At 40.6% G+C, this 141,509-nt stretch overlaps 8 protein-coding genes across 12 annotated transcripts; 5 read left to right on the top strand and 3 right to left on the bottom strand.

The window, feature by feature from the left end:
* Nucleotides 1–29,600: 29,600 nt before the first annotated feature.
* On the top strand, nt 29,601–34,915 carry dnd1 (DND microRNA-mediated repression inhibitor 1). The gene is made up of 5 exons (XM_026357891.1): nt 29,601–29,678; nt 31,519–31,624; nt 32,861–33,186; nt 33,453–33,585; nt 34,126–34,915. Exons 1-5 carry the CDS (start codon nt 29,649–29,651, stop codon nt 34,692–34,694), a joined length of 1,164 nt encoding a protein of 387 aa, XP_026213676.1. The 5' UTR covers nt 29,601–29,648; the 3' UTR covers nt 34,695–34,915.
* Nucleotides 34,916–35,846: 931 nt separating this feature from the next.
* Nucleotides 35,847–42,746, bottom strand: hars (histidyl-tRNA synthetase). 2 transcript variants are annotated; one of them, XM_026357887.1, is made up of 14 exons: nt 42,573–42,686; nt 40,454–40,860; nt 40,253–40,342; nt 39,715–39,834; nt 39,514–39,609; nt 39,256–39,381; nt 39,047–39,154; nt 38,861–38,959; nt 38,631–38,724; nt 37,387–37,514; nt 37,003–37,275; nt 36,807–36,923; nt 36,573–36,719; nt 35,847–36,468 (listed from the first exon to the last, which is right to left on the bottom strand). In XM_026357887.1, exons 2-14 carry the CDS (start codon nt 40,556–40,558, stop codon nt 36,406–36,408), a joined length of 1,566 nt encoding a protein of 521 aa, XP_026213672.1. In that variant the 5' UTR covers nt 40,559–40,860; nt 42,573–42,686; the 3' UTR covers nt 35,847–36,405. The 2 variants fall into 2 exon arrangements, with proteins under 2 accessions (XP_026213672.1, XP_026213675.1); XM_026357890.1 differs by lacking the exon at nt 40,454–40,860 and having other exon boundaries at nt 42,573–42,746.
* A 430-nt stretch (nt 42,747–43,176) lies between these two features.
* Nucleotides 43,177–50,291, top strand: mlsl (malate synthase-like). The gene is made up of 15 exons (XM_026357679.1): nt 43,177–43,224; nt 44,001–44,129; nt 44,225–44,443; nt 44,640–44,730; nt 44,837–44,913; nt 45,596–45,706; nt 46,204–46,263; nt 46,460–46,616; nt 46,786–46,984; nt 47,528–47,606; nt 47,682–47,774; nt 47,957–48,029; nt 48,156–48,223; nt 48,577–48,701; nt 49,156–50,291. Exons 1-15 carry the CDS (start codon nt 43,219–43,221, stop codon nt 49,325–49,327), a joined length of 1,659 nt encoding a protein of 552 aa, XP_026213464.1. The 5' UTR covers nt 43,177–43,218; the 3' UTR covers nt 49,328–50,291.
* Nucleotides 50,040–61,194, bottom strand: LOC113160430 (N-alpha-acetyltransferase 15, NatA auxiliary subunit-like). The gene is made up of 20 exons (XM_026357678.1): nt 60,970–61,194; nt 59,717–59,801; nt 58,020–58,124; nt 57,654–57,811; nt 57,335–57,469; nt 56,853–57,006; nt 56,646–56,765; nt 55,826–55,921; nt 54,282–54,388; nt 54,127–54,199; nt 53,807–53,976; nt 53,504–53,656; nt 52,811–52,939; nt 52,433–52,646; nt 51,976–52,169; nt 51,749–51,857; nt 51,540–51,638; nt 51,160–51,303; nt 50,872–50,969; nt 50,040–50,738 (listed from the first exon to the last, which is right to left on the bottom strand). The coding sequence occupies exons 1-20, from the start codon at nt 61,021–61,023 to the stop codon at nt 50,529–50,531; spliced, it is 2,607 nt and encodes an 868-aa protein (XP_026213463.1). The 5' UTR covers nt 61,024–61,194; the 3' UTR covers nt 50,040–50,528.
* Nucleotides 61,195–61,935: 741 nt separating this feature from the next.
* ndufc1 (NADH:ubiquinone oxidoreductase subunit C1) lies at nt 61,936–63,502 on the top strand. Of its 2 annotated transcripts, none has more exons than XM_026357194.1 (4): nt 61,936–62,067; nt 62,645–62,748; nt 63,137–63,208; nt 63,384–63,502. In XM_026357194.1, exons 1-3 carry the CDS (start codon nt 62,022–62,024, stop codon nt 63,194–63,196), a joined length of 210 nt encoding a protein of 69 aa, XP_026212979.1. In that variant the 5' UTR covers nt 61,936–62,021; the 3' UTR covers nt 63,197–63,208; nt 63,384–63,502. The 2 variants fall into 2 exon arrangements, with proteins under 2 accessions (XP_026212979.1, XP_026212980.1); XM_026357195.1 differs by having other exon boundaries at nt 63,137–63,212.
* A 1,670-nt stretch (nt 63,503–65,172) lies between these two features.
* Nucleotides 65,173–78,615, top strand: si:ch211-235e9.8 (uncharacterized protein LOC100002196 homolog). Of its 2 annotated transcripts, XM_026357379.2 has the most exons (8): nt 65,173–65,353; nt 67,513–67,613; nt 67,748–67,853; nt 68,983–69,000; nt 72,494–72,772; nt 74,607–76,111; nt 76,750–76,796; nt 76,986–78,615. In XM_026357379.2, exons 1-7 carry the CDS (start codon nt 65,278–65,280, stop codon nt 76,783–76,785), a joined length of 2,121 nt encoding a protein of 706 aa, XP_026213164.1. In that variant the 5' UTR covers nt 65,173–65,277; the 3' UTR covers nt 76,786–76,796; nt 76,986–78,615. The 2 variants fall into 2 exon arrangements, with proteins under 2 accessions (XP_026213164.1, XP_026213165.1); XM_026357380.2 differs by lacking the exon at nt 76,750–76,796.
* A 921-nt stretch (nt 78,616–79,536) lies between these two features.
* On the top strand, nt 79,537–87,377 carry elf2a (E74-like factor 2a (ets domain transcription factor)). Of its 2 annotated transcripts, none has more exons than XM_026357646.1 (9): nt 79,537–79,825; nt 81,447–81,530; nt 82,794–83,094; nt 84,149–84,256; nt 84,430–84,543; nt 85,078–85,161; nt 85,259–85,451; nt 85,561–85,812; nt 86,147–87,377. In XM_026357646.1, the coding sequence occupies exons 2-9, from the start codon at nt 81,456–81,458 to the stop codon at nt 86,715–86,717; spliced, it is 1,698 nt and encodes a 565-aa protein (XP_026213431.1). In that variant the 5' UTR covers nt 79,537–79,825; nt 81,447–81,455; the 3' UTR covers nt 86,718–87,377. The 2 variants fall into 2 exon arrangements, with proteins under 2 accessions (XP_026213431.1, XP_026213432.1); XM_026357647.1 differs by having other exon boundaries at nt 79,537–79,723; nt 86,147–86,717.
* A 555-nt stretch (nt 87,378–87,932) lies between these two features.
* On the bottom strand, nt 87,933–104,461 carry nocta (nocturnin a). Its single transcript, XM_026358344.1, has 4 exons — nt 104,394–104,461; nt 97,166–97,434; nt 89,599–89,886; nt 87,933–89,205 (listed from the first exon to the last, which is right to left on the bottom strand). Exons 1-4 carry the CDS (start codon nt 104,459–104,461, stop codon nt 88,343–88,345), a joined length of 1,488 nt encoding a protein of 495 aa, XP_026214129.1. The 3' UTR covers nt 87,933–88,342.
* Between the last annotated feature and the right edge of the window lie 37,048 nt (nt 104,462–141,509).

Below are 141,509 nucleotides of genomic sequence, written 5' to 3'. Positions count from 1 at the left end.
CTCAGACACCGTAAACAAAATCAGTACTCAAGTAAAAGTGCAAGTGCACGCCTAAAATACTACTTCACCACAAGCAGAAGTACTACCTAAGTACTACCTACTAAGTAAAAAAAGTACAAGTACTCCACTAAAGAAAAAAAATATGTATATAAATAGTATTGAATATGATGCTGCAGAGAAAAGAAATGTAAAAACAGAGTCTGGAGTACTTTGATAAACTTGACAAACAAAAATTATGGCAAAGAGAAGTGCTAAAGAAAATTAGCACAACATTCTGTGTTACAATAGAGAACTGCTATGGAAGAAAAACAGCAGCTCGTGAAGGTGAAGCACATTTTAACCGCTTTATGTGCTGATGTGTGATTAATCCACAATATAGCTGATTATATTTTTATATGTCAGCAAAAAGTAGCAAAAGCTGCAGAACTAAAGGTAGCAGAATGAAATTAGGTGTTTAATTCAGTTTTTGTTCACTCAACTTTTATTCAACCAACTTTATTTCCAGATGCAACTGCAAACTGCAGACGAGCTGCAGTAAAAATAGAATATAAAGTGGATATCCCCCGCTCCGAAGTGACCAAAGAAAAAAAAGTTACCTTCTTGTGTTGTAATCATCACTGATGAATACTGTCTGTTACATAATCATTTCCTATATATACTGAGCTAGTACTTAATAACAGTATACATTTATTCATGTGCCTTATTAAACAGGTATGCCTTTACTTTAAAATGCACAAGAAATTAATATTAACTATCTGATGGTTTTTTAGGAAATTGCAAGAAACATTTCCAGGAACATGAGCTGGAAAATACAGGACTGGTGAAATAAAGCCATATAGTTGTTTTTGCCAAAGTCTTGTTCTACAAACTACTGGAAAATTAACGTCATTGAACATTGTTGTTTTTCTCCCTTTGTACTACAAATATAAAATCTGTTCATTTATCCTTGGCATCTTTTCTGATACAGCTCTGTTGCTCAGACAGCTCCCTTTTAATGAGTCTAGATTCAACTTCATATGGGATCAGCTCTCTTCTTCTAATAACCCTGTTCTAAATGTACTGTGTTGGCCATTTAGTTTAATATATTTAACAAATGCTTTCACCCATTTTGTCAGTGAGACTTATTATAAATGCCCACAGGAATATAATAGAAAAATCCACTGAATACACATACAGTAATATAAGGGGCATCATAGTGATTATAATAGCCTCAAGTGACAAGAATGCAGTGGAAACTATAAAAGGAAATTTGGGAGGATTATGCAATATTAGACTAATGGGCTACTTTCCCACATGTAGCCTTCAGAGTCATTTTGTCTCCATAAAGCAGTAGATTACGAAGTGGGGTCATTTTCAGGCCTGCAGGGTTTCAACCTGTTAAACCACTGTAGCGTCACTTTCATTTGCACAGAAGACCACAACAAAATTATAAGAGAATGACACCCTCACTGCCTGCAGTAGGAAAATGTTTCTACATGAGTCAGTGTAAAACAGTTGATGTCTGTCTTTTGTTCCTCAATTTTCAAAAGTCTAGGCTACAGAATTATATAGAAAACCCAACAGCCCCACTTGAGCGAGCACTAGGAGACAGTGGAGGAGATAAACTTCAGCAGAACCAGGCTCAGGGTGGGCGGCCATCTGCCTTAACTGGTTGGGCTGAGTGGAAAAAGGAGAGAGAAAAGAACAGCAGGCAACAAAAAACAACAACAACAAGAAGCAAAAACATTGAGCAGGTCAGTAGGGCCAGTAACTGCGCTCTAGAAATATACATCTCCAAGGCCAAAGATACCTGTAGAGGAGTACAAAGAGAGACATTACAAAGTTAATGACATGCAATGGTAGCATTTGAATGGATAAACTAGAGGATAGGAGAGGAGAGGAGAGAAGCGGAGCTCAGTGTATCAGTAGAGGTCCCCCAGCAGACTATTCCGAAGCAGCATAACTAAGAGATGGTTCAGAGTCACCTGATCCATCTCTAACTATAAGTTTTAGTTTTAAGTCTAGTCTTAAATGTAGAGACGGTGTCTGTCTCCCGAACCTGAAATGGGTGCTGGTTCCACAGGAGAGGGGCTTGTTAGCTAAAGGCTCTGCCTCCTATTCTACATTTGGAAACTCTAGGAACCACAAGTAAACCTGCAGCCTGAGAACGTAGAGTTCTGCTTGGAAAATATAGAACTATGAGGTTTTTAAGATAAGATGGAGCTCGATTATAAATTTTTTTAAAGAGATCTGAAGTGTTGCTCACTCTGAATTTTACAGGGAGCCAATGGACAGAAGCTAATGTAGGAGAAATATGATCTCTCTTGCTAATTCCAGTCAGAACTCTGGCTGCAGCATTTTGGATTAACTGGAGGCTTTTTAATGAGTTATTGGGACAATCCTATTAATAATGAATTACAATAGTCCAGTCTGGAAGTAACAAATGCATGGACCATCATGGATGGTTTTTCAGCATCACTTTGGGAAAGGATGCTCCTAATTTTACCAATATTCCTCAGGTGGAATAAGGTTCTAGAGATTTCTTTTATGTGTAATGTAAATGATATCCTGGTCAAAGATAACTCCAAGATTCCTCACAGTATTACGTAAGGCCAATGTGATGCATAGAATATAATAAGACATCATGTGTCTTAGGTTTTTAGGACCAAACAAAATAACCTCTGTCTTGTCTTGCCCGAAAGGGGGCCATGTATAAAAAAAATAATCCAAAGCATAGAACCCTGTGGAACACTTTGGCTTACTTTTGTGTGCATGGAAGACTCATCATTAACATATACAAACTGAAATTTATCTGATAGATACGATTTAAACCAGCCTAGTGCTGTTCCTTTAACCCCAATGACATGTTTCACTCTGTATAATAAAATGTTGGGATCTATAGTGTTGAATAGATATGTAGCACTAAGATCTAACAAAACAACTATAGAGAGAAGTCTATGACAAGATCATTAGTGACCCCTACCAGTGCCATTTCTGTACTATGATGTACTCTAAATCCTTACTGGAAATATCTTTATACATTTTTCCAGTCAGGATTTATACATAAATAATTGTATGTGACCATACAAACTACTTTTTCAAGGATTTTAGAGATAAAGGGCAGATTGGATATTGGTCTATAATAGGCTAAAACCCCTTTTTGAGTAGATGTTTGACTACAGAAACCTTAAAATCCTGTGATACATAGCCAGTTAGTAAAGGTAGATTGATCTGATCTAATATGGACGCGCTGATCAAAGGAAAAAACGAACAAAATAGGTTTGATATTAATGGTATGTTTGTGCATGATGTAAACCTATACAGCTGCAGTTATGGATGATGTTCTTAGCCTAGCCTGGCATAAATAATTGAAATGGGTCAACAATTAACCAGGACTGTCCACATTAAACTTGTCGGAGCTTTCTTAAAACAAAAGTTTTGTTTACATTCAATGTAATACACAAAAATACAGTGTGTGTACCCTTGAGTTCCAGCAAACTTTATAAGTGTGTGTCCTTTGTCACAAACGAAAAGTTTATTTTTGAGTTGTTTTACATTCAGCATTCTTTAAATTCATATACTGGCTTGAATTCCCATGGTGCATTTGTGTAATGTTAGAAAATATGTTCTCTTGTACTATCTTTGCAATACAAACAGTATCCTAGTGAAGTACTTCAAATAAAATATATTAAAACTATAAATTAAATTCATTTATATATGAACATACTGTGGAATGAACATTACTCTAATCAACCAATTTGCTTTAACCTGTGAAATACTTCACAGAAATATCATGATTTCTAACAGAAACAGTTTATTTTGGAGTAACAGCATTTCAGTCACCTGGGTGTATGTGTAAAGTTCTTTTTGAGTGAGAGCAAATTTTGACTTTAGTTATAACAGCATGTGATTTTGGTTCTGTGCTTATTGCTCTCCAGTGGTTTCAGTGCTGGCGGTGTGGATGATGTGTGTGTTTAGTACAGAACAGGTTTGAAGTGGAGAGCTGTGGCTGTGCTGCTGCTCATCCACGGTGCTGTAGTGTGGTCCGTTAGGTGCGCTGCTGGACTGGATGATTGTATAAATGCAGGAGAGGAGCTGGAGGAGACACTTTTATGGCTGGTGAACCATAAATCGCAGTAACACAGAGACACACTGCAAGCACACACACACACACACACACACACACACACACACACACGTACAGCATTCACACAGATATACATGCACATGGTCTGACATCATGTGTGCTTAAATTTCATCACATGCAACCCCTTTAATTGGTGATGAAAGCAGTCGAGTTGGCACACGTAATTTTTATGGGTGATCATCTACAAAATGCTAATGCCTGAGTGCCACAAATTAGTCTCACTGACAACATGAGAAACAGGATAATACAATTAGAAATGGTTTTGTTTTACACAGAATGCGCACACACACATACACATGCGTACTCTCTCACACACAGAAGTGTTACAACCTTGTCCCATCAACAAATTACATGCCTCTCTGTTCACCCCCAGAGGTCATTCAACCTCATGGCCTGTTGGGCAACAAGCTGTTCTGCTAATCAGTGGAAAGCCTCCTCTCTCCCGGGAGAGACATATGGTGAACAGCACTGTGACATCACAACAAATAACAACCACTGTGACATCACAACAGAGGCTTTGCGGCAGCATCATAAATTTGTAACTTTGTGACCACATCTGCCTCTAGTATTTAGACCTCTACACATTTTGCACACTTGGATGTCTAGCTTTATTTTTTTTATTATTTGCAAAACCTGATTCTCATATTTAAAAAAGTACTCACATCCCTTTCTGTCAGGCATATCCTGTTTTCTTAAATGTTCACTGTGACTGGAGGGTAACCTGTAATACATTAAATTGAATGGCTAGTGGCATTGCTCTGAATTTGTGATCTGCCACTGCAGCCTAGACATAAGTATCTCAACCTGCGCTATATTGCTATAAAATTACGCACAGATAGACACACAGTTATTTTCTGATTATGAGGCATACTGGGCTACTATGACATTCTCTAAAATTCACTGTGTCACTATGTTCTTTGCATTTATGGTTTTACAGTAAATGTCTCAGTATCTGTTGAACATTTGTGAAATGTATGGACATACACTCACAGCTAGAATGGAGTTTGCATGTTCTCCTGTAGTTTCCTGGTATCTGTGTCTGCATGTCTCTATGTGTCAGCCCTGTGATAGACTGACCAGGGTGTAACCTGCCACTTGCCCAATGACAGCTCGAACTGGCTGCAGCACTCCTATGACCCTTAGCACAATCAGTGCTTTACATGATGAACACATAAACATACAGTATGTATTTAAGTCTAAAGAGTCAAGTTCATCTGGGACCAAGTGAAAAACTTTACAAAGTTTACAGTGTGGTAGGAACAGGGGGTAGGTTAGGAGCAGAAAATCTTCTGCTGTTTATTTTTTTCCTTCAGCTCTCTGGTAAATATTTCTAGCCTAACACCTTTTTGCCACATTATGACCATATAAAAGTATTTTTTCTATTTAATACCAAATCAATCCATATTTCCTAATGATTCATTAAAGCGATAATTTAAACAGATACATTTTCTTTAAATAAGGGAAACACACTGAAAAAATGTGAAAATGTCCTTAGTTTGCACAGTGAGCTGTTGTGTTTGCATTGCTTAGCAGTAAAAATGTGTACCCTAAAACACTGCAAACTTGTCTTCTCTCTGAATCCCGTCAACCTAATCAGTGTAAATATTCCTAGGTTGCCTTGTTTAGCATACTTTCTAAAACAACCTCGGCATGTACGGTGCTCGGTTAATATTCTCAGAGTAACAAAGCAACCACACAAAGGATGAAATCATCTGCAATCATTGTAATGCAATTATCGTAATGGATTTGTCCATATTTATAAATGCTGATGATGTTTGCTATCCTCAACAAATATTATATTTAGTTGCCTAGCAAGGCCAGTGAGCAAAAACGATTTCAGAGGCTACATTTAACATGTTCCAGTTCAGTTCCTTCAATAAACCTGCTGCACATGGTGATTTATCAGTCAGTGAAAAGCTCTTTAAAACTCTGGCTCTTACAATAGAGCACCAAATTGATGTTTGATAAGTTGAACACTCCTAAAGAGCAGTGGATGGAGTATAGAGACATCAGGTGTGTCTGCAGTTTGGTCTTTAGGCATGATTTGTATGATTTTTATTCCAAAGGCTTTCCAAAAGTATTTAATAGCTGTAGAGACTGTTTAGCACTTACATTGGTTAGTAACTGGGAGCTCCACACTGGTTCATCAAAGTGCTCTGTGTTACCAGTTGAACCAGTTTGTAAGTTACTGTTGCTAATTGCAGGGCTGACAGTCTGATCTCCCATTCCTCCTGCCCACATCTCGAGGTGACAATGAAGCCCAAGTTGCTCCTGGCAACTCAGGCCTGTTCCTTGAATGTTTAAACACGCAAAAAGCAAGGGTAAAGACGATGGTGTCAGAATCTAGGGATATACAGTACGGGTCTCAACAAGGAAGAAGTGGAACCCAAAATAGGTAGTTCTGCTGGCTGAGGCAGCACTCAGATTCGGGGACACTGTAGGGCAGGAGTAACATGGACAGGGTGAGTTTGATCTGAGCACATCAAAGCTTACATGAAACAAAGCAGGAAGCTGGTTGTAGAGGAGATTCAAAGGCAGACACAGCAGGTTCAGTGGATGAGATAGGGTAAGTGTAGATAAGAAGAAGCAAAGGTGAAGAGAAGTGTGGTACATGGAGCCAGGTACAATTAAATTTTCAGAGTTTTTATTGTTCAGAGCAGCCTATGATGTGTTTGGCACATTCTCTCAAGGTGTAAAAGCCTGTCTCAAGTACACATGTGGACATAATCTAGTGCTTCAGCTGCCACTGAGAGTAAGCACTTGAAAAATACAAAAAAAATAGAATGTGGATGAACAAGCAACTTTGAACGGGCATGTTGCAGGGCAGCAAAAGGCTCAGTGAGACTTGTAAATGAGTTATGGAAACAGCTTATAGTTCTTCAGGATATATCTAGCACCCATCTAACACCTGGGGCCAGATGGATAAGAACTGAGTGTAGGTTTTCAACTAACACTGTTGTACAAAGACAGAAATAGGCTAAAGCTACACACACACCTGGTTGTGTTTCTCAGTCTCAGTCATTGTGGAGCTGGACACACAACTCAGTCCTCATTTTGACTCCTACAATACACAAAATGACGTAGAAACACCCTTAAACCTGCATTTGCATATCAATAGTTGTACCTGTTCCAACACTCATTAGGCTTGTCAGCATGAAGAACAGCAAAAATTAGGTTTTCCTGATACTGTGGCATTCAACAGGTAGTTACTCAACACTTATGGCAAGCTGTGACCATGCACAGTGCTCATCCTACTAATTTATCGCATGTACCTGTAAAGTATCATCACTGTAATATTTCAATTCAATTCAATTCATTTCAATTTTATTTGTATAGCATCAAATCACAACAGAAGTAATCTCAAGTCACTTTACAGTGTAAGGTTTAAGACCTTATAGAGTATAATTATACAAAAAAATGATATAGAAAACCCAACAATCCCATTTGAGCAAGCTTTAGGCAAAGGGGTGGCTATGGCTCAATAGGTAGAGCAGTTGAATGTTTGGCACACTTGTCACTTGCCAAAGTGTCCTTGGGCAAGATACTGAACCCCAAATTCCCCAATGCTTGGTGAGTCAGGTCAGCTGCATAGCAGCTCTGCCATCGGTGTGTGAGTGTGTGTGTGTGCTTGTGTGTGCGAATGGGTGAATGAGAGGCAGTGTAAAGTGCTTTGAGCACCAGCTAGGTAGAAAAGCACTATATAAGTGCAGACCATTTAACAGTGGAGAGGAAAATCTCCCTTTAGAGAAAGAAACCTCCACCAGAACCAGGCCCGTGGTGGGCGGTCATCTGCCTTGACAGGTCGGGGTCGTGCATTTGGCATTAATGTCTAAAAGATCATAGATTGAATTGTGATGGTCATGTTGAAACAGATTTTACCAAGTAGACTACTTCACAGATTATCTGTGTGAATCCCTGGATATCTGTTGGAGAGAAGCCTAACGGAGAAAATGGGACATCAGCTAAACTGTGAGGTTTAGGGGAGAGGGGCATTCATATGTGACCTCACTATGGAAGTTCAGTAAGGTTTAAACAAGTGGCTTTATATGAAAAAATAAAACAAGTTAGGGCAGATACATAGCAATAGAAGAACTAGCAGCGACAAAGACCAACTGTTGCATCGCCTCACATTGGCCTCTTCTGAGCCAAAAATAGTACAACTGTAGGAAACCTAAGGCTATATTCTCTCACAGGTAATAATCAAAGTAACCAATCTTAACCCTAAGGTTTCAATTGAATTTAATTTCAATTCAATTGTGTTTATGTAGTACCAAATCACAACAAAAGCATCTCAAGGCACTTTAGCACTGCAGTAAGGTCAGACCTAAAAGAAATGGATGTTCTCGGACCAACAATATATATTAAGTGAATATAAGCATTTAAACCATCAGAGCCCCAACAGATAAAAACCAAGCATGCGTTCGTCACCAGACCACAAATAAGGCATTGTCCATGTTTATTCTATATCTATGAGGAATTCCTCATCAATGTCAACCAGAAGTAGTAAATAGTAGTTTGGGAAATTTGTGTGGGACATGAAAAATACTGAGATGAAGTTGAAATGTAGATGTCATGAAGGCATGATTGAAGGAGACGGGACACGGGACCGTTTTTTTCTGAAAGAAGTGGAAACACACTGAGGGGGTTCATGTTTTTCTCCAGTGACATCTGTTAGTTTTATTGTCCTGGAAAAAAACTGTAGGTAAATATCTGTCTGGTTTATAACAGAAATGCCTGTGGCAACAACGACAAACAAGTACAGACAAATGAGTAACACCTGAGGGTCTTTCTCCTTTGTTTACTAAGTGTGCAGGGGGCGGGTCTCGTTTTCACCTGTGTCACTATCACTATAGGTAGAACCAAAAAACAAGGACAATGGTTGAGGTGTGACACTATTAAGAACCTCAAAGAGGCGTCCACAGTGTTTCTTTAACATGACTTTATTACAATATGCCCATTAGCATAGATAAGCTAACTTACCTAATGACTGTACTGTGTGTATAAAGTTCATCATATGGTTCACCAGACAGAAAATTAGATAGCTCATAGTGTCTCTGTAGTGTTTTACTGATGAGGTGAAGTCGAGTGCTTACTTACTACGACACATTTGGCAATTAGCAGAAATCTCCTGGCACCGAGTAAAGTGACATTTTGTAGTTTGATACATGGAGTTGCATCTTGCTCTCTTTATACTTAACAGACCTTATAATGTCTCTAGTTGTGACATGTTATTAAAACACACAGAACAGGTGATCTGGTTATCTGGTTACCAGTTTACCAAAACAAAATGCTGCACACCATATAGTGTGATATAAAAGATCTGTAATTTTACTCTTGCAAGATAAATAAAGATTCTTCAGACAGTTACTTTTAACTGCTGGACTTTTATTCACCAGATGTAATACAAGTGAAATTTGCCAAGACACACATTCATGTGATTCTAATCAGATTCACATGATAGTCACATAGGATGGTTTTCAGTCCACAGACTGCCTTGTCAAGTTTATTTGTGACATTTCATGATGTGCTTCAGACCATCAGTTGTCTTGTGTAGTGGAAGGGTGGGTACAGAGTCAACAGCCCTGCTATGGATTTTGTTAAGATGGTTTGGGGTGACTTGGATAAGAGAGTAAAGAAAAATCAACCATCAAGTATTCAACACCTGGAAACTCCCTCAGGATTTCATCACAGCAAAAAGGAATCAAACACACAAATCATATTCAGAGTAGATTAACACTTATATATTTACTACATAATTCCATGTTCTTTCATAGTTTGGATGTCTTCCGTATTCATTTGCAGTGTTGAAAATAATAAAAAAATAAGGAAAGACCTCTAAAGGAAAAGATGTGTCCAAACTTTGACATGTATCACAAACCTGACATGTGAAGTGAATAAAGGGAAAGATAGAGTAGTCACACTTTGTATTGCACTTTTTCTTATTCGTGAGTTTGAATGCTCCAAACCACCAAGACCACATACTTCTGAGGAGTGATTTGTAGGACCTATTATCCAGATCACAGTTGAAAGCCTTAGGAGAGCAGGAAATATTCAGCTAACAGCATGTTCTCTGAATGCATTAATTACAATAATTGACTTGCTCTTGACTCACAGTGTAAGACAGATTCAGATCGTTGTGAATAAATACTTTGAACATTCCTGCAGTTCAGTTACCTCAGGTCAGTTACTGCAGAGCGTTTTGGCTTGAAGCAGGCTGTATCTCAAAATTGCTCAGTGGGTAGACAAGTCCTAATTGTACCTGTGTGAAGTGTACACAGCTTGACGCATTGTTGCTTAGCTGTTGGAGCAGCTGTTTGCAGCTTTGTTTTCGTCTTTATTCTTTCTCTGAATCATTCGCACTGTTTGAATTTTCATTTGTCGTGTTCTTTTCCTTCTTTCACATATTACACTTTTCTGCTTGCAGGGGATTGGTGACTGTAGATATTGTCACAACAGTAATAGCAATAGGATACAGCTGGCTAGCTCTATTTCTTTCTCTTTCCTCTTGGCATGACATTTGTATAGCAGAGTGTAGGTGGTAACCCTGTACACAGTCATACACTGCAGTCCAAAGAAAGCATGTGCTAAAAGTGGCTTAACACTGCATAGAGCCACATTACTGCGTTAGAAGAACTGTCAGTTGGTTTGGTGAAATTAGTGACCTTTCACATTACACCGTTGTGACGTACGGTTAAAGATATGAAAATATTTTATAACAGGCTAACAGTCTTAGATTTGATATCTCACACTTGAATTGGTGTTGGCGGACTACAGTTAGACCTGACCTGTACTTACTAAGCATCTCAAAGTAGGAAACTACAAGCATTCAATAAAAGTAGGTCATCAATATATCCTAACTTATGTTTTATATGTTTTTGGGGGAATACAGTAGAACTATTATACACATTTTATAACTTTAAAAGACTTTTTGGCAAATAAACCCAATTTATGCAAATAGTCAATATTTACATTTGTATAGTTGGACTGTAAATACACACTCTTCTTTGCATGCCACAGTGAACTGCATGCTGGATATCCTGACTGATGGAGATGCATTCTTGTCAGTGCTCGAAGTTGATGAAAACTTGCAAGCTTCTGCTTGAAATTTGCATCACTGACAAAACTTTTGCCCACGACGTCACTGTGATTTGTGCTTGAACTGTGGCATCAGTGTCGCAAACCAGTGATGTCATATGCTTTTCTAGGGAATGTTGTATTCCTCATTGAGGAAGACAAGGAGGCTTCAAGAAGTCCTCTTAACTTCCAGTATGACTCTGTGTATCTGGTCCTGGAGCTGTTTGACTGTGGACTAGGCTATTGTGCCCAACAACATCAAATAAACCTTAGTTAGAAAGATAAAAATCAATGTATCATGTATTAGAATTGTTTTATTGCAGTGTGATTGACAGCAGCAGAGTTGATTCGATGTGTATACACTAGTGATGTAATGACATTTGCAGAAGATTTGCAAGTTGTGAACCCGCGGCAAAAAAAAAGCATCGGTGGAAATGGGCTGTGAGACACTTTAGTAAATACAGGCTCTGGTCTGGAAATGGACTTGGCCTTGGTAGACCTAACCCACACAGTTCTCTCAGTCCTCTAGATTTTCGCATCTTGGAAAAGTGTGTTTCACAGTGAAACTGAGTGGCTTTATCAATGGTGGCTTCAGCATGCTGTCTGCATCCCATCACTGCTGTGCAGGTGAAAACAGGAGAAATAATCAGAGGAGTGAGGGGAGACGATGCAGATCCACGCAGGCGTGAAATAACCCGATATTGTTACCAAATCTCACAAACAATTTCACATGGAATTTCTCCCACTCAACCTCTTCCTATCTCTCATACCTACAGCTCTCATTTCCTCTCATATCCTTTGTCTCTACCCATCCATTTCTTGTCCCTCTCCTCACCTCACCTCGTCCCTCTCCCCCTTCCCCTCCTCTAAATGTCTCTCTCTCCTTCTCCTCTCCAGGCTTCCCTCCGCCTCCTCCCGTCACCCTCTCGTTACCATTTTATAGGCTTGTTAGTTCCACTTCAAATGCCAAATGACAAACAATCTAAACCCAGTGAGCCGCTACCTTGCTGCCCTCATAGAGCTGCAGAGTCTAAACAAACAGGATATGAGCTGAAACACTCACACAGCCCGCCCCCACCCGCCCACCATATAGGATTTAGACACTTAGACACACACAAGCTGTGTAACGACAAATACAGAGTCACTTTTTACCTTTGATTTGAGAGTGTGAAGAGGTGGAGAGTGGGGTTACACCAGCTACTGTTGCCGCACTATTTCTACCTTTCATCTTTGCATTTTATTAAATTCTTACATCTAATACTTCTAGAAATTCTTCTAGCAATATACTGATTATGATTTGAGAATACGAAACAAGCAACTAACATTCAGAGATCTTCCTGTTAAATACAGTGCCATACGTTTATGTTTGTAGCTGTACAGCTGCAGAACAATGACCAAAACATTAGTTGGCCAGTGGCTCCAACAGTGAAACTACAATATTTAGATATTAGTTATTAATTAGACCGGTTACTGTCCAAGCAGCTATTCCTGCTATTAAAACCGTCCTGATGGTCAGAATGTGCTTGAAGTCTTCATAATGTTTAAAATACAAAACAGTCGCAGTGTCACTTAATTACACAGTAAAGTTTCTCTATGACATGGCCGTGATATTGTTAAAGAAGCTGGACGTGTAGTAATATCAGGGCTGGATTCAGGAAATAACACAATTCTCTTTAATTTTTTTCACTGAGAGATAATTAAATTTACTGCATCATAACTTAGTACACATAACACTGTTGGAGAAATGTATTGTTTATTTACTGCTGTTTATTGCTTCTATTAGGCTGTAGTTCCACCGAATGTGCTGGTGATACAGACGTATATGTTCAATGTTTCATTGATTTATTGTTTTTTGATGGTTGCAGACTTAAAAATGTGGAGAAACAAAATTAAAAAAACACAGGCACACATGTGAATCATCAAATTGTGACAACTTAGCTTGAATAAAGAACTCTCCTCACATCTGCTCCAACTGTGTTTTGCTGTTGGCTCTAGGCCGTGCTGAGTGACTGTTCCATGCTACTATCAGAGGTATCACCACCCGTGTGTGAGTGTAAGTTAGGAGCGTGTGTTTGTTTTTGTGGAGGAGGAGGCGGGGTGACGGGTGAGCAAACATGTCCTTTTGAGTCAGTGGCTGCAGAGCTAATATTGACCAGCACGCTCGGCGACATGCAGCAGGTCAAATTAAGCACAGTAGCGACAGTCGCAGGGCACAAAGAGCCAATGACACGCCTTATCACCTGGATGAATTAGCCTCTGTCTGTCACACTCATCAGAGACGAGCTTCACATACTGTATACATGCTGCAGCTGCACCGGATGTGTGTTTTCAATTTCCTTTTTCAATGTTAATTCAGTTCTTCCTCCACCTTATGAACGGATAAGACCTGTAAAAAAACATGTTAACATTAAACTGTATGTACTCCCTCAGTATCATCACTTTGATCATTCAAGTTGTTTAGTGCAGTTCATTTCAGTTTTATATTTGTTAGTAAATGCATCACTGTTCATGCCATTGAGTGCAAAGGCCTATTTAAAGTGCAGCAGTGTATAAGGTGACAGTAATCGCATTATGATCATCCTCACAGTTTGTGCTCTATTAATAAGCTTTAAATAAGAAACTGCGTATCCTGGCTGATCTAACTCTCTCTGACCAACTGCAATGCTAACTAGTCAATGGTAAAGCATCACTATATGACTGAACCCACAAGGCCGAGTCATGCACCGGTGAGTGTACCACCAAAATGATTTGTAATGCCTAAAATTATTATTCATCTGAAATCGCAGTGCAGCCACAGGTACAAACGTATTAAATATGAGCAGGAAGCTGGTGAAAGAAAGAGGAGGTTGAAAACAGAAGTGAAGATAAAGGTGCAGCTTTTCTTTAAACATCTCTAATTATCAGTCTGTAAGTGGGAATGAAGCTGACTGACAGGAAAAGCGTTCTCTGATGTTTGTTTTGTTATTTTGCATTAAATAAGAAACTGAAGCTGCTCGAGTGCTTTGCACATCTCTGTGGGACAAGTCATCCTGCACGTCCTGTATAAAGTGAGTGACAGTAGTCAGTAACACGACCCGGTGGGAAAAATGCTGGCCATCGACTGACAGGTGTCAGAACACACAGGGCATCACAGCTTTGCTGTGTGTGTGGCAGAGCAGCCTCAGACTGGTCAGAGTGTCCACGCTGTCCACTTTGGCTGGACTGGGTATAACTCGAGTGCAGATTTTGGGTCTGGTGTTGCAGCTGCAGGTTTACTTCTTTACTCTTTGGGGGAGGGGTTCATTGTTCTTATCAGGAGTCCTGTCCTGGTTTTGTGGCTCTGGCTTCCCTAAATTCGCTAAAGTAAGTTTTCCTGTGTAAAATTACTGAAACAAATGTTTGAAATGTGATTTACACTGAGGAAACTTGAAATGAAACCACAGAACACAACCATGGACCAGTATCAAACCAGTATGTATTTAGAAACAAAGGGAAATATACCACTATTCAAACATAACTTTGTGTCCAGGTTCCAAACGATGGAACCGTGATATTCTCACTCTCCAACATAATTAGTACACAACACTATAACACAGTAAAAGTTGGGGAAAGCTGCATATTTTGCAAATTTTACATAACACATAGTTGATGTGACAACTGTGTGTGTCACATGATGCCTATTTTGATCCAACCACGATGGACCGATCATGTTAGAGTTAAAAACTATTGTTCTACATTTTTTTAAATTCATTCCCCAGGTGAATGAAACAGGCATTAATTGAACTGCTGCTCAAAAATCAAGATGCGGACCACACTGGATGTAGAGAAACTTCCCCTGGTATAAACATTAAGTAGCTGAAGTCATGATGTCACGTCCCACCCGGCCTCCGCTCCACTAGCTTCTACAACTCTTTACTCTCTGTCAGTATTTTGCACATCGGAATGGGACAGTATGAACCATTCTGCAAGTCCTGCTTATAAACAGTCAACAACCTGGATGAGGTTTAAAGTGAGAGACTGCACTGGTTCCACCACCACATTTAAAACCACCAGCTGATGGTAATGTTGTGGCTGATTGGTGGTTGTCTAGGGTCTACAGGTCAAGCATGTACTTGATGTAGAGATTACCCAGACGAACGGGTCAGCCCAGTACAGAGGGCTTTCAAAAGTAGACCTGTGCAGGTACTCGTGTCATTGTTTTGTCCATATTTATAAAAAAAAATCACCAGCTATCTCTTCTAAAGTATTTTTATTTTTTTGTTATGTCCTCTGTCGAGTCGTGCTGTTTAACCTGGATCTAGTGCTTATTACAGGTGTTCATCAAGTGTGTTGATCAAACCTTTGCCCACAGCTGGATATGTGAAGTGAGCCATGTAACACAGGCTGCTTTCAGACAGCTCTGTTGTGGTTGCTCAGTTATTAGTGTAGTTACTAATGCCAGTGGTATTTCAAATGAGGAGACAGACATTTCTATCCAGTAAAGAAGACAGGATAATTGCATTTGAAAGCCATTTGAAACAGTCTGTGATGACTTTTGTTGTCTCACAACAACTGAAACAAACTGAACAAGAGTGGAACACATTCTTTATTCCAGCTGGTTCAGGAACAGCCCTCCTGTCTGCAGAGTTCTCCATAATCACCATGTGCTTTAAACACATAAAACAGAAGGCATTCCAATGAAATCCTGCTTTTCACTGATCTAATTAGGAACCCTCCAGTTGGTTTCAGTAAAAGGTTAATTGGCTTGTGTTTTCTCTGTAATGTAATTAGTTAAATCTTTTAAAATACAATTAAGCTCCAGCAGCAGTTGTAGGGGTGTGCACGCTAACGCAACCTGAGTGTTCCTAGATTCTCCTTTATTGTTGGTGTCAGGAGGAAGTGGCCAGTACATAAATCAAACTCCTTTTTCTTTTTCTTCACTTCCACCTCAGCTTATCAGTCAATGTAGAGAATGGAGGACAGTATTTAGTACTTGTGAGTGTAACCTTGAGGTCAGGTGTCTCTTCCTTGTGTCTGTGTGCTAGAGTGACATTTCAAAATAACCACGTGTGTTCTCATGGTGTTCCTTTGGATTCCTGCTGTTCTTATATTTTCTCCTTTGACTTCATAGATCTTTCTGCCTTTGTTTAGCCAGTAGCTCCACTTCTTCATTTGTCTCTGTGCGGAGACGCATCTTTCTGAAACGACTCTGTTCAATTAGCAATGATAATAAGCTCAATAAATCCACTCGGAGGACTTGTTGTGTGTGTACTCAGCCTGCAGCGTAGTGTACGGTTTGATTTTTTTTATGCTGTTAGCACCGTCCCAGCGAAATCCATAAGACTACAGGAAAAATACCTCAGGAAGCTGTTTTCAGGTGATCTAAGGGAAACCTGTTAATTTAATGTTAAACTTCACTTTCTGAGTTAATTGAATTTCAAAAGATCAGTCGAACAAACTTAGGATATTAAGTTCAATTAATTGTTCAATCACATTTGTTTTCCTTATTTTCCCCAAATGACTGCATCGTCACTATTCAATGATTATCATATACACAGTTCCAAATGGCTGTAACTTCTTTGTACTTTATTCACACCAAAATACATGAAGTCGTTGTTTGACATCTCTTACACTGAGCAAACACCACATTTATCTATAATATACAACTTATTACTTCCTAAAAGCAGGGATTTGATGTTTTTTCAACTGTGCCCTACTTCTATGAGCCCCCTCCAGCCCACTCGTTCTATAAAAATTTATAGACGCATCCCTGTTAGTCAGGCCCACTCCCAAATGATTAAACCAATCAAATTCCTCTCCAATTTCTACCCTGCTTGCATATTTTGAAGCACGTCACAATAAGCTGACGATGCCTTTTCGCTGCCTTCTGCCTTTTGGTAAACTCAGTAAAACCCATTTAAACACCCGTCATTTCTCACTGAATTCCAGTTTTTACTCATTTTTAAAGGGAAGATATAATTACAAGATATAGAATGGGGGCGGAAAGCATGCAGGGCTGGGCCTCCCAACATCAAGGTCCCTTCATTACCAAGCAGCTGTTGAACTGCAGTCAGATGATTCAAGTTGATTTCAAAGTCTTTAAAGAGTTGTCGCAGCCGGGCTCTGGCTTGTGTGTATCGGAGGGGAATGAGGATTGAAAAGTGATGGAGAGTGACAGCCGACAGATTGCAGGCGCTCGCAGCTCACCCTCAGGTGAGACTGGAGAAGACAGATCACCCCCGCTGATGTTTAGGCGAGGGAGGCGGAGAGCACAGCTGTGTGTGTGAGGAGGGGGGAGGGAGGGGGTGCAGCGAGAGAGAGAGAGTACGAGAGAATGAGCGTACAGTACAAGCATGTACACACACACACACACACACACACACACCCATCTTAAGTGCATACTGGGAGATTGTGTGTGTTTCTGACAGTTTTGGCCTGTGTGTGTGTTTGCACAAGGGTGTGTGTGTCAGACAAGACCCTGCGGCTCAGGATCTGCTGTCGCTAAGCAGCTGACACTTCTTAGCGACAGACTGACAGATTTTCACAAACTAATTTGACTGTGAGGAAGACGACACGAGACGCTCATGAAACTTTTTCACATCCTGCCAGTGGAAAATACACTGCAGCGCTCATGATGATGATAGTGATGATGATGACGAGCCAACCCCGAAAAAATTGACACACACACACACAGAAAGCGCCACAGTGTAGGAGCAGTGGAGAGCTGCTGGATAGAACTCCAGACTGAGAGAGGAGGTACCAGGTTAATAGCGAGTTAGATCACCTGTATACATGTCAGCTGTGAAAAAAACTACAGTATGATCAGCGCTGCCCATCACAGTTTAGAACACATTCTAAAACTCATATTGTTGCAGGTCTAAAATCGAAGTCTTTTGCAGACCTGAATGGACACACTGAGTGCTGCAACGTTCCAATTTTGCAAACCAGTCTCCACCTGCAATGCTCGGGACTGCACCTGAAATGTTATCTCTAAATCAAATCTGTTCCTGTAAGCAAATAAAAAAGCTGCCCTGTTTCCTAGTGTACCCTGCCCACACATCCCTTCGCTGTCAGTCAGCTGCATTCTTAATTATACAATGGAACATGATACAACTAAACTGGAAAACGGGGCTTATTTTCCATTCTGTTTTCATTCTGAGCTTCTTTTCATCTGCTACCCGCACACATTTTGTCAATGTTTACCCACGACCATGATTTAATATGAGTAATGTTTTTTCGCCCATTAGCATTTATTACCCACGAGGACCTGACACAGTGCAGGAATCTGCAACGTGAGATGTTCAGAACATTCTTGATCAGCTGTGATGTACGAACAGATAAGATGTTTAATTGTTGTATAGTAACTGTTGGGTTTTATCATTAATTCAGAAACTACAGTATGTGTTTATCAAAAAGGAATTCCAAGGAGCTTGTTTTTCTTGTGTCAGCTTGCTGCTTGTCAGCTCCTTGTAGTCTGATTGCTATTTACATAGAGGTGTTAATGAGCTCAGCTAATTGCACAGCCTTGAAATCAGCCGGTCACTTAAGAGTTAGTCATGTTGGCCAATCAGAACATGCATATATGTACACTATTGTTGTTATAGCAGTATGATAACATAATAGAAGTTGTCTAAATTGGCATATTGATACATCAATACATCCCTAAGTGTTGCACACTTTGCTGCGTTGTAAATTTAATTTGAAAGCATAAGGTTGTAGATTTTCCCCACCAGTCTACACTAATTAGCTCATAATGACAAAGTGAAAATATGTTTTCAGATTTTCTTTACAATTTTTATTTAATAAAATCAAAAACTGAAATGGCGACGCAAATTAAGAGACAACTGTCCAATAAATCCCCAATATGTCTGAGATGTGGTTCTGAAGCAGCTGCTTCCTTCCTGTCTGTCCTGCATCTTACAAGTCAGTCAGAATGTAAGCATATTGATATATTTATATGTTACTAACAATAATATGATCCATCATTGAAATACGGTACTTCCCTTCTATCCCTTCAAATTCAGGTTCAAATACATCCTGTAGCATCAACATCCCTTTCCAGACATCAGAGAGAGTTTATAGTGCGCACGTGGTGTTGTTGATGTTGATTTATCTGTTCTGTCACTCAGGAGCTCACAGTGTTGTTTTTTTTGTTTTCTCAGTTATTGTTCATTCAATTCAGTTTGATTTATATAGCACCAAACTACAGCAAAAATCATCTCAAGGCACTTTAAGCTAAGATTAAAGCCATATGGAATTATCTACTATAGACCCTACAACATGACACAGAAGAAGAAAAGCAACAGGTATCCAGTCAGTGTAAAATGCCATAAATTAGAAACATATTATTATTAACAGTACAATTTTAATGGATGGCTTCTTCTGCCATGTTGCTAACGAGCCATGGTATGTGTTTGTGTGTGATACCAGCAGGTATCTACCGTAGCTGTGTAGATAGTTTTGTTTTTATTTGTCCAGGTTGAGATACATGCGTCTCTGTGATTCCTGTCTCCTGGAGGTAAATGGAATTCTATTTGTGCTGCTCAAAGCTTTGACAAATGACGTTTATAGAGATATTTCTTCTCAGAAAACAATGTTCCTGTTACTCTGGATAATCCACAGGACGCACTGTGAGCAGTGTTCATAGGCACTATTTCTTTGGTACAAATTATTTTAGTGAAAAATGATGGGGCACAGTTTCCAGAAAGAGAAAGTGCTGCAGAAAATGTTTGAGTGTTGTACAGTGTACAGCAGTGAGCGCTTCAGAATGATCTGCATTTCTCCATAAATCTGTCCTGAAACTAGATAAAGGGAAAACTATTTAACAAAACCATTGCACTTTTAATAAATAATTAATATTTTAATTATTTAATTTAATAATTCTCTTTTTTATTTGTGTAGGGTAAAAGTATGAGCCTATGGCTCCAGTCTTACTGGATTTTAGCCCATACCTTAGTACAGAACAGTTTCAACTCTGAGATGCTGATTGGCCTCCTTGCAATTGCTGTCAGCTACAGGTCCTCCCACAGCATTTCTATAGGAGGAAGGTCAGGATTAGGACCATTATTTGGCGTAACAACTTGTGTGTTTATGTTCATTATCTTGCTGCATGATTTATGATGATGATATTTGGTTTCTGGATTAGTATGTTTTTGTTGTTTGTGGTGAGTAAACTAGAGCTGGTATCGAAGATGTAATGCCCTCTGTACACGGAGTGGGTGGTCAACATCTACACACACACAGAGTCACAGGTTAGATATTGTTTTTGCAAGCTGGGTTAACTAATGTTTATTGAGAACCTGTTGCTGAAGACAGAGACAAGGCTGAGGTAAGTATAGTGGATGCCTGTGTTGCTGAGGCAGGTCAATTGGCAGTACCAGAAGTAGGTATGTATTCAGGGTGATAAGTGAGCAGGAGGACAAGGCACTTAAACAAAAAATAATATTAACAATAAAACACTACACGTTTCACAGAAAGTCCTTAACTAAAGGAACAAAAGGCAAGTTGAGAAAATTCTCCAGAAAGATCCAAAGGAGGAGGTGACAGGTCTGATGTCAGCACAGACAGGTCAGGATCCAGAGAGACAGGTGGTCAGGAGGGCAGATGTCCTCAAGGACAGGCCAAGCCGGAACAGCCTGAGAGATCCCGAGACAGCCTGGGACAGCCCATGTCTCTGAATTGATCCCTCAACAGGTGGTATCACTTACCTGATGAGTGGCAGTGAAAGAAAGGCAGGAAGCGAAAAAGATGCTAGGCAGGAAATATCAAAATAAAAGCAGATGTAAAAGCAAAAATAAACACATCAAAACAGGTCTCAGGACTGACAGTGACAGGGTTCTAGTAGTTTCGAACTACTGTGTGTGAACTTGGAATTGGATTTGGATTGGAAACCTTTAGATTTGCAGACACGTCTTTCTGATAAATAAAAGTGATTTGACTTTCTTACTGTTATTTTTCTGCCACCTTGTGTTTTGCTGTGTAGAGATTAATTATCATGTCAGAGTCAGTGCTAACCTCTGCCATCTTCTCCACTCATCCACTGGCCCGTGCAACCTCCACTACTTACCTGTGCTGCTTTCCTTGCTTGAATCTGGTATCTGTGACACACAAACACAACTCATTTCCAGTTACTCACCTCTTGTCATGTCAGGGGGTTTTACTGTTGCTTACTCTACCTCTCTGTCTGTGTCTCCAGGATCCTACACTTGTCAGGAATGTCTTCCATCTCCAGCCAACCCCCTCAGCACATCCACCAACGTTCATTACATACTACAACACTAACAGTACTGTGACAAACACTACTCTAACTTACAGTTTAAATACATTGAAACTTTTACACACGTCCTCCACATACTTTACATACATTTGGATAAAGATTGGACCATATTCCACAATAATAAATTGAACACATTTTAAAGTGGGTTGGCTTTATCTAGTTTTAGGACCTGTGTGAAAATGTGATATTTATGAAGAAAGAGAAAAACTGTAAAAGGTTCACAAACTTTTAAGTGCCACTGTAGATTTCATTACTTTCTGCAGCACAAAACATATTTTATTAAATCCTGATCTAATGAAGTGGAGGCAGAAATCTCAAAACCTTGGTAAATAAAACCAGAACTACCTGCACCTTGCCTTTGAAAGGTCTGTAGCTAGATGTGTGAATGAAATAAAACCAGCTAAAAAGCTTGCATGCTCAAAAAAACAGGTTCAGAAAAAAACATGTCACTTTAACACCAAGTTATAATGAAGCAGCTGCCACAGTTGGACTCATTTGTAGCACTTTGCAAAGCAGCTATAAGTTTCAGCCTTCCCTGCTTTGTGAGGCACCTGGGCCAGTAAAAAAAGAGTGTAATGAAAAGACCAGACACACATTCACTGGAACATCCATACAAGCATGCTACATCCACTCATCAACTAGCCAACACTCGCCCTCCTCTTGTGGGAAATTACAAGGCTGATACACAATGGCCTCTTGTGTTTGTCTCTGTGTATGTGAGCTCGCACATAGCAATAAAAAAAACATGTTCGTGTGAACCTGTGGCAGAGTAACTTAGCAACAACCTGAAAAGAGCAGGAATTAAATGGCGCACACACAGAGCCACGTAAATCCAACCTCTGCATTAACTCTGTAGGGACCCGTGGATGGTCAATAAAAATGCCCTGAGACCTTGATGCAGATCTGATTGTCCTGAAAGCAGCCTGGGCTGCTTATCTACTGCATGAAGATAGGCTACAGTAATTCACTTAGGTCCCAGATACTTCAGATAAACTCCTCTGCTGGGAACACAACAACAACAAGACAGACATGGCAAGAGGAGACACCACGTTCCCAACTCAATAGCCAGCCCGCACACAAACCTCTCCTTCTTCCTGCCTCCGTCCCTTCTTCTTCTTGTCTTATCTTTCCATCAGAGTTCCCCCTGTTGCCTTTCTATAATGCTACTCCCAGTCTCATGGATGAACTCCCTCAGTCTTCTCTTGCCTCCTTCTTATCCCTCCCTCTTCCTCCTTATCTCATCTGCAACTTTCCATCTCTTACTCTCACACTCTCTCGTTTTTTTGGCACAATGAGCCAAGCAGACCACATCCTGCAGTGAAGGCATTATCTAAAAAAAAAAATCCATAAAAGTCATCAGTGTTTTTGTTGTTTTTCATTTCTGAACCTGCTGCTTCAGCGAGCCATACACCCCCCCAGCCCCACCCCCCACCTTCCACCTCCTGATGCAGACTCACAGAGAGAGAGAGTGGGGCAGTTGATCAGTAAACCTTCAGAGCGGTGCCAGTGCTACATCCTCTCTCTCTCTCTCTCTCTCTCTCTTTCTCTCTCTCTCTCTCTCTCTGTCTCTCTCTCACACACACACACACACACTGACGGCTGTTGGCAGTCAGCTCTTGCATCTAAGTACAGTCAGCGGCTCAGGTCTCTTGCAGCTAAATTTTCATTCTGTCCTTCCAAAAAAAGAAAAAAGGAAAAAGAGAAACAGCTCACACTTCACTCAGCACTACTTCTGAAAGAAGTATTCAACCTTTATTTAAATACCAATGTAAACATGAAATCAAATATTAGAAAACATTTGGTGAAAAACACATATATATGTTTTATTTCTTGACTAAAGACTCCCACTTTGCTTTATTCTAATTAGTCCTCAGGAGTGTGTGACCCTTTTTATGCCAAATTCACAAATTAGCAGAGCTCTTGTGAACTGTAAACAACCGAAAAAGTTCAAACTTTGACTGAAAAGTGTTCATGTAGAGCCATAAAACACCAACTGGAGTTTGTGTGTTGCACGCAACATACCTTGGGTATAGAGGGCGGAAGACATCACAACATCAGAGATAGCTTCTGTTCCACCAGTTCATCTAACTCGTTAACTTTTCCATTATTTCATCACCTAATTTACACTTGAGCCTCGATTTACTAAAGATTTCCATGTAATAACCATCCATGCAAACTTGATAGCACCCACAAAAAATTGCTCTTCTACTAAGGGTGTGCAATGAACACAGTGTGGATCTGAAACCTTTGTCTTCATAAATATTCAAACACTCACAGACAAAACACCCAACTTTCAGGACTGGGCACGCTATGTAGTACTTGGGATGTTTAGAGCTATTGTACATCCATCCATTGTCTTAAGCACTTGTCCACTTTAGGGTTGTGGGAGTGCTGGAGTCTGTCCCAGCAGTCATTGAGAGAGATGCAGGGTAGACTCTGGACAGGTCACCAGTCCATCGCAGGGTTTTGTTGCCTGACTTTTTTGTCTTGCTCTGTGTGCTGCACTCTAGTGATAATAATAAGAACAACTAATAATAAGAACAACTTCAACCTATGCTTCCTCATTCTCACCTTAGCATTAACTCAATCCTAAACTCATGCCTACCTTCCCCAGCTCTAAATCCAACTCCTAACTAACTCCTGAACTAAACCCTTCAAGAACTGAGGAGTGTGCAAAATGTTTTCCACCTGGTTCTTACAAGGATGGCAAAACAAGAACACACACATACACAGACTGTCAAGCACAGACGGTTGTTACTGAATAAAACATTTGAGACGTGAGTAAACTGACTTTTTTACCAGCTGAAGCTGGGCTGCGGGAACGGTACGAGCCTTGATGTGCAGATGTGGTGGGGAGTTGAATAAACAGCGGGAGACCGCTGCCTGCCTCACTGCACATGGTCACTGCAAGACAGCAGTCGTCTGGACAGACATCACAGATATCTGATATAGCATGAACACAAGGAGAACAGTGCTTTACCAGTATATACATACAGCACATGTTAGATTAAATTGGAATTAGTTTTCCATGTTAAAAACAAATGAGAGTTTCTGCTATTTCACTTTTCACTCTTATATCCATTTACTTTTTCCAACAGCACTTTGAAAGTTTAACAGCTGTGATCAATAAAGACTCAATATTCCAGTTGTTTGTGTGTTAACAATCCAGTATTATAATATGATGCCAGCATTAAATGTTTTATTAATCTATTTAAAGAGCTAGTCCTGCTGATTGGTCAGTGGAGCCTAACTCAACCATCATCACACCTGTTTCAGGGATTCTGTCTGCTCTCATGACTGTCATGGCTGCCTGGGCAGATTTTATTCGTGGTTTATTATTTTGATGGTGTGTTGATGTGTCTGTTCCATGTTCTGATCCTGGAGGACCAGAGACCAGAGTTGTACACGAAGAGAGTAACTTTTTCTCATGACTTGTGAGATGTGATATTTTCCTGTCTGGTCTCTTGGTGGGACTGATGTCTCACTGTTACTATGAATAAATACTGATGGAGATGTCTGTTTATAATCGCTTGTTGTCATAGTAACATGATGGTGCAGTGCCAAGGTGTCAGCTTTAGTGCAAAGCAGTAGTTCACTTTGATACCAGGGGGTTTTGATGTCAGGAGTTCTGTTTTACATTTACCGGGGGCTAAAGGTGATGAAGAGTTAGCGTTTGTGCCATTCATAAACCAGATCATTTAAAAACAGATCAAGACACAACGACCAGCTGGCAGTCGTGACTCATGTGTGTTTAGTGTAGTTTAGCAAACACACTGGAGCAGGGCAGTCAATAGCTTTCTGTCTGTAGCAAGAAAAGAGAAGCACAAATGTCCACTTGGATTCAAGGATGGATGGATTAGAGTTTACTAGATAAAGGTCACTGTGACTCATCAATGTTCTGTCTAAAAATGCCTGGAAGGACTTTGATTACACCTAATGTCCACTTGGACTCTTGCAGCAACTTATTAGAATATGCAGCATGTTCTCATTTCACACAATCATATGATGATGCTTCCTACTTGATGTCTCATAGCGATGCTAAAGGCACGGTGTCACTATCGGACAGACGCATCAAGTCTGTCTCCAGCACTAATAAAAGATCAGTTACAGGGTGGAAACATCACAGTTTGAGACAACTGGGTTCAGGTACTTCCTAGAACTTATTATCTTATTACAATACGCAATGTCTGGCTAAGAGGAAGCATTAGTGTCAATATGCAACACCAACAGACCTGACCAAAATTCAGTATGTGACGGCCTTGGGTTGAGAATGGGCTGGAAAATGGTTCTGGACAGACCCGATGAACGCTTACAACTACAGTGTAGTAACTCTAGTTTCACTACTGACCATGAGGGGTTTCCTGGAGTGTCTTTTGTTTTTAACCAGGTGTATTTTAAACTGCAGTCACTGGACAATGGTAGTCTCCTTTTAACTGGGAAATGTCTTAAACCAATGAGTTACTTTAAAGGAGGTGAATACGTAGGCAATCCCTTATTATCTAGCTTATAGTTTTAATTTATTATTATAACTTAGTGGATAGTAGCAGTTTGTGTCAAAAAGACAATGTTCTTAAAACATAAAAGGTGAAGAAAGAGGTTCAACATTTTTATAGGCTATAGTGTCCAGCAGAAACATGGGATCTAGTTAGAGCTGTTTTTAGTGAATGATTCACTTTAGCACATTTTCAACACTAAATGTTGAATGACAGTTCTTTTGGGTTTTTTCTCAGTTCCAGCTGTTATCAGGTAAGCATGAATGCGAGGACAGAGACGGCCTGAATAACTAAAACAAATAGCTCAGCTGAAAATCAAACTCTGTGCTATGGCTGGATTTTCTTTTCCTATAAGCGACTGTGTAATGCAGCATTTCGCTTTCTGAAAATATAATGTTTGTGCTGCTGACAAAGCAACAGTCTTCCGCCCGCGCCAGACACCTGGACTTTATCCTGCAAAAAGGCAGCACACAACACACTCACAGACACACACACACACACACACACACACACACATACACACACACAGAGACAACTCCTCTTTGTGGTTAAAACACAAGTGCTCAACCTTCAGCCCTACGCTGCATAAGTGTCTGTTTCTGAATGACATCAGGTGAATCAGACACCTACAGTACATCTGTATATAAATAAGACATGATGACCAAAATAATCAGACAAATTATAAATAAAATTATTAAATTGCAGTTTCTATTTCATATCCAACATTTATTTCTATTCCATACGAACATTTTCCCCAGTGACCAGGGCAGAGCCAATCGTGTGCTGGATTTCGAACGAGCAAACAGCCAATCACGTCCAACACCCAGTGATCCAGAGCAGCATACACAAAACTGTTGATTCCTGCTGGGGACTTTGGTCATTCAAGCAGTAAAGTAAAAATATCAAATTGAAATGATAATGATTTTTAAAAAAGCAGCAGAAGAAAGACAAAATGATGATGTAGTGATTAAATACACATTATTGTGCCATCGTTTTCTAGGCTCCCACTGCTGCCCCCTGGAAGCGTCCTTGTGACCACTGAATGCTGGAATATTTTGACAAAGTAGCCTTAATGATCTTACAATCATCGTGCGCAGTGAACTCGGTCGATTCAACACTCAACACAGTGTGACATTTTCCCAGACAAACAAAAGCAAAAGTGAACAAAACTGTCTGAGTGACACTACGTGGACCAGAACACATAGACAGACCAAGAGAGTTTGGCCCCAGACTGCAGGAGCTATAACACAACTAGATCAGTGTCCTGGACTCTTGTTTTCAATTTCAATTCGATCTCTAGGATCTGGCTGTTGGTTCAGGTTTTAATTCTAAATGTTACTGCACTTTGTTATAAAGGAATTATGAGTAAACTTAATTAACCAAAATCAAGGCTGGTTAGAAGAGCAGTCCTAAGGACTGTAAAGATCTGACCTGATAAAATAGAAAGTCAAGTATTCTATCTGAATTGACAGAGCTCATTCAAAGTGTTTACTTTGCAGCATCTTGACATAGATACTTTGCTTTTTCACTGTATCATCTGTAAAAACTCTAATTGTATCAGAAAAGGTGTACAGTGTATGTAATTGTTCAAATGTATTCTAACCGTGCGAGTGTAAACGTTTTGTGCTGTGCTGTACCTGACAGGTGGATGTCCTTACGTGAATATCATCCTTAGGTTCCACATGTGTTCATTAGCTAGGCTCTCTGTTCCCAGCAGAAGCAGAAGTGCTTGATCAAAACACCAGCGTGGTTCATATCAGTGGAGCGTGAATTAAAGTAATGAGCACATTTAGCCAAGATAAGAGATGTAAGCTGTATGTACACGGTTTTAATGCAAAATGAAATGACCATGATGGGCCCTAACCCTAACCCTGACCATGCTGGGCAGGTGCACTGCAGCTTGCTGGGTAGATGATGTAGATAGAACCAGTTGGTACCAAGAGGTCAGGTTGAGTTTGGATAGGGCTCTGATAGGGCTTAGTCATGTAGGTCCAAAGCCTAGCCTGAACGTTTCACTTGTAACAACATGAATCCAGGCTTCTTGTTATTACTTTTAAAATGACGAGGTGAAATACGTTAGGCCACCACACTCTCAGGCTCAGGTCTAATGTGATCGCACAGTCTGCCTGCACAAACTGAGCTGGTTCACCTCGATGCTGTGGCTGATCTGTGTGTGTAGCACTGAGGGAATGCACCAGTCATGACTGCTAATATGTATATGTGTGTATTTCTTGTCCTACTGATTGATGTTTTCAGATTTCAGAGTTTGAACTCAGCGATATGTGTAAACATGTTTAAAATGCAGTTCCAACACTATGGTTGGTGATTTTATAAAATATGACATATGACTACAAGGATTGTCTCTCAGTGGTTCTTCATCACAGGGAAAACTGAATGATCGAACAGTGACACCTAGTGGAACTGTGCACACATTACATGTTAGGGCCACAGGAAATGAAGCGTCTGCAGCAAACATTCAAATTCCGATTTATTATTATTATTTTATTTATTTTATTTTTTTTTAAATATGTATAGCACATTGTTTGTAACTGTGCCTGAAAGGTGCAGTATGAATAAAGTTTGTGGAATCTTTTATTTTACCACTTAATTATTTTAATGTGATTTATAATGTTACAGTGGTGGTAGGTGCAATAGGTACAAAATATGACACTTTGGTTAACACAAACGTTCACAGGAAAAACTATATAATATAATATATATGTAAATAATTTACATTAGATACATTACAGAAATTACAGCACACCGAACACTAATGCATATTCTAGGTGAATCATACAGTGAAAATAATCTTATTAGTTTTGAAGAGGGGTCTTTGTAAATTCACAGCCTTCCATGTAATTATGAACTGAAGTCGGTAAAAAGTTTTGTTCTTGGTTGTTTCTGCACAGCCTTTCATTTTTCAGATGAAGCCTTCTCCACTCATGCTGGGATCCATGGAGCTGTCATATACCAGTGTTTAAAACAGTTACTGAACAAAGGCCACACCATTACCTGAGTGTTGGCAGTTGGGACAGGCTGATCTATCTGTGCTGGATAAACTCCCTTCAACAAGGTTATGATGGGCAACTTTTCTTGTTTCCATCATACAAACACACTACTAGCAGCTGTGGCTCCTCTATGTTTAATAGACATGTTCAATAAAGACATAAAAGATTGTCAGTTTGTTTTTTATCAATTCAATTCTATTGAATTCAATGTATTTATCTAGCTCCAACAACAGACAACAGATTACAACAGAAGACATCTCAAGGCACCTTACAGTGTTTAAGGTTTAAGACCTTACAGAATATGACTGTATACAGAATTATATAGAAAACCCAACAATCCCACTTAAGCTCTTTAGAGGAAGAAACGTCCAGCAGAACCAGGCTCAGGGTGGGCGGCCATCTGCCTCGACCGGTTGGGGTGAGTGAAAGAGGAGGATTTCTTACAAACATAACTACAGTGATCATAAATAACACTTTTACCTTTCTCTTTGATGTATTATTGGTATTTTAACTGCTCCACTGTAAGTTAACGTTGTGTGCTCATTAAGTCCGCACTTAAACACCGACTCCTTGACTCGGGGCTCGGCACACGTCAGAGGTCAAATTAAGGTCAAGGCACAGCCAGGTGACTCACCTCCACCTCCACGCGGTGACGTATCCAGGTGCTGCAGGGCGACGTCACAGTGCGCGCGGGCGTGAGTCCAGCGGGAGAGATGGAGGTGATGGAGCGCGTGCAGAGCCAGGTAACATGATTCATGTGGTCTCGTGCGGTTCGCTTGTTAATTGGCCTGTTTACAAACAAACGAGTTCAACTCGAAGGCGCGAGACCGCTCAGCTTCAGCTCTGACAGTTTGTGGCGCTTCCCTCGCGCGCACAGGTTGGCCACATAGTATCTTCACGTGTGAAAACAAAGTGGCGTCTGTCGCTGTTCTGTCGTCTACTTTGCGTCTCTGTCGCTGTTCTGTCCTCTACTTTGCGTCTCTGTCGCTGTTCTGTCCTCTACTCTGCGTCTCTGTCGCTGTTCTGTCCTCTACTTTGCGTCTCTGTCGCTGTTCTGTCCTCTACTCTGCGTCTCTGTCGCTGTTCTGTCGTCTACTTTGCGTCTCTGTCGCTGTTCTGTCCTCTACTCTGCGTCTCTGTCGCTGTTCTGTCCTCTACTTTGCGTCTCTGTCGCTGTTCTGTCGTCTACTCTGCGTCTCTGTCGCTGTTCTGTCCTCTACTCTGCGTCTCTGTCGCTGTTCTGTCCTCTACTCTGCGTCTCTGTCGCTGTTCTGTCCTCTACTCTGCGTCTCTGTCGCTGTTCTGTCCTCTACTCTGCGTCTCTGTCGCTGTTCTGTCCTCTACTCTGCGTCTCTGTCGCTGTTCTGTCCTCTGTCGCTGTTCTGTCCTCTACTCTGCGTCTCTGTCGCTGTTCTGTCGTCTACTCTGCGTCTCTGTCGCTGTTCTGTCGTCTACTCTGCGTCTCTGTCGCTGTTGTTTGTCTCCACAGCCTCAGCTGCTGCTCGTTAGACTGTAACTAGTTGGTTAGAGGAGTTTCTAACATGGCGCAGTGCAACATTAAGGACTGTTCTCCCCCCAACTGAGGAGCTAACAGTGAGTTCTCTGGAGGTTATCCTCAAACATGGTGGCTGGCTACTGGACTTGTTTTTAACTTACTTAAGACGTTTCACCTTCCATGCAGGAGACTGACTAGGAAAGATTATATAATAGACAGTAATCTGTCACTCAGGCTGGGCCTCAGGTGGAACAACAGGTGAGCATCTACTGCTAACTACTGGTCACTCCACAACTCATGAACTCTTCTGGATGGAAGGTGAAAGGTCGTCGAGAACTCAAAGCAAGTCCAGCTGCCAGTGAACAGCATGACCTTGATGAATGAGAAGCTTCACACACATCTGAAAGTAATAAAATATATATATATATATATACAACACATCCTATCAACAATCCTGATAAGCCACCAAGTTGTTTTGCCATATTTAGGAGAAGATTCCACACAAATGTGGTGGCTGCAGCTGTAGGCACTGGAATAGACCACAAAACCCTTTTTTATTGCACCTCCATTAATGAACAGCTATGATGGTTTTGCCGCTGTTGGTTTTGCTCTTTATTACTTGTACTGATGTAGTAGTACTAATGTTTTCCTGAAAATAATACAGTGCAATGATCTGTGCTCTGTACATGGGTTTCACTTTATGGCCCTTAAGTGTGTGTGTGTGTGTGTGTGTGTGTGTGTGTGTGTGTGTGTGTGTGTGTGTGTGTGTGTTTGTGTTTGTGTTTGTGTGGGGTTACCAAATATCTAACAGCATTATTTGCTAAACTCAGCCAGCTAGAACTGTGTAATACGTTCAGACAGTTAAGTCACTTTGCAGCCATATGACCTGGAAAAGAGTATTTCAGCTGTATCACAGCAGTCACTACAAACCAGGAGAAAGTTTCAGATCCTCATACTGTTGTTCTGATCTGACGTATTTAGCACTTAGAATTGATGTTACAGCAGATAGGAAGATGTATCCTGTTAGTTGTAGAGGTGCTGTCACTGAGGAATTGTGTTCCAGCTCAACACACCTCATCCCACTTCAGGTGCTGAACCTTGGGCGGGTCCAAGCGCTGGAAACATGGCTGCAAACAACCAACACAAAACTGATTCAAGTCAATGGCCAGAGAAGATATGGAGGACCACCTGACGGTGAGACGCACTGCCTCCACTCGACAGCACAGTGAGAGAGTGGAAAGTGGAACAGAGATTTGAGTAGATTCATTGTTGAATCCATCAATAGAAGGAGTGGGTGAAAAGTTCATGGAACATGTCACTATTTTTAAATAGCGAAATGTTTTCTTCAAGCAACACACAACAGCTAAACAGAAGAACTTTGAAATTCTCTGTGATATTGTCACATAAGTCATGCCTGATTTTTCCTTTCCTATATTTGAATTATTTAATATGCAGGACAGTGTAAACGCAATCATCCAACTTCAAAGTCATGGGAAACTTTTTCTCATTTTTAATCAGATTACAGAAATGTCAGCATTAGCTGTATCTACATTACTCAGTGTAAACATCGACATGTGCAACAAATGTTGAGTTTCTTAATGGCTTTCTTAAGTGGCTGTTTTGATATAAGACTGGATTCCTTACAGTCTTCACACATATGAATACAAATTAGTCATCAGCATTTTTAATGAGGGGTTCCAGTGACTCAGCTTAAAACTTACCATCATTTAGCCAAAACTGGACTCCAAAGTGTTAGTACAGTTATAAAATAATGATGAACAGCCAGGAAATACTCTAATGCTACTTATTACTTGATTTAATACATTTAAGAATAAACCAGTAACTAAACTATGTTACAAAATGTCTTCAATATAATGAACAGCTGCCTTCAGCTGCAGTAAAGGTCCAGCAAAGCATCTCCATCTTGTATGAGATGAGTTTAGTTTACTGGTTGCAGACATATCCAGCTGTAGATTTAAAATTGAATCTGCACATTTACCCATAACGTAAAAAGTGAAGTGATGTTTTTACAAACTGTAGGCAGGTGTGTCCTATTGTATCTTTACGTGTGTGCAAAATAAGACAATTTGTGATACTTCTACTACTGATATCTTTTACATTATCAGATGCTGTGGCTGTAGTTCAGCAGATGAAGCGTAAACCTCAGGGTCAATGGTTCGACTCCCAATTCCTTCTGGTCACATGTTGAAGTTCAAGTGTTCTTGGACAAAACACAAAAATTTCTCCACAGAGACTGATAACTGGCAAACCCTGAGAAACAGACATTTTCACTTTGAGTTCACAAAAACAATCAGCTAAATTCCTAAAGGATGTAAAAAGACTTGATGTGAAGATTGTGTATAGCTGGAATATGTTACAGAGTAGTCTCCTCGATCTCACATATTCATCTCCTGTCTATCGTACTGTCAGTGTGGGACGGCCCCATCCCAGGAGCCCGCTGTGAGGTCTTCATTAGCCAGATCCCACGGGATGCCTACGAAGACCTTCTGATCCCCCTGTTCAGCTCCGTGGGCCCGCTCTGGGAGTTCCGGCTCATGATGAATTTCAGCGGACAGAACCGCGGCTTCGCCTATGCCAAATATGGCTCAGCAGCCGTAGCTAATGACGCGATCCACCTGCTGCACGGACACATGCTGGAACCCGGTGTCTTCCTCAGTGTCCGCCGCAGCACAGAGAAGAGACACCTGTGTCTTGGAAACCTGCCGGCCACCACCAAGCAGGAGGACCTACTGCAGGTACACATGGCTCTGATGCTTGGCATAGCATGACAGAAACATGCACTTAGTTTATTAGGTACACTTAATGTCCACAATTTTTGGTACAGCAAAGATTTTGAGCCAAAAACAAGATGCATAGCTAGAGTGAGGGGGAGAGGGGGAGGGAGGGAACACCTGTGTAGTTACAGATATGTAAGTACAAGTACCTCATGACAGGTACTTGTACTATACACAGAAATTCACATCTGGAACCAGAAAAACTCTGGCTGGCTGTCTGCTTCCAGGTGCTGCGTGTGCAGGTTGAGGGAGTGGAGAGATTGTCTCTGAAGACCGGACCGGATATAGAAGGGGTGTCAGCTGTTGTAGCCTTCTCGTCCCATCATACTGCTTCCGTGGCCAAGAAGATGCTGGTCGAAGGTGAGTGAGCCCCTGCTGATTGTGATCGAATGGTGCATGCAAGAGACGTTGCTGTTCTTAATATCTCCTTCAAAGCCCTCATTGCTGGGTTAGTTCTAAGCAAGGAAACATGACAGGACACTGCACCAGACATGTCGGGTCACTAACAAAAGCAGACATCCACATCATCAGACTCCTTTACAGATTCAAATGTGTAAACCTGCAATCGCAAAGATTTAGTACCACCTGTAATTTAAATGTCAGGGTTATCAAGGTAAAAACTGAAAATGTCTGAGGTCCAACTGTAGCTCCTGACTTTGAACTGTGACATACATAACATATGGTCACAAGACTAATTTAATTTGTCAGTGGGTCAGTAGGCCATAGTTTGCATGGAAGTAGCTGCCGAGGACTCAAAAGGCCCAGCTCCAAAAAAGAGCTGGACTGTGGAAAAAGGTGGTAGCTTTACAGCACTATTTCCGATGGGTCCCCATTGTTCAGAGATGCAAATGCTGTAAATGATATTCCAGTCTTTTTTACTTTGTCTTCATTTGTCTCCAGCGTTCAAAAAGCAGTTTGCATTGACCATCTCAGTCAAGTGGCACTCAACAGTGAAGGTGAGCCTTGAGGAGCCTGCGACTCCACAGAAGTCTTCAAAGAGTCTCTTCCTGCCTTCAACTTTGAAGCCGCTGCACCACCTCCCAAACTACCCACAGCCCTCAGTCCTGGTTCCTTCCCCAACCCGATTCGCATCAGTCTCTCAGAGGTTTTGCAGGGCAGTTGGAACACCCATTGCCAACCAGCACCCTCGCTGCTCGTCTGCTTCCTCCACTCAGGGGCATGGATTGTCTGCAGCATCCCCAGTGATCCTCCTGAGTCAGCTTTGCGAGGCAACTGGATTTGGCCAGCCGCTCTATGAGATGTACTACAGCCACGGTGGACCAGATGGATTAATCTACGTCACCTACAGTGTGTGTATCCCCGGGATAACCGCTCCCTTCAAAGGGCTTGTCACAGTCTTGTTGGGTCCAAGCATGGACACCATGCTGGAAGCAGCTCGACAGGCTGCAGCCAAGAAGGTCCTGCAGAGGGTCAGTGAGTTTGCGCCCACTGACAAGTTAATGAGATGAACAGTAGGCCTCGTCTTGCTGCAGTGTTTGATTCTGTTTGTTCATCAGTGTTGTGATATCAAAATCCACAACAGATCTTATATGTAGTTTGTTGATTTCTGCATGTTTTTTTACAGTAGCAGTTGTGCACTTGTTTAGACGTGTGGTTTCTTTTATGCATGTGTTTTATTGTGTGTTACTGTTGGATTGGTTCCTCATTTTAATAAATGAGATTTGAAAAGAGAACGTGATGTGTGATATGTCAGATCCAGGGTTGTTATTCAATAAACGCCAATGATCAAAACCAAAGGTTTGATAATTATTTAATCACATCATCAAAATCAGACATGTTCCTGCTCATGGTCATGTACCTCTAATTACATAATGTGCCCAAGTACAATTTTGAAGTATCTGTACCCTACTAGGTATTTCTGTTGTTACTTTTACTTCACTATAATTGAGGGGGATTTATTGCAGTTTGCATTTTTAATTGAGTTTGATTTGTGAGTTTTCAATTTTTACTTTTTGCAGGTAGTGATTCTTAATACACAATCTAATACATGCTGATGTGTTATAAGGTAGCTGCTGTTTTCAATGTCTAACCTCTGTATATACATCTTTACTATTTGTTGGTAAAAATTAGAACATCAGTACCCAATTTAATACTATTTAAAATACATTGGTTTTTTGTTGCCTTTTCTTTGTCCAGTACTTGTATTTGTAGTCATTTTTAGCACATGTATTTAGAGCTTCAACTGCAGTAAAATTAACTCAACACTCAGGTAAAAGTGCAAGTACTACACTTCACGTAGAAATAACTCAAGTAAAACCACTAAGATCTAAAATGTACAGAAGTTCAACACTAACATTTTGTTTGAAAGTGTGTTGAATTTTATAGTATATAAATGTACCAGTTCAGATTTGTTCAACAAATGCTCACAGGTGAAAAAAGTTATAATAATTGAAAAGGTCAAACATCAGACAAGCGGTGGAACAAAAACAGCAGCTGTGAAACTAGTGTAATTGTAGCTTCTTTATGTGCTGACAGGTGGTTCATCCAGTGTGAATAAAGGAACTGGTAGCTAAAGCTAGAAGTAAATGCGTTTTAGTGCTTGCGCTATGTTGTCATTGTTGTAAATCAGATGGACAGTAACAGACACAGGACAACAGTCGTGCTGAAGTACTGACCAGAATGTGTTTATTTCAGACAGTGGACACAGCGAGCATGTTTGTTACAGGTAGAAGTGAGCTGAGCAGCAGCAAGTGTTCTGATGGGTTGTTGTAGAAAGTAACAGAGTTGCTCATCCTTGGTCCAGCGTAGATCAAAGACTTGTGTATTTTATTTCTAATCTGACTGCACAGATGTGGAGCAGCTGCACAGAATAACAACCCCAAGGTTTTGTTTCATGTAAACTGCATCATATTTTCTGGATGGATGTTTTCTAATAACTGATCCCTTTCATAAAGCACATAAGCTGCAAATCACCTTCAGTCACTGCTTTGTGCTGCCTGCTGTTTTACAGTGTGCAACACCAACAGCACATGCTCCATTTACTAGCAGTCCACAGGGCTGCTGTGTGTGAATACAATTGGATGAGTGTTATCGGGGCTGTGTTGATGTTCAACATGCTCTACAGAGGACCAGATGACAAATTCTGTACAACATTCTGGATAGAGTGTCTGTTTGAAGCTATTACATGATGCATTTGTGTAGTAACTGGTTAGGAAGGAATCACGAGGCGTCAGACGTCCTCCTCCTGACCTCCTCTATAAGATCAGCTCTGCAGATGTCAACCTGTGGAGAGAGGACAAGAGGCCGTGAAATTTGTCCTACCATAGACTTCTAACCACAGACCCTGTTGTGTGTGTGTGGTGTTTAATGAGGTGGATGTCCGCTACCTCCTCTCTAGTGGCAACAACGCGCAGTTTGACCACTCCGTCTTTCAGCTCCTGTTCTCCCAGTATGGCCACCAGGGGGATTCCCGACTCCTCACAGTGCTGCAGCTGACTCAGCAGTTTGGGGTTCTTCTTGTACATCACCTCTGCCTGGACACACAAACACTTTATTTAATGCAGAAGACTTAAAATGGCAGACTGTGGGCTCAGTAGAGTACAAACCATGCCACCACACACCTTAATGCCAGCGTTCCAGAGCTCAGTGACGAGCTTGAGCCTCTCCTCCAGCAGGTTCTTTTGAGCAGACGCCACCATGACTTGAACCTCTGTGGTGCGAACCTTCTCTGCCGAAGCCTGACCAACACACACTTGTTACCAGTGCCATGTTAACATTGTAACTTGAGGAGCACTACTGAAACATTAAAAACCTTACCTCAGCCTTCTGCTCCATGATGGAGAAGATCCTCTCAATGCCAATGCTGACGCCCACGCACGGCACTTTCCTGCCCTTGGGGTCGAACATGCCCACCAGGCCATCGTAGCGACCGCCCCCAGCCACGCTGCCCACACTGACGCTCTCCTCTCCGGGAGGCCCATTTTGAGCTTCGGTGGAGACTGGGGCCACACCCGCCTGCGACAGCACCGCCTCATAAATGATCCCCGTGTAATAGTCCAGACCCCGGGCGAGGCTGAGGTCGAACACCACCTGAAGATGACGTGAGGTAGAACAGAGGCAGTTACCAATACTGTCTCGAAAGAAATCAAGGAAAAAAGAGGGAGGTAGAAAGTGTAAAAATAGCACAATGACACAGCTCACCTTGTCTGTGACCTGGAAGAGCTGCAGGTAGCTGAAGAGCAGCTTGATGTCTGACAGACCAGCACAGGCCTGCTTACTCTGAGACATTTTCTGGTCCTGAAGGAGGCGCTCTGCTAAGTCCATGCCACCTGCAACACACACACCCTTACACTTACTTAATCATCCAGTAAACGTAAACACACAACACTAGCATTCACTCTTTAAGTTCTGGTCTATGACTACTAGAAGATTCACCACCAGAAACAACATTCATCATCAAAACCTGAGAAAGAACTCCTTGCTGTAAAGATATAACAAACAACATTTTTAGCAGTAATTAAATAATAATAATTTGCCTTTTTGTGTCGTCACTTATACATTTCTCAGTATTAAAACAAAGATGACGGAGCAAAATGTACACAAAATAAAATTTAATAAAGTAATGTAATACACTAATAAGCAGTCCTTGATCTCAATTCTACACTTAGCATTTCTAAAACCCAGATGACATACACCCTGTACAGTCCCTGAATGCCTCACTCCAACAGCAGACCTCTAGCAGACAGAAGCAGATGTTACACTATGTAAAACCTTCATACAACCATATAAGTGAAAGGTCCACTAACAATGCAAAGAGAGGAAATATCAATCATTAGTTGATGGTTCAGAGAAACATGCAGTCAGCTGATGCACATCTGTCACATACCAATTTGGCAGTTGGATTGGCATGTTTACATTGTTTACTCACCAGTGCAGCAGAGAGGCCGCTGAGATTTACTCTGATGAAAAATGTACCTCCACAGTGATTGGTGGGTGTTAATTTCTGAGCTTTACACTAAAGACATAAAAATCATATGTTTTATACCCTAAATCAAAAACAAAAAAATCTTTTTTTAAACAGTGGCTTCTCTTGAACTGGTCTAAAATTCTAATGGAAAAACTAAAAAACTAAATAAATGTTAACAATAGTAAACATGTCTTTCTTGTACTGTATTAGTTATTAATTCACGATTGCACTAACTCTTTTGTGGCAGCATGCTAAGAGGATTTGATAGCAGGTGAACCATGTAGAAGGCACCACGGCCTGGCTGAGAGCGAGTTTGAGCTTCTTGACGGAGAGGTGAAGGCATACCACAGTGAAAGAACAAACTGTGAAGGAGTGCGCTGGAATTTTAACACAATGCAAAACGAGAGCATTGTTGCGTAACAGAATGAAACAAAATAATCACTTTGTCTCGATTAGCTTGTATGAACTGAGATCTCACCTTGCATACTGACATACTCCCCGATCTGATCAGCGGCCTCCTCCGACAAGCCCTTCTCATTCACCATCTCCTTCTTGACGTCCTCCCAGGGCATCTAGAGGAGAAACATGAGGAAACGGATCAAAGCCACAGACATGAAAAAGTTAAAGAGAGCAAAAGAAGCAGTGTCAACATTACGCTCTCTTAAATTCTAGCTCAACCTGTTTCTGTAAGCGGAGCAGTCTCTTTACCTTATCCAGTTTATCCACTGTTGAACAGATGGTGCGGAACTTATCATCTGGAACGCCACACACCGCAAACATCCCATCGAGGATGCGTCTGTCGTTGACCTGGAAATAAATGATGTGGTTACAGAGGTGATGCCTACTGATGGTCGTCTGCCCTTTTTAATAATCGGCTCTGTCCATGTGACACACCTTGATGCGAAAGTCTCCGAGGTCCAGCTGACTGAGGATTTCGTAGACAATCTTCAGGCACTCGGCATCTGGAATCATGGCGTCGTACTGTCCTGCTATGTCGAAATCCTAAAACACACACAAATTAACGGTTGAAGTGGAAGAGAAAAATTCAGATGACTCAGTGACTCGATCCCTGGCAGAATTTAAAGCATATAAAGATGACTCACACATTGGTAAAACTCTCTGTAGCGCCCGCGAGTCATGGCTGGGTTGTCACGGCGATAGACCTTAGCGATATGGTAGCGTTTGATGTTGGTTATCTTGTTCATTGCCAGGTAGCGGGCGAATGGGACCTGAAAGGCAATAAGGTCAAGGACAAAACACTGTTCTCCAAGAGTTCAGCAGATATTGTGTTAGACATGGCAATGATGCCTATTATGAAAACCAAACCGTAAAAACCACACACAGAACACACAGAAGGATACAGTGAGGTCATATCTGAGGGACAGCAACTCTCCTCCCTGGTCTTTGAGGTCATAGATGAGCTTGGAGTCTTCTCCATACTTTCCCGTCAATGTTTCCTACACGCCAACAGGGACAGGATGAACTGTCATGTTTGTATGTGAGGTGGATTTAGGGATTTCGACAGACATGTCAAGCATGTTTGACTTGAGACAAACATCTACCTTTAGTTCAAAAACAGGTGTGTCGATGGTCTCTGCTCCGTGGCGTTTGAAGCAGCTGATGATGGTGTTGAAGACTTTCTCTCTAATAGCCATCTGCTTGGGGTTGTAGTCTCGTGTTCCCTGACAGACAAATACATTTCTTTACTTCAATGTCTCAAGTGAATGGTGCCAAAATTTGTGAAATTTACTGTACATCTACAGATCTACAGAAAAATGGCTTTTGTTAACTGACAATGAAAATAAAGAAAGAGCTTGTTGAGTATTCCAGTGCACCAACTTATGGTCAAGAGAAAAAATTAATTGGAACAACAATGAGAGAGTTTTTTAAACAACACCTTTATTAAAGTATTTTCCTTGTTTGAATGACAACACAATTTCCTGTTGCTTTGTTTTTGTGGAGAAGAAACTGTGATCACAGATAACTAAAATGATCCTTTTACTGGACTGATCCAGAGTGACTCTTCAGGACAGCCCTCGTTAGCACTAACACAGACTGCTGTTCTTATGCTCTGTAAAGACATCAGCATCGTGCTCTTACCTTTGCTGTCTTGAGGACAAACTGATGTTTTCCATCATCTCCTCCTAACCGAGCCTTCAGCTCCAGAAGTTTGGCTACCTCTTCATCAATCTGCAATATACAAAAACCACACACTGGCTGTAGAAGGTCTCCAACACACAGCAAACATTTTACTACAGGAAGTAGTCCCCAATACACACGAACACAGCACCTGACGCTTACCTGAGCCACAGTGATCCCAGGGAAAGAATGCAGAGATCGGAGAGAGAGTGCAGTCCGAAAGCCCACCAGGCCAGAGCAAGCACGAAGACAAATCATGCCCACCATGACCAGCCAACGGCACAGGGTTACAAAAAATAATAAATAAAAAATGTAATAAAAAGTCCAGAAATTGGACAGGCAAAAGTTCAGGAGAGAATCATAGGTGCATTATTATCCAGTGGTGTAGTCCATGTCCAGCCACAGTCACCAACCACAACGATCAGTAGGGGCAGAGATGTGCAGTGACGTCCAGTAGGGTGGAAATCCACAGACAGTGAGGTAGACGATGACAATGAGGGGCGAGGCAGGCCGAAGTCATCCAGGGTCAGGCAGGAAGAACAGGAGAAAAGTGGTAAGCAACCCTAGCACTAGGGGAGGGTGTGGCATGATGCATCATCATCACAGCGTGGAGGATAGAACATGAGATGTACCAAGTCAATCAAAGCAGCTAGCCCAACACAACCACACACAGACTTACAGGTGTAGACAGACACACAGTCAGGGCCTTGCTCGAGTGTATGTATTGCAATTAGCATTTTACAAGCTCCTCACACTTTACAAGTTAATCAAATGTGTCACGTTACATCAAAGTCAGCAGTTGAAAGGTGAACCCTCGCCACAGTCTGGGGTCCAGAGCGATCTGGAATATTTTTTCATCAAGGGTGTCTCTGTACAGTGTTGCATTCATCTTTTCCCTTAATCCTGACTAGTCTCCCAGTTCCTGTCGTTAAAAAAATATCCCCACAGCATGATGCTTCCACCACCATGCTCCCTGTCTAAGGCTCTTCTTTCTCGATTGCTCAGTTTGGCCGGCGGCCTGCTCTATGAGGATACCTGGTGGTTACAAACTTCTTTCATTTGTAGGCCACCTTGTTCATTTGGACCTTTCATGTTGCAGATGTTTATCTGTACCTTTTCCAGATCTGTGCCTCAATACAATCCTGTTGTCATGTCCAATGAACTGAAAGACTCCAATCAAGTTGTAGAAACAGCTCAAGAAAGATCAGTGGAAATTCAAGCTCAATTCTGAGTGTCATGGCAACAGCTGTGAATACTTTATATGTTTGTTATTTTTAATACAGCTGCAAATATTTTAAACAAACTTGTTTAATATTATAATAAGGCTGTAACATTACAAAATGTGGAAAAACTGGAAATACTTATATGGATGCACTGTACACAAATTTTAATTAAATTCAAAATTGACCTGCTAGTGTTAAAAAACATCATAACACTGCCAGTTATATTTAGCTAACATTTGGTGCAGCACTCTGTCCTCATCAGAGCACTTATTTTACACAGTACATTAATAATAGCTAACGTTACTTTACACTTGCACAGGATCTGCCTAAAGTCTGATAAGCTAACATCCGCCTGTGTTATTGCATCAGCTCTCTTTAAACATGATGGTTTGATAGTTAATATCACTAATCAAACGCGTCGTTTATTTAAGTTCACTAACGAACTGTACTGTAATATATGCATGTGAGTCTTGACTAATGTTTTGTCAATTCCATGGCACGATTAGCTTAGCGCTAACGTTAGCTAACAACTAGTGAATGAAACGGGCCGGGGGACACCGGGTAGCTGCTCCTTTGAGGTAACGGTAGGTTGACAGCTAGCAGCTATCGGGTTCAGCCAAAATGAAAGCGCCGGTTGACGAACAGCTCCTTCTAACCTTAACGCTAAATAACTTGAAAAGACGTTTTCATTTTTTTCACAGAAGCAATTAAAAACGTTTGAGACGTGATTTGCGAGTCGCCCATATGATGATACCACATAACCATGACTGCACAAAGTGTATGCTGGAGAAAAAAAGACGAATGACTGGCTCGTTATACAGTATCGTTTGTTTAACGTTGGCGAAGGCCGCAAGAAACTGACGCACATCATTCTAGGCTTTCTGGATTTTCCAGTTTCCAATTTGAATGAGGTTCTTCATTTTGTAATGTTATCGGCGCTAGCTAGCAGCCCTTCAGTTAGTTTCAGATCACCAAAATGAACATGCACCTTTCACCGCAAATTTAACAACTTGGATCAACATCACCATCCAATATCACTTTTATTTCAGCGTACTGACCTGGTCTTTGCTAGCCTTCTCAGACTTTAACTTTCGAACGACTTCACCTTGGATTTTAATCGCTTCTTGTATCTGTGCCTTGTCTTCCATGGCTTCTCATTAATATGTTTCCAGCACTACTCGCACCACCAGCGACGGAGCAGCATGGACGGAAGGAGAGCCGCTGCTGTCAAACCCCGGAAACGGAAACATGCAAGACTTCCGTTACATATTTTCAAAGTAAAAGACCCCGTAGAGAATGTGGGCAAGAATATTTTACAAATGAAGCAGCGAACTATGAAACTGTGAACTACTGGGTTAGAGATCATTAAACACTAAGACTTAATCCATACTACTGGTACTTTCATTGTGTGTGTGTGTGTGTGGTAAAATGTCCTGTTTAATATTCATTCGTCCTTAAAATACGTAAATACATGCCATTAAATGATCTATTCTAATGATAAAACGAATAATCAAAACATCATCACCATGCATACTTAATACCTACTGCATTACCACTTTTATATATCGATGGTGTTTGAAAAACCTGTACAGAATGTAGGACTTTAAACTCTACATATAAACAAACATCTTCCTGTTCAAACAGTGACCAAAGTATGTCCATAACCAAAGTCCACATGTGTTGAGTGAGCAACCTGTCATCAGCATGTCTGTGAGTATCACTGCTCCATTTGTTACTAACATACATTTTAGACTAATGCAACATTATGCCTGATGGGGACAGCTACCTGTAGTTTCATTAGATTGGGTATTTCTGGGAATCAGCTCCTAGTAGGGGTGTGCAGGATTGTCTCCAGAGCAGTTTGCTGAGGCTGTCCGTCCCTCCTAATCTCTTAATTCACACAGTAGCAGGCAGATCTTTTGTATGTATCCTTTAGGAATGTAATATACTGTACATACTTCCTTCCAGATTTTGCTCTTTTTTTGAGTTATAGCAGAGTTCAAGTCAACCTGACACGAATTGGTGGAAATAACAAACTAACCTCATTCTCATTTCTCCCGTCTGATCTCACTTTAAGTTCTACTTTTATGTCTTGTGTTACATGCAGTAAATGTACATTAATATTTTACTTGCACAGAATATATGCATCATTGAGTTATGGTGTCAGTGGCAGACAGCGCTATTCTTTAGCTGCATTTAGGTTTTTAGGAAGCTGTGCCTCAGTTGAACAACTACAGTCATATATGGTAACATTTCACATACTGACATTAGTGCTTTCACTTGCCTTTATGATTTACTTTAATTAAAAAAGAAAATTATCATTCCTCATCTGTTATTATTTATAATGATAATGATTAATATAGAAGTAGTTAATTCCATCAATAATATCTGTGCAGGGCTTTTTTTTTTTGTGAATAGGCAGATCAACCTTGTTAAACACACAGCATACACTATCTAATATGTTGATCCCAACCTTTTGTTCACAGAGCTCAGTCAGCTTTGAGGTGTCTCCTCCTCCCTCAGGCCTAGAAGCAGAGTATAAGACCCTTTTTACCAATGATGCCCTCCTGTTCCTCTATGAGCTGATCTCCACGTTTGATGAAGAGGTGGATCAGGTAAAACTGCTGAAATTTGATGGATTTATTTCTTTTCCATTGAATAAATTCAGTACATCTTTAAGCGAGCGTGAGGCACCTGCTGTACTCCTCAGGTCCTTAGGTTGCGAGTGTCCAGAAAAGCCCAATTGGACCTTTCAGGTGAGCTGCCAAGCTTCCCGGAAAGCACCACTCATATAAGGAGAGACCCAAACTGGAGGGTGCTCCCCGTCCCACTGAGGCTTCAGAGGAGACATGTGGACATTGGGGATATGACACCGTGTGATACACAGCGCTTCATCAAAGCTCTTCAGTCACCAGCACAAGGCATACAGGTACCACCAAAATTAAAAACCAACCCAGTTAGTGTATAGTCATTATTGTGTGCTGTACGTTTGGTCATTAATGCCCTAATTTAATCAGGAAGTGCGAGTTTGATAATTCCATAAGACAACGATGGTAGACTACAGTACAGCTGTGTCCTGTACAACACAGAACATTAAGTTCACATAATCTCTTTGGTTTGACCAGGTTGACTTTGATGACGGGAACTGTCCCACATATTACAACCAGATCAAGGGCATTCACAATATTGTTAAGGTGGTACACAACCAGTTCCCCAGTAAGTGTTTAACTTATACTGGACCTTTACAGTCTGATGTTGATTAGTCACAGTTAACATATTTCCGTGCCTCACACTGGTTCTGCCTCCTTCCACATGTTAATAGATGTTCCACCCATATCTCGGGCTCCAGTGCTGATGCTTCGTCCACGTGCATGGAACATGGTGGAGCATAACATGATGGTAGTATAGCATTTTGTCCTCTTCGCTCACACAACACAAGTTTACAGATTGACATAGTGAAACTCTGCAAACAAATCTGTCTGGTAAAGTGGCTCATTTAAAGGTGAATCTCTTTTTAATGTTCTGAGATTAAAAGTGGATTTGAAAGTTTGACTTTGGAAACTCTTAGTGGTAGTGAAATCAACATATTAACTGTGATTGTCTCATTTTTCTTTATGGGAATCATTAGAAAGGAATGTAATCACAAACAAAGTGGTCTAAGGATGTAAAAAAATGTTATTAAATGATCAAATCATGCAAATTTTTGTTAAAGTATTACGATGCTTATGCAAACTGTGGTTACAATTTATAGAATCAATCAAGTAAAGAAATATAATATTATATAAATTATTAAAATTGCTAAGAATACAAAATAAAAATTCAAATAATTCCTAAAATCTGAAACACATTTTCTGGTGTCTTGATGATAAGGAGCAATAGGAATTTGTTGGGGGGCCTCAACGCCTCAGGACTTCTAACATGTTGGCCCTGCCTTTTCTTTGAACTTGAACAAAATATTTGCACAGATGACTAACCGAAAATGTTTAGTTGAAGGAAATTATTATTAAACAAATGGAGATAAAATAAAAATTTGTGAAGGTGTTAAAACATTCTCTGTTCTTCTGTGTTCTCTGTTCCTCAGGTGGATGGAAAGGAAGTTCCTGGTCCTCTCTTTGACTTTGGACTCCTCATGTTTCATTGTGGAAAGACACTGTTGGAAAACAAGAGTGGACCATTTTTCTACCTGTCAAAAGTATCTTAACACACACACACACACACACACACACACACACACACACACACACACACACACACACACACACACACACACACACACACACAGTCAGCGTTAACAAGCTCCTGATTTCACCTCTTTCCAGCATTTAAGGTTTAAGACCTAATAAAATCTAACTGTATACAGAATTATATAGAAAACTCAACCCCACTTGAACAAACACTAGGTGACAGTGGAGAAGAAAAACTCCCGTTAGAGAAAAAAAACCTCCAGCAGAACCCAGTTCACGGTGGATAGCCATCTGCCTCGACCGGTTGGGGTGAATAGGAAGGGAAATAGAAAAGAACAACAGGCAACAGGTTCTCCTGAACTAAAAGCCTAACCCGAAACCTAAATCTAGTGTTAACCCTCAAGACAGCCCACTGAACTACAGAAAGACATGTACACACTCAAACAAACAGGCGATTTGTGTGACATGAATTTAATGAGCTGTACTGCTTCTCCTTGTGTTTCAGGTAGAGAGCTTCATGGAGGCCAGATTATGGAACAAAATATTTGTGTGGACACAACAAAAGGTTAGTCAACAAAGCCTGTCAGTCTTGTACAAACTTTTAAAAACTTTCATATCAGTCATTTCAATATGTAATTCAGTTTTTTAACCTTTAGAAACACACCTGATTGTCCTGTTAGCAGTTACCAAACAGTTATGAATTTATCCCTCATATATAGTTGTGCCTGTGTTAATGAATTTGTGTTTCTGCGTGTGTGTAGCTGGATCTTCCACTGGGCAGCATCAAGGCGACAGTGCTAATTGAAAATGTATTAGCGACATTTGAGATGGAGGAGATTCTGTATGAGCTGCGAGACCATTCAGCAGGACTCAACTGTGGCATCTGGGATTATTCAGCCTCGTTCGTTAATAAGTTTGGTGGGCGTTCGTGTAATCTTAATGTTCTTCACTGAATCCTACCATAGCTTCAGGGAAGCTACAATATAGTGTAACCATGAGTTCATACGATGGTTAAGATGGACTGGACAATGGACTTCTGGTGTAAAAGGGTAATCTGAAGTGAAGAGGTCATGTGATTCTCCTGTAGGTCACCGACCGGCCTTCCTGCTTCCTGACCGCAGCAAATATGTCAACATGGAGAAGCGGTTTCTGCGGAGCTACATGGACCTGTTGGTTCAGACGTGTCATCGTCGGGGTGCATTGGCTACAGGAGGCATGGCTGCTCTGCTGCTGCCTCAGGACCCGCTCAGTGACTCCTACAGGAGAGTGCTGGCTACTGTCACCAGGCAGGAACATTAAGCTTCACATGCATACACACTAAACTGTCTGTGCCAGACTGAAACTGAATGTGTTGGGGAACAGCACCTCCTCTTACTGAAACTACTACAGCACAGAAAACAGTGTGAGCACTGTGAGGCCACTCAGTGGACCAAGTCTGCATCACCGCAAGGGGTAGCACCCACCTCTTGTAGGAAGGGCACACTGTGGGGTACTGCAAACAGCATGTGTTGCCTATGATGCAGAAGCATAAATGAAGCTTTAGCGAGCATCTCTGCACATGAAGTTCAATTTTGAATATATTTCTACTAAGATATTCTGAGAAAAGTTCCCTCTACCACAGTGCAGAGATGAGCAAACACTAAATTCAACAAAAGGGACTGTAGGACAGTGTTTTTGTTAACCTGTTTAACAGATGTCTGTCACATTAAAGTGTTTATTTTAGTTATTACTTCATGTTGATCAATCACATAGTGTACAGTATCATCAGCGTATCCTGACACATGTCACTAAACTGACATGTGTTGACTGCTCTGGTTTTTCTCACTCAGACTGAAGTTGCTGGAGATCAAGGCAGGTGTGGATGGTTTCATGGTCTATGACCTGAGCTTGATTGAGCCCATGCAGAAGGTAAATACTGAATCATGAGCAGTGTAAAACGCCTGGTGCTGACTAATGACTTGTGCTAATTATTTCCTTTTCCAGCTCTTCAAGCTTCACACTGAAGGTGATAATCAACTTCAGCAGCTTCGAATAGATGTCACTGTGACTCCTGATGACCTGCTGTCCATGCCTTCAGTCAGTCTTTCAATTATCCTACAAGGGAATTTTTTAATTCTGAGACAGACCATAGTGTTGTGTGACAATTTAAAGCAAAAACACAGTAAACACCCAAATAGTTGAGTGGTTTGAGATCACAAGCCTCCAGATTCTACAAGTGTGTTCAACTCTATAATGTGGTGTATTTTGCTTTTCCTTAGGGAGGAGTCACACTTTATGGACTGAAGTATAACATTGCAGTTGGTGTCCTCTTTATTAATGCTTGGCTATCAGGTCAGTATGTCCACATGTTCTTGTGTTTCTCATATTTAGCAGCAGGCAGAGAGCAGTGAGTGAGGACAGGAACCAAGTCTCATGTTGTTGACAGGCCGACTGTTAAATCCATGCTCTGGTTCTTAGGTAAAGGTCACTTTTTCTACAGAGGCCAGGTCGAGGATTCAGCCACAGCAGAGATCTCCAGATCACAGGTATTAAATGATCCAACTGTGACATCCCCTCATCTCAATATGAGCTAATCCATACTGGTCAAAGCAAACAAGTGATGGACTTGAATTGCCTCCTGTCATTTCATAATGATGCCAACAACATCCTTGTGGGGTATAACTACCAAACTATCAACTGGAGCATCCTTTTTAGAGAACCACTCAACATAAATACATATTTGGGTGTTTCATTTAATCAAGCTTGTGTTATAAACCAGCAAAACCTTATTATATGTTCACATTAGGGGGAGACCATCCTTTTCAAACTGTGGGTAGATTGTTTACCACTGTTCTTTAGATGCAGTAATTGCCACATGTGTGTACTCTGTGTGTGTCAGGTGTGGCAATGGATCCGGCACCAGGCTCGGTTGGAGGACGACAGCAGGGTGGTGAGCAGGAGGCTGGTGACTGACCTCATCAAGGAGGTCATGATGGAGCTCAGCGCTCACTGTCACTCTGTGAAGTAAGCAGACACTCAATATTTTCTGGAACAAATCTGTTGATTGATATCCTGCTAGTGTGTTTGTGATTGCTGCTCCATACAAACCACAATAAGCAGTTCAAACCACTTATTTGTTCTTACCTGTAGTTTGATCAGTGCATTCAAACTTTTCATGAGCAATACTCCGTGTCCTAGTTACTCTGTCAAGTTCTTTTATTATGTTAAATAGTTCACGAAACCTTCAGACTTTGTAATTCACAGGGCCACTCTAAAAGTAGCCTCTGTATACAGATAAGGTATATACCACTCATCTAGAGTCATGTGCAAAAGTTAGTGCATCCTCTTCTAGTACATAGTAGTAGTAAGTCATAATTAATTTGATAAAAATGGAGCAAAAAAAAAATTTACTCCACCACTTACACCAGCAGCAATGACGTGTAGAGTCAGGGTCTCAGGTCTCTGTCGTCTCCTTCAGGGCTGAACACAGGTTACATACAGCGGCAGATATGTTCCTGGAGGTGGTGCTGAAGAGAGATTTCCCAGAGTTCATCACTACCTACCTAAACCTGGACCACACCTTTCTTAGCTCCCAGAACGAGGGACAGGTGGAGGCTACGGCCAAAGACGTGCACCGATCCAAACTGTGACAGTTCAGCCAAAAGACAGCTTCACCTCCTATTGATGACGCACAGCACAGAATCTCAGTGATGAGCTGTTCCAACAGGAAGCTTTATGTCGCTATGTGGCAAGATGTGTTAACATTTAACAGCTGTCAAACAGCTGAATATCCAGAATTCCTGGATAAAACCAGATTATTCTGATTTATTTAAGATATCTGAAATTACATTCACATTGATCACTGTGTCTTTTCAAATATCCATGATGATCTTTTTAGATATCTGAACCTGAAATACTACTAGTTGAAATTCAGTTCTAGATATCACAAACTTTAATTACTGCATGAGTAGTCAAAAATTCCACTAAACATACGTGTAGTTTGACTTTTGACTTCACCTAATCCAAGTATAGATGCGTGGTCTTCAATGTAAATCCTCTCCACATTTCATATGCTCAAACAGCTTGTATCACTGCTGTATGTGGTCAGTTATTAAAAGTCTAGTTCACTCTATTTACAGTTTCATAGCGCTAGCAATCCAAATGTCTCCTATAAGCTGCTTTTCTCATCATCATCATCATAATATCGAAGCAGCCACATGAAGGGATCTGAACGTACTCTTCTACTAGCTTTGGCCGTTTGTGTGTCCTGTACCACCGTCCTCCTCTTCCCTCATGTAACACAGGTTAAAACTACTTCCCTGCAAAATCAACACACACCACCACTATCACAATGGAACCATCTGGTTTTGCAAACATTGTTTTATTAATCCTTTTGTCAGTTTGTAATATATAAATTACTTTTTAAAAACGTGAGAAGCAGATGCACCTACAAGAAGGACATGGCATGAAAACACAGGAGTTATAGAAAACTGAAACTGTGTTTGCAGAAGCCATCTTAGTCAGCCAATGTCCACTTCCCCCAGAATCTTTAGCCACCTGATACAGTATTTTTCTGGATTTTCACACACAACAACTGTGGACAGGGCCTTTTTTTTATTGTTTAAAAAAGTTTAATGGGCATCATCTTCCTCCACGTTCTAGCTCCCTTTCCTGTCTGTCCTGTGGCGCTCAGTCCATCCAGATCAGTGCAATGTGGGGGCGACTCACAGCAGCCATAGCCCAGGGAGTGAAAGGGGTTGTTGGGGGAGGGGAATGGATGCGTTGACGGACTAAGGCGTCTGGCGGTGTGTTCGCACCTTCTCCTCTTCCTCTGCTCTTTTCACTCCGACCTCACATTTCGTTTGCCATGTCATCATGTTCTCCCGCTGACAGGTCGCCGTTGGCATTGATTGTGGTGCTGTTGTCTTGGTAACCGGGGGGCATGAAGGCCAAGCACTCGGGGTAGATCTTATGGCAGGCGGCTCTGTAAGCGTCAGCAGCCTTCTGTTGACCCTCACCCAGCTGCCCATCACGCAAAGCCTCTAACACCTCAGTACAAACCTGAAACACACAATTAGTTTATTGTCATCACTCACACATTTCTTGTAGCTTTTAGTGTTGTTAAGTTTAACTGACTTCAGGACACAGGGCCCAGGTATGTGATGTCTGCTACTGCAGGTAAACTGTCACCAACCTGAATGCTTCTTCCAGTCAGTGACTCGTCCAGGGCTGTAGCTATCTCACAGGCCATCTTATCAGAGGAAGGCTCCAGGTAGACCATCATCTTAGCAGCTGGAAATTCAAAAGATGGATTTATTATAAGTCTCTAAACACTGCACAGGTCTGCACTGAGTACAACATGTTGCTGCAGTAATACAAGATTAAATAAACTGAATGTGATAATAGAGGAATACTATATAACAGGCTTCTCCTGGGATGTGTGTGTGTGTGTGTGTGTGTGTGTGTGTGTGTGTGTACGTACCAGCTAGCCGGTGTGGGATGGAGCTGGAGTGTTGACTCAAGTAGTTCTTGTTGAAGCTTTGAGGGTTGCTTTCTCCGAACAGCCTGGAGATCTCCTGCTTCAACACCGTTCTCACTGCTGTTGCCAAGGCTGCGCTCTCACTCACTGCGAACATGGTGAAGAAAACAAAGCTCTAAAAAAAATCTTAACTCAAGCCCTATGGGTTTCAGTCTGATGAGCATCTGCTACCAGCTTCTTGCCTCAGAGCAGTTTCTCACTTAGATCACCATAAGTGTTTGTGATGATTCAGAGCTACAAGTAGAACATCTATCCATCATGTCCTCCAGTAATATGCAGCAGACGTTACAGTGAAACATCAGCTCAGTGCATGTTCTGCTCACCTTTTTTAAAGAAGCGAACCAGACATTGGTGCAGCCAGGGGTTGGAAGGCTCCATGACTATAGCTCTCTTTATGGACTGCAGCATCAGCAGGTACTTCTCTGGAGAAATGAGGACAAAACAAATGTTAGTTCAAATAAACAAAGAGTGCAAACATATAACTGAATATGTTAGGATGTCGTAAAAAGCATGCTGACAGTGTCTGTCTGACCTTTCCTGAAGTAGATCTCGAAGGCCAGGAGGTGAGTCTCGATCTTGTTGCGCACCAGATTCTTCAGAGGTATCATAAACTTCACTGCCTCCTCCAGAGGATTCTCTGGCTGGTAAAAAAGTTAATTATGTCCCATTATTAATCTGTAATACATTAAGCTAGCCAGCTGTATTCACACAGCTTCACAAGTGTCTGTCAGGGTGCAGACCTAGCAGACGTGAGCCCACCTTGGCCAGTTTGTCTGGTATTAGCTCCTCTTTGGGCCCTCCTATCTCCTCGTCATCATCCTCCTTCTTCTTCTTCTGGTTCTTAAGCTGCTTCTCCTTCTCTGCGTTCTTCTTCTCCTCTTCTAACTGTGCCTTCTTCTGGGCTCTTCTCTGTTTGTTGCGCAGCTTCTTCAGCTCCTTGTCTGTTAAATTTTCTACATAGAACAAAATGTAAATGATTTTTATTTTTGTTACAGTTGTTGTTCTACTTGGCACTTCTCTTTCCCAGTAACCAGTCTAGGAACTTTCCCCTCGGCAACGGCAGTAGGAAATTTCAATTATTAAATCATTACAACATAATAACAATGATGGATTTCTGTCTAGGACAGGACATTTGTCAAATAACTTCTTGTCATTTAACAGGTATTATCTGGCTAAAAACTAAATACAGCTAAAACACACACACGCACACACTGACCGGTGTCTGCCTGGCTCTCCTTGTTGTCATCAGTCAAAGGCTTGTCATGCAGGGCCAGGTAGATCTGGATGGCGGTTCGAGCAGCTTTGTAGTAGAAAGGATGCTGCCGCAGGACATCCTCCAGCTTTAGCAGGTCCACGTAGGAACGCAACGTCATCTTCCTCATACAGTAGGTGTGAAAGTCAAACTGGTCATCTGTGATCTCCACAAAATGCTGAGGAGCAGAAGAAGAGTAAAGAGATGAATAATAAACAATAAAATCCAATTCAGCAGCTCTGCATCATTTCTAATTTCAGTAGTTTGTTGAAAATAACTGAAAAGTAATATTCTAGTTACTGTGGGGTTTGCTCGTAATAACAGTTTCCAGACAGAACTCACCCTCTCAATCTCATGGCACTTCTTCAGAGCGTCTCCAAACTTAGACATGGCCTTGTAGGCCAAGGCACACTCTGTCTGGAACCACATGCACTGCATCTCATTTAAGTTCTCAACCGCAGACGTGCCCTCCTGAAACCAAAAACAAACACAATTTTCCATTAAGCATCAAACTAAACACCTCTTGTATGTGTAGAGTAGGGATGGAAAGATAACTGATTCTTACTAATGCACATACATGCACAGACACAATGTGAGAGCTTCTGGATTAGACCTACTTAACGTTAACATGTGCTGCGGATGTACAATATTGTATGAGCATCACAGTTCAGTACAACAAACATGGTGTATAACCTCACCTCCCACCTGTGAAGTACAAATTAAACATTTGGCAATGCTACAGGTTTAACAAATACGCAGGAAGCTAAATAAGTCAGGTGCAATTTACAAAAAGTGTTGCTGTAAAGTACACGTGTATGACCACTAGCCTTATAACTCATCTGAAGCTGTTAAACAGTGCGTCTGTAGAGGCGTCTGCCAGTATAGATACCTATTGTTTTAGCAGCTGCCCAACCCTAGTTGACCACAGACATTGCTCTAAACTTACTGATGATGTGAGGACAGTAAAAATAAAAAAAAACGAAAAAGTCCTTTGCCAGCACACCCGTTTTTTTCTCCACAAACATAGTCTCCTACCCGTGTGAACTTGGAGCACATCTCCTCTGCTTCTTTGATGAGGCCGGCTTTCAGCATGTACTTGGCACACTTGGAGTTAATAAAGCGGTCGGCAGTGTCCAGAGCTTGAGCCTCATCCATCCACCGAGCTGCTTCCTTAATGTTGCCGGCATGCTGCAGGGCCAAGGACGCAGGTTAGAGGATGTGGACTGGTTAAAAGCCCCAGCCAACAATAATATGTGTACTCTATATATGTATGTGTGTGTGTGTGTGTGTGTGTGTGTGTGTGTGTGTGTGTGTGTGTGTACACAGGTTTTACTATACCTTGTAGATCTTGGCTTTGATGAGGAAGAGCTCGATGAGTGTGGGTGTGCTGTCAATGGCGGTGTTGATGTACTCCAGGGCGAGGCTGGTCTGGCCTTTGAAGTCAAAGTGCTGCGCCAGGAAATACTGAACCCACAGCAGGGTGGTAGGGGGCTCTTCTTTCCCATCATCTGGACACATATTTAACATGAGTCACGTGGACTGTGTGGACAGAATGCTCTGACCTGATATGATATGATTCAGACAGTTTCGAGCCCCAAATAAAACAACCTTAAACAAATAAATTGAGAAAAAAAAAGACAACACCAAGCAACACTCACCGTTTTCACAAAACATTCGACAGCCTTTTAAAGAACGCTCGTAGCCAACTACTAAGTCTTCAATAATTGTAACCTGCATGAGAAGATAAAGGTTAGACAACTGCTTCTTTTCAGTCCAGGTGACAAAAGTTCCAGTGTGGTAGTGAATATTTGACCTTTTCTTTGTCTGTGTAGAGGGATTTGAGGGTAGTGAATACAGGCGGGCAGCCTTTACTGAAGTTCATCCTCAAGTAGCTGTCCAGACATTCACGAAACTTCTCCCCTGGCCAGCACAACAGACAGCAAAGGTACAGAAACGTGAGATTTGCACAGTAACACAGCTCATAAAGTTTGTAATACAGCATGTAGGGTGCAATTCAAATTACAGCAACAACTGCAACTGCGCACTGCAGTAGAAACACTATAACACCATATATAAGTCAACAGGGTTTTTTTTTGTCTTTTAAACAATATATTTTGTTTGAAATGATACAAATGCTTTTTTTGTTACTTGAAGGCTCCACCCAACAGAAGATTGTTGTTGGTACCAAGAATTATTAAATTTACATTTAGTTATTTGATCCAAAGCGACTTACAAGTGAGGTACAAAGCAAAATATCTAAGCCAAGGACACAAACTTTAAAGTAAAGTGCTTTAGAATAAGCCGTTTCAGTTCCTTGTGGTATGTTTTGTGCAGAAAAAGATTCGGAAGAGTTCTGTTTTCAGCATTTTTTTTTTGAGAGCGAGGCAGCTGAGTGTGCAGAGGTGGAAAGGTCATTCCATGATTGAGGAACCACAGAGCTGAAGAGTTTTGCCTAAGATCTTTTGATGCGAGGTAAGGGGACCACACAAGAGGGATTGTAGACCAGGATTGGGGAGTTCAGGTGCAAGCAGATGCTGTTGAGTTGACTACATTCTAGGCAACAATCAGGGCTTTGAACCGGATGCAGGCAGCTTTAGGAAACCACATGTGTTGCTGCATTTTGAATAATCTGGAGAGGTGCGATGGGGCAGCTGGTCGCAGCTGCTCGCATTAATGCATTGCAGTAGTCAAGCTGAGATATGACCAGAGCCTCCACCATGAGTTGTGTTGTATAGTCCGAAAGGTAGGGTCTGATCTTTCTGATACTGATTTTAAATCAACTGAGCATTTTATTAAAGGTCTGACTGGGTAGACAAGAACTTCTGTCTTGGAGATGTTGAGCTGAAGATGCCTCTCTCTCATTCAGGCAACGATGTCAACGAGGCATAAGGGGATGCGTAGTGAGACAGTCGAGTCATCCGGTGGAAATTAGCTGCGTGTTGTCAGCATAGCAATGATGAGAAAAAACATTTGACTGGATAATGGAGCCTAGGGATAAAGTATAGATGGAAAAGAATAGAAGACCAAGAACTGCACTCTGCAGGTACGCCAGTGGAGAGGCAGTAAGAGTTAGAAACCTGCCACTGTAGGATTTAAGCCAGGCCTGTGATGCCAAATCAGAAAGTGTAGAAAGGAGAATCTGGTGGCACTATCAAATTTCTGGTATTGTAAAATCCCCACAGTGTTACCAAGTGGACTAATCACAGTTGTTGCAGTTCTATTTACATTTCTGGAGAAGTGCAGACTTGATGATGAAACATAAAGCAAGCTTAAAATATGAGGATGCAAAGGAGAGATGAGTGATGTTATGGAACAGAAGTATCACTGTGGTCACACTGCAGGTTATACTGTGTTTACCTGTGAGGAAACTAAGAGGCAACCTTCGGGGAACCAGGCCTTTAGGAAACTTCACCCAAGAGTCCTCAAAAATCTTCAGACGCTCCTCTACACTGCCTGGACCAACAAACACACACACAGTGTAAGGAGAAAAACCGATGGACACTAAACCTATCGCTCCTTACATTTGCTGCAGTTCTACAGTAAACAATTAGTCAAATGACACTCTGACAGTCTGCTTTTCTTTGGTGGTTAACTTAACATGTCTTTGCTCATCTGTGCACATTGTAAACAGACTGGAGGAGAGGAACAAACAAGTGACAAGTTAGTTCAAATAAGGCTGTAGAATGTGAGTTGTTTTATTTTGGCAGTATCTCTTCTGAACATGTGCCCTTTACTGTATTAAAAAACTTCTCTATCCCTCTATTAAATCCCTGCAGCACCTGAAGGCAGCAGTCCACAAGTTAAAAAATCTGCAAACTTCAATTTGAGAGCATGGTGCTGGTATACATAACTAAACACTGTGTTTATATATATTAAAGCATTAGATAGTAACACCAGACTGCTACAAACTAACCGCACACATCTCTACACACATCAGATGTTCAGTTAGCATTCTGCCTCTTCACAAAAACAGAATAGAGAAGCTCATAAATCCTGAGCATCACACAGTTGCTACAGGAAAAACAATCACCTGTTTGTGTCTTATTCTTAAGTAGCACTATGAAGCAAAGTTCAATACCAGCTCTACAGTACAATTATAACTGAGATGTTATAATTGTGGTCATGTGGTCATATAATCAGCTTCAGTTAAATAAAGAATGCAAAAACTTGTCTTTACCTGGTTTTAAGGATTTTTCCAAGCCCTGGTAGTAGGCCCAGTTCTCAGGGTTCCTCTCCTGGAGTCTGCTATAGACCTCTAAAGCCTCCTCGGGTCTCTCTAGCTTCAGCAGCAGCTCCCCTGCGCACACACATAGCCATTAGTAAAATGCTGCTCTGTCTAAACTAACTTAAACAGTGTTAGTGTATGAATGAAGCATCAGCGCACCTCTTGTCTCCTCTACAGCCAGTTTGTCACAGATCTGTTTCTCGTAGTTATTGAGGTGATCTAGGGCCTCCTTGTGCAGGCCAGCCTCCCTCAGAACCTGGTTCTGATACAGCAGCAGTTCACTATACTCGTAATCCACCTTGTCAGGAGAAGTCTGGACAAAGAGCAGAGGAAAAAGTTGTTTTTCTTTTGTGGGAGCATAACAAAACATAACAAAACATTTTTGTGACCTAGTGTTAAGGCTGTATTCACACAGTCTTTCACTTACACACATTCCTAGTCAATTATTTGTAAAGTGAATGCTGTTTTACAGTTTACCTCAAGACTTCCACTGTCCTCACACAAAAAAATACAGTACTGCATAAATGTTCACGATGTGATGACTTCATCTGATATAAAAACACTCACCCCTACCACCACAGATAAAAACTAACTTTCTGTCAGCACAAATTCCAGGCTCTGGATCATCTACACAGACCTACCTGTTGCGTTTTGCGGAATTCTTCTACAATCTTGGCGGCCATCTCAAAGTCTTCTAGCAGGTGGTAGGCCACAGCATACCCAATCCAGGATGCACGCTGAGCCGGACGGAGCTGCAGCAGCTGGTATCTAGTCTCCTGGAGAGACAAGCACCACAGTACACACTCAACAGAAAGTAGTAACACTGATGATTGATTATGAGTCCATCATTGACTCTCTTAAGTCTACTTTCGCTGTCTAACTTTCCATTCTGTGTAGTAGAATGGTACCACCCCTCCATTCTCACGCTGTCTCCATGTAGATTATTCTGACAACACTCACCCTATATCCTTCCAAGTCTCTCATCTGGATCTGCAGCAGGGAAAGGTCTCGGAGGATCTGCAGGTTGTCCTTGTCCCACTTTAAAGCATTACGGTAACATTTGATGGCCTCATCGTACTTTTTGTCGGAGCGCTGGAGCAGGCCATACACATGCCAGCCTGTGAGGGTGGACGAGTTCAGGAAAAAAGAGGACATGCACAATCACATGCAAACTAAAGGAGTGCTTACTAATGTTTAAAAAAAAAAAGCTCAACAAAGACCAACCGCACAGAAATTAAGTTAACACCCCAGCTGTTGAAGTCACTTAATATTAGACTGATGTGCTAGACGACAGCTGGGAGCGCCGAAGGACGGATGAAAGGATACAGACATGGCTCTTGAGGTCGTTGCGCAGGCCTCGTCTCACCAGCTCATAGGCCTCTTCCTTCTTTCCCAGACAATTGAGGGTTAAACCCTTCATGGCCAGCGTCTCTGGAGCATTGAGCAGTGATGTGGGAGAAGTGATTCATGTTAATATTGTTTTGTAAGATTATTTATTATTATTTTCACTTAATACATCTTCCAAACATGATCATGCAATTGTATCAGTACCTCTCTATATCTCACCCTGTCACCCTTTATCAGTCTAGATTTAATGCAGGACTGTTATATTAGACAGACAAATATTAGAGTATTTATTCTAGCTACTTGTAAATAATAAACTGGAAACTATGTGTGTGCTTGTGGAGTTTACAGACAGTATGAACATTACATAGATTGTCCACCAGAGTCTGCTAGTTAATTTCCTCACTGTAAAATCTTCTACTCAGTTTATATGATGGTTACACAACATTGCGATTGCATTACATTTTTTTTTACATCTTTTAGATCAAGGAGAACACCAAAGTGGGAGGATTTCCAGATGAAGACTAAAACTAGACTAAAGGAACAAATCACCTTTGTCAACTGCTGATGACACAGCAGTTGGGACTTTCGCAGGCTTGTTCAGAAGTGTTTGCCAAATGACTAAATGTCCAAAATCACAGGGGATTATTTTAATCACTAACTAGTAAGTCTAGAGGCACTTTGAAAATGAGGGAGCAGACAAAATGAAGAGTAGAGCTACAAAAATATGAAGTGGGATTGAGCATCCCAACAAATTATGTGAACATCTAAACATTTCAGCCATATGACAGACAAACGTGATTCCAAAACAACAGGCACTAATGTGGGGCTGTAACAGCCTCCACTCTTTTAGTTTCTGGCTGTCCACCTGATCTATGCAGCTGGCTGCAGGGATTTTGCTGGTTTCTGTCAGATGGGTGTGGTTTCTGCTCTGTTTGAATTCAGCACAGGAGGCAGCACATACGACTTGTGCCAACCTGAATCAATGGTGCACTGTAGCAAGTCAACAAAACATGTGCAGTGTTATTTCTAGTTTGTCCTATAATATCCTGTTCTCACCAAGGACTACTACCACCACTTCTCTTAAGTTATCATTCACTGTTTATAAAGCGATGTAGATTTGGATCATATCATGTGCCACCTGCATTCCAGTTCATCCCAAGGGTGTCAAAACAAAAAAAAACTGAAAGCTTTATTGACCTGTGTTGGAGTAATCATGATGAAACTTTAAAGTTGAGATAGACCACTGTATGCTGTAGCCTTAACATCTCCCAAAAATGAACTAAGGGGCCTAATCCAACCCATAGAAACAACAAGTAAAGTGCACCTGTGTTTCTGGGCTGCACTGTCACACACTTCCAATGTGGCTAAATGTAGCTAAAAGAGCTAAATTTAAATATTCAGTAGTGTTAAGGAACTAAATGTTGACTGGGATAAAACACCTTAGTACCTGATTTGGTTTGTTTTATTGTTACGGAGTTGGTAAAATTAAGTCATTTGGGTGCCTTACAGTTAATTGTAAATTTAGGAAACAAAAAAATATGCTTACTTCCTGTTAAGTTCCTTTTGTTAACTTCTAGTAAACTCAAACCACAAACACAGCAGGAACAAGCATGATGTTTCTTAATGTTTCCAAATAGTTTAGTCTGACGAAGTAAGTCAAGTAACTCTTCTCTTACCTCCATGTTCAGCAAACTTTGGGTTGCCTAGGATCTGTTTGCAGAACTTCAGTCCATTTCTGTACTGCTTGTGCTCGTAACATCTCTGCAAAAGACAGAGCAGACTTTAATTTTTTAATTACCTTATTGTTCCCCATGAGGAAACTGTTGCTTGACAGCTGCACATAGACAATGGTGCTGCTATGGAGTGTCTTCTCCAAGGACACCTCAACATATGGCCAGCAGGAACCTGGAATCACCTACCAATCTTGGTGTTCATAACCGATTGCCCTGCCAACTCAAGTGCACAAAAAAGACATTACTCAAACTGCTGAATCCAAACACCGTGTTGAAGTGACCAGTAGAAATAACTGTTAAAGCTTCACATACACTAAATACTTCCTCCTTGGCAGAGCAGTCTGCAGCAGTGATTTAAACGAGGGAACAAGCACTTAAGAGAACAGCCTATTTAATGTAGGGGTGTTAGTGAGACATGATCAGACAAGGGGCCAGATGGCAAATAACCCCCTCACCACCACCATTACTGTCAACTCCCACTACGCAGAGTGCAATGACAGAGGGTCTGGCTTTCCTGATGCTGCCATTGGTATTACTAGTCTCTGTAAAAAAAAAAAAATCTGTAACTTTAATAATTTTGTTTTCATTTGCCGAATTAAATGTCTCTTTAATAAACCAGCTGGGCTTTTCCGTCCGTGTTGTTTTGGGAAGTACAGTAACGTTAAGTGCTCAAATAAACGTTTACACTGGGACATTTCATTAGGTCTGACAGGTCCCCGGGAGGTACCGGGACCTGCTCGAGTTTACGTCCTGCTTTGTAGGACCACAGAAGACAAACGTTGATAAACTATGTTCACAGACCATCCGATTCAGTTAGTTTCCAAACTGCAGTTACTATTAACTATGATGCTAACGCAACTGTTCACCTAGCCTAACGAAGTAGCGTATGGCTGTCATGTGTCAAGCAGCTTTGTCATTGATACTTCGGATGTGTTGCAAGGCCAAAGCATAGCTAACTTTGGGAAACACATGACTGGCTGTTAGCCAACTTGTTGTATTTTCTTAATAGCACTGTTATAACTACTACCTGATGACAGAGACGTGATTATGGCATTGCGTTTGGTGTACTCAATCTTTTAGTTACTTCACTAGCCAAGTACCCAAGCTACCTGCTCTGACTGCTAGAACTGACGGCTAACTACTTGGCAAACTAGCATTAGCCAGCAAGCTAACGTTATCTCATGCATTTAGCCTACCAATATTCTCTTGAAGAGAGCGTTCTCCTTCGGCGGTAGAATGATTGTGGGCATTGCGGTGGTTTCCTATGCCTCTGTCGGTTCACACATGAATAATATCCTCTTGGAGTCAGATATCCTGGTTTGTTTCTGTCTCTTCAGGCTCCTCTCTCTCACGTGTTGAAGCCGAGGCCCCCTTCCGAGCAAAATGGCCGATGTGCTTTTCCTCCGGGTCAGGCTGCTCGCTGTATCAGCGTGTGAAACACGACTGAGCAGATGTGTCAGTGATCAAATGCTCTGAGAATGACTTGTCAACAGGCTGAATTTTAATTATACATTTTGTTCCAAAATTATAAAACATGTATTGTGTTTCGGTATGTTATTATGCTCCCGTGTCCGCTGGTTGTGTTGTCCACGAACGGTTCTAACCAAATTCCATTCAAATTTCTATACATTTAAAACGGTCTTGCTTCTCGGTAAATGATCACACTTAGTTAGATTAAATCACACCTAAAACAAAGGCGAAGAATGTGTTAAGTGTAGGCACTATCAAACTGTATCTTTTTCCCTAATATGGCAAATTTTAGGGGAAAAAGTACTCTTTGGCATGCCATCATCCCAAAAGTGAACATTAAATAAAAGCCAAGGTAGAGACAGCAGCTATGCATGAGATTGTCTTATTTTGTTCAAGTTAGTGTTTTAACAACTATTTGGTTTGTTTAATGTAAGCCAATCATAAGACAGGGATTTCAAATGTTCTTAACACGTACTAATAGGTATACATCTTTCTAATTTCTAATTTTTTAAAAATTGAATAAACCCTGAAACCTATTACATTTTGTTTGTAACGCGAATGATGACAGTTTATTATTGAGCTGCAATTATGTTAAAATAGGAACGGTTAAAAATTACTTTACGTAATTTAATAACAGCTAATATGAATAAAAATTTCTTAGGTGCTGGTTCGACTTATCGGTGATCTGGTTATCAACTACTTTGTCCTGTCAGGAAATGTAATCAACTGCGGTGAGCCAGGATCGCAAATCGATCGCAAAACGATTCCCTAGCTAAAAATGATTTCCAATCGGTTATTAGCTCGGGCTGCTCTGATCAGCAAGGGTAAGAAGACGATGTTAATAAATGAAATGATGGCTATGATTTTTGAATTACATGTGATTTGGCTTGCTATTAACGCCGTGAACGCCGTGTTCGTTTTGAAGCCTGACCTTAGCTTAGCATTCTTGAAGCTGTGCAGTCACACACGTCATTTTCTCCTTTTAAAGTGGATTTTTGGCAATGTTGCCAAACGTTTAAACACGGATCACTTAAATGAAATAAAGCTACAAGAATGCATTGTGTTGTATAGTTTAACAGAAAGAAGAGTGATTTTTACTCACACATAATACCATTGTAATATAAACGCTTTTCGTCTTGTTAGGGTTGACTTAATTTTACTAGTGTCTGAATAGCTAGCATTCTTCAGCTGCAATAATTAGAATAATACAGTATTATTCAAATGGAAGCAATCTCAAATGGGAAGTACTATGGTAAATATTTCTCAGGTCGGATTACGGATTTTGATACGTTCCTTCACGACTCTCTCTTGTACTGACTGCCAGTTCCAGGAGGGTGTACATTTATTTATTAGAAACGTATGGTTCCTAATGCTGTTTTTTCTTCTTCTTTTTTTCACCAGTTGGATCCAGGTCTGCATTCACTAGCTTCAAGCCTGACATGACCAACCCCAACTGGTTGGGAGTGGGCATTGCTTTTGGATCAGCTGCTTTCCTTTGGGGCCTGGTAAAGCAGCACACTGTTTCACGCAGCTCACAATCATATAACTGATTAAATTGGCTGTTTGTTTTTTTGTTTTGTGCCTTATATAGTATAGGATCTGTTTTAGTCTAGGGAGTTCTCTTATTCATACATGGATCAACATCCGTGTGTCATTTATATATTTGCCTTGTCTGTCAAGAAATCTATTTTTGCCTTATAGCAGGATTCAATAGTTTTTCGTCTGAAACATGTAACATTTAGGTAAATCTGAGCACCCATTATTACCATGCATTTTTTTCTCTTATTTGAACTTCATGTTATGATGGGATGCACATCAGTATAGAGAAAATTCTGATATATTCTGAGCTGGTCAAATGAAATGACTTGAGATATCGTTGTCTTCCACGTGCAGCTCTTCAGGCAGCACAGTACAGATGTGCACGAGTACAAAGTGAGGAACGGCCTGGAATAGCCCTCCACGTTGGTATGTGAGTGTCTGTTCATTTAAATGATACTAACATATGTCAAATACTGTGATCTGACAACTATATTAACATATAGTAGTACAATCCGTATTCTGTCAACCAATGTGAAGATATATGAGAAGAACATATATGAATCAGCAAATAAAACAACTTTGTTTTTCTTGTCCTGTGCAGGAGGTTGTCGGGTTCTGTCTGTCGGGTGCCCCTGTTTCTCCACTTGTTTCCACTGTGTTGTTCCTAAGTCCTCATTCTGCATTCTGTACAAAATAAAAAAATATATTATGTGAAACAGACACGAGCCATAATTGTTTTATTCACAGGCTGTAGAATGGTGGTTAGCCAATCTTCCAGGCATGGGTATTTTATAGCAATTGCCAGTTCAATACATATGTCCTAAATAATAGTATCAAGGTCATTCTGATATATCTGTGGTCATACCTAATAACTGTAAGTTAGAAGTGTCCATGTGTTGTCTTTGACCTTCTGTGTTTTACAGGCATGTAAGTAGAACACCGGACATGCCATGGAGTCACCATAAGTATGAAGGGTGATTAGTGCCACACTAGATGAGCTGCAAACAAAGTGTCATAACTTAGCATCAAATTGTTAGTTTTCCTGGGACGCATTAATTGAGTTGTACAAGAACATAGTAATAGCAGTGACAGACAGTAGCATGGAAATATCAACTATATGCCGATTGAAGCTGGTTAATGTTGGTTTCCACAATACTGAGTATCTGAGATAGTAAAACTGAAATAAAGTTTACACTATGAACTAATTGCTGGCTCTGAGACAGCTCACAAACATTCATTATCAATACAAACCCAGTGGAGTCACTCAGTACAATGTCCAAGGTTCAAAAGGAGCAGCAGCCAGGCAAGAGCCATTCAGGATCATATTTATTCCAAAAGAAACTGAAGCAGAAACCGTTACTACCTGAAATAAATGAATTTTAAAGAAGAGCTGTTGTGCCGTCTAGACTTCCTTATTATTTAGATCAATACATGATGCATGTTACAAGGACAGTAAAAAGAATGACTTCTCTCAGAAACTCCATGTTTGAAAGAGTATTTTCTAGTGTAAGGTGTTTGGGTGAGGGTCATCTTAAAGTCCAGTTTAGATTGAATAGCATGTTTTGCACACACATCTGCTCTGCCAATAACTTACCACTTGTGAGGGACAACTTATTATATAATATTTTATAATTTTGGTTTCACAGTGGTCCCTTCTACTGTTTTATCAGTTCATCATAGATAGAACATGTGATTAACACAGCTTACTAAATGGCTGGATTTTAAACCATATTGGCAATGGTCCACCTTACATGCAAAAAACTATACAAGTGTGTAACTTGACTTCTAACAGCACATGCTCAGACTTATGATATGAGTTATGTCTTAAGTTATTTACTCTGAGCTTTTACTTACAAAAGCTTTTTTGACCGAGCTTTATTTCGTAAAGTAATGATGGATTGTCTTTATTTTGTGTTTCTTACAATGATGTGTTTTTTACAGTAACTGTAGTAACACTAGCAGGAGTCTGTACCCATCCTTCTACCACACAAGACAACTAATGGTCCAAAGCACAATAAAAATGCAAGAAATGTCACAAATTAACTTTAGACAGGCAGTCTGTGAATTGAAAACTATTGTAGGTGACTGACTTATAAACCTGATGAGAGATTGAGAATGAGTGTGCAAAATGTAGTAACATGGAGCAAACTTAAATCTAGTTAAATATAAAACATTATCTGGGTTATTTAACATGTTTAACATAATTCCATGTTTGTTCTGTCATAATTTCAATGCTACTCGATGTACAATGTAAAAAATAATACAAGGAGAAGGTGTGTTCAGACTTTTAACTGGTAGTGTACATGAGCATCTGTCGCGCTGTGGCATTAAGCACCCCTCATACAAACGGCAGAGCACGACGTACATTGCGCAACAGAGGGCAGGTCTGTCCTCTGCTCCCCGCACGCTTCACCAGACCTGCTCAGTCATTCATCCAGCTTTTGCTGAAGCAGCAGCAGCAGCAGTTTTCCCACCGTAGCCCCCGGAGAGCAGCGATGTTTTCCTGTAGAGCCGCCTGGCAAAGGTGTGGGCCTTTGGCACGGAGAGCAGCCTACAGGTTGCCTCAGAATGGTGAGTTTGATCAGCCAGCTGACGAGTAGATCACATACCTGAACGTACTCCATATCCTCTAAATGTGACAGTGTGGCGTTCCCTCTTCGGCTTGTGTTGAGTACACTGTGTCCTCATGTGGATTCCCCTGCATGGCTGCACTTCCAGGATTCAGCATGGCAATGGCTGCCCATGGTATGTCAAGGTCGAGAAGATTTAAGACTGGACTGATGGTGAAAGGCTTTAATGGTGCATTCACGTCCCTCCTATAGCTGATTGCTAAACCGTACATTTAGAGAGAAATGCGGTGTTGTTTGGAGTATTTCACCATGACAGTGGACAAACACTTGGACGTCCTCTGCCACAGTATTAGCAGAGTGGCAGACCGTCAAGATCAAATCTATAATCCGCAGTTAACTGCTTGTTTACCTCATGTTACATTTCAACCAGTGGAACTATTCATTGTACTTATTAGTACATATACAGACCTCTTCTCTGTGACGTCACTGCCATTTCAAGAGCTTACTGATTAAAAACATAAATATATGGCCCATGCATTATTAGTGTGTGTGTGTGTGTGTGTGTGTGTGTGTGACCTTCACTGGCAGCGTGGAAACATGGTTGCTGCTGTTTGTCACGTGGTGTGCGCGTGTGACAGCGGTTCATATGTACAGACAGCACAGGCACGAGCTTTACCTTGAACTTTGACGTCATCCGGGGGCCACGAGCCGGGTGGTGGCCGATGCTAACGTTAGCATTTCACCACAGTTCATGTAAAGTCTGAATATATTGTTGTCAGTGTTGCATTTCGCTGCAAAAAAGGTTAGAGACTTTAAAGTCAAATGTATTCGTTGTCATAGTCTATCATGACATGTGCATTGACATTGGTTTGTGATAATGAATTCTTAAATTAACCTTTAACCTTTCCAAATGGTCATTCTAGCCAACACTAACAGCTAGGCGGTTCGTTGTGTTAGCTTAGCTGGCCTAGGTTTTCCATCTAAATGATCAGCTGTAGCATCTATTAAACATCATGGTCCATATCTGCAAGATTTCCATAATATTTTGGGTTGCTGCTTTAACCGTTTTAATGTTCAGGTAACCACATAGGCTGGCTGCTCTAGGTAAACAAACTCAAGCCTAAAAACGGTGGTAGCATGAAGCACCATTCCCAAGCAGGTTTGCCTGTTGTGTGTACACAGTAAACAGATTACTTCACAGTAATGTATACCCCAAATCCATTCAGTGAAAAGACAAACGCACCAGACACCAGACTCGGATATTACAGGCTTTATTCACTCCAGTGGTCCTGCTTAAGCAGATCATTAGACCAAGTGTATCATGGACTAATCCTGTGACCTCTTGACCTCTGTCCCCTCTAATGGTCATGAATTTCACCACTTTATCCCCCTCAAGTCATACCTTTGGACTCAAGCCGATTAGCCGGCATAAATGAGCTGTCAGAGGCCTAGACACTGGAGTAGCTACTAAGATGTGAGGAATCGAATGCCCTCAACACTGCCCAGTGGTCTGAGATTCCACAATAACAAGTAGACAATCATTTTAAATTGTTTGACCTTATAGAGGACATGAAGTTAATGGAAACAACTGCTAGTCATTCATTTGTTTTGACACCTCTGTCTCAGTTAATGTATTCATTTAAGTGCTGAATTTTGTGTGTAGAATCCATTTTCAGATACAGCCAGGTGTGCTGATGCACTATGTTTGTGTCCTTTAGACGAACCAAGTCCTGTACACTGTATACAGCTGGGATTTGATTTCACATGCACTGCAAAGCTACTGTACAAGAAATTCATTAGATCAGTGAAACTAAGAGGTGCTGACTCACGGTTCAAGAATGTTGGGGTAAACTTGCTCGCCTGCATTTATATTATTATTGCATAAGGTTCCTTTCCCAGTTTGATGTCTCCTCTGGAACGTGTTTCAAATGTCTTTCCTCAAATTAATTACTAGAAAATGCCTCACAGAGTGCTGTAGCTGGTGAGCTTGTTCAGGTTGTTTTAGATTTACTATAAACTCAAATCATCTCTGATCATCACTTTATTTAGAATCTGTCCTTCTTTGTTGTTTAAAAGCAAATACTGAAGCTATTTATGAGTGGAACATTGTATGAGAATTGAAATTTAAAATAATCTAACGTTAACTTTATCTGTTTCCAGCCGTGCAGCAGCGTCTGATGTCATCAGTTCCTGGTGGGTCTGGAGAGAACATACTGTATGCTGTGCTATGTGGTGGAGCCTTTGTCGGTGCTATGTCATATGTAAGTTGTCATTTCAAGTCATTAATTCATTTCAGCACGCCATGCCATAAACGAGGTCAACAAGTCTGACAATATGTTCTCTACAAAAGCTAGTAGAAATAGAGATATGAGTCAGACTTCTCCTCTCTCTTCAGGCATACAACACTGTGAAATCAGACAGTGCCAGGTTCAACGAGCGCATTGCTCAAATCAATGCCAGACCCAAGACACAGTGGGTGCCCAAACCTTGGCCACCTAAGAGTAAGTTTTTCTCACCTGCTACTTTTCCATTAGTCCAATGAAATCACAGTCACACTGAAAGCTTTCTGAACTAGCTGCTCACTTGTTCTTGTTGTGTAGGTAAAAGAGTAGAGTAGGTTTTGACAGCCCCACATAACATAATAATAATAGAAACATTGTGCTCACTTGTCATGGAGTTGGCTTAGCTAAAACCTGTGTAAGGAACTGAATGTTCTTTAGCCATGTGATAACCATGACAAATAATCTAGCTCTGTAATGACTGAGCAAGCAGTTCTGGCAAAGCTGGAAGAGGACCTTAACTAAAGCTGTTGTTGCTGACATACTACTACTAACTACTAAGGAATGTTCCAATTTGTGGTCCCATCACAATCAGTGATGTCAAAAGTTTACCATTAGCCTGCTGTGACCTCACTGTCTGGGGTGGGTGCGGAATGCTTTTCAGGCAGTGGTTCAGGTACATCCTTTGAATGTCTTTAATTATCTACTTACTAGTTAATTGGACATTGGAGAAGTAAAGTTCTTGCCTTGTGATTCATATTAGTTGATCTTTACTGTTCAATACTTCAGATATCTCTCTTAAGCAAAGATCCAATGATCCAGCACTCACAATGTGCTTTGTGTTGATAGTTTGCTGTTTATTTGTTCAGGTTATTTGACACTTACGTGTCCATGTTCTAGTGTAGATAGTGTAGTGTACTTCATACAGTTTGATAAGGAAGCCGCACTTGTCCTGAACAGTGTATTGATATCATCAATAACTGCACAAACAACAAACATTGTTTACTTTCACTAATGCATGAAAGGTGATAAGCCCACTATGTAAACTATTTGACTGCCATTTAGGTATAAGACTGCAAAGTAATTTTCATCTTGTACAACAGAAAGTAATCTCAGCATGACTCATTTAGTCACTATAAAGTCTAACAGTGTAAGCATATTTATTTGTCCTACTAAACCATACATTCTTTTAAGGCCCATCAACTGACCCATGTTTTCTATATAAAACTGCATCTGATCTTGTTTAAGCAATGAAACACATAGATTTTTAAGAAAACAATTTAATTACTGTTTAATACTCATCTTATTGAATATACTTTGTACTGACAAGGATATTTTTCTGTACTTGCAGGCAAGGATGATGAAGATGGTGAGTGACGTAATCAGAAATCTTCCTTCATTTTAACTGCTTGACACCTGCTCACTGAAATGTTGACCTGACCAAGAAAATGACTGCATGGTTTGATTCTTGTAATTATTTCACTATCCCGACTTTAAATTTAATGCAATGCAATGAAAACCCACAATCACATTAATCACTAAATTAAATAATCACTCATAATTCCAAGATTTGATAGCCAATAGTGGGGAGGAGATGTATATAGGATGTCATCAGAAAGCAGGGCTCTTAAGACTAGACTTGCATGAAAGTATAATGTGTCTAAGTACCCAGCATAACTCAGAATCAAAGAGTCACTGACCAGGAGGGATTGGGAACATTTCTATGTAATTCGTTAGGCTTTGACCAAGATATACAATTGAATGAACGCAGTTTTGGTAAAATGAAAAATTAGAAGCGATTCACAAACATGAAAAGGAAGGGGGTTTACCCGGACACCTTCACCTCAGTATATCGAGTACTTTATGTCAGTTGACAAATCCTCATAAACTCAAAGAGTGCATTGGAAGGAGGTAATGTGTTCATCTGGATGACCCTCTCTGTCTGCAGGGCGTCCCTAGACATGTTCTAACAAGCACTTTCTAATGAAGACATGTATTATTGTGATTTATAAACTGGAAAAGTAAAGGCGTTCTATCTACATCAGAGCAGATGTTGCTGAACTCAACTGTGAGCTGGGAGGTAATGGGTGGTATGAAAACATCTGTAGAAAGAGACTGAGCAATTACATAAAGACATTGTGCTGCTTCTGGAGAATGCATTGACAAAATGTGATAAAGATTTTGATGCTTCATAACTCTGTTTGACCAGCTATGCTTAGCGTTTTTAAGCTAAACTTCTATTGCTGCAATTCATCTTTCTCTTCATGGAGATTTATCTGTAGTGAAGCTGGTTTTAACATGTGCTATTATTTACATGCAACACATCCTGTTCATAGATCTTGGTTATATTTGGCCAGTGCATGTTTAAACAAATCGAGATTCCCTTTTGACCTCAATCTATCCTTTCCTGATTTTACCCTACTAGCCAAAACCACTCAATCCCTCATTATGTTCCTTGTATGTCTTGTTAAAATTAGTCTAGTACTTTGACTTCAGATAAAAACAAATTCTTGCATTTACTTCCAAGCCGCCAGTCCTCTGTAAACATGTCTACTCTGATGAAGGCTTCCTGTCGTAGAGTACTCACTGTTGAAATCCTTACTAGCAGAACATATCCATTCTTCACCAATTTACCATCAATAGCCTCTTTTATCAGGTTAAATTCAGATTGTTGTAAATAAAAGAATCAAACTTTCTTCTTCCCATTTCTCTAACTGTCTGTGTCTTTACTCTTTTCAGTGTAATGCTAAAGCTAAGGTCCTCTGTGGCCGCATGGATTTTCGTCCTAGAACTGCACTCTTTGGATGTGAACCTGAAAACAATATCCCTTTCTCTTCCTTTCCTCTTCTCCTCTGCTGCAAAAAAGAGCCCTCTACTCAGCCTTAAACATCTGGAACTCTGTGAAGACTTTGACGTTGATCTGTGCACCTTTCTTCAATGCTTTACCTTGTGCTTCTAAATCAGATTCTAACTGTTGAATGGACTTTAGAAGTAAAGGACTGTTGACATAATTTTTCCATGTCTTTGACAGCGAATCCAAGATGTCCAATCTAGTACATTAGCATGCACTGTTGTGAGTGATAGCGCTTTATTATCTCTGTCCACAAATCTCCCTTAGCTGATATAGATGCAGTTACATTCAACACTGTACTCAATGTTGAGTCTAATGGGCTACTTCTGAAATGAATCTTATAAACAAGCTTTAGTCAGACTCTTGACAGCAATGCCTTTGAGTAAATAATTAAATATATATAGAGAGAGAGAAACAGAGTTGTATTTTTGTACACAACTATGCAAAAATTAGTGTTTCGCCTAGGACGTATGTATTGTACATTTACTGCATCCGTATTTATACACAGTGGATAAATGCTTTAAAACAAAATCTTTTGATGAATGTATTCATAATTTATGCCTTTTCATATGTGTTTTAAATTATTATTTATTAAGTAATTATCACTATAACATAACTGTGGCTGATCTGTGAACTCAGCCCAAGTTGCAAAATTGGCTTGAGCCAGAGCTACACTTAAATATTCTCACACTAAGCAATGAAAAATGACTTTAAACATCACTGACAAATAACTTTAGTTACAGATATTTTACCTGTAGCCGTCAGCACTCAGAGTGGGTTGCAATTCAAGTAATTACCTCATGGTCTTAACATAAACTTACAAATACCAGTGTGCCTAAATGGAGCCTGTTATCACTCACAATAGTCAGTGTTCAAGTGTTGAACCTGAGACTGCTGGTTGAATGTAGAACAAATGATGGAGGGGATCTCTTAGTTAAAGATTAAAGATGCACAACCTACCTGTCTCACTGTTGAACTCACTGTCAGAGTTCCTATTATTTGGATGGTAAGAACCAAGATTCCACTTCACCCCTTCTACCCTGCACCTCAGCCTGCACTCCTTTTCTTCCCCTCCCCTCCCTCTCCTTTGTCATCCTTCTCCTTACTTTTAATTTGCATGCAGTTGGTTCAGTGAATGTGTCGTCTCTGGGTTTTACGTATTTATTTTCATATGGCGTGTACGTTAAGGCAGTACATCTGTGTCTTGGTGACTCCCCACCTCGACTGAAAAGCTGAATAGAGGTGAAATGTCAAATATCTCAAGCCTGTATTACTGAAAATCTCAGACATTCAGAAAATACATTTTATCTTAATTTCTGGGTCCTCAAAAGTTAAGGTTTAATCATGAATGAATAGATGTTTTGTTTGTTTGTTTGTTTTTTTAATTCCAGTAAAACCTATGTACAGTGATGCTAAGCTAATGATCATTGGTGGGGTCAGAGTAAGTTTAGGTGTGTTGACATGGTATGTTAATGTCAAGCTGCAAACAGCCTTATAGTTATCTTCATCTAACCTTACATTTACTTTTTAGTGACTTTAGCAATTATATCAGAAAGATTCATAATCTAACAAGTGACAATTACTTTTTAAATTATTAAATTGTGTTGTAATGGTGTAAAATGTGACAGTCCTGCTGCACTTTTTTATGCATAAAAAGCATTTTAAAGGCATTACAAAATCACTTTTTCACTTTCCGTTGTGCAATTTGATGTGCTGTGGGCTGTGGATGGAAACCCAGCTACAGATAGAATATTAATAATACTGTTCAATCCTGCTTTTTAAATATTAATGCAAATATCTCAGTTTGGAAAGTTAGGAAAGTGTTTTTGTTGGTTTATTGTTTGAAGTACAGCATTTCAACTGCTTGTGGGTATAATACACATGCTGGCTGTGATGAATAATGTTCAGAGTGGGTGGGTGCAAGGGAAGGTACAGACTAATGGCTGCTAATTTGGTGATGTAATGAAATAAAGAACTGCTTTTGTGAACACTCTACCTCTTATTCTTGCAGCTGAAGAGACGAGTGGAGAGGCAGATGTTGGGGAAGGTGAGGCCACAGTTGCTGACAGTGAGGCCGAAACTGTCGTGGAGGCAGTTGTTGAGGTAGTTGCAGAGGCTGCTGAAGTTGCTGCTGAAGTTGTTGCTGAGGTGGCAGAGGGTGTTGCTGAGGTTGCACAGGAAGTGGAAACGATCGTGGAAGAATTAGCCCAAGTGGCTGAAGCAGTGGAGGAAGCTGCCCAAGCAGTCACAGAGCCAGCCGCTGTCGCTGCTGAGGAGCCTGAAAGCAATGGTACGACTCCTTCATCTGAGGAGGAGGCAGCTGCCTCTGAGGCCTGAGGTTCCACACATTCACTGCAGGGAGACGCACACTACCAGACTCACACTTAATTATCTCTAGACCAATTTACTGAAGATCCCCTGACAGTAGGTCTTTTCCTCTCTCACAACACTGGGATTAATAAAACTGGTAACTTACAGTCACATTGTCTTTAGAACCACTAGGGGTTAGCAGTTTTTTCTCAGGTTCCTGGGTTCACCTCTTATTGAACATTCTCTCCTGTCTTCCTAAAAATGTACAGTATATGTTCTCATATTTATTGGAGTGGGTATAAAGGGCAGCACTGTGTGCAAGGATTTCCTCACAGAAGGATGACTTGAGATTTTTCTGGTGTGCAGCGTAGGTCACTGTCTGTATTTGTTCCAGTTATGTGGTCATAGATGCTGAAAAACCAGTAAGACAATCTTCTCGGCAGGTCCCGTGATTTGCAGCAGCTGTAGGACACAGTAAGACATTAGTGGCAGCGAAGTCTTAATGCGATGCTCATTTGCAGTTATAGGTGAAATAAATGTGATCACTATGAATAGGAACATTTGTGCAAGGACTAGGACTGCTAAAAATGCTGCTCATTCCCTCGTGAGATTACTATACATGCCTTAAATTAGGTTAAACCAGCCACAAACAACTAAAGAACAATCAGGCACTCTCATCAAATGCAACATCATTTGTATCTTTTTACTATAACATTCATAATGCAGTTATATGAAATTTGACAAAACACTGTAAACCAATGATATGAACCTTTGTAATGTTGTACTACTTTGCCAGGTAATGCAGAACAGGTAGATGCCCATTTATCCTTTAACAATTTTGTATATCCTACAGCAAGATGAGACGGCTCTGAGACTGTGTACAAACTGTAACTGTTACAGTGTGTTCTTTTCCTGAAGTGTAATGTGAAACACATTAGGGTTACAGATTAATTAAAATCATATGTGATCATATTTTTATTTTGCTTATAACTGGATAATGAGCACTGTGAACAGCTTACAATAATTGAGCCATACAATAAAGCTTTTTATCAAACCGGAAAGGTTTACTGACGTCTTTAATTTGTCTGAGACCAGTTGTAACAATTTGTACTGGAGCTTTTGAGAAAGGGCATTTCTATTTTTTGTCTTCACAACTTGTTTTCTACACATAATAGAAATTATTTACTGTACCTTCTGAATGTATCTTACACACGCAGTCCTGCCCAATCAGGTTTCTTTCATGCTATTCTCTGCAGCCTATTGGTTGTACACTGGGACTGTATCTACCAAGACACCAATGTGACACGGTGGAGTGAATAGCTTCACCCAAAAAGTGGAACTGATAAATTAGCATTGTGGATATATTGGCCAATATTATCTAACTGCAAATCTGTAATGCAGTAATCAGTGCTGAAATGCCAAAAGTATATGTGTGACAGAATCATCGAACTAGAATCTATAACATGCCCAAACCAGTACATGCTGTAAAAGAATTTCAATGTTGAAATCAATGTATCCAAACCCTGCTGCAATCTCCTGTTATTAAGACACTTAGGCCTTCCGTTACTGTAGAAAGCTATGTAGTTTTTCTGTGCTTGCATAAAATTACTCTGGCAATAATAACACTAACAGCTGTCCTTTAAGCTCATTCTCTTTTGTGGGTTGAACTAGCATTTTTAGTGGCATTAAGTCCTCTGTCGCTAGGAAGCTGCCAGAAACCTCCAAGTTGCCTTGACTGACCATGTGCTAAACAAAAACAAAAAAATCTGGCTTTAGCATCAGTGATGTTTGGATGGCTGCATTTTGTGTTACAGTGTTGCTGGCAGCTGCCTCTACTCTAGAGATAGAGAAGATGACTGATGTAAAAGAGGGGTTGGCTCCAACAGTTGAAGATATTCAAGAGATTGTACCCACAGAAGAGTCCCCAGCACCAGTAGATCTAAAGCCCGTTGAAGAGCCTGCTAGTCCAGCAGAAGAAGCTCCTGCACCAGTGGAGGTTGAGGTTACACCAGCAGAAGAAGCTCCTGCAGCAGCAGAGCTTATACCAGCAGAAGAAGCTCCTGCACCAGTGGAGGTTGAGGTTACACCAGCAGAAGAAGCTCCTGCAGCAGCAGAGCTTATACCAGCAGAAGAAGCTCCTGCACCAGTGGAGGTTGAGGTTACACCAGCAGAAGAAGCTCCTGCACCAGTGGAGGTTGAGGTTACACCAGCAGAAGAAGCTCCTGCAGCATCAGAGTTTACACCAGCAGAAGAAGCTCCTGCAGCAGTGGAGGTTGAGGTTACACCAGCAGAAGAAGCTCCTGCAGCAGCAGAGTTTACACCAGCAGAAGAAGCTCCTGCACCAGTGGAGGTGGAGGTCACACCAGCAGAAGAAGCCCCTGCACCAGTGGAGGTGGAGGTTACACCAGCAGAAGAAGCTCCTGCACCAGTGGAGGTTGAGGTTACACCAGCAGAAGAAGCTCCTGCACCAATGGAGGTTGAGGTTACACCAGCAGAAGAAGCTCCTGCAGCAGCAGAGTTTACACCAGCAGAAGAAGCTCCTGCACCAGTGGAGGTGGAGGTCACACCAGCAGAAGAAGCCCCTGCACCAGTGGATGTGGAGGTCACACCAGCAGAAGAAACTCCTGCATCAGTGGAGGTGGAGGTTACACCAGCAGAGGAAACTCCTACACCAGTTGAGGTTACACAAGCCGAAGAAACACAAGTGCCAGTTGAGGTAGAGGTTACACCAACAGAAGAAGCTCCTGCACCAGTTGATGTTACCCTAGCAGACGAGGCCCCTGCAACAGTAGAAGTCACAATAGCAGAAGAAGCTCCTGGACATATATGTGCAGAAGAGCCCTTGGGACATGTGGATGTTGCCCCTGTGGTTGAAGCCTCAGAACCAGTAGATGTTGCACCAGTTGAAGAGGCTCTGACACTTGTAGAGCCTCCATCAGTAATTGTAGAAACCCCTGAACCAGTAGGAGAGACCTGTGCTCTGGTTGTTGAGGCTCCAGCGCTGGTGATAGAACAAAACCCACTGGAGGCTGCACCTATAGAAGCTGATATTGGCACAACTCTGGCTGAAGAACCAGTCACCACCACAGCTGTGGAAGCAGCTGCAGCAGCCCCTGCTGAAGAAACAGCCAGCCCTGTGGTGGAAGAAGCAGCTGCAGCCCCTGTGGAGACCCTGGCAGAAGATTCTAAAACGGAGTACATTGTCGTTGTTCTCGAGGGAACACCTAAAGAAGAAAAGAGGCCCAAGGTTCTGGGAGTGGGGCCCATGACTGGTCGAGTCATCCCAGCTCCAGATGACGAAGATGCCCCTGCTTCTGAGGTACTAGATAAGATAGATTTTTAAAGGGATCTCTTAAATTGAAGAAAGAATCCATGCACATTTTGACCAGTATATTAGACCCAGTTACACTTGTAATCCCGATCAAATTAAAAGAGGATGGCACTAAATACAAATGCAAATGATCACTCCGACCACTAGCCGAGGTGGTCTGAGATTTGACCACACATCTTTTGTAGCGTAAACACTAATTTATTTCAGTGACAGATGGTGGTTGTTGTTGTGGTGAGAACTGACCAGACCTGCAACCTTCCCCAAAGTCATAGTCATATGGACCGTGCAGCCAGCCCTTACGCATGTTGACTGCTTGACTGTATGTCTTATGTAAGTGGAAATGATGCAGCAGTAATAAAAACTGAACACAACTGGTCTACTGGATACTATGGAAGCTTGTACTGTATGTGAACGGTGATGTGTTTTCACCGTACACTGATTTGATCTTCTGAGCTGCATTTAAAATCAAATGTAAATTGGGTTGAGAAAATAATTCTTATATTTCCCAATCTTTATGTAGTGTGGAAGATAGTGTTATTGTGTATTATTTGGACACTACAGTATACCTAGATATTAAATGGAATTATCTCTCGCTCTAACATGGATTTCTAAATTTTGCTGCTTAGGGTAGGCGACGTCTTCTTAGGATGCAAATGCAGTAGTTCAAACTAAGGTACTGAGCCTTTGATTATTTCTGTGGTAGAGTAGTCTGTGGATATGTTTGTGATTAAATTTAACATTATTATTCATTGGTGCTCATTTGTGTGTTCAAAGACGATCTAGAAAACACATTTGAATGTATTCATGGAGGCACACATGCAATGTACAGTACTGACTTTTGTTTTTCTGTCTTTTGTTACAGTAAGTCCTGAATGATAACTTCCTGTCCTGCAGAAGAAAAGGATGTGCCTTCCTCCAGCACTCTACTGTCCCCTTTCTACCTTCACACACTGCTATGTAAAGACACACAATATATAGAGTTTAGATCAATGCCTCCTTTATGGGAACATCATGCAGCATATTAGCAGTGGTCTCTCTCACTCATTCCTGTAACACTCCACACTGATGTACATGTTTTGAGTTCCTAGTTCGACACATCTCTGTATCTCTGTGAATTGTAGTCTGTTTACAGCTGTGGACAAATCTGAGCCATTCAGTTACTTTGTTTTCTTACTGTTATAGTTTACTGTCTTAAAAACCACTCCAGTGAAATCCTTTACTCACTCCCATGTGCTGTGAACCTCATCACTATCCGGGCACTTGTGACGTGAACCCACAGTATTATCTCTTCATGCAAGGGGTGTTTCAAGTCCCTAGCATTCTTTCTAGTCTTCTTTCTGCTGCTCTCTGTATTTAAATGAACAGCTTTAAATGCTTGCTTTAGTTTATTTTTTATGACGATCTACTTTGAGCACTCTTGCTAAAGAGCTCATGTACCTAGCTACATGTAGCTACCTTGCTACCTCAGTTTTCCTAATGTTTTCATCCTTTTAGATGACACTCCAGACCTCCTCTTGATGCTGTCACAGTGTTAAAGTTCCTGAGCCAACAAGAGTCACTCACCCTTTGTGTTCAGTTAGGGCATTATTACTTCTCAGAAGCTTAATTACTAATAATTAATCATGTGTTGATCCATTGTGTCTCAATGAAAGTCTAATTTACATCTGAAACAAAAGAAAACTGCTGCTGCATGGTTGATGTTGGGGGCGTCCTAGCTTGTATTTTAGCATCAACAGCTGCTAGGAAACATCAATTATGACAACAGATATTGGGGTGTGGCCAAAAGTAAACCTGAAATGTTGCCCCACAGACCGGTACATCAGCTGTTTTCTTTTATTCATTCTGCTTTGAGTTGCCTTTTTAGTGCAGCTTGTAGACAATCAAATGAATATGCAGTAAATGTACAACAACTATGACACATGTACAATCCATATTCGGTTTAGTCACAAACGCTGATCAGTGTCCTGTATGTAATTTTACATTTAGCTGTAGTACAGAATCATGGTTCAGTGAGGAAAGGTTGTTAGCACATTGGGTAGTGGAAAAGCAGCAGCGTCTTACCTCAGCCCTTGTTTTTCTGTTCTTTCTAAGAGAGTTTCTTGTTGTGTTCTAGCAGTAAGACCTGTGCGGACTTGTAATTTAAAGGTTCTTAGCAAGTTTGAACTGATGTGCTGGTGTGGCATGAAATGTGTGTGTGGAAAGTGTTGCAGTTATGTTTTCAGGAAAGTCTACAGTGTGAAATGCAGTGTCGGCTGTTACAGTTATTTCTTCATCCTCACCTGTACTATTGAATTTCTAGCTTTGTGACCATAGCGTATTATGTCTGCAAAATAGAAATTAGACCCTGAATGTTACACTCAGTCTGTTCTTGGTGCTCCTGGAAGGTTCCTATATTAGGATGCAAGTAAATGCCTTTGATGTAGCAAAGGATGGTACTGTGACACATTACTGTTTTTCTTGTTATCAAAATAAAAGAGGGATTTAAGGTATGATTTTGGTGCATTTTTTATTTTTAATCTAGTTTCACAGTCACAAAAACCTGCAAGAAATAAATTTTGCAATTACTTCACATTAAAGAGTCATAAGGTCATAAGTCATTTAGACCACTGCTTCACAAATCACTATTTTTAATCAACCTCATAAAGGTTTAACAAAATCTAAAGGCCTTAAGTGCATCAGCATACACTTAGTATAATCGCTTACATAACAGATGATGGCTGTTGGTGTGTTAACAGCTTTGAAATATTTTTATCATTGAAGTGTTGACACATGTAAATAATGTTACCATGCTCAACTTCTCTGGTATATTGGTAGTGTTTTTAGGTGCCTGCGGAGTGGTGTGGTTTTCAGTGGTCAAACACATGGAGAAAACCTGAAAAATTATTATTATTAGGAAAGGATCTGAAAATGAACATGTCTCAATAGGAAGAGCAGACATCCTTGTAGCTGAACATCTGAAAACAACCTCCATCATGAATGCAATGTAGATCATGGACTTATTTTTCAAATAATATCATAATGTAATACATGTCAAAATGTTGAAGACAAAATAGCTATAAAACATCAAATCTGTTGTTGTTTATTGTTGCTGTTTATTTTTACCCGACACATTTGTCACAATCTGGAAACAGACCATTTAAGGAAGTGTAAAAAGAAAAAAGTCACATAATAATGCTTGTCTTGAATAATGAATTAAAAATAGGGACAGCAAAGAAAAACTGCTGTTTACTTAATACGTATATTTCAACAAACATTAGATGAATGTATGAACTACTGGTTTAACTTCTCTGTTTATGTGTATGCAGCACTTCTAGACATGTTTTCAGTGTACGTCATATCAGCGGGTTGCGCTTATTGTGAATGGGGGTATGTCGTCGTGACGTCACGGCGGCCTGCGCTCTGACGCGCTGGATCGGCTGTAGCGCAGAGGCGGCGCGCCGGAAGGCTACAGTATAGCAAGAGACGAGCAGTAATCATAACACAACTTCAGGGCCTGTGTGTGCGTTCGTCTTCTAGAGTTTAACACAGGCCGTCTGTAAGGGTCCGAAAAGTAATTTTCGAGGGACGGAGGACTTGCAAACATTAGTTAATGCGAGCGAAGTAAGCGGTTTGGCTTCGTCAACTTGGCTAACGTTAGCTAATAAATAGGCCCAGCTAGCGCTAGCCGTGGAGCTTACTTTTCGCTAGCTAAAGCAAAACAAGGTAATTGGAGGAAACTCATTGTATTAACATATCAGCGGGCTCCAAAAATTATAATATATATATTATTATATATAATACAAATGTCGTAATTTGTTTTATTGACCAGTTGTACATAGTGTACACTTTCTTAAAATACTGTCTATATATTCGCTAGCTATCTGCTAACTGAATGAGCTCAATATAACCTTAATGCTAGGTTTTGCTAAGTTATCGAGTTGTACGATCGCTCTCTCCTTAACATGTCAATGTTTTGTTATTGAATTTTTATGTTATTAAATGTCATAGGTTGCATAAAGTGACTATGCAAGTTGGATAAGTTCTGTTAAGTCAACAGCAGAAGCGTTTGCGGTTAGCTAACTAGTTAGCTGGAGAGTTTGAAGGTGCAGCATATAGACGTGCCAGCCCGCTCAGAAAGTAAACATTAGCCTGTGTGCTGAGAATGGTTGGTGCCTCCCGTCTCTTCACACACCAGTCGTATCTTACACGGCCACTGTCACTATTTAATCACTCTTTTTGTTTTTGGTTATTCGTGCTGGCATTTAGCCAACAGTACCGTTAGGTTTGTCTTCATGACCTCCTCTGACCTGCATGTTTCCAGGATGGGCTGCCATGTTTATCCTAAAGGATGAACTGTCAGAATGAATTCATCAAAATCGGTGTAATTGTACTTTTAGTCATTTTTTAATGTATTTGTTTTTCCACAAATACAATGCAATACATAGTGCCAGTGTCTTGCTCCCAGCTCAACTTAATATACGTACCAATGTTTTATGTTATGTTATATATTTATGAGTTAAAACTATGAACTGGCTTTCTCAGCCAGTCCTAAAACACCATGACATACAACAGAAAGCAGTTTCGAACTGTTCAAAGGAGAGCCAAAACAAAGTTAGTGAAATGTCAAATTAGGTGTTATATAATGCACACTGGGTAGACAGTCATACCAAATTGTGTTTTTAAATCCCTCTTATTGTTAGCACCAAGTTAAAAGAAAATGACATGACACCATAATTTTTTCAGGTGTTTGTGATTTGAATCCTCTGTCTGCTGGCCCGTGGCTGCAGTATATATGTTGTTTCTTGTAAATTTGATCCTTGAAGCATTTTCTTAATGTAAATTTGATGCTTGTTGTAGTTTATGTATATGTTGTTTCTTAATGCAAATGTGATGCTTGATAAAGACGTATGACTATGTAAAAACTAAAAAGACTTTTACTATATCATTTAAAAGATATATTTTGCATAAGACAGAATTTTTTTGGGTGTCTCTTTCTTTACACCAAAGACCACAGCACTAATGGGGCTAAGTCATGAGGAGAGCAGGCGCCTGTGGGGTTTTCACATGACATCAGCCCCTGTGCATATACACAAAGACACTTCAAACTTGTATGAATGTGATATTAGACACAGACAAAGCATTAACACCACCTGTCGGTTTTAATGTTTTTTGGCCTGAGGTCAGCATGTGCAATCTGCAAGCTGTGATACAATTATAGCCAGCATTAAAGTTTTCAAAGTTGGTATTAATGTTGTGGCTGATCAGTGTGTACTGTACATCTTTCAGTGCTGTTATTTTACTGCTTCCCTCTCTATCCTGACTGTCTGTGCTTTCAATTTGCTAGGAATGAGTGATGACCTCTGTGGTTGTGTCAGACGGTGGAGGGAACATAGTGGAGTATGTCACTGTGGTGGAGGAGCCCCAGCAGGTAAGTCTATCTGTCCCTGAAACTCTCTGTTGGAAAAATGTTTTGGAAATTAATTTGAGAGATTGTGTTAATGGTTTCAAATGTTAAAATTTAGTTTTGAGTAAGCAGAGAATAGTGAATTTAGGCTTGTTTAAAAATATTGGAACTATGTAGGAATTAAAACCTTTTTGTCCACGAACCATTGTTTTTGGTGCCTTGACTACTTGCAATTAGTTATCAGTAAGTGCCTGAAGTCAAGTCTGGAAGACATAGACATACCAAGATGCTGGGCTTCTTCACTGGTGATGCACTGCCAGATCTTTAGTGCAGCTGTCTTCAGTTCCTTGTAAATAAACAAAAGACGAAATAACACACACACTTGGCCATGGAACAGCTGAGCAGGAAGCTGCTAAAAATACTTAAAAATAAAACTGTTTTTATACCAGCGTCGTGGACAGACAGTACATGTCTAGTGGTGTTCCTACATGGTTCATCCAATATTTCTGGCCAAAGCCTCAAACAGTCTACACTTTGAACAAATTTGAACTGTTCAAATACTTGGATGGATCAAAATGTATATACTAGTCCAACCATGTTGCCCAGTTCTAATGGAATAAACATCTGGTTGTATAATTAAAAACAAAATCAATATTTCTATAAAGGAATTCATCTATGAGGTGAGAGTTAGTTTACACAAATGAGCCAACATTGGAAGGAAATACTCATCCCACACTAGCCACTGTGTCTAAAGACTGCATCTTAAGTGCCGCCTCCTGTGCTGCTGACTCAGTCACTGTTTATTTGGCTACTTTTTCTGCAACTCCCTAAAACTTACAAAATAGTGTGAGAACACGGTTAGTGGTCTTCAGACTAAATTGCTCCCCACCTGCCCAGTGTTCGTCTTGGGTGTTTTTAATGTTGTGGCCTGGTACTGTCATGGTGATGAATGCACAACACAGATGGTTAACATTGTTTGGAACTTGAAGAAACTCCAGTTTGTGCCACTTTGTGCTTCTATTCCATCTCATTTCATTGGCAGATATACTTACATTATACTTACTTACGTGTACTTACTGCACTACATTTATTAAACAGGTGCAGTTAGTTTAAGATTATATGATTCAGATTGTACCCCACATAGATAAGTGAAAAGCTGTATTATGTTATGTTTTAGTGGTATTCATATGCCACTAAATAATCTATTATTTCTTTATGATAATGTTGTACTTACAGGGATGTGACCAAAAAAAATTCTCACTTTTCTGTATTTTCCAAACTGTTCAGTGTGAGCAACTCCCTGCTGAGGAGGAGGAGGAGGAGGAGGAGGAGGAGGAGGAAGAAGTGGTCCAGCAGGAGGTGGAGGCAGTGATTGTGGAGGGCGGCGAGGAGGTTGAGGAAGGTGTGGAAGAGGAGGAGGGTGTGGTGCTGCAGGAGGAGGGCTGCCCAGCTGTGATTGTGGAGGAGATGCCAAGTGCTCAGGTGGAGGAGTGCTATTCGGCTCAGGTGCTGGTCTATGATGATGAGACGTACCTGATGCAGGATGTGGCTGAGGAGCAGGAGGTGGTCACTGAGGTGGCTGAGACAGGTAAGGCTAAAATCTCTGAATGTGAAATCTTATACAGTGCAACCAGAAAGTATTACTTTTAACATCTAAAATGTATTTAATCAATTATTTTCTTCACAATTATACAAACAATACCCTATAATGATGATGTTAAAAAAAACCAAACAAAAACAAAACAAACAAACAAAAAAACACAGCCCTGACACTCAATTGTGATTGATCTGAATCATCATTGAGATGTTTCTACAACGTCTTTGGACTGGAAAATTCAGATCTGAAAATGGCTGTGCACTGACGCTCCCCGTCCAACCTGATGGAGCTTGAGAGGTACAGCAAAGGTGTTCCACGCATGTAGCATAATATTCAAAAAGAGGCTGTAATTGTTCCTAAAGGTGATTCAAGAAAATATTATACAAAAGGCTTTGAATACTTATGTACGGTGTTGTTTTTTTGTTTATTTTTTACTTTTTTACTCAAAACCAGCTTCACTCTGGCTCATAATCCCAACTCAGACATGGTTGAGATTGGGACAGAGACAGACACTTGTTTATTGTCATTGAAGTGCTCTTTACAGCTGCTGTCTGTGGTCAGCCAAAGATTGTATATGAAGAAGGGCCGCTCTGTAAACCCACTAGTTACAGTTACAGTTACTGTGTCTGTAGGTTGAACAGAACCAAGCGTGAGACATCTTCTCTCAAGTAGATTGCAATTGAACTTTGGTTCATGTCAAATCAATAATAAAAGTATATTGATGATGCAGCTTCTGAAAAATAAGGGATGGTTTGAGAGCACCTGAAGCTGCTGTGCTGTTGTGGCAGAAGCAGACAGCCCTCTGCTGGCAGCAACAATGTAACTGTTGAGAGCAGATGACAGGAAACAGGAAGGGAGGAACAGACTGCCAGTAGAAAGCGCAAATAAGGAAGTCTGCATTTCAAAATAGTTGCAGCTCTGTTCTGTTGTGATTGTTTCTCACCACACTTGGGATTGTGTTGATATTTGATAGGTCTCTGCAGTGAGCATGTGTTTTTTGCAGAGATCTGTGCACTGACCGGGTTTTGTGTGTCTCCTCCCGCAGTGGAGATGTCGAGTCATGACATGGTGTGTTTCGACAAAACTTTTGAAGCAGCTGAAGCTCTTCTCCACATGGAGTCTCCTGGAGGGCTGCACAATGAACGCAACACAGGTAAGCACACATCCAGTACTTCCTGTTTACAGGAGTCAGTATTTTGCAGTGAGGACCACTGGTCTTCCAGTGAGGAACTAGTTTTACTTCTAATGTAAGAGTGTGGTGACTGCATATGCAGAAATATGCAGAAAAGGACTAGTGTATGTTATGCATTTGTTTGGCCCCAACAGAGGATGTGATGATGGAGACAGTGGTGGAGGTATCTACTGAGTGTGGACCCATAGAGGAGGAGTCCTTTCCCATCCCTCCTGATTGTGAGCCTGCTGTCAAGAAGAAGAGAGGAGGTGAGTATTCCTTAGACTGCAGCCAGAAACACAAAAGTGGTTCCAGTACAGAGCCCAGTGTTTAAATGAGCTCTCAGAGAAAGACAACAACCATCCCCCATAATTTAGATAAAGCTCTCTAGAATCTGAAGACATAACTATAATTGAAGTAGCTTCACTTTCTGCTTAGTTTTTGTGGTGCTTCTAATTTGAAATGAATACATTTGCCATTTCTGCCAATCACTTTACAATCAGTTTAATTTGTTTGTTGTTTAATTTCTGTTTTATCCATAGTTTAATTCTAAATCACAATTAAGGGATCTGGATAACTTCTAAAAACAGTGTAAAAGATGTGTCTGTAACACACTACAAGGCTACTACAACAGCAACATTACACATAACACATTTAAAAAAGATACAGTCTGATCATATGTGGGAACAATGTGATGGACCTGCTCTCATTAGTCATACGTCATGTGTGGCTAATGTGTCCTCATATGGAATTTGGGGTTTGTCTTTCAATATGATGATTCCGTTTGTGTGTGTTGAGTGCAGGTGGACGTAAACCCAAGACACACCATCCTGCTTCCAATGGCTCCTTTGATCTGGGGATCAAGAAGAGGCAGAGGGAGGGCAAAGGTCTGCAACAGCTACACTTTCATCAGTGTAGTGACATCTCACTGTGACATTTATTGTGTTATATGCAGCCTTCACAATGTTGTGTTGTGTCCTCCAGGCAACACCACGTACCTGTGGGAGTTCCTGCTGGAGCTGCTGCAGGATAAGAACACGTGTCCTCGCTACATTAAGTGGATGCAGAGAGAGAAGGGCATCTTTAAACTGGTAGACTCCAAGGCCGTGTCCAAACTATGGGGGAAACACAAGAACAAGCCAGACATGAACTATGAGACCATGGGCCGAGCCCTGAGGTCAGCACCACCTGCTCAGCACACACCTGATAGTCCTGAACAAAGTGTGTCTCTGTCATATGTAACAATTCGTCTCTCTCGTGTGTGTGTGTGTGTGTGTATAATATAGGTATTACTACCAACGTGGAATTCTGGCAAAGGTGGAGGGGCAACGTCTGGCCTACCAGTTTAAAGAGATGCCCAAGAACATCCGGGTGATTGACGATGATGAAGGTGATGAGCTGGAGGACAGTGAGGGTGTGGTGGCTGGCCAGCACCCAGCTCATCAGCAGGGTCCCGTCAGCCTGGGCACCAACTCCCCTGCTTCCACTCAGCCACAGCAGACCTACGTCACTGTCATCCCCAGCAACGCCGCCACCAGGTTTGAGAAGTTTGTTCTAGTTTGGCATTAATGTGACAGTTAGTTTTTGTTGTTGTAGGTCCAGATTAAGACCCTAACCTTCTAACGTTACCTTGCTTGTCTTCTACTAACGTGAAGTGTCTAAAATACACCACCTGTACTGGAGGTTTCTTCCTCTAAAGGGAGTTTTTTTCTCACAATGTCACCTAGTGCTGCTCAAGTGGGGTTGTTGGGTTTTCTATAGAATTCTGTATACAGTTATATTTTGTAAGGTCTTAAACCTTAAACACTGTAAAGTCTTGTTGTGATTTGGTGTTATACAAATAAAATTGAATTGTTGTCTCGTCTCCTACAGACCCATCCGAGCCATGCCAGTGGTCATGACTAACTCACTAGGTCAGGTGACATTAAACTCGTCCCCCATCCTCACCACCACCACAGGAGTCCCTGTAACGGTGGCCAACGCTTCTGCCAGTGCCCCCCCCAAACTGGTGATCCAGGCTCTGCCCACCATGCTGCCTGCTGGCTCTAAAGCAGGAGAGAAAATCACCATCATCACCATCCCAGCCAACCAGTTGGCTACGCTCATGCAGGCCAACCCATCAGGCCAGGTCACGCAGCTCATCCAGGCCAAACCTGTAGCTACGCAGCTAGCGCAGGCTGTCACTAAGCCTGGAGCAGCGGCCACTGCTTCTACGGTTCAGCTAACAGTGGGCCGATCGGCACCGCAGCTCATCCTGGCCAAGCCTGCGACAGTGGCCCAGCCACTGCCTCAGCTCTCTGTTCAGGTGAGCCAGCCTGACCCCGTCCCTTCCAAAACCCCTTGCCAAACCCCAAAGCCCTCCTGTCAGTCTGAAGCAGCACAATCAGAGGTTTTGCCTCCCTCCAGCTCACCGGCAGCATCAGCTGAAACCCTGTCATCCTGAGAGCACCACCCTTAGTGGGGGCCACATGGGGGAGGGGGGTGTACAGGAAGTGATTGTGGACACTGCTGAGGAAGTGCAGGACACATCCCACACCTCCCTTGCCTAACAGCAGAGCTCACTGATTAGCTCAGACTGTCAGCCTAATGTTGGTCTCCATGGAGATGCCTGCTTTCACCAAGGAGCTGCTGAAGCTCCACAAAGGATTAAAGGGACTGTTGTACAAATACACACAAACACACACACACACACACACACAGATCCTGCAGAGCTCAGAAGACATGGGCAGCCTTAGATTGTAAATTACAAAAACTCCTTTTTGTAATCAAACCTAATATAAAAAAAAAAAAAAAACCTGACTTTGTTGTAAATGTAAATCATTTTTTGATACTCAGCGGGTATGTATCAGTACACATGTAGTATGAATTCATCTCTTTGTTTCCTCCTCTGTTGCAGTCTTTTCTGGTTTGGTTAGGAGTGTGTTACTGCACAGCACTGCCCTCTTCTGCCAACACTTAGCGTCTTTTTTTTTTTTTTTTTTTTACTGTTCACAAAAAAGGGAGTGTGTGTACAGAGAAAAGAGTTAAATGGTGTGCTCCACATTTGAAGTATAATATACTATTTTTTCTTGTACTCAGTGTATTGAAGTAGGTTTTACTGAAACATGTATTATAAAAAAGACAAATGTGAATTAAAACTGTCTAAAGTTGTTTTATTCATGTAAAGAATGGGTACTCTGATGTATTTTTGTGGCTTCAGATAGAAGAGGAAATGGTGAAAAGAGGCCTCACATCACTCTCACGAGTGGGATTCTTGAATTCTCTGGGCCTCTGTCATTTTTATCCACAAAGATTAGAAAGGCACAGCCCAGTGTATGTGTATGTTCCATATAGTGAACTCAGAGGACAAACACCTCAGTAACACTTGAACGATATACAATGTTTAGAGGAAGATGAGGACAAAGATTTTCTGGTCTGAAGGCACAGAAGTTAAATTCTGGGCAGAACTTGAGCTCTGTCTGGTGACCAGACCCTGCTCAATATCGGATTACTTCAATTCCTACTATCTGAAAACTCATAACACCAGTGGTCAGATGCATAATGCATACTAAACTGTAGCTATAAAACATCATGAGGCTTCATGTTCGTCCCGTACGTGTGATGAAGATCCACCAGTAACTGCACATGAACACAGCAATTTGAACATGCGACAACAGAGTTAATAATGATTCTTTATTTTCTAAGGAGTTAATTTTTAACATTGGTGTCAGTGAGACTAGTGTCACACGAAAGAACCAACTTGAATGCTAAATAATTTACTTGAAGACACTAAAGAAAAAGTTGATTGTGTTAGAACCAACCAATAGAAAACATAGAGAATAATTTAATAAAATTAGGTTAGAAGCATAATGGAAATAATAAATAGTTGCAGTTTGTTTCCAGTGAAGAGTGTTGAGTGTTTTGAGTCCAAACACAGTTTGTTTCCAAATGATGGCAGAGTGTCCAATTTAACTTGAATATTAGAGGAAGTGACACTCCTCTAACCTCTTAACATCTCATTCTGACTACGCTGACTTGTATCTGGATAAGTAGTCCCCCTCTGGGTCCTGTTGGTGCTGTTGAGGCAGCCTACATCAACCTATGGGGTTCCTCCTTGAAGCTGATGTCACAGAGCAATGATAAATGGTCAGAGGGGTAGTGGTATGAGGGCAGCCGATCTGGTCCAATCTGCTCCTCCGTGGGAATGTCCAACAGGCAGTCCACACTCAAAGCATCATGTGTATACCAGATATAGTCCAGGGTGCTGCAGCTCTCTCCAGAGGGGCGAATCTTCCACGTGGTATAGGGCGGTTCCGTCTGTCCGTCAGAGCTCAGCAACTTGTATGCTGACCTCAGGCCAAGGGAGGAGGAGGTGAAGCGCCTGTACACATCCTCTGAAGGCTCTGCGTTGAAGTCGCCACACACTACCAAAGGGACGGTGGCTGACGCCGCATTGCTCCGACCGCCACCCAGAGATGTTATGGTGCGTAAACTTTGCAGCAGGTCGGCACCCTGCGCACTACGCAGCCTCTCCCAGCCACTTCGAGCTTTCAGATGGGTGACGGCAACGCACAGCCGCCGGCCTGTTACCTGACACTTCAGCGTCTGGACTATAGCAACCTGGTTGGTGGGCAGCATCATGGCTGACAGGCGCAGGTGAGCTGAGGCATATAGGGAGAAACGCGAACGCCGGTAAAACAGGGCACAGCCATCAGGGCCGTTATTCTGCTCTACGTCCAGACAGGGAGACCAGGGTTTGGGCAGGAAGCTGCTGTTGTAACCTAGACTGGCCATTATTGGCTGGAAAGTATCGTAGTAGTGGTCCACTTCCTGCAAACACACAATGTCAGGGCGATACGTGAGGATCTCCTCCAGGATCAGATACTTTCTTTCCTGCCAGTTGAGGGCATCCAGCGGACAGCGGATAAACCCGTCCTTCCCCTCACCAAGAGCTGGAAACAAGGAGACAGATTGTCTTTTAATCTAATGTCATCAACAGTAAAATACCTAATGTATCCTGTAAAATTCAAAGAATCACCAAGTCATAGTTCATCCTGAGGGGAATAGGAATATCCAAACCTAAGGTGATACCAGTCTATCCAATAGTTATCAAAACATTTCACTTAAAAGCTCAAATGTTCACCTCATGGTAGCACTAAGGAAAAAGTCAATGTGATTCATCCTCTGAGGACCATAAACAATCTAAATGTGCCCTTTGTAAACTAGGGCCATGCTGCTATTCAAGGCTATTTAAATGATAATAAAATAATAAATATATAAAGTTTCTATATCTGACTTTAGTCTTAACAGATGCACAGTTTTAAGGCTTGTCAACAGATCTCTACCTTGGGCAAGAATATTCCACTGCATGACTCGTATGGAAGGGTTGTTCTTGTGGTGGCGGTACACCATCCCGCTGGGATAGACCAGGTCCCGGTGGGGGCGGGCCGGACGCCTTTGCAGGGCCTCCTCGCACTCTCTGAGCAGCTGGTCTGGGTCTAACTTAGCCAGGTCCAGGTCTGGATCTGGGCTTTCTTCTGGATACAGGTCTGGTTGGGCCAAGGGTAGGCTGTTGAGGGACTGGGCTAACGTACCAAACAACCTGCTGCTGCTGCTACCGCCCATTGGATAAACTGATGAAGAAGCAAATAACAAAAATACTTTGTCATTAAGGAAGGTGCTTTGCAATTTTAGCAAACATCAGCTACGACGAGATAGTGCTCATAACCAGCCAAGAAAGGCCCATTTTCCTGGTATGATATCTGGTTTCCATACATGATTACCATCCATGACGATTACAAACATGTTCACGAGTAATGAATTTTGTCAGTCATGGGTAACATGGATTCCGCCTCGTGCTACCAGGCAGGAAGGAAGGCAAATAGCATGAAAAACCACTGAACTGAAGAGCTTCACTGCCAACATCTATAAAGACGTGGCATCCGTTCTGTAGACAGGATAAAGGTTCTGTTGCTATTTTTACAGGTCCCAGAACATTTTGTGTAAATATTTTAGACACGGCACGCACTGAAGTACTGGACAGGAAAACAAACAGTCCAACAGTCTAGTATGTGCAAAGGTTGGAGAGGACACTGACGGAACATTGATGTTTCTTTGCAGCTTCTGGACTGATAGACTTGCCACAGTTGATGGAACCATGGATTCTGTGCTCTCCAGTCATCAGTTTGTGACCTCAAGCTCATAAAGTAGAACAGTGGTCTGAAACACACTTAGGGTTTTGTTTTACTTAGGGTCAGGTAGGTTTGAACAACTTTTTTCCACTTAATAAATGAAAAACTAAACACTGCCTTTTGTACTTACACTGGTTATCTTTGTGTAATACTAAACATTTTTTGATGATCTGAATCATTTCACTGTACATGCCACTTTGCTTTTTTAGCGGCATAACAGGTGGTAGCACACAGTTTATATCAGATACAAAAACCTTTGCACTCACTGCTTTTACTTTCCTACTGAGCCACCAGACAAAAGTACAAAAGTACAAAACTACAGGAGGGATAGTTTCAGTGCATTGGTGTGAAAAGTTATTTGGGTGCACCAGTGCAAGTGAGTGAACCTGATGCCTTTTATTAGTGTTCAGAGACAGCAGTGAGTGAGATTAGAGCTCCTCAATTTAATTCAATGCAGCGACCTCCACACAGAGCAATTAGCAAGCAGATGAGCTTGTTGCCACACCACAAATAAGATGTTTTAAATGTAAATATTTTAAAATCCAATTCAGAATTTCTTTAGTTTTTTTTTTATTGTGCTTACTTAATACTTTTTGAACATTTAAATTATTTATTAAATGTGCATTACAATATTTTAGTCTCATTAATAATTATTACATTTTATTGATGCAAAAAGAAAAGAAAAGAAGAATTACAGCATATATACATATACCTCCTGAACAATCTCTGCTCCTTGTTACAACCAGCTATTACAGTCACATAGTGATGACACTGACTACACACTAAAGGCGTCATAACATGGTCGTAGTAGTTTATCTATATAATCCTGAATAAGTAAAGTAGCCATCACCGGTTCCACCACTCTTCACAGGCACTGTGGTCAGACTCCCCCGGTGTCCGTTCTGGGACTCTGTGGCCAATCTGCCATTCTCAAGGCACATGAAAATGGCACATGTAAACTGAATTTCCCTGGAGTCTTGACAAAACACTGAAGCCCCCAGAGACCGAGAGAGAAGAAAAAAGCCAGCTGCTGAGGTCACAGGTCAGTCCTGAGCCCGCTATATTTTGGAGGGTTGCAATAATCAAATGAATAGGCAGCTCTGATGATCTGCTGTGGTGACCCCTGCCATCATAAGCCATTTGATTTTAATGTGCCTTTTTATTCTGTATGAAGCACAAGATTTCAAAGACCAATGGAAAAGCCAAGTCATCTGATGAGTTTCCCATGAATATGACACAAAAAAGACACAACCATCACTGCAGGGTTTTAGAAATACTAATTTAACCTGTTCACAGGACCCGTGGTTACATTTAAGGCCAATTCAAAATAGCATGACAAGGCCAGAACAGCCAGTGTCTAACTCACGGTAAGTCATGCAGACTGTGACAATACAGGATGGTCCACCTAAAGAACTTCATTCTATTGATACAAGTAGGAATGTCTTACCCACAGCCTCCATATCTGCTCAAATGCTTTCCTCCCTCTTCTTCCTGGCTCCGTCTACCTCTCTGTCTCTGTCATTCACTTACTCTTGTCCATTACTAGGTCCTTGCCCCTCCCCCTCCCTCTCCCTCTGCTGTGAGTCATCTTTTATCTGTCTCATCCTCCAGGACGTCTGTCTCACTCTGTCTGAACGATCGGTTCCTTCACTCTCACTCAGGGGATGACAGAATGACCTCTACTGAGACAGGAGACACATTAAGCCTGTCTCAGACACGGAGAGGATGAGACAAGGAGGGCGCACAAGATCCAATGAGGCTTCTTCATCATTACAGCTGCTTTAGTGAGTAAGATTAGTAAAAATCTTAAACAGGAAACAGGAAGATGGAAGACAAAGGACAGTGAAGAGCTGTGTGGGCAGGTTGTCTCTCTCTCTCACACGCACACACACACACACACACACACACACACACACACACACACACACACACACACACACACACACACACACACACACACACACACACACACACACACACACACACAGGATGCTGTTCTCTGGTTAACTGAGGACAGAAATGGGAAGAGAAACAGACAGTGTGGGTGATTCTTCGTCAGTAGCACATTCACATGGACAGAGAATTCACTAATCTGATTTAGTTCACCGATTTTGCAGAGTTTTACACTTTCAGCTCAAAACCCCTCACGCAGTACACCACTGCTGGCTGTGGGTTCTCATAACACAGCCATGGTTCAGTCTTAGGCTATAACTGGCTGCTGCTGAGACTTACTGAGACAGGCTGTAGCTGGGATTAAGAATGGGATGGTATAAGCCTGTGCTTCAGCTGTTATGATTCTGATTGTGCACAGGAGCTCGTGATGGTGAGACACTATATGAATCACTCAGTGCTACTTAGTGCTGAGCAGCCACAGCTGAGGGTGAAGCCAACATGGATCAAGGATCAAAAGGAACACAAAAGCAGCTCCAAAAAATCACAACCATGACCCTTAGGGGGCTCCGTAGCTTTCTCTAATTTGAAATAGAAAAATAATTGTGTGCATTGTAGTGCTAATTGTGAAATGAAATATTTTACATTAGTCACTTAATGAACAGGACAACAGACATCCCAACCTGGACAAACTCATTTCAATGATAACATTTGCGAATAGACAGTAAAGACAAAACACAGCTGTGGATAATGAGAATATCATGCGTAAGTGGTAACGCTGGGAAAGTCTTACATTATATCCCGTCAACTGTGAATGTCTGCACAAAGAGCCTATCCAACACGTACTATGATGATCAAGGCAAAAAACAAAACTATCAACCTCCACCCAATCAACTGATCAACAAACATTCATACTATAATATTCATTCAGTGGTGTAGTATTCATCATCAGCTGATACTCACCTGGACCACAATTGATGGACACACACACAAAAACACAATCTTCAGTCGGCTTAAAGGTTATCCCCCTAACCTGTCGTCCCCTCAGTCACACCTTCTCTGAACTGCACAGAGTAAGAGAAGACAGTCTGAAGGGTGAGGGCACAAAGGCACAGTGTGACTCTCATGAGTCAGTCCCAGTGAATGCTGCAGTGGCAGCCAGATGAAGGAGGTCACTGACTGGCCCATTCAAGAATTCCTCTCACGCACGTGAACGGACACACACACACACACGCACACACACACACACACACACACACACACACACACACACACACACACACACACACACACTAAGAGATTGAATTGCCTACCCTGCACAGCTCTCAGGGAGGAAGCTCGGTAAACTGGAATGTCAGTCAACAATGAGCTGTCAGACAGATCATGTGTATGTTAATTTAGTGCACACCATGATCACATTCATACGTCTCCACGTGAGAAGGCAAGTTAAGTCAGTTGATATAAATATCTGACTTTGGCGGTGTGATAAATGTTCTTTATTAATGCTAGTTCTTAACAGAACTCTAAAATACAGTGAAATACAGTAAATTTCAGTCTCTTTCAAAATTCTGTATATGTAGCTGGGTGGTAAGTTTTGCATTGATGGTGAAACACTGTGTCAAACCGTCATACCTCAGGAAATGGAAACAGTTCTTCCTATAGCAAACACAATGTTTTTCACCTTGGCTTAGACATTTTGCTTGCTTTATATTTCACCTCTAAGGCACTTTGGATAAAAGCTTCTGTACACTTGTGTGCTACACTGACATTGTGTGCTGCCAGAGATTTATGTGACATTACAAACTTTGGTCACATGGTGGCAGCAGAGTAAAATTCTGCCAAGAGTTATGGTGTGGAGATACCAGATAGTTGTGTAGGTAAAAATGGTGATTCAAGGCCACTGTGTGAAATAATAATCCAAACTATGCTGTTGTATCACGTTACTAAGAACATGTACTGGACTTATATAAACTGGATTGTTACTCTGGTTTAGGGAAGTTAATAGTGTATAGAGTTGAGTGCCACATGAAGTAGCACCACTGCTGTATTTTTATTATGTATTTTGTATATTTAAATATGTCTCAACTAATTTAACAGGGTACAAAGAAAACAAACATTTATAGACTACTCTGTTGTGTTGAAATGTGTTTTGATATCATGGATTGTGTTTTGTGTAAACACACAACTTGTTTGCTCTTATTTGAAATAAAGGCAGGGCTCATTTCTTTGTGGAAAGTGTGTTATAAAACCCTACAAAGTGGTACCTTTTTGTCATGCTGACATGTTGCATAGTGGGAAAATAGGTGGAGTTAACATCCAGATGTTCCACGGCCCTGATGTTGCTAAATCACTGTAAGGACTTGTTGAGACACTGTGCTCTTACTGCTCTAACATGTCTAAGTGTCTGCTGGGACATACGCTCCATTTTTAAACTTTCCCAACACACAATGTGTCAAGCTGCACTCAGTGAACTCATTTTTTTTTTTAGTTTGAGCATTTCTGCTCTAATGTTTACATCTAATCTCTTCTTTAAAGTCACTATATTAAAATCTTCACACAAGTGGGCTTTAAAATAAGCCACAATAAGATGGAACTGCCACATTTACTTGGCTAAATCAGACCACAACAGACCAGTTGTTTCACACTTCCCTGTAGAGGTGCCAACTCAGCAGTGGATCACAAGCTACAGCATCATTGTCAGCCCAGAACATTATCTGATAAATCCAGAATTTACTGTGTGATACCAGGAATCCAACCACCAAACCTTGGATTGGTAGACATGTTACCTACCAACTGATTCACAGTCGTCCCTGGCAGCTCCAGCTCCATGGCTGAGTGAAGCTGTTTCTGAAGCCCAACTGTGCTGAGTGGACCTGGTTTAGTGGACAGAGATAATCCAGATCATCTATTCCTCTGCTGTTTCTACTGTTTAAGTAGAAACTTTCAATAATCATGAATAAAATCATCCATGTTGACCACTTTCTAAATGGATGCTAACATGACTGACTGATTTGACCCGCGTGCACTGTCTTGACCCATGTCTCCGTTACTGGATGGTTACATAAGTCAGCCTGAACGATCCTATTACAGTTGGAGGCCAGTTACACAGTTACACAGCCAGCAGTGCGTCTTGTTTAGAAGCTTTTAACCTCCAGAGCCCTCAAACACAGAATTTATTGAATTACACCACTTTTCTGCTGACCAAGGCCAAGAAGGAATGTGTGTGTACGTGTAATAGTTTGGATAGGTGTAACCTGACCACAAGCATGTAACTGGAGACCTGATGTGTTTCCTTGTGGCAATACTAAAAATAGACTCACTTTGAACATAGTGTTGGGCAAAATACCAGTTTAAGTAATAAATATAAAGTGTTGGTTTAATATAACTCTAGTTCTCATAATTGTCGGACCTCAACCTAAATCTTCTGTTCTTTTAGAAATAGCTGGCCTGAGCTTTAGCTGTGTTTCATCCTATTCAAAGTAACCAGGAACATCCTGTGCTCTGGATGGATATTGCTCTTGTTCTCCTCACAGACCTCTCAGCCTGTAGTGCAGAAGTCAGGGAGTGTTGTGTCATGGTTTGTAGTGACAGGAATTACTGGAGCAGATAACTAGACAGAGGCAACTGTTGAAGACCTGCACAAAAGGATATCCTGTGTCACAGTATTACAAAGGGAATAAATATAACTAGTTACATATGGTCCAAACCGTCATGTAATGCCTTCGATTTATTTATTTATCTGATGGATAGCATGAATAAAGTGGACAAACTCTAGATAACAGTTAGCTGACATGGACAAATAATGAGTTTATCTTTCACAACAACTCAATAAAACACCATCTGACTAGAGCGATTCTGTCAGTAAAAGGTCCCTAAGTGAAGGTAATTATTTTGAGGATACTGATAGAAAACTTTCATTTTCTTTGGCTGACTCATTGCACATCGCTTTTTAAGACTATCCGTTTGTTTTGTCTTCTCTAACATTCAAAACAGCTTCTTTAGGCAGCTTTTTAGTTTACATATTGAGTTATCCTGTAACAAATGCTGTCTCCACACGTAAAGCCCAATGCTAAAACCAAGAGTAATAATTTAGTAAGTTAGTTTATCATTTTTGCTGACAAAATGTGCTATCCTCTGTGTTGTTTAATATATCTAGATTAGATTGAATACCTGAATCGAATCTGAAAATCTAAACTTTGGTCTCATAATGTAGGAGCAACATATAACATACATATTAATGTAAGTTGATTATGTAAATACTGTACATCAATGTGTCACAGTGTTCGTGTTTATCCCCAATTATACAAGCTTTGTAAAACTGCAATGGCCTCGTGATGGATAGTATCGTAAGGATCCACATTCAACATTCATTTCATCTTAAAATAGCATGATTAATGCTAGTTACGGTTATTATGCATTACTAAGTTAAACAAAGGATTCATTAGTTAATAAAGAAATGAAGATAAAGACAAATAATTAGTCACTAGATGAATTCATTACAAATCTAGTAGTAACTTTTTTAGGATTGTATCTAATGATGAGGCCCCTCAATAAAACATGTTATTGATCCCGGACAGACACCTGCTGTTCCAGGTCTCTGTTCACTGTGTACTGAGCATCTTTGGGTTTTGTACTGTTGATCTGTGACATTACTCATGTTCATCAAAGCAGTGAGTCAGAAACCGCACACTGGATCACGACACGTCTCCTTCTGTAGGCGCGTTTAAAAGTTCAAATACTTCAAATACTCCAACATAGTTCAGCGGAAAGACAATGTCAGCATGTTGTACGTTACTACAGCTGTTAAGAAGTTTTAGCTCTAACTTCCCACCTGTCGCTCCAGGGGTGGATGCTCGACTCGTCCTCAGCTCTTTGGTCCCTATTCCTCCTCCTCCAACTCCCTTCACACCGGGGCCATAGTGCCGGGGTCCGGCCGCGGCTGACCGGGGTCCGGCCGGGGCTGACCGGGGTCCGGCCGCGGCTGACCGGGGTCCGGCCGGGCTGCCGGGCCGCGGCTGACCGGGGTCCGGCCGCGGCTGACCGGGGTGCCAGAGAAAACGCTCCCCCGGCTGCCGGTGCCGCCCGCGGTGACGCGCACACCTGGTTCAAGAAAGCCGAGCAGCGACGAGCTGGATTCATTGTGGGCTGTACTGAAGCCGACAGAGGGAGCCGGGCCGGGCAGTCCGCCGCTGTCCGTTCACCTGCGCCAACAACACGGAGCCATGAGCCGAACTAGGAGCTCGGCGCGGTCACTCTGAACAGAAACCGGCAAAAGTTACATCAGTATTTCTGGTGAGTCACGGAACACCGGCTACTGAGGGTTTGGCCAAATGGACTAGTCCGTAACGTCTTCCTGAGTCGACCAAACACTTGAACTACAGATGACTTTATGACAGACGAAGTGAATGCATGAGGTTTATAATGTATTCAGCTGTTTCGCCTCCTTCACAAACAAATAAAGCTGCTGACATGAAAAAGCCCCGTTCTGTTGCCCCCCCCCCATCACACCAGTGGTTCGAGCCGCGCAGCCACTTGTACCTTAGGGGCGGAGAACAGCGACAAGAGGGCGTTAACTTCCTACATATAAACCAATCAGCGTTCGGTGCGCTTGGACTTGATGACGACAACCCTGACGTCACCAGCACGCCTCTGATGCGTGTTCTCTCTGCGGTCTACGCACAGTGATTCTTATGAAATGATTTCACTTTCCCTGAAAACCAGTCCCGTAGGACAACAATCCTCTCTCTTTATTTGTTTTTCTTTTACATACATAGGCTTTATTTGGGTTCATCTGCTTTTCAGTAAATGTCAACATTTGCCTACGAAGGTTTGATCGTGTGTAGCCACAGGCATTGATCTGTATTGGTCTTTGTTAATAGTGGAATTAGCTGAGAACAGTAGAACGTTATAGAACTTAGTACATAACCACGATCATGATCCAGGACTGCTACACTGCAGGCTCCGTGCTGTCCTCGTGTGTCTGTGCTGCCACCTGGTGGTCATCTACAGGCTGCTCAGCCCACAGTGAGGTAGTCATCTCTGCACGTCGTTTCAAACTGCGCTGTCCATTTGTTATTCTTCACATGCTGTTGTTTTTTCACTACCTGTGTGCAGCGAGTATGAAAAACTTTACAGGTGAAGTTTATTTAGATGAAGTATTAACCTCACCACACTAAAGATATTCAGGTAAAGGTAAAAGTTCTCACCAACAAATCATACAGATAAGATAAGATAAGATATTCTTTATTGATCCCACATTGGGGAAATTCAATTGCTACAGCAGGTCAGTGCAAAAAGAACAACAGTAATGTGCAAAAAGAATGAGAGGGTGTGCAAAAATACAAAAGTAATAAAGACAATACAGACATCACTTAGTCTCTTTAATGTAGGGCTCTTTTTAACTAGAATTAATAAATTCTAACTAGAATTAATACATTTTTAACTAGAATTAATAAATTACTTTGGAAGCTTATTCTATAATAAGGCATTATATTTTTCTCTTGTTTGCCTGTCAAATCTTAATCTGGAATCAACTACAGTTTTTATAATCGATCATATAAATGCAGCACAGTATGATGTTTGACGAAGAAGGTGCTGAAACCACCATGTAGATTTAAAATTTAAATATAAATCATTTAGCAGACGCTTTTATCCAAAGCGACTTACAAGTGAGGAAGGTGGTGGTAGGTGAAGTGGAGTCACAAAGGTATACACAGCTATGCAGCTGCATAAAATGGAAATAATGAAGACATTAGCGACTTCTTCTGGGATGGAGAAAGTGCTTTCTTGTCTTACGTTGAAGCATAATTATAGAATACGTGTATTGGTTTCTTTGTTAAGGAGGTTGTTATGACAGAGTGAAAACCTTCTTCTTCTTCTCTTGTTCTTATGTAGCATCACACAGCATCCCAGCAATATGATCTCAAGGCACTTTAGAATTATGTGGAAAACCCAACAAATCCCAGCTGAGCAGCACTGGGCGACAGTGGAGAGAAAAAAAACTCTCTTTAATGGAACCATCCAGCAGAACAAGACTCAGGGTGGGCGGCCATCTGCCTCATCTGTACATGTTTCTTTCATTCATCAGATACTGTGAAGAGTTTTTTTTTATCAGTACAGTATTTTATTTCTGTACATCTATCCTCATATCCACTCTTTATTACACACATTTATGTTATTTTTTAAATTTGTACACCAATTCCAAAAAATCTACTTAAACACTTAATGTTACAATTTGCTAATCTCTTAAACCCAGATTTTATTCAAAATAGAAACCAGAAAAACATATCAAAAAATTTACACTGAGAAAATGTACATGAAAGAAAAAACAAGGTTATTTTGAAAGTATTGGCAGCAACACATCTCAAAAAGGTTTGGACAGAGGCAACAACAGGCTGGAAAAGTAAACACTACACTGTGGTAAACATGGTCCTATCTGAACTTTTCTGCGATGTGTTGCTGCCATCAATTCCGAAAACCTCAAACTATTTGAGTATCTGGAACAAAATGGCCACAAACAAATAGTTTGAAAGAAACTTTCTTTCCTTTCAGTGCACAACTGAGCAGGAAGACAGATACATTACAGAAGAAGGTGCTTCACAGGTTCTCAACTTACAGGTTCATTCATCACAAGTGTCTCAAAACCAAAAGTGAAGAGGCAACTCCAGCATGCTGGTCTTATCCCAGATAACAATAACATGTTGAACTGGACCAGACTGGAGGAGAACTGCAGGAAAACTGGTGTAAACATACATTTGAGGGGTTTGAATCACAATGAGGAGCATTTGTGAGATGCAGATTCACGTGTCAAACACTCCTTCAGCATCTTTGCTGGATGGAAATATTCATATATGTCAAGCAATGTGGACACTATCACTGCATGTTGGAGTCAGTTTCATCCTACAAGTGGACAATCACCCGAAGCACAGCTCAGAAACATGTACAAACTATTTAGGAAAGAGGTAGTCAGCTAATGTGCTTTCTATAATGGAGGGTTCAGCACATTCGCCAGATCTCAACCCTTCTGAACGGCTGGGAGAGCAGCTCGACAGTAAAGCATGTAAGAAGCATCCATCCAGCCAATCCAAGCTGTGGCAGGAGTTTCGAGAAGCACTGCAGTAATGTGTAATGTGTGCGCCATAACCCACTAAGTGGTTAGAGTGTGAGTCAATGAATAGTGCTTCCAAATGACCGACCCTTTATTTTCTATTGAAACAGCTGTGAGTCATGTGCCAGGTAGGACGATGAGATAACATTACACCTTTTCCTGCTAGTCACTGGAACTCAAACATTACAACCATCAATGATCTTAAAGGCCCTGCAACTGATCTCCAATCAGGACAATAACCACAGCTTTGCTCCTCGCCCCTCCCTCTGTATTGCTATCTTTAGGAGTTTGTAATGTGTTTTTGAAAGGTTCCTCTTGTCTGGTCTCCTGGTGAATAAAACTGAAGAGCACAGTTTGAGCTGTGCATCGACTGAGAACACAACTTTCTTCAGAAACACGATTAACTTGAATTTGTCCACTGAGGACGGATAGCAGGGAGGCATTGGGGGCTGTGTAATTAATCTTCATAGTGAGTTGATAATGTGTAAATGCAGAGGTTTTACAGAGAGCTGCACAAAAGTGCCTCAGTGATGCAGAACAAAAATAGAAGTTGCTGCTCAGTGCTGATATCACACTATACGGAGATTTGAGAGGGAAAGGTTAAGACTTGTGCTTCCATCGACATATAATGTATGAGCCATGATAAGACCTGAAACACAGCATTCCATTTCCTCAGCAGTTTTGTACCTCATTTGACAAAGTCTTGCTGAGAAAAGCAAAAGCAAGTGTGTTAAATGCAAGGGTGGGTGTGTGTGTGTGTGTGTGTGTGTGTGTGTGTGTGTCTGTGTGTGTGTGTGTGTGTGTGTGTGTGTGTGTGTGTGTGTCTGTGTGCCTGTCTGTACGCGTGTGTGCACACATGTATCTCTAAGGGAGAGACTGATTTGTCCAGTCTCAGTAATATTTCTAGGTTATTACCCAGAGCAGGGCTTTTATCCTGTTAAATGTAGTTTAAGAGGATCTAAGCTGTGTCTTTTCATGCGTACACTTTCAGAGCTGGGACGTGTGCTGCTGTTAACTAAGACACATCAGACGGTTGAAAAAGACAAAATCCTAAATTAATAAAGACACAATTTTATTTAGAAAGCAGCTGCAATGAAGCATCACGTTGAGGACTTAATGATGTTCCACAGTGCTGGTGATTATGTGAAGATTAAAGAGGTGGGGGTTCCTTCAGGCCTTGGCTATTACTGCATGTTGGAGGTGCCCTACTCCTGCCTGGGCAGTAGGTGGCACTAACGCTCCATGCTGAAACTGCTTCTGAAGTTACACTGAGCTGTTCTATCAGCCTGCATTACTGTATTCACAAGAGGACTATCAGATGTTCTTTTATCTTTTAAGAAATGTAATCTTCCCTGTTCCACATCTTAGCATCTTTCCTCTCTTTTTATTTTTGCAAATTGTATATTTAACAAGATGTGAATTCAAAGCTGAGGCTGGAGCAGACTGGGAGGTGAACACTGATCCCGTGTTCGTAAAGACCAGGAGGGGACAAATCTCTGAGAGTCTTAAAAACCCTCTCCACATGACATTAATATCAAATGCTAATTTTATTTGCCTATGTAAATGAGTAATTTCAGACAGTGAGTCACCCGGGAGCTTTACTGTCTCCTGGGGACCAGAGTAATCCGGGGTCATGTCAGAATTTCAAGACACCCTCTCTCTGTTATGAAGACAAGCTGCTTTAGCCATCCATGGTAGCTCTGGTATAATCCAGATGCTGCGTGCTGTAAGTGTGGGAAGCACCAGATGTTGTTCTGAATGGGATTCAGGACGAGCTGTTTACGACCAGCGGCTCATAGCATGAGCTACAAGCAGCTTTTAGTTTCGGGCAAGATTACGTGTTGGAGTTGAACACCCTGGGTTCAGGATGAAGGACAGCAGATAAGTGGATGATGCTGCAGGAGGTGTGGAGAAGTTTCTGTGCAGGATTCGGAGCCAATGGCTGTCTCTGTAAAGGATGAAAGATCCAAGTTGTATCAGGCATCCAGTCTACAGGGGACAGGAGATTCCAGGTGGAGTTTTACTGGGGCAGCATCAGACTGAGCATAATATGGGTTCATTATGACTTAGAGCTTATTTGAAGTCAGATTTCTTTACTTTCATTGATAAGATACAAAAACATTACAGTCACCAAAGTAACAGCTGAGATCTGGGGAAACTTCACTTTAATAATTGAATTGGAAGGAAAACCTAAGTGTGTCTAATATTTTCCTGCTCAGTGCCCAGAGGATGAATCCTGAAGACTTTGGTGCTCATCCAACCTTTACTCTAGCTGGGGGCCTCAGCTGTGGTAATAATGATGCCAGGAGTCCTGTACTTTGTACCAGTCAGTGGCCTTAAGGAAACCTTTTGTAGGGCTTACCCAGCTGAAGGGATTCTGTTTCTGGAAAGTAACCAGGAGCTTTTGGAAGGGTTTTTCTGATCCTTCAATAGTAGAAGCTGTTGACATCAAGCTCAACCTGATACTTATTTACACAGTACAACTACATTAACTGTGTATGTAATACGCACACAGATTAAGGTGCTAGCTAAAAAATGTTCCCTGATTCGCTGCCTGGTTTCTCTGAGGATTTCTTCAGTTCACTGTCTGTGATTTAATGTGCTACAGCTCTAATACGTCTCTTTGTTATTTGGTTGTGTGACTATAGCATTTACCTACGAGCCCAAACCACAAGGACCTCTCTCAGAGAGCCAGACCACAGAGCTATTACTGATTTGCCCCGCTCCCTTAGATTACAGCCAAATGAGCCTGCTGCTTCGCACATTCTCACAGTCCCTGGTGATGATTTTCATTCTGAAGCTGCTCCTCAGTAATTACAGCAACAATCCGATGATTACTTGCAATGTGGGATTCAGGGGAACCATCATTTCCGGTATTTCCTTATTTAAATAACTTCCTGTGTGAATTCCAGGCCAGTGTCTTATGTGGTCCTGTGGATAAGTTCAGCACTGAGAAATGAGTGCGTCTCTGGAGCTTCAAAATCAGATAAAGGTTTGCTTGACAACGAAAACAGCCCTAAAACTTCCTGCCCTCGAGCTTAGTGAACAGACAGAGAAAGGGCAGCCTGCAGGACCGAGCAATCGATGCCTCCTCCACCTCTCAGACCTGAGTGCTATTGATTCCCTCTCTCGGTGAAGAGGAGGTGTTGATGGAGCGAAAGGTGCTGCCTAAGGGAGCGGAAGAAAGTGAAAAGGGAGGAAAAAGGTAAGAGGGGAAAACCGAGAGGCCTAAAGAGAAAGAGAAAAGGAGAACGTGGCGCTGCCTGCTCTCCTGACTCGAAGTGCTACGAAGTGGCCCTGACCTGATGGACAGTACAAATGGACCCATCTGTTGCCCCGGCTGGGGTCCGTTCCTAACCTTTCACTGCTCAGATGGAGGCGAAGTGAAGCAGCTTTAGAGATGGACAGAGCAGAGATGTGTAAGCTGCCCTTTTTTTTTTTTACTGTGCTGGAAAACGAGTATGAGTGAAGACATCTGTTCAGCTGATGAACTGGTGCTGACTGAGGGGACTGAGATGTGTTACTACATTAAAGATTCTGGCTGCTGATAACAAACATGAGCACAGTTTGTCCACTGTGATCCCCTCATTCATCTTCTGCTTCCATACTTTATGTGAAATTTCCGTTAATGTTTCTGTAAAGACGGGAATCTTTCTTTCGACTTGTCTCAAGTGAAGTGTGTGTGTGTGTGTGTGTGTGTGTGTGTTTTTCTGGAGACCTGCTGTGACTCCATGTCTCACTGATGGATCCACTCTCTCAGCCCCTGATAGGGTTTTATATTCGCCACCTATTTTCCGCTTGACATCTCACAGGCGAAGGCTGAGCTCTCTAAAAGCGTTGGATGGACACCACGAGGGAGATGAACTTGCGTGTCGTTCCTCTCCAGCTCTGCTTGGTGTTTTTTTTATTTTCTGTTAGTCCTTCTTGGCCTTGTTTTTCTCTTTCCACTAACCTGTTTTCCTCTTTGCACCATTGCCTGTTCACCCCAGTGTGATGCTGTTGCTGGTAGGTGTCAACCATCTTGATGTGTCGTTTTATTTATCTCCTTCTGTTGATTTGTCTGATTCCACTCTCTCCTTCCACCCACGGCCTCTGCTGCAGAAACCAGTGAGGGGCCCGTGGGAGCAAAACCAACTTAAATCAATGTGTGCAGTGGATTAGCTTTGAGAATACATTTTAAGGTAGTGCATGTGTGTGTGTGTGTGTGTGTGTGGGGAGGGGCGGGTGACACACTGTCAGGGGATGTCAAGGGAGGGTAGTAATAGTGGTGCTCTGCTGTGGAAGGTGAATGCAATCATCCAGGCTTGTGCTGCCGTTTAACACTTAGATTCCCCTCGAGAATAAAAGCCCAGGCTGTTTGGCCTTCACAAGTATCTGCAGATTCTTTTACAAGTGCAGTTCAAAACATCCTAATAGACACACTTACACTCACACACTTACACATGCAGGAAGAAAACAATCATGCAACATAGCAGCAGTGGCTCCAGTGTCAGAGTACAAGGTAAAGTATCCTGTCTGTTTTACACTGTCACCCTATACCTCCTCTTTGTGTAACTGCACACTGCCTGTAATATTAATATTGTAGGTTTTTAACGTTACTTACAGGTTTTCTTCAATAAGATAAGATCTGATAAGATGTAGAAAAAACTTTTTAATTAATAACACATGTTGTAAAAATAGAATGTGCCTAAAATAGTAAAACAAGTTCAGATTTATTCATGTCTTTATCGAGAACAACCATATAAACCCCATGGTGCTAGTTGAAAAAGTATGTGAACCCTTGGAATTAATATCTGGTTGTCCCCCCATTAGCAGCAATAACCTCAACCAGGTCCTTCCTGGAGCTGCAGATTCTTCCTGGCAGAACTGCTTTAGCTCTGTCATATTCTATAGACATCTAATGTGTGTGGCTCTTTTAAAGTTGTTCCATAGCATCTCTATTAGGTTGAGGTCTGGGCTCTGCCTTGGCCACTGCAAAAGGTGGATTTTGTTTTTCTGAAGCCATTCAGTTGTGGACCTGCTTCAGTGGTTTTGTTTATCATCCTGTTGCATCACCCACTTTCTAGTTCTAGTTTCAGCTGATGTACAGACAGATTTTTTGATACACATATACATATTATCATAGATCCTCTAAAGCTAATCTAATCTAATCCACATCCTTAAATAATTTTCTTTAAACTAATGCTAACATCTGACTCCAATTAGCTTTTCAAAGGGTTCACATACTTATCTTCCACTATCACTCTTGAGAACAACCATAAAAACCTCATATGTGCCAAAACTTTTTGCCACTGTATGTAGATATACAGTAGATGGTAGCTTTCTTTGAGATATAATAGAGTAATGTTCATTCAAAGTTTCCAGAAGCAATAGAGCATTAGGTTCTAGATGTTCACTTTTAAGACATGTCTGTAGCAACAACATGAGAGTGAAGAATGAACATGTCAGGACTCAGAAAGCACTGGACTAAACCGCACAACTCAGAGACACCTAAGTCTCTCTGCCCTTCCGTACCCCCCCCCCCCCCGTTTCCCTCCTCAGTCACTAATAAAACCTTACGTTTGTCTCTGATTTGCTCACTTGCATGTATCAGAGATATGGAGTCAAATGTAAAGTAGTATAAAGACAACACTACCTTATGAATTAAATATGTAAAAGAAACAAATATTCTGCTGTTATTGAGTTTGCTTGTAATTTTCTTTATGCAAACTGTGCTTTGGGGCGAAGTGTTGCAGTGGTTCCGGCCTATTAAATTTGATTGTTGCGGCGCTTACATGACGTTTATTAAAATTTTGCCGGTTGGCTCGGCAGCTGTGCATGTTAACTCGGTTATTTTTAGGCGCTGGTAATGGCTTACAGATTATAGCAGGTTCCAGGGCTGACAACAGAGCCTCATAATAAGGACTTAATGAAATATGAGCCTTCAGACTTATTCTTGTTTAAAAGATGAGAACTATCTCTCTCTTCCTGCTCCATGCATGTGTGTGTGGCTTGGCTCTGCTTCTTCATTCCTTCCCTCCCTCTCCTCAGTCTTCTCATAAGAAGCTGTTTATCAAACCAACCGGCTGGAAAAAAAAAAAAACAGGAAATATAAAGAAGAAAGAAAGATGGATTACACTGTACAAGCACAAAAAGTTTCACTCCCATGACTTCATTATTCTTCTGAATCTCTCTAATGGAACGAACCGAGTCCTCCGAGCAGCCGTAGTAATAATGTAGACGGATTGTTTGATGCCAGGGCACAAGCCAAGTATGCAACCCTGAAATGCACTTTACTTTGGTTTGGTCCTTCCTGTGTTTAAGAAATGAAATGAACACTGATCTCCTTGAATTCAGGACTGCTTCATCCACAACACAGTTCAAAAGCAAATTTTTTCTTTGTGCTATGATAAGTGTATTAGCAAAATGGTCAGTGTAACACAGTTAGATTTTTTATGTAGAAAATGACCAACTGAATTTATCTGTCTGCATTATTTGGACCTAGAAAATTTTTGATTGTTGTTGGACAGCTGCACATACATACTACAGGGTTTCAGTGTTATGTCAGTAGTCTCATTTTCACTGGTCATTAACTGTGTTTATGATGTCTGTCAGGGAGATAATCACAGGCATATGTTTTTTTACTTACACTGTTCATAAATACAAAATGACGTATTAAATATAGTTCTCCTGTCTCTGTGAAACTCTCTGCACTCTGTCTCCAGAAATGAAAGCATTAAATCCAATAATCACCCCCTATGAACCATTTGTAAAGAACACCTTGATAATAAGTAATACTGCTGAACAGAAATTCAGTCATCAACCACAGAACTGGACACAACTGCGGCCTGATAATGGAGCTTCATTGAATGCGATAAGGTCATCAAAGACATAAATGTGAGGATACTTCAGTCCTAACCACAGATGTGATTTGTATAGAGCTAAATTAAAAAAAACCTTGTTTCAGTCCTCTCAAATTAATTTTGTGCCTTTTAGCAAAAACTACATCAAGAGAAAAAAATACAAAAATGAGCCACGTTTAGGCAATTAATAGAAGATGTTATCATGATCATACAGAGAAGATTCCAGCATCATATGCAAATTCCATTGTAGGGTAACTTTTAACTCCCAGAACTTTGTTCTTGTGTGTCTGTGTGAACTGCAGCTTTCCTGATGGCTCATCTCCCCAGGCTCTCCCCATTCCTCCTTATTTCTCACTTTGCCCTCTCTCCTTCCTAATTAAACACTGAGCTCACGGAGGCAATTTGATCTCCCTCGTTAACAAGGCCTCATTAGGGCTCCACGCTTCATTTTCTTAATGAACTGATCAAGTTAAATGGAATGGAAAGTCAGGACTGGGAGTTTAAGCACAACTGCGTGCTCTCCTTAAACGAGTGGGAACACTCAGCACAAAGCCGTCTTTGTAACTATATCTGGAGAGAAGTGAAAGGTTGCATCATTCTGTTTTGTGGCTGTTGTAAAGACGATAGAATGATATTTATTTAACGTTAGTTTTGCTGTTAATTGGTAAATTGTGATAAAGTTAGGTCTTGCCTAAGGACTCCTACTGGAGGTAGGATTCAAACCCCGGTCTCCTGCATGGAGGGAGGTGATGTTACCACTACACTATCCAGCTGCATTAATCGTATCATTAATATTAATAGTGGAAAATCTTGAAGAAAACCTATTGAGCTTGTCCACATCTACATACATGGCTCTGATGCTGTTGTTGGTTTATCTGCCATGATATCAGAATTGACATCTGTCACAATGAAAGCTGTTTGTGTTGTGCACAGTTCAAGTTCAAGAAGACATTCTCTTGCTGGTGAGGCGACTAACTATGATTTGGATTTGGACAACACTGCAATCTAAACACAAAAGACAAATGTGCAAGATGCCAGTGACACTACAGATGCGCTGGTGAAAAACAAATGTACACTCAGCGCTAAATTAGTTGTAGGCACAAGTCAAAACATGATAAACATTCAAAACATGTACCCAGAATGCTCTCTGATCATTTGATATCTCTTGGCATGTGTATCCAGATACTTACTGTGCCTAGATGGAATTTTTACGCTTCAGTGCTCCCGCCTTCAAACTTCCCTCCACAGCAGAGTGTTTAGATCATTTAGATGAACTCTTGGCTTGTTAACAACCTGTCTGATCACTTAACTGATGCATGTTTTACCAGGACTGGATACCACATTAAAAGACGGTGACCCATTTAGGTTGAGATTAAAGTATTTCACCAGGCACATCTTCAGGCTTTCATGTTTTCTCTGATGTACTTAATTTTATAGCTGTTAACGCCGTCATGGTTTTGTGTGGGCTTGTGGGCATCGTGTGAGATAATAAGTGTAATAGCGGCGTTGCTACAGCAGAAAACTGCAAGTGTGCAAAACTACAGCAAGAGTAAATCACGAAGCCGCTTCACAGACTAGGATGGAAACGGTTCAGCAACACGTTCAGTGTTTAACTACAATTTGTCAAACTAAATGTTTGACTTATCTGGAGGGATTTTTCCAAGCGTGTTTATATTTCTTGACCTGTTGGTTTTCATGGTTTTCTCTTGCAATGACAGTGTTGTAACATTATATTTCATATTCCCATCATTCCTCAACTTAGTCATACAAATACAGATGCCTCCCACCCACAGACACTGCATTTATGTTATGATTTCTGATTTCTTGACAACGTTGCTCAAACAAAGCTGAATGTAACACTAATCATTAACATACAGAATACTGACACATTTTGTCCTGTAAGCTGTAACAGTGGAAGAAGAAAGTAAGATCCTGACACACACACAAACACACACACACTCACTAATCACTAAGATGTTCTTAAAGGCCTCAGGTGGATCATTGAGAACAGTAAGCGTGAAGAGAAGTGATGAGAAAAATGTCTTTTTATAATGAATCAACTTTTTTTTATCTTTCCAATTAACCAGCCAACCTTTAAAGGTTACTGGAAATCTTGACACAGGTAGAACTCTTCTGCATTTTATTAGGTTTTTAAAGTGTAATGAAATGGAGAAGATGAAAATGATGACGTAAAATCAGCAGCTGGAGTTTTTTTATCAAGCGTGCAACCAACGAACAAGTGTGCTGTGTGCAACTGCCTGATTTCCAAACTTAACCTTAACTTCCAAACTTGGCTTTTGTATTTATAGATCCCCCATTTCTCTTTCTGTCTCCCCTTATGTTTATGCAGTCACACAACTTGGAAGAAATATATGATTTCAGTTGACGAAAACTCTTTGCTTTACAAAAGAAAACAATATCTCTTAATTACAGCATCCAGATATCATAATTATGAAATCAGGTAGAATAAATGACAGAAGGCAGAACTTGATGTCTTTAGTATCACAGCAGTTCAGAGACAGTTGTCAGTACCATCCATAGTACAAAGTAACTTTTAATAGGTCATTTTAAATTTTTATAAAAATTACTTGTTAACATAAAAAAAAAATCAAATTAATAATCCAATTTAAAAAAAAATGATGATGATGTAATTGCAGTAAGCATGAATTGGCTTTGGTGTCAGAGCTTGGTTACAGTTGTAAAAATGTAAGCGTAGGCACAAAGACAACTGGCTCAGGGTTAGGCACAATGTTTTTCAATACTAAAACTACTTTTTTTGTAAGGATCACCAGCAACCCCTTGCAGAGTGACAGTCAAAGATCTGAAGGCATCATTAGAACTGACTTACATCTGTGTTTATAGGTCCACAGTACGTGACACATTGAACAACCAGGGTGTCTATGGCAGGACACCATGAAGGAAGATGCTACTTACTAAAAAGAACATTGCTGCACGCCTGAAGTTTGCCAAAGAGCACAGTGACACTCTACAGCAGTATTGTCAAAATGTTTTGTTCACTGATGAAACTATATTGAACTATTTAGGAAAAACCCACTACACTAAGGTCATTGCATACCATCATGAAAACATCATTCGTAAAGTATAGTGGAGGAAACATCATGATTTGGGCCTGCTTTGCTGTATCAGGGCCTGTCCAGCTTCAGGATAAAGTGAGATTGTCTGTACGTCAGCTGAAACTCTGCAGAAGTTGGGTGATGCTACAGGACAATAAAACACCAGAACAAGTCCACAACAGAATGACAAATTAAAACAGAAAACCATGAAATTCCACTGTATTACATAACTTTAGAACTGAATGTTACAGAATATGCTATGTGTCACTGCTATGTATTACATTTTGTGAAGACTGGAACGATTTGCACAGGAACTTATAGAAGCTGCTGGGTGAGATGTACAGTAGATGAACCAACACTTAAGTAGGTCTACCAGGACTAAAAAAAACCCAGAAAACTCAAACATCAACAATCAGAACTGAATGTTACCCTTGAGAGAATATTTGGGCTTTGTTCCTTCACATCACAAATGAATGTTAGTTATTGAGTGGAAACAAGTACGATGGTTGGCAGAGCTTTGAGATAGCTAGGCCCAGAGTGGAGCAGCTGTCTGTGGAGATGAAACCCCCTCTGGGCCTCTGGTGTCTGTAGCCCACACAGCCCTCCTCTGTTAACTGTTAAAAGATGTAATTCCACATGAACACTTTCCTTGCCCACTTTGTTCTTGCATGTTTTTTAGGACGCTCCAGACCCTGCAGTGAATTTTTGCTCTGCTTTTCTGAGGACTATTATTTCTCAGTCCACCACTCAGGACGCCACTTCCAAGGAAATCGAAGTGTCTTTCTTCTTTAAACTAGAAGCTTTAGGGATCACCAGCAACGCCTCGCTTCTCCGACTCTTCCTCCTCTCACTCATCATCATCTTCGTTTTGTGGGGATGAGGGGGTCCTGGCACTATTTTAGAGGTTTCCCACCATGTGGCCGGCCTGTTCAAAAGACCTTACAACAACATAATTGTGTGTGATGCATCTGCCCACTCATGCTTCTTTTTGTTTCTCTCCCTCATGATGGGCAGAGATTCAGGGTGTGATCAAAACTACAGATTATTTTCTTTGCAATTTAGTCTTAAGACAACTAACTTCAACAGTCTGAGGTAAGCAGAATAGATTTTACTTAATGGAGTAGTTTTAATGCTGCACAGTTTTGCTCTTACTAGATTATTTGGAGAATAATCCATAATCAGATATAGTTGGACATGGTCATTATGCTACTTTTAGTGGTGTTTTTACAGTGTAGCTTAAGCTCTATAGAACTTGTCTTGTAAACCAACAGTGATGAGTTCAATCCTCCTGTGAGAGAGCCTGTGCTTATAATATTTAGTAGAGCACTGAGTTGCAACTTTCTTCAACAACAACTTTCTAAAGTATCAATGAAGTAAATTATGTATTAATATGCTGTGGACATGCGGCTGTTAGACTGCTCATGCTGTTCTGCTATGGACAAGCCCTTTGATGAAGAGACACCCTGAGGTTTACAGGGTACATGGTGTAGCTTCTACTTTCGTCCTCTCCCACAGTTGGGTGATTGACTACATTGTTGTTCAACCTGTGGGGGAATATGTAGGCCTATATGAATGGCACACTGCATTTGTAAAAATAGTCCTATGACATACAGTTTTTGGGAATCTAGGAGTAGCATGAGACTAAAAATCATTCCACTCTGTCTTCTCTCTGTTTTTCATATACTATACAGCATTTTATCACTTAACCTGATAGACAAAAGCTGCATACATATATTTTTTAGATTAAGAATAAACCACTTGAAACATGGTTGGAGTAACAAAATATCCACTCAATTAAAAATGTGGAAATGTGTTTAACACAAGAGCTATCCCCTGTCCTTGGCTTCATCACCTTCTTTACCATGTTTGTTTCTATTCCTCAACACTTTCCCTTTTCCCTGACCGCCTTCTGTTTGTTGCCTCCTCTTCTCTACGTGACTTTCTTTTTCTTTTACATCTCTTTGAATGCTGCCTTGCTTTTAACTCTCAGGACCTTCATCTCCCTCTGTCTGTGCTGCTGCTTTTTTCTGACGCTGAGCTGAAGTCTGTCCAGTCTGTCCTTGAGCACAGAGAGCTGTTTGGCGGTGGATAAAGGATTTAAAGGAGGCAGCTATTTGGACACACACACAGAGAGACTGGCTATAATAAAAATCTAGCCAACCACTAGTGTTGTTGGGAAGGTTATTTTCCAAATCAGCATATGGTCTTTACTCCCTGGGAAAGTGCTGCCACAGAAATTATATATTTAAAGCAAAATGTCAAAGACAAGGACACCTGTTGTTGAGCATTACTTGGTCAGATGACTGGTTGGAGATTGAAGTTTTCTGCAAGTAGTCAGTTAATGTTGACAGACAGTAGATAAATCATGTATTCATATAGTGTTTGATACACTATGTACTATTGCTTGGTACAAAGAACAGCCTTACACAGAGAGACTGTAGCTTCACAGTGAACTACACCTTCAACAACTACTATACCATTATAAATCCACAAGGAGGAAAAGCTAGCTAACATGAGCTCTCACAGCCAGCATAGCACCATAATCTCAACATTCAGATGAACCAGTCCCACTGGAACACAGCAGGTACAAGAAACCACATGCACATATATTTAAATGGATGATGTTTCCGTCCCAGCTTTGTTAGGACAGTATGTACTGTATATTCTTTCTCACAAAACACACTAACCGAGGATATACAGCGTATCTTAATTCGTTACATATGGTGTTTTGGCCTAAAAAGTCCACCGGATGTTCACAAAGAGCCGTATGGATTGTGTCTGACCTCTCAGAGCTAATGAGACACTACAGTCAGTGAGAAACTGTTTGTTGGCATCACAGAGCCAGTAGTTGGCACAGTTGAATACAGTTAAATGATTTACTAATGCTGATGCCCACTCTGGATTCTGGCAGATACCTCCAGCAGAGGAGAAAAAACAAGTAGCTCAGTATATTCGGATCCCCCTGCAGGCACTGCTGCCTCAACATCTTGCCATCTGGCGTGGACTAGGGCACCTCCACAGATGCCTGTCTCAGCTGCTGGATACACTCGGGTGCTGTTATAATCACAAATGTGATATTCCTGTGCAAGTGATGGGAGAAGGTGCACCACGAATGAGCTCTCACAGCAGTATGTCAGTGCTGCTCCAGAAAGCTGTTGGGGTACTAAGTGAAAAGTGGAGACCTGCCAATGCAGACCGGAGGCAAAAACCAGCAGGTTAGCTGACACATGAGCAGTCCTGACACAAAGACCAGTCCACACTAAATGACACCTTGCTGCAAGCAGCCCACTGAAAACTGAGCAAGGATATGCACAATAAAAGAGGTACTGTAGTTACAGCCTCTGCAGTGGATTTATTGGAGGTTCAGTGCATTACTAGCTAGACTTGAGTTTCCCACAGAGAGTCACTACATATTATTAGTGGTTCAGCAACACTTGGAAGCTTCCTGACTAGATGTCTCAGTGTGTGTCTTCATTTGCTGAGGGTCTCTTTGCAAACAGTCTCATGATCATAAAAGCAGCCTGTGTACTGGCACAGGAGCTGCCGGAGAGACATTTATCAAGACAATAAGAGACAAGCTGCTGGCTATTCACACTGAATCTTAGAATACTTTACAAGACTTTATTTCCAGTCAGCTAATGGACACAGTTGAAGGAGATGATGCAGAACCTGCTACACTCATCAGAGTCAATAGTACATTATGTACTCTACAGTAAACACAGAGAAGGTGCATTGCATTACAGTCAGAGTATATATATGTGGAAAATACAGTTTTGGACAAAGTGCTGAGTGTTGGGCAGTATTCAAATTTAAATCAATCAATTAAATGTGTGACTGCAAATTTTTGTCGAACAATAAAGTTCATTTGTAACACTTTAAATTAAGAATAGTGGTAAAATGTATCATTTTAGTCATCACTAAATAAACTCACTGCTAAAGACAGCTCAACCTCAGGATAAATAAGAATAATAAGAAGAAATAAGAAGAAGCTTACTTTTTCTACTTTTTAGTAAAAAAAAAAAAAAAAGATTATTTGAAGAAACAACAAACCATGATTTATGAGACAAAGACAGATGAAATATACAGTGGTGACAAAAAATGATCTGAACCTTTTAAAATGTTGTCGTTTTCAAAAAATGTGATCTGATCTTCATCTAAGTCAAGAGTATTAACAAATATAATGTGACTAAAATAATAACAAATAACAAACGACTGATCTTTTTGTCTTCATTGAGAACAACCATAAAAACCTCATAGTGATAGCGGAAAAAATATGTGAACCCTTGGAATTAATAACTGGTGGACCCCCCCTTGGCAGCAATATCCTCATCTATCATCTAAATAGGTAAATCTCAGTCTCATTAGTCTACAAAACATTTTGCCAATACTGCTGACTGTGCAGTGTCCATGTGCTTTGACAAACCTCAGGCATGCAGCAATGTTCTTTTTAGTAAGCAGCTGCTTAATTTGTGGTGTCCTCTGCTTGTTCAATGTTTTACCTACTGTAGACTCATGAACACAAATGTTAGCCAGTTCCAAAGATGCCTTCAAATCTTTGGCTGTCACTCTAACTGTTAACCGGTAAGTTTCTAAGATGTTGAACATCATCTTGTAACAGCTCCAGATTTAAATAATCAATGCTTGATGATTAGATAGGTGCTCTGAAAGCTCTATTTGGCCAGGCATGGCTCACATCAGCATATTCTTCTTGCGCGGAGCAAACTCGAAAGGTTTAAGGTTTAATCTCTTTCTTAACAATACTCCAGGTATGCCAGCACCTGGTTCCAGTTACCTTTTTAGGTCATTATTCCACTAGCACTATGAGGTTTTCATGTTTTTTTTTTAAATAAAAAACATGAAAGATCTGAATTTTTTGTGTTATTATTTTAGGCACATCGTATTTGTTGATACTTTTGCCTTAGATGAAGATCAGGTAACGTTTTATGACAAATTATTGAAGTAAACCATGAAATTCCAAAGTGACTGAAAACACATCCTCCAACTACAGTGGATTAAACAAACTGTCATCCCACTATTACTTTGCTTTGCTAACTCCAAAAGAGATTTAAAACTCTTGAACAAGAAGCTTTTTTGTTATTTCTGTGTTATTTTTACATTGAGCCATCTTTGTGGAAATGCTGGAAGCTTTTAGACAATCACAAACAACAACAACAACAACAACAACAACAACAACAACAACAACAACAACAACAACAACAACAACCTTGCGTGTGAAGTCACAAAAAGAGCTTCAAGCAGCTCGGGGCATCTAGATGTGCTGCTGCTGCCTCGCTGAGGACTGTGTGATGTGGAAGGCTTGGCAAGCTTCATTGAAGGCTGCTGATTTGAAGACAACACTGTCATTACAAGTATGTGTCTACGCTGGAAGTCATCAATCCAATAGTGCATGTGACCCTCAACATGTTAACACCAATTAGATACTCTGCTCTTTTTTTACAATCTGAGTCCGGATTGTGAGGTGGCATTAAAAAATGTGTTTGTCACTATCAGTGCTATGATGACATGATTAGTTCACAATGATGGTCACACATTATCAAGTTTACACCTACAATACCTGGGAAATCATCTTTCATCCACCTGCTTTATGTGCACTAAACTAAAAATGTACAGTAAGTCAGACACATGCACAGAAACTTTAAGGGGCTGTTGCTCAAATTTGAGAAAATGGCAACACCACACCACCCAGGTCAATCAGGAACATGCATTTGGATTGGAATCTGAATTACAAATGGCATAGGAGTTTTTATTTAAATAAATATGTCTGTACACTGCAAAAAATAAAAAAATAAAGCTGGATATCTCTACTGATATGGACTGTTTAATGTCTTAGGATTGCAAGGATGCCATAATTGTTTAATGGAAATGAAAATGATCATCCTACAGAGATCTGAATTCAAAGACCCTCCAAGAATTGAAGTGAAAAGATTATGTGGCAGGTTAGTCAAATTTTGCAGCAACTCAAAATGGTACTCAGTAGTTTGTATGTGTTAAAGATTTCTTGGCAGTAGGTGAAATAGTTCCAGGAATGTTTGACTTGTGTTTGTCACTGTTTTTAGTTTATTATTTAGTTTATTTATGTGGAAAGCTGTACGTTGTCTGGAAACATATATAGAGATATTCTATTTCTTTTATTAATGTATGACATATCAAATTCAACATGTTTGCAACAGTAGAATAGGTAACAGTAAGCTGGAACAAATGACCTACATAGGTGTTGAAGTTGGAGGACTTAATAAAAAAGTAAATTTTCCTTCAAGTGAGTGGATTGATGTGAGAAATGCATGAACTAGCTCCTTCATTAGTTACATAGTCATTCATCTGGTGTTCACTAAAGGGAGGGACGTGTCCAGTTCCAATCCTCCACTTCAACTATTTTCAAGTGAATATGCAGTCCTTTGAAAAATAAGGCTCGGAGCTTTCAGACCGTCTGCTGTCATCGCTGAAAGACATGGGCATCTTCAACAGCTTGTCAGACAGGCACTGTAGAGATTTCTGTGGTGAACAGTCTGTGATCAGAGCTGAGAGCCTCCAATTATAAGGCTGCTCTGGGACATTATGGTGTCAGACACAGTTTACACTTGGAAGCTGTGAGGCAGCGTCTGTTTGCTCGGACAGAACATACTGCTGCCGCGGCTTCACTTGCATATGTTCCTTTAGACAGATGAAATGTGTGCATCGTCAAGCAAATGAAACTTAACACACAAATACATAAAAATAATTACTGAACTAGCTCTTGTAAACTCTCTTTACACACTTTTTTTATTTGCAGACTGCAGCGCACCATCCTCATAGATAAGGGTTCTGATGAAGTCATTTTGAGATAAATATCCACTGGTACCCTCTGGGAATTCTGACCATTAGAGGCTGTGGAAATGTTGCTATAATAAATGAACTTGTCAAAATATGCAAAATATCAACATAATTGGAGGAACTGGCCTGCAGTCTGTGAAGTAGCAGGAGAGTGTGTCAGTGACATATTACACGGTTTTACATGAGCTGCAGCTGCTTAAGTGAATTTGAATAAAGGAACCTTAAAAGCTGCCACTCCAGTCCTGGTGACAGCTGCCATGATGAGAATGTCACTAGTAATGATGAATAATCATTTCCTCACACAGATGAAGAATGACGCTCATATCATTTCCCCACATCTACAGAGGGGGAGGAGATGGATGGATAGGCGAGTGGAAGGGTGGAACATCTTGCGTCAGTGGAGTAAGAGAGGGGAGGGAGGGCAGCAGGACTGATTGGTGGCACTCTGTGTGCGAAGCAATGAGACACTGAAAAGATTCATGATGCTCAAAGTACATCTAAGAAACAGAGTCAGTGTGCATATCGATCTAAACACATCCTCACAGGGTTTAGAGCTGAAGTTAGGAGAGTCCACAGTTCACTGATCAGGGATGTGTTAGTGTTTACTTTGATTAATGGTCAAAACAATTATTTGACAGAAAATATGACTCAACTCAAAGTCCACTTAGTTTGTGGAGCTTGGAGAGAAGTGTCAGTGGTGCCAGAGCAAAATCTTAACTTGAGGCACAAACAGTATATGACTATCACTGTGTGTTAGTTATAGCCGATAAGAAATCTCACTTTAAAAAAATACTCATGTTTCTCACAGATGCTGAAACATTCAACTGGGATTTCTTTTCAGATCATTATGTTCTGAACATGGCTGATTACAAACAATTCAATATTAATCCATTTTTGTCGGGTCAATGTATGTCTTAGTGGGAGAGTTTACAACCAATTAAATTAAATTAAATTAAATTAAATTAAATTAAATTAAATTAAATTAAATTAAATTAAATTAAATTAAATTAAATTAAAAACAGCCTACCCCAAAGTTGTTAGTTGCCCAAATTACTTTCCTAACTAATGGTCATCCAACCCAGAACTTTCTAAAAGAAAGCCACTTAATATGTTGATTATAATTGATTGATTATAAAAAGGATTTCATATCAGGATTGCTGTCAATTAATTGTTTTTGCCATTTAGTGCATTAATTGCTTGACTGTTTTGGCTCTAGTCACGTTCACCTACTGGTGGAGTGAAGATAGCGCTTGCATGTTTACCAGTTGCATGGCACGGTGGTGCAATGGTTAGCACCTCTGTAATTTAGTATTTTGTCCTTACTAAAAATGCATTTTAATACGTCCTTCAATGTTTCTCCTTATGCATCATTCGTCCTGAACCATATGATTGCTTGTTCTAAGCATGGTTAGGGTTAGTAAAAATGTATTTTTGTAACATGATGTTACGCCAAGTAATAAACACCATGTTCAACAACAGTTGAGAAATCTGGACTAAACTTCCAGAAAGTTTGCTCCACCCCAGTCTCCCCTGACACACTTTGAGGGTTTGAAGAGTTGATGGCTGCAGCCACTAGACACTGTCAAATGGTAATACAGTACACGAGTGGTATTTTCCAGGAGAACAGTCTGGCGGATTTCAATATACCATTTTTGATGTCTAGATGGATACCTTATAACCCCTGATTACTACCTGTTTCACTTTCAAGCCCCTTAGGACCCCCTCGAAATGTGTGAGAATGTTCTCCTTCCTATAATCATGAAGAGATGAAACGCCCACGAAGGTGATTTCAGTTATTCTGGCTAATTAGACCTCTTCTCGTGTGTAATCAGGGCTAATTAGTTGAACCGGCCAATTGCACAGAGTGGCTCAAAAGCTGGGGCAGCTACTCAGTGTGAATGGAACCTCACGTTGCAGTCCAGCACCACCTGCTGAGCTACACAGACCTACACAAAGGCTCCCAGCAGCGCCGCAGGGGAATGTTTATGGAAGCAGTGTGAGGAATAACCAGACGAGAGCCAATCATGCTTGTTTTGATTTCCCAAAACAGAATATCACAAAACCTAAAGCCCAGAGTTATTGCAGCACACAGAGAGCTACAGCCTAAAGAGGGTCCTGAAGTATGCTACTAAATTGTATCCACATGTGAACCCAGCATTTTTAAAATGTTGTAGTACGAAGAGGTAAAAACACAGTAAAGCTCAGTCCGGACTGTTTCCCACTCTCACTACAACAAATAAATAAACAAATAAATAAACCAATAAAACCCTGTTTCATCCACCTTTGTGTTGTAGGTGTGGAGAATAGTATCATAACCATAACTACAATGTACTGTACTGAATTTAGGCATTAACACACACACACACACACACACACATTGACGTGGGGATTACATACTTTGATGTTAGCTTCTGAAAGAAGACATGTCTGTGAACATAAAAAAAAAACACTGTGCGCCCGTGTGTGTGTGTGTGTGTGTGTTCAAATAACTGGCAGGGAAAGAGAAAACCTCTCTATCGCTCATCACACATACAAAGTAATGCTTCTACAGCGGACACCTTGAAATGTTCTTACTGTTCTGTGCCTCTACTCGTCATGTCTGACCCAGCACCCCGACAGCGTCTAACACTGACCCCCCTCCAGCTCTACCTTCACATACACCCTTCCTCTGCCCTTACACCTTCACAGCTCTTCTGCCTTTCAACCTCAAAAACCTTATTGTTTTTCACAGAGACATACTTTACTTTCATGTGTGGGAGCATCTATTTGTTCAGGCACAGCTGAAACGGCAGATCTGTCAGCACAGTTGAAATGCCATCCTTTGCTCTCTACACTCCATCCATGCCCTTTTGACTGTCCACCATGGCCTCTGTTTTTCTATAACCACCAAAAAGGGAATATGGCATTTGTTTATGTGTGTCTGTTCTTAATTTTGGTCACTTTTTGAACCCAGGGGAGGACCGGAGAGCAGCTTGTGTTCATTCTTTTGAACTTTGAAAACCTACATACACTGACCAGCCACAACATTAAATCCACCTAGTGGTTTAAAGCGCTGCTTGACAGGTGTCAACATAGACACTCTGACCCATAAGTGTGTTCTGACACATTAATGCATACTGGCTAAATCCTAATAAAGTGAGCTGCAAACCGTGTAGGGTTTAGAATTAGAATTTAGCATTAGCACTGTGATTAATAGTTGTTGCCAAAAATGTTTAATATGTGTTAAAATATTAAATATTTAATCAGGTAAATCAACTGAATTAATAAATACAGCTCTGTACTTTCATCCCACTAAAATAGATGGATGACAATTGTATGGATGCATTTTTCAATAGAAAAATAACCTTTGATAAAGTGAACTATGATGAGCTATGTTGTATTTTTAAATAACAAAGTAAGAAAATAAGATAAGAAGACAAATTAACTAATTGTTATTAAAAATTAATCTTTTTAGTGAGGTGCAGGTGTCAACAGGATCATAAATTGCTGTTCCAGACTGGCAGGTCTAAAATATCTGTTGTTAAAAAGTTAATTTATGGGTTTGAGCTGTTGAACTACTGTTAATGAGAAGCATCTTGTATTCAATAGTGTTCTGTCTCTCTCAGCAATGTTATCTGACATTAGCAGAGGAAACAGATTTATGGACTAAATTCATCCACAATCCACTGAGAATTAGACAGGAAGCAGCAACAACATGGTTATCTTCTGTGTTGCTGTCAGATGGAGTTCCAGGAGTAATGTCTGCAGTCCCCCATCTAAATCCTCCTCTGTATGTTCAGTTAAGAAATATCATTCTTAATGACCTTTAAGATTCCCCTCTTAAGCTAAACTCAAGCGGTGAACAGTAAATGAATGTCTCTCTCAATAATCAGCTGCTCTACAGTGAACACAGGCCCGGACGGTGCATACCTGTACTGTACCTAGATACCAGGTGGTCTTGATGACTATTAGCATTAAGACTATAGCTGCTTTATGTCAATAATTTGTTAGCTGTTGTGATGACAGCAAATCTAGTTGCATACTGCATCTGTTAAATACCAGAACTGGACTCCGACTTGGCCACTCCAAAAGCTCGAGTTTGTTTTTCTGAAGCTATACTGTTGTAAACCTGCTTCCTGGTGTCCTGCCATAGACACCCTGCTTGTTCAATGTTTTACCTACTGTAGACTCGTGAACACAGATGTTAGCCAGTTCCAATGATTCCTTCAAATCTTTTTCTGTCACTCAGGGTTGTTTCTTTACCTCATTAATGAGTGTTTGTTGTGCTCTTAGGGTCATTTTGACTCGTCGTCCACTTCTTGGTAGAGTAGCCACAGTCCCAAAGTGTCTCCATTTGTAGATTGTTTTCCAACTGTAGACTGGCAAGTTTCTGAAGTCTTTGAAATCACTCTGTAACCCTGTCCAGCTTCATGTATATCATCAATTCTTAATTGTCCAACAACAGAGTTTTTTCAAAGTAGCTCGAGTCCACACCCTTAAAGCTTTTTTTTTCACTGGCACCATGAGATTTGTACGGTTGTTCTCAATAAAGACATGAAAGATCAGAATTATTTTTTAATGAAATTCCAAAGGGTTTACATACTTTTTCTTGCCACTGTAACGTCTTATGGCAGTAGATGTGTGCTGGCACAGGGCTTGATGCAGGCTGCCATTTAGTTCTAGGTGTGTAGTCACACACAAATCTGTAACTGCACAGGACAGTGTTCATAAACAGTTTAAAATGCCTGATTGTGAAGTAAAAGTATTTTAAAACAAGCATTAAAAGTAGGAAAAGAGATAAGAATTGTGACACATTTGGCATTTGGCCCTTCAAAAGTGAACCCATGGTATGGAAGAGCTTTCAGAGTTTCTACAGAGTCATGTAAATGGTGGCAGTGATGGGGTAACTTGTGCCAGCAGATAGGATGTGGTGGAGCGGTAAGACAAAACCATGGGCTCCTCCGCACTCCATCATCGAAGCATTTGATAGGCTGAGTAAGTCTACAGCAATGAACCTGCAATGAATCATGGTAGCGCTGATGAGAATTTATCTTACTCAGTATCATACTTCACCTCATGTGAGCTGCACTGCAGTGACACACTAATGGATGCAAATATATGACTATGAGCTGCTTTTAAAGCAGTAAGAGAAGAAAGTTGTGAACTTGATATTAGACTTTTAAATGAAGGTTGGGACCAAAATCTTGTGCAATGCTTCTGTTTTGTTTGTACTAGTAAAAGTTGACCTCTACCCTGATGGACCCCCAGAGTGTCCGTCATTACAGATTCATGTTAGAAGTGGTAGTAAGATAGAATAGAGCTTTTCTGAAGTTTTCTCTCTTCAAACAATATACCGCAACATTGATAACGTTCATCACAATTCTTTTTATTAACTTTATTAAGGAAAATTCCATGTCAAGTAAGTTTGCTGTGTATTCAGCATCATTGGTTTATGTTAAAGAAAATGTTTAATTTCAATTTAAAAGGAGATCCTCCTGGTAACACACAGCATAAAACCCATCCATATTGTTCTTAGTAGCATGAAAAAGTATGTGAGCCTTTTGTTAATACTATTTGTTAATACTCTTGGCTTAGATGAAGATCAAATCACATTTTATGACAAATAAATGAAGAACACCATGAAATTCCAAATACTTTTTCTTGCCACTGTACAGCAGCTACCACTCGTAGACAGGTGCATCCTGGACATGCACTTGAATTCTTCTTCTGTGGTATAGTGAAATCCTTTTGGCTCTGTTTCCACTAATTCCTAAGTATATTCTAAATATATCTGGCTATGTGTTCTACTTTCTTTAGCAAACAAATAACCTGGATACAATCTTTTTTATATATATAGTAAAGTACTGATTTGCAAGGGTTAAAGTCGGGCTCAGCGTATAATAAAATTACTTTTACTCCTGATTTATTTGGCAAACTTTTAAGAGGTGAAAGTTATGGCAAAGACAAATTATAGTAATTTGAAGAATAAGGGCAAAGATCTGTGTTGTGTAGTAACTGCTGGTTAATTCATGATAATACAGGTAATAATACATATACATGTTTACTTTAGTTGTTTATATATTGTAATATTTATTTAATAAATTCTTAATTGTAGTGTAGAAAAAGCAACATAGTATAGAAACATTCCTATAACATGAAATCCACCTGGTGGATTTAAGCTCTGTCCAACATCTGGAGATGTTGGACTTGACAGTAAAGAGAAGAATGTCAAGCTGCTGTATTTTGACATCCAGAGGAGGACTGAATTGTTTGTGGGCTGATGATGTCTTCACTGCTGCTTTGTTTTCAGCCAAGCTCCAGTGCTGCAAGCCAGACTATATCCATAACTGCAATCCATAAAGCTGCTGCAACTCCATCTCTTGTCTCAGCATCAAAGCACATTGGTTCAAATCAGTACAGTGATGCTTTAATTTTGAGGAAACTCTCTGGCTTCAAAACATTATAAGGCGGCAACAGCAGAGACAGTGAGAGGTAAAACATGATACAGGGGCTAAATATGTATCCATAGCCACTGACAGACTACTACAGAGAAAACACACATACTGTTACTGTTGACAGCATTCTATGTGGTTTAGTCTATTGTATCTTAGACTGCAGGGGGCACTGTTGTCTCATCTAATAACTGAACTACCATCAGACACACATAGGTTCAAACAAACACACACATATGAATGCAGGAAACCAATACTGTAGCATGGTGTGGGCAGCACACACAGCCCTTTCATTATGTCAAAATTCTCAAAGTGAGAACTGTAGATCAAAGTCTGAGGATTCAAACTTTCATAAGAATTGTGTTTATGTCTCTGTCAAAATGAAAAAGCACAAAAATAAATAACTCTTTTTTTCTCCCCAAACCATTTCTACAGCCTAAATGCCACAATCCAGAGGGAAATGGCTCACAGACTGCAATAAGAAAGGATATTTGTGCATATCTTAATTGGCCACAATAGGCATCATATTATCAGAAAAATATGGAGCTGTTTGTGGTAGGAAAAAGGAGTGATGACAAGAAATCTGTTACAGTAAAAAGCCCAACAGCCTCCTGGTGGTCCCCCCGCCCCCGGTGTGGCGGGCCTGCTGTGGTCTTTGGGGCAGAGTGGTCGGGCCTTGGGGTGGCCTCTGCTTCGTTTATGCTGGGGTAGCGGTCAAGGGGTGCTGTGTCCCCTTTTGGGCGTGGTGGGCTACCTGTCGTGGGTTCCTTGCAGGCTGTGGGCGCACAGACTCGGATCCTTGGGCTCGGCCCGGCACTGTGGTTTCCCTTCTGTTACTATTATCTCTGTTGTTACTATCATTATTAATCTTTTTTTTTGGTTGTTTTTGATGATTGTGTATTGAATTATTAGTTTTTGTTGTTATTGCTGGTTGTACTCTTTTTAGCTAGGTGTCTCTTCCATCCACCTCCATCTTCGCCCTCTCTCTCTTCTTTTTCTTTGTCCCCTTTTTTCACCTGTCTAATCTCTAAGCTGGCAAAATATTTCACCTGTTAGGAGTAAACTACACCATCATTACACTTGGATAAAAACACATACTTCACTTGAATCACCCTGAAACCCACACAGAAGTGACAAACACAGAAGTGTCAAAGCTGGTGGAAGCCCGGTGGAAAAGCTGGGTGGCACAATGTCAGCGTAGCCCAGACTCAGGGTGGCAATAAATTACTGTTGAGTCCTCTAAACACTCCAGCAGCAGCACCCTCTGGTGTTGGAGTCACACCTATAACTCACCTGCAGGTTTACTCTGTGTGGGACCTTAAACTGAACTGTTAGTAATGAAACACTTTGCTGACGTGACTCATACTGTCTATTCATTGAGAAACAACAGCAACTAGCAATAATAGCTGCCCAATGTTCGTTCAGTATCTATATGTCTGTCCTTTCAGCTATCTAGTTATCTTTTGTCTTATCAGATCAAAGAATCTTTGTCCTTGTGCTTTTAAACGCTGCTTGACAAACTCTAAACAGGCCATGGCTTCCACCTAACCACTCTACCATAAAGACCCAGTTACTCAGGTTGATTTCTATGAGGAGTCATGGCAGTCCAAGACTATAATTATTGATGCCACTCTACTACTGACACTTAATCTGCCACATGCAGACTTCCGTCAAGTTATAGAGACATCTGTCCAAACCATCTGTCTGAACACATTACCAGCAATCATACTAACAAAAAAATAATTTAACAGCCATACACATGCAGTAGAAACTTGTACCTTAAAACTGACTTCTCATTCTTTACCAGGGTTTTAGCAATTAACCTCCATGTTCCGTGACTCTGCACCTTAGAGAGATTGTCTCTCTAAAATATGACTCCATGTTTTATTGGTCTCTGAAGTACAGTAAAACTTGTAAGATTATAACTGTTATGACTTTAACCACATGTTCATTGTAAAATTGCTGCTACTGTCACATTAAATATTAATATTTTAATCCAAACTACATTTTTGTTTCACTAAATAAACCATATAATTTTTCTAATCCTACCCACTTCTCTTTGTACTAAGACCCAGACTGTGATGATGATGATGTTGTGACGCTATTGCTAGATTGGTATTTGCTCAAAAACAAACTGCCCACTTAACAATACCATTAACATAATAATCAGGACTTACAGTTACTATCATCTGCGTAGATGTTTTATTCTTAAAAACATAAACATCTGTTAATTCATCAAAACTTGCATTAAGTATTTTTACTTTCCTCAGTGTGTAATTTAAATTAGACTATAATCAGAGGTTGAGTGCCTCTTAAGCAGAGGTTTTAGTAACAAATACATGTAATTATTTGCATTTACTGTTATTCTCTTTTTACATATATTAGTATTATATTAATTAATGAATTATTATTAATATTCATTAATAATGAATTACAATTAGTCCAGTCTGGAAGTAACAAATGCATGAACTAGTTTTTCAGCATCACTTTGGGACAGGATGCTCCTTATGTTAACAATGTTTCTCAGGTGGAAAAAGGCAGTTCTAGAGATTTCTGAAGATGTATGAAGTAAAGAAGATATCCTGGTGAAAGTTGCCCACAGTGTTACTTGAGGCAAATGCTAAGTCATCCAGGATAACCTCTTTCTTGTTTGAATTTAACAGAAGAAAGTGGGAGGACATCCAGACCTTCATGTCTTTTAAGCATGCTTGAAGTTTGACTAATTGATTTTAATTCAGTTCTATTTATATTTAGACTTGCCTGTCTCAATGATAATGTTTTTCATAATAGGAAATTGTAGATTTGAAAGAAAAACTGCCTCTTTTTACTGTTTAAAGAAAGTTCTTTATAGCTCTTTGTAACTGAGATCTTTCCAGATAAAGACTCTTAAAACAAATAAATCATGGGTGTCTTACATTGGTTCTGTTTTAATGTTATTAGAGGTCTGATGCAGCTTCAGATCAATGCAGTGCAGCTACAGTGTCCGATCACCAGCAGCTTTCTAATTAAAAGGCATAAAAGACTATTGTGAAGAAAGAGCTTGTTCATCCTTGCTCATCTTTCCCCAAATAACACTCTTTAATCTGGAATCCTCACTCCTGACACAGTGAATTCAGAGACTTTAGTATAACTATTCAGTTATTAAAACATGTATATTTGTTATGTTTGCATGTGTAGAGAGCCTGTAGAGGTTTCCGGAGTGACCTGTTTGTTTGACCTACTTGTTAATCAGTAAGTTAAGTTGCATTCAGCAGAAATCTGGTTTATTTCAACAGTTAATTTTGATTATGATAGTTGATTATTCACAAATCTACAAATCTGCCAAGTACATGCCTGCTATATTCAGAAAAATTATATTAAAATACATTTTTAGACCATACTTACAGTGTAAGTACCTGGTATCGTCAGTCTCTTGGTGTTGTAATGTAGAAGCTTTTAGATAACACAGCTATCTAAAGGTTTATGGGTAAAATAAAGATAAGATGATGTTTCTATGTGTGGTGACACATATTTTTCAAGGAAGTCTTTTCCACAGCGTAAACATATTTTCACTTTATTAGAAGTATAAAAATTCCAGTTCCAAGCAATAAGGAAGGTAAACTCCAGGACCAGGCCTTGTGTGAATCACAGACTGCAATGATTTACAGAGGCTAGTGGAACAACATGTCTGTTGACAATATGTCTGTCGTTCTATAAAACTTCACAACTCTATCAACAAAAACTGAACATTATATCAAACTCTGAATCAACTAAGTTCTGTGGTTATACAAATGAATGTAAACAGTCATGTTTACATTCATTTGTTTGGGCTGTTACATTACGTTATTTATTTTTTTTAAATGTATCTGTCCATTTTGTGTTTCTTTGGCGCTCATGTGGGCTCACAAGTTCAGGCTGTTGAAGGACCTTATCTGATGACCATGTCGAATGAAGGCAAGGGGATGAAGGGAAGATCAAACTGAGTCTGTGGTGTGTCAGAAGCACGGTGACTAGGGCCTGCTGGTTATCATGCCCCCTCATGCTCCTCATGTATTCAGGTGAAGGCCCCTCTAAACCAACCTTGGTGATGGAATTTTCTCTGCCTCCCAAATGGAAGGGCCTCAACTGTCAAAAAGCAGGACACATACCACGTGTGTCAAACCACCCTGGAATTCAACATTATTTAGCTGAATCCTAGTAACATCTGGATCATGGCTCATTTGTAGCTTTTAGGTACATTGAAGATGTTTGGTGAGTCCTGAAGGTCATTCGTGACAGTCCTAGTAAATTTCTTTTCAGTTAACACCATATACTGTACATTTGTTATGTTTGCCTTTGTTTACAGATAGTCTGTAGAAGTTTCTGAATTGAAATGTGTGGCCTACTTGTTAATTAGTAGGTTAAGGTTCATTCAATAGAAATAGTTAATCTATTTAGTGAAAGTACTGATATACACTGTTAAAGTCACATATAAAATATTAAAAGATATCTTTTTTGGCCCTGTGGGAAAATTTGTGGTAGCTACTATGAGCACGTGTCCAATAACAATTTCCTCATTGGGTTCAACAAAGTAGTTCAAATTGAAATTTAATTAAATAAATAATTTCCTATTAAGTATTTCAAATTACATAAATGTTCCTATGTTTTATAGGATGACAATGAGTCGTTTGGGCCATACTACATTGGAAATGTACATCACTTAGTAAGAACAACGGTGTAGAGGTTTTTAGACAGATTACAATTAGACAGGTCAAAAGTTTAATGGGTGAAATAAAAAAAAAAGGAAGTTGTTTCTTTTATTTTTTTACTTTATGGGGATGATAAAATTTTTAGTTTCAAGCAATAAGCTAGGTAACTTCCAGGAACACGCTTTATTTTTCTCTCAGAGAGAGATGAAATAAAACAGGCCTCATGTATATTTTCCTATACTAATGATTGAAACTATCCACCAGATGTGACCAGGCCACCTTTTTACACTTGGGGCAGCCAGATTTCTCCACTGGTTTCCTGTAGCTGCCAGCGTCAAGTTCAAAGCATTGACCGTTGCCTACAGAGTGGTCAACTCAACAACACCTGCCTACCTGAACTCCCTCATCCAGCAGCAGCCCTACAACCTTTAAGGGACAAGAAGTGTAGATAATAGATGGGCATCCTTGATAAAGTAAGGTTGGTAGGTAAAAAATCAAACAAACTCACACTAAGGATATAAACACACTAGTGCACAGTTTGTTCCACTCAGTGCCACAAGAATCTTGTCACAAGACAAGATGACTTTGACTTTAATGTTTCTAGTGAAATATAATTCATCTTTCTAAGTTGACTCATGTATTTGAATTTCTGGCTTCATTCGAAGCTATAACATGAGTAGCTGTTGTATAGCTTGTGTCCTGATGAACAACAGGAACAAAGCAATAACTATCAGAATAAATAAACAAAACTGGACTCAATAGAAAACACGGTAGTCCTTAATATATCATTTTATTATGATATAGTTCAATAATGTAGTAATTTGCATCAATATTGATCAAAGTTAGTCTTACAAGGCATAGGTGGATAAAATATGCAATGGTTGTATCATTGTATGAAAAAAAAAAAATCCAGTGTTTCAAACCTGCCATTCAACACGTACATCACAACTGACATAAAATGTTTATGCAACAGTGCTATAATTACGACATGCCAGATGAAATAATGGATGAAAACAGAAGTACATACAGCAATCTTGAACAGAGAGATGTTTGTGTTATATATTCATTCAATTATAGTAATTGGGAGATTATGGAAATCCATCTGCATATCTTAACTTTGATGTGTATTTGAAGATTTCAAATGTATTTGTTAACTGGTGACAAAAAGCAAGTATAACAATTACTAAACAGATTTTCAAACATAAAAATGAAGAATCATAGAAATGCTTTCAATCATGTCATGCTTTTGTTCACATGAAATGGTACTGGGCAACTCTTTAGCGGTAGGTACAGCAGTTGCACCACTGTCTGAAGACCAGACCTTCTTGGCAGTTCATGATGTGGGTCAGCCCATTGGAACAGCTGTAAAAAGAATTTGCGTTATTTGGGTTGACATAATTCCCATCTATCCTTCCACTACAGTAACCTCCAGTAGGGTTGGTGGGCCTGTCACAGCACTTGCAGCTTTGTCTGAAGACCAAATCATCTGGGCAGTATTGGATGTAGGTCAGGCTATTGGAACAATGGTAAAAAGAATGTGAGTTATCTGGGTTGGCATAAATACCATCCCTCTTGTCATTACAGAAACCTCCACTGGATCCATCAGGTTTGGTGGGCCAGTCACAGCACTTGCAGCTCTGTCTGAAGATCAAATCTGCTGGGCAGGATTTGATGTTGGTCAGCCCATGGGCACAGTGGTAAAAAGAATGTAAGTTATTTGGGTTGGCATAAATCCCATCAATTTTCCCACTACAGAAACCTTCAGGTGAGCCACCAGGTTGGGGTGTGGCAATGGAAGGTGCGGTTGTGGGCCAGTCACAGCAGTTGCAGCTTGCCTTAAAGATCAAACCTTCTTGGCAGTTCATGATGTAGGTCAGGCCATTGGAACACATGTAAAAAGAATTTAAGTTACTTGGGTTTAAGTAATTCCCATTAAACTTTCCTTTACAGAAACCATCGCTGGATCCACCAGATTCAGCTGTGGCTGTGAGGCTGGCTGATGAAGCTGAAACATGGAAAAATAGTTTTTAGTGATGTAATGAGTTATTCAATTTCATTAGCTTCTCTATAAAAAGAATTGCTGCTTGTAGTAATGTCTATTATGATGAGATAATGCATGTGATAAACTTACCCAAGCTGGCGATGATCATACAGAGACCTTTAAAGAGAAAATACTGTGTCAGTGTAAACAAATTACAAAAGTGAAGAAATAATCACTGATGCTGATGGCTGTTTCAATGTTTAATTGAAGAAATACAGTGTGTCTATGCAGAAACAATGTCCCTGCATCTTCACTGTTTGCAGTAGGGACAGAAATCTCACACCAACCGATGGATAATTAGGACTGAGACTATGCATGATTAGATCCTAATTGAGATAAATATGAGTTTGTTGAATGCCCTGAGGAAGCATATTCTTGCTCAGTGTTTCTTTACCTGTAGTCAGAATCATGTTGTTCCTCTGTAGATTAAAAAACAAAACAAAACAAAACAAAACATGAATTTCACACTTTGAATATTCACACCTTTTAAACTTAAGACTGAACAATTTCAGTCTAGACTTTTTACAGTCACAAAATTATGTACAACAATCACTATAACATCCAGCAGCACAGTAATCTTTACATTAGATACAAAACTAAATAAAAATGGATTAAAACATTTACACTACCTGTTGGTTCAGTGTCTCCTAAAAAACAGAAACTGTGTCAGAGAGTTGGAGCAGGTAAAGCAGTACACATAAAAACAACTCTAACACCTGTGATAATGAGATTTAAAAGTAAAGGTAAGGAAGATACTTACAAAGATAAAGATGAAAGAAGCAGATACTGTCTCTCGATTGTGACTGATGAATGAGTGACACAGTCTCTTATATGGGTGCAACTGAAAGGGTGTAGCAGTGGGCATGGAAAATTTCAGGTAATAAATGTTACCATTTCTGAGAAACATCTCTGCAGTTTTTTTTTCCACTTATTGATGTTTATCTATTGTTTTTTTAATTCCATCATCTTACCATACTGTCTTCTTCTTATTATTATCTCAGTAGGCCAACTTACTGTTCACAAAACATAATCTTAAAATTGTAAATTTTCAGATATTGAATATAATAATTATAGATTGTAAATACAAATATAAAAACATGTTTTTGATTATATTTTTTCTTAGCTGGAAATAATTTATTTTAATTAATTTTAGTTAAAATGAACACCAGCAGCATACTTATTTAATTATATAAACACCCTCTCTAATTATCCAGCGATAAAAAATAAACTACAGAGAGCACACTGACATAGATTATCATGTTTTATGAGAGAAAAATCACCTATTCACATAATGCACAAATGTACAGACATTAGTGTTTTTTTAAAACATGTAACATAGGGACAGGCATGAAGAAAACTTAGGAACCAGATGTTCACACAGGGAGACAGATTCAAGTCAGTTTAAAAAAATCAATTTAAAGCTGACTCAATTAATTTATGAGTCTCATTCAGTCAGCAGCAGAAAACCTTCCAGACATGTACAGTAAAACGTGTCAGAACACTCTGGAATCAGATATTATCTTACTTATAAGGTACAGGGCAAATGCTAAATAAGCATAAGGCAGTCTTGCTTAAGGACCCCTACTGGAGATAGGCCACGGCCGGGATTCAAAGTAGTTAAACTGTAAACAAAAATAAAAACACAAAATTAACATTAATCAAGCACTATTTTACAGGATGACAATGAGACTGCTCTAGTTGAGACTACAACTAGACAGTTCAAAAGTTTAATGGGTGAAATAAAAAATATGATGCTGTCACATTTTTTTTTCAAGGAAGTTATATATTTTTCATGCCCACAAACATGATTATAGTTTCAATTTATGAGAATGATAAACATTTTAGTTTCAAGCAATAAGGAAGGTAAACTCCACGAATACACTTATGTTTTTTTCCCAGAGAGACGGAGCGTAGAAATTAGGGCACGTATATTGTTTTACATAACTGAAACAACCAAACTTACTGGCTGTCCATACTTTCAGATGTTCCTTTTCTTCAGGGCGGTCTTGAATAGGTATTTTATGAATCTGACAGCACCTTGGAATGCCTTGGTGAAGCAGTGATATTTTCACTTTCCCACTCTGCAGCAAATTACCAGAACTGAGCCCAGACAAACTGTAGTTGTAGTTGTTACATTTTCACTTCAGTGAGGTCTGAGTAGCGATCAACATTTGTTTTTTCACACATTTTTTCCACACTGTGTTGGAACTAACTAACTAACTACTAACAGTCTCTTTTTTGCTTCACAGCCTAATGTATTGTCTCCATTGCATTCACCATTCTACACTTGATAAGCCAGTACTCCCTCATTACAACCTCTGATTCATCCTTATCAGCAGGGCAACCCTACAGAGTAGTAGACTTCACAGCTTGCAGCTAACTGTCACTGCTGCTTTATCTGTGGCAGTCACGTAGTCTTGTCTGTGTAATAGACTTGTCTGTGACATTAAGTTAGTCAACTATATTCACTGTATGTGTTTAATTACCAGCCAATATGTTCAATCCCAGTTTGTCAATAGTTCACAAGTTGGAATTCTGAAGAGCCAGTAGCATGTTCTGTAGATGCTTGGGAGCATTGACGAGAAGGCATCTGAAAATTCAAGTAAAAAGATGTTATAGTCTATGTTCAAAAGGAATAAACCACACCAAGACAAATAAATAATACAAAAAAAAAAAAAAAACCTCACTAAGAACAATGAAAATTAAAAGATAAACTGTAATGGTTATCCTACCTGCTTTCTCTAGGTCTCAGAGGAGCTGTAGCTAATTCCAACTTTGGAAGAGGAAGGATACACCATGGGTAGGTTGCCTCTGTAAGGTCCATAATAATGATTAAGATGATGTGACGATAAAGTAAGAGTCATACGTTCCAGATCCAGTTTTACTTAAGGTCCTCACCCCCCTTACAGAGAACGGAGGAATTAAATAGATTAATGGCCTCTGGGAGCAATGATCTCCTGTGGCACTCTGTGAAACATGTGATCTTGAACAATCTCCAGCTGATTGAGTTTCTCTTTCCAACCAACACACTATGTAGTGGGTGCAAGTGATTGTCCAAGATTGAAAGGAGTTCAGACAGCAACCTCCAACACAACAGTCAGACAAACAGTCACAACAGTAGACTGTCCAGCTCCATGCCCAGAAGAGAGCCAGTCCTGATTATTTTGTTCAGCCTGTTAGCCTAGGGCAAGGCTGGGCAATTTTGGTTCTCTAGGGCCACGGCCCTGCTTGTTTTTACATCTATCTCTGCTCTATACACATCTAATTACCTGGACCAGGTGTATTAAGTCAGTCAGAAGCTAGAAGAGACCATCTGAGATGATGGTGGTGTTGGGGGAGACAAAATCAATTGGTATGTTCCAGCTTCTGACTGACTTAATACACCTGATCCAGGTGATCACCTGTCATACTACCCATCATAGTGGGTAGGACAGGGATACCTGGAGAACAAACATATCCATAAGTAAGAGCAGTGTCATTGGCATTGTGGTTTACACAGTTCCATGCATACTATGTCTGGATGATTGAAATGTTTAGCCACAAGAGGAAGACTAGAGCTTAATCTTGCCACCAACAGAATTTCTTCTTAGTTTACTTTGCCAACAGAGATTAATATTGAGTTAATAACCAAGGTCCACAGGGACAAAATGAATGGCAGGTATGTAGATGCAGGGAAAGAAGATGGTGGGAGAAGATATAGCAGGTTGTAATCTGACCATTACCAGCTCCTTTATTTTGCTGATATTGAGCTTGAGATGATCAAGCCCATATCTCTCAGCATAGCGGTCCATCATTCTCTGGTACTCTGATGCCTCCACCCTAAATATGTGCTAGAACAGCAGAGTTACTCTGAGTCTGAGATGTATACAGGTGAAGAGAAATGGACACAGAACTGTTCCCTGCAAAGCACCTGTGTCAGAATGTTGACCTGCATATTTTTTCCTTTCTCCCCATGCAAGGCAGACCAGATTGTGTTTAATTCACTAGAAAACTCAAAAAACATAATCCTCAATGTGCACATGGGCTTGTCCAGGTGGGTGTAGGTGTGGAGGAGCAGATGGATGGTGCCATTGTCCACTCCAAGTTGAGGCAGGTAGGCAAATTGAAGGGGGTCAAGTGATCCTGTAGTAAAGCTGTTGGAGGAGTGGATTTGAGGCTCAACATGGAATGTATCGAAAAAAGCATCACATTCTTTGGCCTGATCCACACTCTCCTCAGTCACCTGGCTGTTGGACTTTGTGCTGCTTTGATTAAAGTTTTGTTCGAGTTTCCTTTTGTAAGCTTCCTTACCCTGAGAGACAGCAGCCTCTGACCCTTCTTTACTGTAACCTGAACTGAATGCCTTCTTTTCTCATTTATGATAGATTTGAGGTCTTTTCTGGGAAGCAGAAGCACTGTCCTCACTATGTGGCTAAAATGGTGCCCCACAATCTGTAGCCCCTCTGACCAACTTTTCACAGTTTTAGTGGTGACTGGCTGCCTCTGAAATAAGGGTATGCATACTGGGAGAACGTCTACAGCCCAGTTTGTGACAGCCGACAAACTGAGCAAAGGTGGGTAGCGTTGTGCGATTGAAATTTCTGAGGATTGGCAGTGACCCCATGTACAATGTCACATACACCAGAGGCATTAACTTAGAGAGGAGTGCACTTATTATGGTGTGTAACACGGTGGTATGTGGAGATATAAACTCACTTACATATAAACAGCCATGAGGAAAGTAAAACTTCATTCTCTACCTGTTACTTGGCACTGAAATGCTGAAAATGTTGTAAAACAAAAATGAATTAAGGAAAACACATAACAAGAGGAAGAGCAACTGCAACTTGCTATTCACCTGGGAATAATATGTAGGATTGCTATGAGGGGCTTGTAATCAGACTCTGCTATGATATTATCTTGTTTGTCCAGATAATGATGGAAACGTCAGTCACATACTTTGCTGAGGCATTACTTCTTTAGTGCATATTTCTGCTGTCCCCCCTGCATCAGACAGCAGCTCATGCTGATGGCTGAAGTTACTGATTTGAGTTTCTACATATTGTAATATCACATCACAGGTGTCAATGTTAAGAGTTGTTTTATCTAAGAGATGGCTACATTGTATTTTGTCAGGCAATGCATACTTGCTATGTCCTTGTCTGAGTCTACAAAAGAGCTTGGAAATGTGTGTGTGTGTGTGTGTGTGTATGTTAATTACAAACCTGACTGAAACCTGAAAAAAAAAAACAACTGAAAATTACAGTGAAATTAGAATTACTATAGTACTCTAGTAATACTATAATTACCATAATGTGACAGAAACTAACTATAGTTTTCAGGAAATGACTATTGACTATAAATTGATTACAAATTCTTTTCTAATTAATACTGGCACACCCTCGACAATAGATAGTGCTGCCATGTCTGGCTGTGACTTTCACTGGATCAGTATTGAGGCCTGCAGCTTATAGGATGGCTGGCTTCGCATAATCAGGAGATGTTAAGTACAGTGTGAGACTATTTAGTCCACATCTGTATTCTGCCAGATTGTAGCCTTGCTTTTACAGTGGCAGTCTGGTTTGTTCTCCTGATCCGGCTGCCTGTCTAATCCTGTTCATCGCAGTTCAATCATCTTATTCAACCTTACCCTTTATGCCACATTGAACGTCTCCCAGTAGACTACTATAAGTAGAATTCTTTATTATGGTTATCCTTGACAGATTACCTACCAGTCCTTTGTGTTAGATGCACCATGGGACACCTGCCAATAGAGGGCACTCACCTTCTGCTCTCCTCCTCTGCTTGAACCACTCATCTGCTTCCTGGCTGAACTTCCTCCTGACTCTTGCAATAGTTGCCATTTAGTAAATCATTTATCAACCATTATTTAAACATATTTCAACAACACCCCCCTCATCCCCCCCTCCTCTCAAAAAGCCTACTCTGGACTTACTAGTGGTTTTAGTAAATTATAGACCAATCTGCGCTTTATCTCTAAAATTCTTGAAAAGGTAGTGTCTAAGCAATTGTACAACCACCTGCGTAGCAATAACTTGTATGAAGATTTCCAGTCAGGATTTAGAGTACATCATAGCACAGAAACAGCGCTGGTTAAGGTCACTAATGATCTTCTATTAGCATCAGACAATGGACTACTCTCTAAACTCGTCATGTTAGATCTTAGTGCTGCGTTCGACACTATAGATCACAACATTTTATTACACAGACTGGAACATGTCATTGGGATTAAAGTAACGGGGTTAAAATCGTATATTATATTTATAACCCCATCTTATTTTGTTTAGTCCTAAAATCTCAGAGACACCATGTCTAATCACATTCTTACCCTTGATGACTTAGTATTGGCCTTGAGTAACTCAGAAATCTCAGAATTATTTTTGACCAGGTTATCTTCTTTAATTCATACATAAAAGTAATCTCTAGAACTGCCTTTCTCCAGCTTAGAAACATTGCTAAAAATAGAAGAATCCTGTCCCGAAGTGATGCCTGAAAACTAGTCCATGCATTTGTTACTTGCAGACTGGACTATTGTAATTCATTATTAATAGTTTGTCCCAATAACTCATTAAAAAAAAACCTCCAGTTAATCCAAAATGCTGCAGCCATAGTTCTGACTGGAATCAGCAAGAGAGATCATATTTCTGCTATATTAGCTTCTCTCCATTGGCTCCCTGTAAAATCAAGAATTGAATTTAAAAAACTTCCCCTCTCCTATAAAGCACTTAATAATCAAGTTCCATCTTATCTTAAAGAACTCATAGTTCCATATTGTCCCAGCAGAACTCTCCATGCTCAGAGTGCAGATCTCCTCTTTTCTCTTCCCGATCCATTCTAATGCTACCATTGCTGTCATTTACTTTGTGAGAACAAAAAGACAGTACATATATGTTCACATGGATATACAAGATGTCAGTTGTGATTACACAGTACACATTGTGTTATATATTGATAAAATGGTGATGGAGAAACAATTGAAATCAATCTGTTTTTTTCCCCATTTTGATGTGTAAATGAAGTTTTCAATTTTATTTGTCAATTACTGACCTTAATAAAGCAAAAATAACCATTACTAAGCAGTGTTCAAACTTAAAAATGATGAATCATAGGAAGTAAGAAACGCTTTGAATAACATTATGCTTTTCTTGCTGTCAAATACAATACAGCCTATAAAAAGTATTCACCTCCCTTGGGTGTTTAATCCTTTTAATCACATTATAAATCAATCGTGGTCAATAAAAGTTGGCGACTTTGACAAGAAAAAAAAATATCTCATTAATGTTAAAGTGAAAACGGGTTTCTACAAAGGAATGTCAATTAAATGAAAAATATGTAAGGTGAAATCAATGTTTGCATTAATATTCACCCCCTTAAAATAACTAACCTAATTTAACAGAGTTCCAGATATTTGGTGCTAGTAGTCCCACAATTAGTGAAATGGGGGATCACCCGAGTGCAGTGAATGTGTTTCAAGTGATTGCAGTATAAAGAAACTTGTCTGGAAGGTCCAGTCACAGGTTATTCAAAATTCCTGGCTACCATTACACCACGAAGAAAAAAAAAAAAAAAAAAAAAAAAAAAACACTCCCAGCAACTCAGAGAACAGGTGATTGAAAAGCATAAGGGGGATCGTACAGTCAGGGGATGGATACAAACAAACCTCTACTGGGGATGCTTTTTGGCACCTGACCCTGGAAGGCTTATTAAGGTGGAGGGTAAGATGAATGCGTCAAAATATAGGGCAATCCTGGAGGACAATCTTATTCAGTCGGCAAGACAACTACAGCTTGGTAGAAGATTTGTTTTCCAGCAAGACAATGACCCGAAGCATACAGCGAAAGGTACACAGAAATAGTTTAACAACAAGGTGAATGTTCTGGAGCGGCCGAGTCAAAGCCCAGAAAAGGGCTGTTCACACCTGATCCCCATGCAACCTGACCGAGCTTGAGCAGTTTTGCAAAGGAAAACAGCATAAAATTCGAGTGTCCAGATGTGCAAGGCCAAGTGAGACCTATCCACACAGACTCCATGCTGTGATTGCAGCCAAAGGTGTTTCTACTAAATATTGACCAGAAGGGGGTAAACATTGATGCAAACATAGATTTCACCTTATACATTTTATTTGACATTACTTTGTAGAAACTGTTTTCACTTTGACATTAATGAGATATTTTTTGTCAAAGTCAGCACCTTTTATTGACCAGGATTGATTAAAATGTCAATTAAGGGGGTGAATTCTTTTTATAGGCACTATATAACTGAGCAATTCTTTAGCATTAGGTACAGCAACATCACCCCTGTCTGAGCATCAGAACTTCAGGCAAGTCATGATGTAGGTCAGCCCATTGGAACAGCTGTAAATAAAAAACAAACAAACAAACAAAAAAAAAAATTTAAGTTCCCATCGCTACATTACAGAAACTGCTGGGTCTGAAGACAAGAGCTTCTGGGCAGTATTGGATGCGAGAAGAGAATGTGAGTTATCTGGGTTTGGCATTAATACCATTCCTCTTTTCGTCACAGAAACCTCTAGATCCACCAGAACCAGCTGTAGGTCAGTCACAGCAGTTGCAGTTTTGTTTAAAGATCACACTTCCTGGGCAGTACTGAATGTACGTGAGGCCATTGAAGCTGCTGTAAAAAAAGAATTTCAGTTACAATGGTAACATAATTTCTATCATTCTTACCGTTACAAAAAACATAATTGGATCCACCAGGTTCCCGTGTAGTAATGGCAGCTGTGGTTGTGAGGCTGGCTGATGAAGCTGAAGTGTGAAAAAATGGTTTTCACGTCATGAGCTGGATGAAGGACCCCATGGCCAGAGATAAGTCAGATTTGGAGTAGAGTTCAAAAGGTTTATTAACTACAGAAATAGAACACACACAAACCAGGGGGGGTTCAGCAGAGGTCCAACAGAGAGAAGGTGGTGTCAGGTGAGTACAAAGGTCTGGATGTGAGTTGCTGTGGAGAACCAGAGGGAATGGCAAAGTTGGTAATGACTATGATCTGGAGGTGATTAAAGAGTGTGAGAGGTGAGAGTGACAACAATTCCAAGATGGCCGTTGGACAGAGGGTGAGGACTGAGAGCACTGAGACGTGACTGATAAAGGTGGTAAGTTCCAGGTGAGCAGTGGCAAGTTTGCTGAAGTACAATACAAAACAGTTCAAGTCCAAAACTGATTGATATGAGAAGTTTAGTGTCATAAACAATAAGACAGTTCAGACAAGAGTAGGCCAAATCCAATAATCCAAATGCAGGGAGAGAGTTCCAACAGGTGAGTCCATGAGGCTAATAACAGAGGTTGTAAGACGATCCAGGTCATACACAGAGAGAAGGGTTAAAGGGAAATTCAGCAGGCAAAATCCACAACAAAATAGACAGTCCAGGTCAAAAACAATAGGAGGTCCAGAAAGAGTTGAAGCAGGGAAAGGAAACAACGAGGGAGAGAACAGATCAGGGAAAAACACTCATGTAGAGGCAGGTTCAGGTCAGGCAGGTCCGGGAAGGGGAATCAGGCAGATACAGATCCAGGTCTGGTACTGTGAGCAGGGGGAATGACGGGGAATAAGCAGAACTCACAGCACCAGGGGGTCAGGAAAGAGACAAGGGTCCAGGGCAGGCAGAGTCCGAAAAATCCAAAATATGTCAGTCCAAATGAAACGCTCAATAGTGGCCAGGAGTTGAGGTTAGACCATATGGCCGGGAAGAAAGGTGAGCAGGTCTGTATGTATAGTCTGGGGGAAACCAGGTGCACTCAATTAGGTGAGTGAAGGTAATCAGGCTGGGAGGAAGAAAACAGGAAGTTGCCCAGATAAGGGCATGGGGAAAAGCCAGGCAGCAACAAGGCTGGAACCATGACATTTCAGTGAGTTTAATTAGCTTTTAAATCTCAACAGATTTTCAATACAAAAAATTGCTGCTTGTAACGTTGTTGATCATAATTCATTAACATATGTAATGAAGTTGGGCTGACAATGGTCAAACAGAGACCTGTAAATAGAAAGACTTGGTGTGTGTTAGATTACAAACAAATAACAAAAATAAATGTTAAAAGAAAACTGTGAAACAGCTAATCATATTGTCACACTCTGTACTCATGCTATCATTGTTTTGGTTTATACACAGCCTTCACCCATACACACATAACTGACGGACCCCAGGACCGGAATAGCCCGGTTCCCACACACACAGACATACACACATACACATCATCACACCCACTCACACTGTGTACATTCTTATATCACATGACTATAAATAAAAGGACCAAGGAACTCCCTCGGTGTACTCTCTCAGGGTGTTACACTGAGGAGGGTGCCCTTTGTACAAAGAATACGCTGTCTGTGTCTCATCTGTCTGATTGCAGGGTTTCTTAGCAAGGAGTGAAATCATCATAGGTGAAACTGTCATGATCCTACTGGGCTTCCTGTCCTGCTTTTAGTTTTGTGGCTGACTTCCTGTTTTTCTTTCCTGTTGCTGGCAGCTTGATTCTCATTATCCAATCACTTTCAGCTGTGTTCATTGTTTTCACCTGGTGCCAGCTCCCTTTATATTCTGACTCTTCCCCTGAGAGAGCTGCCAGATTGTCCTGACCCTGTGTTTGACTTTCCAGGGTTTCTAGTGATCTTGTTTGCATATGTGTTACAGACCGGACCGTATTTTCGACCCTGAGTTTTGCCTGCTCCTTTGAAAGACCGTGAATTGATTCTCTTTGCCTTTTCTGGTTTTGCACCCCTGCTCTCGTTTGGACCTGCTCTCCAGCTCTAGCCCCTGTCTAAAGTACTGTCTGAGGACGCCTGTTGTGAGTACCGGATCTTCCTCTTTTGTATATGGATTGTGGATGACTGTCGTGAATACTGGACGTGTACCTTGTATATCTGTGGGATCTCTCTCTGGCATTCTCTTGGATTGTCTATGTTGTGTGCACACGAAGAGGAGGACCTAATCCAACCAGCTACACCACACTGTGCCTGGCTAACCTCTTCACTGACCCTGGGCCTCTACAGGCTACTCACCATTGCTCCCTACCCCTGCCTCATCATCAGCTCTCCTCTCTTTATCCATAGATCCACGCACTCTGGTTACCCGGTTCCTGCAATCAGACTCCTACCCATACATTCATAATCTATAATAAAGAGCTTGTTCAACCACGAATTCTGGTACTGGCATTTTAATTGGGT

This window comes from Anabas testudineus, chromosome 10, assembly GCF_900324465.2.
Source record: "Anabas testudineus chromosome 10, fAnaTes1.2, whole genome shotgun sequence".
Classification (NCBI taxonomy): Eukaryota; Metazoa; Chordata; class Actinopteri; order Anabantiformes; family Anabantidae; genus Anabas; species Anabas testudineus.
The sequence above is the reverse complement of the archived record's forward strand: the minus strand, read 5'-3'. Positions and strand labels throughout refer to the sequence as shown.

What these genes read in the sequence shown, in the direction of transcription:
- elf2a (XM_026357646.1), top strand. Translation starts at nt 81,456, where the DNA reads ATGACCTCTGTGGTTGTGTCAGACGGTGGAGGGAACATAGTGGAGTAT. An exon ending in TGTCAAGAAGAAGAGAGGAG is followed by an intron (nt 84,544 to 85,077) that starts GTGAGTATTCCT and finishes TGTTGAGTGCAG; the next exon opens with GTGGACGTAAACCCAAGACA. An exon ending in ACCATGGGCCGAGCCCTGAG is followed by an intron (nt 85,452 to 85,560) that starts GTCAGCACCACC and finishes TGTATAATATAG; the next exon opens with GTATTACTACCAACGTGGAA.
- ndufc1 (XM_026357194.1), top strand. Translation starts at nt 62,022, where the DNA reads ATGATTTCCAATCGGTTATTAGCTCGGGCTGCTCTGATCAGCAAGG. An exon ending in GGCTGCTCTGATCAGCAAGG is followed by an intron (nt 62,068 to 62,644) that starts GTAAGAAGACGA and finishes TTTTTTCACCAG; the next exon opens with TTGGATCCAGGTCTGCATTC. An exon ending in CTGCTTTCCTTTGGGGCCTG is followed by an intron (nt 62,749 to 63,136) that starts GTAAAGCAGCAC and finishes TTCCACGTGCAG; the next exon opens with CTCTTCAGGCAGCACAGTAC.
- LOC113160430 (XM_026357678.1), bottom strand. Translation starts at nt 61,023, where the DNA reads ATGCCCACAATCATTCTACCGCCGAAGGAGAACGCTCTCTTCAAGAGA. An exon ending in CGACCTCAAGAGCCATGTCT is followed by an intron (nt 57,812 to 58,019) that starts GTATCCTTTCAT and finishes CCACCCTCACAG; the next exon opens with GCTGGCATGTGTATGGCCTG. An exon ending in CATCCCACACCGGCTAGCTG is followed by an intron (nt 50,970 to 51,159) that starts GTACGTACACAC and finishes TTGAATTTCCAG; the next exon opens with CTGCTAAGATGATGGTCTAC.
- mlsl (XM_026357679.1), top strand. An exon ending in CACCAGCACAAGGCATACAG is followed by an intron (nt 44,444 to 44,639) that starts GTACCACCAAAA and finishes TGGTTTGACCAG; the next exon opens with GTTGACTTTGATGACGGGAA. An exon ending in TATTAATGCTTGGCTATCAG is followed by an intron (nt 48,030 to 48,155) that starts GTCAGTATGTCC and finishes TCTGGTTCTTAG; the next exon opens with GTAAAGGTCACTTTTTCTAC.
- nocta (XM_026358344.1), bottom strand. Translation starts at nt 104,461, where the DNA reads ATGGTTGACACCTACCAGCAACAGCATCACACTGGGGTGAACAGGCAA. An exon ending in TGGTGCAAAGAGGAAAACAG is followed by an intron (nt 97,435 to 104,393) that starts GTTAGTGGAAAG and finishes TTCTTGAACCAG; the next exon opens with GTGTGCGCGTCACCGCGGGC. An exon ending in ATCCACCCCTGGAGCGACAG is followed by an intron (nt 89,887 to 97,165) that starts GTGGGAAGTTAG and finishes CTTCTTCATCAG; the next exon opens with TTTATCCAATGGGCGGTAGC.
- hars (XM_026357887.1), bottom strand. Translation starts at nt 40,558, where the DNA reads ATGGTGGGCATGATTTGTCTTCGTGCTTGCTCTGGCCTGGTGGGCTTT. An exon ending in CTGGGATCACTGTGGCTCAG is followed by an intron (nt 40,343 to 40,453) that starts GTAAGCGTCAGG and finishes TGTATATTGCAG; the next exon opens with ATTGATGAAGAGGTAGCCAA. An exon ending in CAGTGGATAAACTGGATAAG is followed by an intron (nt 38,725 to 38,860) that starts GTAAAGAGACTG and finishes TTTCTCCTCTAG; the next exon opens with ATGCCCTGGGAGGACGTCAA.
- dnd1 (XM_026357891.1), top strand. Translation starts at nt 29,649, where the DNA reads ATGGAGGTGATGGAGCGCGTGCAGAGCCAG. An exon ending in ATATGGAGGACCACCTGACG is followed by an intron (nt 31,625 to 32,860) that starts GTGAGACGCACT and finishes TCGTACTGTCAG; the next exon opens with TGTGGGACGGCCCCATCCCA. An exon ending in CAAGAAGATGCTGGTCGAAG is followed by an intron (nt 33,586 to 34,125) that starts GTGAGTGAGCCC and finishes ATTTGTCTCCAG; the next exon opens with CGTTCAAAAAGCAGTTTGCA.
- si:ch211-235e9.8 (XM_026357379.2), top strand. Translation starts at nt 65,278, where the DNA reads ATGTTTTCCTGTAGAGCCGCCTGGCAAAGGTGTGGGCCTTTGGCACGG. An exon ending in TGAGGAGCCTGAAAGCAATG is followed by an intron (nt 72,773 to 74,606) that starts GTACGACTCCTT and finishes TTTGTGTTACAG; the next exon opens with TGTTGCTGGCAGCTGCCTCT. An exon ending in AAGATGCCCCTGCTTCTGAG is followed by an intron (nt 76,112 to 76,749) that starts GTACTAGATAAG and finishes TTTGCTGCTTAG; the next exon opens with GGTAGGCGACGTCTTCTTAG.